This window comes from Juglans regia, chromosome 15 (genome assembly GCF_001411555.2).
Source record: "Juglans regia cultivar Chandler chromosome 15, Walnut 2.0, whole genome shotgun sequence".
Classification (NCBI taxonomy): Eukaryota; Viridiplantae; Streptophyta; class Magnoliopsida; order Fagales; family Juglandaceae; genus Juglans; species Juglans regia.
Window position 1 is genome coordinate 20204496 of NC_049915.1, and position 119432 is coordinate 20323927.

The 119432-nt window shown below is 37.3% G+C and overlaps 6 protein-coding genes across 8 annotated transcripts; 3 read left to right on the top strand and 3 right to left on the bottom strand.

Annotated features, from left to right (window-relative positions):
- The first annotated feature begins 20802 nt into the window (after positions 1-20802).
- Positions 20803-61233, top strand: LOC109001201 (probable manganese-transporting ATPase PDR2). Of its 3 annotated transcripts, none has more exons than XM_018978395.2 (22): positions 20803-21060; positions 21779-22049; positions 22311-22403; positions 28026-28228; positions 30447-30519; positions 30641-30813; positions 30930-31101; positions 32075-32179; positions 32269-32379; positions 32466-32552; positions 32646-32828; positions 33179-33229; positions 33352-33477; positions 40948-41027; positions 41519-41627; positions 44213-44341; positions 45140-45205; positions 45333-45404; positions 45996-46147; positions 46302-46413; positions 46496-46612; positions 59722-61233. In XM_018978395.2, the coding sequence occupies exons 2-22, from the start codon at positions 21801-21803 to the stop codon at positions 60838-60840; spliced, it is 3582 nt and encodes a 1193-aa protein (XP_018833940.1). In that variant the 5' UTR covers positions 20803-21060; positions 21779-21800; the 3' UTR covers positions 60841-61233. The 3 variants fall into 3 exon arrangements, with proteins under 3 accessions (XP_018833940.1, XP_018833946.1, XP_035541586.1); XM_018978401.2 differs by having other exon boundaries at positions 21784-22049; XM_035685693.1 differs by lacking the exon at positions 32269-32379.
- A 14467-nt stretch (positions 61234-75700) lies between these two features.
- LOC109001215 (protein DYAD-like) lies at positions 75701-79175 on the top strand. Its single transcript, XM_018978414.2, has 8 exons — positions 75701-75841; positions 76875-77258; positions 77346-77726; positions 77821-77869; positions 77942-78025; positions 78144-78478; positions 78569-78686; positions 78778-79175. The coding sequence occupies exons 2-8, from the start codon at positions 76957-76959 to the stop codon at positions 78901-78903; spliced, it is 1395 nt and encodes a 464-aa protein (XP_018833959.1). The 5' UTR covers positions 75701-75841; positions 76875-76956; the 3' UTR covers positions 78904-79175.
- Positions 79176-81879: 2704 nt separating this feature from the next.
- On the bottom strand, positions 81880-84716 carry LOC109001225 (acyl-coenzyme A thioesterase 13). Its single transcript, XM_018978428.2, has 3 exons — positions 84493-84716; positions 83560-83703; positions 81880-82282 (listed from the first exon to the last, which is right to left on the bottom strand). Exons 1-3 carry the CDS (start codon positions 84664-84666, stop codon positions 82139-82141), a joined length of 462 nt encoding a protein of 153 aa, XP_018833973.1. The 5' UTR covers positions 84667-84716; the 3' UTR covers positions 81880-82138.
- A 5275-nt stretch (positions 84717-89991) lies between these two features.
- Positions 89992-95502, bottom strand: LOC109000732 (protein FAR1-RELATED SEQUENCE 4-like). Its single transcript, XM_018977706.2, has 11 exons — positions 95440-95502; positions 95281-95340; positions 95115-95184; positions 93992-94926; positions 93707-93895; positions 92965-93616; positions 92640-92860; positions 92471-92560; positions 90315-90357; positions 90174-90226; positions 89992-90057 (listed from the first exon to the last, which is right to left on the bottom strand). The coding sequence occupies exons 1-11, from the start codon at positions 95500-95502 to the stop codon at positions 89992-89994; spliced, it is 2442 nt and encodes an 813-aa protein (XP_018833251.2).
- Positions 95503-102473: 6971 nt separating this feature from the next.
- Positions 102474-103505, bottom strand: LOC109000739. Its single transcript, XM_018977719.1, has one exon. It carries the CDS (start codon positions 103503-103505, stop codon positions 102474-102476), a length of 1032 nt encoding a protein of 343 aa, XP_018833264.1.
- Positions 103506-104358: 853 nt separating this feature from the next.
- LOC109000818 (VQ motif-containing protein 31) lies at positions 104359-105237 on the top strand. The gene has a single exon (XM_035686057.1). The coding sequence runs from the start codon at positions 104478-104480 to the stop codon at positions 105006-105008; it is 531 nt and encodes a 176-aa protein (XP_035541950.1). The 5' UTR covers positions 104359-104477; the 3' UTR covers positions 105009-105237.
- The last annotated feature ends 14195 nt before the right edge of the window (positions 105238-119432 follow it).

A 119432-nucleotide genomic window follows, 5' to 3' on the forward strand; every position in this document is an offset into this window, starting at 1 on the left:
GTATGGTCCATGAAATTTCTTTCCAATCCACTTTATTCCCATCATTTTTGCGTGCAATGATCCTGAAATTCTCCTTTCTTTCTTACTCTGTATAGGCCTAGACTCCTATGCTTTCTAGACTTACTGGTGCGCTTTGTGGAATTTTTTTTTTCGGTTTCCCCTGGATTTTCAAGAAAATGGGAACTCAGGAGCATGTTTTTCTGTGGTGTTTGATTTCGTTGTATGAAAACTTTTCTCGAAAACATTTTTTGTTACCTCTTATCGACCTAGTTGTTGCTTGTCTTTCGTATCTTTACTTCTTTCGTTTTCTGTTTTTGTTTCTCATGGATCCCTGTAGAAAAATAGTGGGTACTTTAGGGAAAGGTAGTTTTCGGATCATTCACGCAAAAATGGTGGGAATTATGGATTGGTAATTGTTCGCATTCAGATGGTATTGTTTCCAATTCCTTTAAAGTCCCTATGGAAGTCAGATCATGTTTTTTGGTTTGTTAAATATGGTATCTTTTATTTTGTTTTCGTAGTTCACTCGGTTTTGGCTTATTTAGTACCACCTTATTGTGCTCTGAATTACTGATCATGGTGAAATTGTGGCTATAGCACCTTAATTTTCTGAGTTTTCAGATTAAAACAGGATTTTCTGTTAATTTGCTTTTGGCATGGGATATATTAGCAAGACTAGTTTTGGTTCCACATGGTGCATGCGGTCTTTCGGTCACTTTGGTGGTAACTCTTAGTAGCAGGAAGCTTTGTTATAATTATTCTGTTTACATCCATTGCATGTTGTCATCCTCTATTTTCAACTTTTATGCAAACAAGTCTTGTGTGTTAGATTTTATAATAGATTTGTGCATACATTGAGCGGTGATGAGTAATCTTTTAAGATGCTTATTCATAAGGCTCTTTTTTCAGTTAATCATGTTTCCATTTAAAATGGCTATGTGATGGTGTTGATGAGGATAATGGGTCTGCTTGCTTTTGTTCCAGTTCATCATACAACATGTATACTCCCAATTTCCAATACAGAAAATATATATTGCAGCCTACTGTTTGTTGAAGCCGCCGCACACTCAATGGATTGAGTGAAAAAAAAAAAAACCTGTATGGTGTGCTTAGGCTTCCGGCTGATGTGCAGTATAGCTCTTTCCAATATATTTAATAAACTTCTACATACTCGCTTCTCTTGGGGGACTACTGTTTTTGTGATTAGCATCTCAGTAGCTTTTTGCATTTGTCGACATTATTTTGGTGAAATACTTTTGATTGTTTGCCACTGGATGAGCTACTTTTTATCAATTAAGACAAGAGATTTTGATAGAAAGAACTTGTAACATCCGAATTATACTATTGAATTATAAAACGAGGTAAAGATCACGTACATCATTGTCGGATGGTTTGCTAATTGAGAGTGATTATTTTCTATAAATTATTATTAGTATTATTATGATCGTCGTGCTCTAAGAGTGAGTGAACTTTATATTGAGTGTAACATAACTATGCCCTTGCGTGGCTATTTGTTATTAGATTTTCAGGTGTCTTCCCTCCCTCTCTCCCCCACTTGCTCTTTGCAGCCTCTTTTGCTCAATGGGATTCATTCGCTTTCTTCACTTTATTAGGTTTTTGGGCAAACAAAAGGCCTTCCACTTATTCATATAATTATTTCCAGCATGCCTGATTGACGTTTGGTGAGTGATGATATTACTAGAGTAAATTGCAAAAAAATCCGTCCTTCCCCCTTCTCACCTTCTAGGCATGATAGATTTATCCCATAGCAGCCATCTTTTATCTTGGTAAGTGTAGCTTTCATCTTAAAAATCAAAGCTTCTGCAAAACTATTAAAGCAAGGTAGACTAGACTTATAAAAAAAATATAAAGACCATATAGGTGACCCGGATTATGAGAAATTGATTCAATGAGCCTTCAAAACCAACTGCACCTAGATTTTCTCGATAGAAATGAAAATTCTCACACACATTGATTTGGCCAAGGATACTATTTTCTATAGTTCAAAGTACATCATGGGGGCTGCTTCTTGCTATTGAACCAATTGACCACAAGCAAAGACTCCGATTCAACAATGAAATCATCCATTTGTAACTTATAGCAAAGAAGCGGGCCAAATGTTAGTGCAGAAATCTCAGTAAACATATTTGTGTCTGTCACAAGCTGCGTATGACAAAGGTTGGAGATGAAGTCTTCTGAGATTTCGGATGGCGAGAAGTACAGATGAGGAAGATTTTATTAGAGGAAGGGCCAGGATTGACCCATGCGCTTGTGTCTTTTCTTTTATTATTATTATTAGCAGATTGTTACTTTCATTTGGACCATTGGGTTGTTAACCGTAGTGGGCTTCAACCCGTAAGGAATAGGATTTGGTTGTTTTTTTTTACTATTTGTTTTTATCTAGCTTTGGCCCATGAAGTAAGGAATTCCGTTAAGGATTTTGACAACTCTATGTACAGGCGAATTACTCGAGAAAATGTGTCCAGAAAGTGAAAGAATTTTCTATTTTCCTATTTCCATCTTCTTTTTCTAGGAGATTCTCACCCTCGAAGTGAGATTTTGCATTATTTTGTCAAAATGAATTAAGCATTTGTTAAATTTTTTGTATTAAAGAGATATCGATCTCTGTGCGAAAAAAAATATTCATCTACCATGGCCGAAGGAGCCCATTTGAACTAGCTTCAGGATTGACGAAATGCACTCAAAAAGTCCATTCACAATATCAGAACTTGGAAACAAAAAAGTTGCAACTTGATAAAAAATAAGCCTCATTGGATTGAGACTGGATTGGGAATGACTGACACTACTGTCCCAAAAGTAAGTAATGCTATGTGGTCTATATTTCTTGGGGTGTAATCGGTCCAGTTTAGTTTGATTTTGTACATTTTTTAGAACGAAATTTGTATACACAGATTTTGAAAATTTAAGAATCGATATCGTTCCGGTCAGGTTCGGATTTTTCAGTTTTACGAATTATCTATGTTAGTAATAATATGATATTTATATATACTAAACTATTAATCTATTTCTATTATAGTATAAGTATATTCTTTTATAATAATTAACACATACTAATATAATATTAAATTTAACTACGCCCTCGTGTCGCACCCCTACCTACAAAAAAAATAATAATATTGAATTTAACTATAGTCTATATAAATTCTAGATTTTTTATATGAATATATATGATCAAATGTGTAAAAATGTATTCACAAAAAATATATATTATAATTTATTATACCAAAAATATTTATCATTTATATATATATATATATATATATCAAAAGTAAGTTTATATTAATAACTTAATATTAATATTAATATTTAATTTTATATTATAAGATTAAAATTTATATGTTATATCAAATGTTATATTAAAAATTATAATATTAATTCTATATTATATCACATGTTGTATTAATTTTATGTTATAAGATTAATAGACTTGAACAATAAGAATATGATTTTATGTTATATTAATTAGCAATTTAACATATAATATATATAATATAATATAAAAAATTATATATAATATAAGAAATTATAAATATATCTCAGTCTGGTTCGTTTTAAAATGATTTTCAAAATATGAAAACTGGTACCGTACCAGTTTCGGTTCTTAAGAATCGGTACCGCACTGAATTGCTTACAAACCGAACCTAACCCACCGTTTCGGTCCAGTCCGATTCGATTGAACCGGTTTTCCTATATTTTTTTTACACTCCTATATATTCCCATATGATCATGGTGGTGAAGCATATTAAAATTTGTATTGATGTTATTTTAGAATGTAGTTTATATATATATATATATATATATTTATCCATATAACAACAATCCCAAAACAGACTGGTATCAAAATATTTCGTTCCAATATCTCAACCGGAACAGTCACTAGAATGGAATTTAAAACTTTGGTCTAGCTGGTTAACTATCCTTATTGATACTAGATCAACCCACAATTTCTTAGACCCAACAATGGTGGACAATGCAAAACTTCTACTAGATTTTACAGAGAAGGTAAATGTGAGAGTAGCCAGTGAAGAATTAATTCCGAGTGAAGAAATGATTTAGGGAGTTAGAGTCAAAGTCTAGTATACCAACTATTTCATTGATATGCATGTGCTAGTATTAGCAAGTTGTGGCATGGTATTGGGCATCCAATGGCTAAGAGAATTAGGCCCAATTCTCTAGAATTTTGAGGAATTAACTATGAAGTTTAATTATAAAGGGATTAGTTGCATCCCAGATGGTTAAGGAAGACAATCTTAAGAAATTTAATAAGCTGGAGAAGAATGGTGTTGTAACGCCCCGATCTTGGAGGTCTAGAGAATTAACTCTTGTTACGTGATAATCAACTTAACAATGCTAATATATTCTCCAAATCCAAATATATATATATATATATATATATATATTATATATACAAAGGCTCCAAATCAAACATAAATTCCTCTAATTTGATTAACTACACATACTTATCTATCAGATCCTCAATACAATGAACCCAATAAAATAAATCAACTGCTCCACATATCTCAAATAACATAATTGTTAATGTGTAAATTTGCACAACAGACCGGAATGGAGGAAATTATCATCTCTAGCTCATGATGGTAATTTGGGCATCGATACGGTGCTCTTCACGTCCATTCATAAAATAATAGCACACAAAAATAAATAAATAGAGAATTAAGAATTTACGTGGTTCGGCATAATGCCTATGTCCAATAGTTGTTTGGGGGCAAAATTAACTTTAATTCATGATTTTACAATCTCTCATAGCCTCACATGTCTCACAATACAATAGAGGAATTTATGGAAGATCCTTTTGAGTTGTTGTGTGTGGTGGAGTTGTACGTACAGAGCTTGTGGAGAGCCTCTAGAGAGTTCGTAAGATTTCTGGGGGATCTCCTCCTTATATAAAGGTCTATTTACTTGGAATGATTGAGTCCAACTTGTCTTGTGAAACCTTTTTTCCTTTTAGGAGTCTGAGTCTTTTTCATTTTAGGAGTTTGAGTCTCTTTTCTTTTAGGATTTTGAATGTCTTTCCTTATCTTTTATTATCCTTATCTCTTAGCTTGATTTTTGACTTTATCTCGAAACTAAATTATAGGCTGCTGATTTGACCCCTATAGATGCCCACAATTCTTAAGGGCGGTTTGCTGGTCAAGAAGGTCTTGAGAATCTTCAAGTCAATAATCTGTAGAATAATTTTCAAAATTGGTCCCTAAAATTGGTCCCTAGTTTCCTGTTTGGTACCCAATTTTCTGTTTGTTTCTTGGTTTTCTATTTGCTTCCTAGTTTTCTATTTGTTTTGTGCTAAGTGGTAAAGAGCTCAGTTTGGAGAGATAGGCGGGTGGTGTACTCGACCACATTAGGTGTGAGCATGGAGCTCTACTTTAGCGGGAGATATACTCAACCGCATTAGGTGTGAGCGTGGAGTTCTGCTTTGGTGGGAGATGTACTCAATCGCATTAGGTGTAAGCATGAAGCTCAGCTTGAGTGGGAGATGTACTCAACCACAGTAGTGGCGAACACGAGGCTCGGTTTTGAGTTTGTTATTTGTGTGGAAGTTTGCCTAAGAGATTGTTTATTGTCGCCAAAGGGTGTATATTTTCATGATTGGTTTTTATGTGTATTTTCGTGATCATTTTCTCTATTGTTGGTAATAGTGGATTTTCTGCCCTTTGGTGCAAATTGTCATTTGATGTTTCCATTTTGGGGTTGATGTTAGAGTTTGTTTGTAGTAATATGCGCTTAAGTGGTCAAGAAACCCGTCGACTCCCTTGGTCCACCCTAGGAGGTTGCCGGGCTTGTCAACTCATTCCTGAAATAAACCCGCGCAAGGCAGTTGTGAAGATCGGTGGCTCGTTCCTGAAGATAACCCATAGGTGAGAGTTGTGGCACGAGCATAAACACTTGACGTTTGCAAGAGAAGATGTTGTGCTTGTATTATTGTCTAGGTAAGAGATGTCGGACTGTCCAAAGAGTTGCCCACCTGTTAGGTGCCTAAGAGCTTAGGCGGTCCCTAACCTATCCCGCCTGTTGTCTCATCACGAGGGATGTTGGGCAGTCTAATAACTTGTCCTGCCTATTGACCCTCGGCGAGAGATGAGTGAGGTTGAGCGGTCCCTCACCTTTCCCGCCCGTTGGCTCGTCAAAAGGGAGGTCAAGTCTTTGGACTCATCATTGGTGTTTAAGGGTCACGTGGTCGTCTAACCTCCGAGCCCTTTTTCGTGGGCACCACGAGTCTTTTGACTCGCCATTGGTGTTTAAGAGTTATGTGGTCTTCTGACCTCCACTCCTTTTTTTGTGGGCACTGTGAGTCTTTTGACTCATCATTGGTGTTTAAGGGTCATGTGGTCTTCTGACCTCCATGCCCTTTTTCGTGGGCACTGTGAGTCTTTTGACTCATTTTTGGTGTTTAAGGGTCTCGTGGTCTTTTGACCTCCTCACCCTTTTTCGTGGGCACCGCGAGTCTTTAGACTCGTCATTGGTGTTTAAGGGTCGTGTAGTCTTCTGACCTCCGCTCCCTTTTTTGTTAGCAACGAAAGTCTTTAGACTTGTCATTGGTGTTTAAAAGTCGTGTGGCCTTCTAACATCCGCTCCCTTTTTCATGGGCAACGCAAGTCTTTAGACTCTTCATTGGTGTTTGAGGGTCGCGTGGTCTTCTAACCTTCGCGCCATTTTTCGTGGGCACCGCAAGTTTCTGGACTTGTCATTGGTGTTTAGGGGGATGCTCGACCCCAATGTTGTAGTGGGAGGCTGAGTTCGACCGCCCTAAGAGGTTTTCACCAAAACCAAATTGGTTTGTGTAATACAAGTTACAAGTTTGAGATTTGTAAACTTGAGTCATTCCACTAGAGTGTGGTGAAGGCTGGAGACACACGGGTGATGCCTGCTGACAGCCATGCTTTGGCATTGATGAAGGCCTGGGATGCCCGCAATACTGAGCGGTCTATTCTGATTCAAATAGATTAAGTTGTCTGCGCAGCGCCCGGGAGGGGCTTTGTAGCTAGTGTTCCGTGTCACGCGAGCGATTTTCCGTGAAGTATATTTCCTAAGTGTGTAGCCACTTAGATTCTTGTGGAATCTTGAGGAGTTTCGGTGGAAAAAATCTCAAAAAACCATTTTGTTAGTAGAAAAACGAAATTCAAATAGTAAGTTTGAGAGAGACAAACCAGAGCAACTTTTGCCCCTACTTTCCATTTTTCCCAATTGGAATTGTTTGATGTCAATCGATTTTTTGCATAGAGAAATCTATTCATTTCTTATTCTTTTTTTATGATTTTCCTATTTGCATATCATCTTTGTTTTGCCTGTGCTTTTCTTCTAAGTATTCATGATTGTTTGCGAACTCGGTGATGTACTCCTGACCATGGCCATGCATGGAAACAAAAAGGCAACTGTGGGTAAGCTTCATGCTCGCTCGAGGTTACCCATCTGAGGTGAACTCGTCGGTGAACTCATTGCTTCTCGTGGGCTAGCTAGCTTCGTTTTGTGACCAGGTGAGGAACTCATCGTCTGCCTACAACAAGGGATTCGTTGCCTGCCATGAGGGTGGCGAGCTAGCTTCCTAGGCACGTTGTCACATTTGTGGGGCAAGGGACTTGTTGCCATCATGACGGGGGCGAGTGACTCATGTATCCTTATTCGTTACGTACTGATCGTGGCGAGCAAGATTTATTATGGGCGAGCAAATTACTCTAGGTGAGAAATACCTATTTGGGAGGGCAAAGGCAACGACCTTCTCGATCCGTGGCGAACAATGCTTTGTGCTAAAGTGCTTCCACGTTGTGTGACATACCTGTCTCCGTTTGTCTGCTCAGCATGGAGGGAAAAAATATTCATGCCCACTGTGGGCAACAGCTCAGCTGCTTCCTGCTGCAAGCGGCTTTGTGGTGGTGTGCCATGGCTTTCTAACGGTGACTTCAAGGTGGTGAGCATTCTCCCGTATGTGGCGAAACGACCTTATTGATAGTGAGGCTAGGCGAGGTGCACCATGGTGGCGAGTAGCTCGACGATGGTGATAGGTGAAGTCATCCGTGGTTTTTTATCTCCCTACCGGTGGGCTCTGCACCTATGACGTCGCCAGTATGCTTGTAGAAGGTTGGTGGTGCAGAAGAATTCACAGATACATCTAGCGGCACGTTACAGTGATGGTTGTTAGAAACATTACGGTAGACTCAGCCAGTGGGTGAGAATTACCGTGATGGCCACAAAGAGAGCCAGAGGTTCACGACGTGGTCGTTTCACAGTTGGGCTAGGCTGTGTGGGTGAGTTACAGTTTGCGCAGCTTCTGTAGTAAGCTTTGGTGATGGTAGCAAGGGGTGACTGCGGGCAAAGCCTCCATGGTCGAGGAGCTTCTTTCCGGCTACAGAAAATGCCAGCTGGTCAAATGGCAACTTTCGATGCTCTGCCAGCTCACGAACGTCTAGTCATGGCTCTTCCCATCTACTATCTGGACGTTTGGCGGCGAGGGTTTTGGCGGAAGAGCTTCCATGGTCGGGGACCATTTCGTCGGCAACAGAAAGTGTCAATGGGTCCAGTTGTGGCCTCTGTGGGCTGCATGTAGCTAGTGGTGCTGGTTGGTTACTCTCCTGCCAACTTCTGGGCTGTCAGCGGTGATGATCCGATGGTAAGACCCCAATCGGTCTGCCTGGCCATTAGTCCAGGTTGTCGTACTTGGGCCGCGCCACACACAGTGGTGGCGGGTAATGGCCTACACATGAAACGACTAGGTGCACATCGTCGTGCACCCCTTACGTCCGTTGTGCATGCCACTGTGCATGCCATGCACTTCTTCAGTTTTCTTTTTCTTGTATTTGCAACAATAGTATTAATGAAATAAAAATAACAAACAAAAAGCTAGTTCGAGAGGAATCTTATCTGGCTCGCTGGAGACGATCTCGTGAGTCGAGGAATCATCCTCCTTCCAATTCCGGTGCAGAAGATTAGTTGATCCCACAGACAGCGCCAATTGTTAATGCGTAAATTTGCACAACAGATCGGAAGGGAGGAAATAATCATCTCTGGCTCACGATGGTGATTTGGGCATCAATACAGTGCTCTTCACATCCATCCATAAAATAATAGCAAACAAAAATAAATAAATAAATAAATAGAGACATATGGATTTACGTGGTTTGGTATAATGCCTACATCCACGGGTTGTTTGAGGGAGAAATCCACTATAATGGGTGATTTTACAGTCTCTCATGGCCTCACATATCTCACAATACAATAGAGAAATTTATAGAAAATCATTTGGGGTCGCTATGTGTGGTGGAGTTTATACATAGAGAGCTTGTGGAGAGCCTTTGGAGAGTTCGTCATATTTCTGGAGAATCTCCTCCTTATATAGAGGTCTATTTTCTTAGAGTGATTGAGTCCAACTTGCTCTGTGAAGCATTTTCCTTTTAGGAGTCTGAGTCTCTTTCCTTTTAGAATTATGAGTATCTTTCTTTATCTCTTCTTAGCCTTATCTCTTACATTGATTTTCAATTTTATCTCGAGGCTAAATTATACGCTTCTGATTTGACCCCTACAGATAAAATGAACTAGAGTTTACGTCAGTCTCAATAAGCCATCGCCATCTAGACATATTGAAATCCAACTACTAAATGAAAAGAATCCCTCAATAGCAATATTACCCTGAGGTACTCAACTCCTATCCTCAGCTAATCTTGCTCACACACTTGAATACTGTTCCTTAGCTAAACATCAAAGTTATCTGAAATATTGTAGAGATAAGGGGTGGGTTATCAACAACTCAATAAGTAGAGAACATATGCTAATATGTAAACTTGAGCAGTTACAAAGTTTAGAATGCAAAACAAAACATTTACTTTCAGAATGCATAATCAAAACATGTTATGAAAATATCAAAACGACAGTTCAAAATGTTCATATTCAAAAATCATTTGGCATAGCATAACTGAGCATCATCATTATCATCATATCAAAGTATCATATCAGAACATATACAATGTTTAACCCCTGTGGTAAAGCTGTGTATCTGCAGATAGCTAAGCAGAACATAAATCACTTTGTCACCAAATGGTGTGCACTCAAACAAAGACCATTACTATCGCCATTGGCAGGGTCGTATACTACTATTATACCTGTGGCAGGGTTGTGTACCACTATTATATCCGTGGCAGGGCTGTATAAAACTATATCCGTAGCATGGCCATATATCATTATTATACCCGTGGCAGGGCCTTAACAAAACAGAACAGAAATAGTATCAAATACAGCATCAGAAAGTCATGTCAAAACTTTTTTAGATGCCACATCATATCAAAATAGTGTACTGAATAGATTTAAATTATTTCACATATTCAAAAACAGATTTAGGACTTCTTCAAATCACATGCACAAATTTTCATATTTCATATTCGTTTTTTTTGCATAGTTCAAAAACTATTTACCAAAATATTACTCATGTCTACACCAGTCATGACAAAAATACTCTCTTTTATACAGATTTCATGAGTAATGCATAACACATAACTGATGTTGTTAAGTTTTTTTTTCAAAACATAACATGCATGTTTTTCATAAATCAACCTCAGTTCATATCTTTTTAATGCAAAGTCTAGCATAGGATCCTCACTTACGTAATACCTAATTCTTGCAGAGAATTACGTAAGCCTTGTACTCGAGTTCTAGAAATTTAACCACATAAACAAGAAAGAAAATATTTGACAAGGTGTTAATAATCTACAGCAGTGTAAACTTGATCTAGCTAACAATATCGCAAATTGTCAAACTATATTTCAGTACTCACACAATTGCATCATTGTGTCATTGTTTCAAATAAGCCATACGAAAATAGTTTAGCCCATCTTTATCAAATTTACTTCACCATTCACATTTGTCCCCAACATGTCAAACTGACATGTCCAACAACCAAACAACCACACATTCACCTCAAAACAGCCATAAGCCAACCTAAACAATCACATAACTCAACCAACGCATCACAAGTACGACTTGCCCACACTTCGGCCCAACTAAGAAACCCAAATTCTACCATTTCAAACTAGCCAAAAGAGACAACATAACCTTCCAATATATACCAATATACAATATACATAGACAACAAAAAAATTATAACACTAGTGCTTGAATTATCTTACCCAATTTTTGTATAATTGATATAACTCAAACGATGGTGAAAAGACATTGTTTATGACTGATTTTAATATGATGTGAAATAAGGCAGTGACTTAAGAATGAATTTTTAAGAATAATGGTAAGTAGTACACGATGGAAAGGGAAATTTTTCGAATGGGGAGAGTCAACCAAGACATACCTTGGTGGTGAACATGTCTATGGTGGTCCTTGGTCCTTTGTAGTTTCAACACAAAAAAAGAAAGAACACGGGCTGCACTGGTGAAAATCCAAGGGGTTGGTGAAGGGACATTGTGTGATAGAGAGCAATTAAATCAAAGAAGGCAGCAGACTACAAAGCTAGACAACTAAAGGGTCTTACCAGTGTTGAGTTCGAGTACGGAAAAGAGGAAGGAATAGAGTGGCGTTGACGATAGAATCCAAGATCAGTGGCCTCGACATTCAATTTGGTAATGGACGATGGCGCACTTGGCTTCAATCAAATGGAGGTGAAGTAATAAGGCCTAGGGTTTTGTTTCATCACAACTCAAAGTGGCATTAGTGGTCAATTAAACACAAAGAACAAGAGAGAGAGTGATAGGGAGAGAGTGAGTGATGCTTAATGATGTTGGAGCTCCAGCTCTGACACGTGCAGCCAACTCTAAGTCACGTTGAGGGGGAGGACGGGAGAGAGGCAAACTGAGAGAGAGACTAACTGTATGAGAGATTTCTCAGATAGGGCAAATGCAATAAGGAGGAATTTCTAGTGTGCTGTGAGTGGAAGAGAGTGTATTGGGAGGGAGATAAAAAATGGCGCAGAGAAATATGGGAGTGGGGGAGAAACTGTCGGGGAAGACGAAAATTGAAAAGGGAAGGTAGAGACGGACCTAAACGGCGTCGTTTTGGTCTTCAAGCTGGGCTTTTCGTGGGCTTGAGCCTGGGTTGTGGGCTTGGGCCCTGGGTTAGCGTCAAAGTCTAATATACTAACTATTTCATTGATGTGCATGTGCTAATATTAGCAAGTTGTGGCATGGTATTGGGCATCTAATGGCTAAGATAATTAGGCCCAATTCTCTGGAACTTTGAGGAGTTAACTATGAAGTTTAATTATAAAGGGAAATCGGTAGAGTTAAAGGGATTAGCTGCATCCCAAATGGTTGAGGAAGACGATCTTAACAAATTTAAAAAGCTAGAGAAGAATGGTGTAGTCTTGCAAGTGATATAAAGGGTAGGAGGAAAGGTACATGAAAAGAAGGTGATCCTTTAGCAGGAGTGCAACCCCCTAGCCTTTTATAGCAAGGATTTTAAAGGAAGATCTCTAATGATGTTTTCTTATGAAAATGAGTTTTTGCTCTTGTCTCATCTATATGATTAAACGAAGACCTAATAAAAGGTAGATACCCCTATCCAACATAAGTGGATCACCAAACTTCTCGGATATGACTTTGTGGTTGAATACAAGAAGGGAATTTATAACAGAGTAGTTGACACTCTATTCATGAAAGAAACTGAAGATGAATATTCTCTGTCTCTAATTACTTTTTCTACATTAAGTTGGATGGAAGAGTTGAAGGCATCTTATGCTAGTGATGAATAGCTAAAAATTCTCATTTCCCAATTTTGATACGGCAAATTACCACCATAATATTCTATGATGGGGGAACTAGTTTTGTACAAAAATAGACTCTACTTACCCCAACATGAAGAGTTCAAGAACAACTTATTAGAATTGATGCACAACAATCCTTGGGGAGGACATTCTGGGTATGATAATTCAATACGTAAAGTAAGGAGAGAATTCTATTGGCTAGGCCTTAAGAAGGATGTAAAACAGTTCATTAGAAACTGTGATTTGTGCCAATTGCCAAATGATTAAGGTGGACAATACTCTTGCAAGTGGATTACTGCAACCATTTCCAGTACCTAGTCAACCCTGAACTGGCATAACAATAGATTTTATCAAAGGACTTCCCAACCAAGATATTTTACTGACATAAGGACTAGTCCGCACGGGTACCCCTAGCAGATTGGTGGTATAACTCCACCCCATACATCACATATCAACCAAACTTACCCCATTTGAGGCTCTCTACAGATATCCGCCTCCTTGACTCCTCAATTATATGTTAGGCACCACCCGCTTGGAGGTGGTGGAAGTCAATCTCCATTCCCAAGATCAGATATTGCAATTAATGGGTCACAACCTGCACATAGTACAAGAACATATAAAGAAGTATGCAGATTTGAGGAAGAAAAAACAAGAATTCGAAATTTGGGTATACCTTCAACTTCAACCATACAAGCATATCTCGGTATCCCACCGATGCAATCTCAAGTTGGCCCCCTATTTTCTTGGCCCCTTCAAGATTTTACAGAAAGTAGGTACTATTGCCTACCAGTTGGATCTTCCTCCTTCAACTCGAATACATCCCACGTTCTACGTTTCTCAACTCAACAAAAAAATTAGGACCCAAAGTCACAACCATTCCTATATTATTGTCAACCGATACCTTGGAAGTTCTTGAGCCAGAACCTGAGGAGGTCTAGGGACGCCATATGATAAAAGCTAAGAACCAAGCACGCATAGAGCTCTTGATCCACTGGCGGGACAAGGAGTCTAGGGGGCTACATGGGAAAGCTACTCTCAACTAAGGAGACATACCTGCACCTTATGGGAAATGTGCTCTAAAGGGGGTGGGTTTGTCATGACTCACAAGTTGCATATGGCAAAGGTTGGAGATGAAGTTTTCGGAGATGTCGGATGTCAAGAAGTATAGACTAGGAAATATTTCATTAGATGAAGGCCAGGATTGGTCTATGCGCTTGTGTCTTTCTTTTATTATTATCAGCAAATTGTTAATTTCATTTGGACCATTGGGTTGTTAACTATAATGTTCTTAGGCCCGTAAGGATTAGGATTTGGTTTTTTTTTTTAACTATTTGTTTTTTTCTATCCTTAGCCCATGAAGCAAGGAACTCCATTAAGGATTCTGACAACTATATGTACAGGCGAATGACTTGAGAAAAAAGGTATTCAAAAAGTAAAATAATCTTCTATTTTCCTTCTTTCATCTTCCTCTTCTCGGAGGTTCTCACCCTCGAAATGAGCTTTTGCATTATTTTAGCAAAAACAATTAAGGGTTTGTTCTTTTCCTAAATTGCAAGAAAAAGCTTATATAAACCAACCATCATGTAACCTAAAAACTCCCTCATAACTAGCCACACTAGGTTTCCTTTTGAGGCACCATCAATATTCAACTTATACTTGTCTAAAGAATGTGGGCTTCATTTGACCATCAAAGATTTCAACAACTCAAACATTTTGACCTTCATAAGGTGTAGCTATTTGATTTTTAAATGTCTGGTCTAAACTATGGCTTGCTGAATAATACAAGTGATGCTTGCTTCTTAATACTTTCAATCTACTTATTTTTTTTAGGAACAGTCTGTTTATACGTCAATGTTACTATGCCATGTGATGGTCCTAATTCACAGGTTTAACACTTTTCCATGACTCAATAAGAATTGTAATCTAAAAAAAAAAAAAAAAAACTCTTTCTGAATGAGGAAATTAGGGAAGGGTAATCCTTAACCTTATGGTGAAACCTAAACTACAACTTCTAATATTTTATTTTCTTGAGCCTAAAACTGTTAGATCCCAAAATTTTGTGTCCTGTTGTACTATGAAAGAGTTGATGCTTGACTGTTCATATGTATTATTGAGCAATGTATGTCTCGGATTTAGTCCTTGAATTGGATCTAATAGAATATACAGAACTATTTTTTTTTTCTATGGTTTATTTGAATGGAAGTATTCAAGTATTGGATTCGAAGGCCGTTTTTGAATTTCGATCTATAGTCTGGAAAGTATTGCTCATTTATTCATGATGGCATTTATCAATGGATAATTAATTACATTGATTAATGACATATTTAAGTGTATTTCAAATTTATTAAACTTATTTGATTCACTTTGTAACGTTATTTTCCTTTTAATTACGAAATGTTTGGTTGAAAAAAAAATTACCAAAAATTGCTTTACAAATTGAAGTGGCATAATATGATGTAATAGATTATAATTTTTTTTATTATAAAATAAATCTAACGTATTGTATATAGGTACGTCTATGGGCAATCTTGGCTTTAGCTTGGTTGCCACCAAGACTTAAACCAAGTCACTAGCTAGGCGAAGCCTAGGGTGTAACCCTAGTTAGCCTTGAAGACGATCCAAGTGACCTGGGTTGCAAGACTGAAGCACTACTTAGTTTTGCATAGGCATTAAACTCTGCCCAACAACACCTAGATCGTGACCCAGGTTGTCCTGCTGTGTTACGGGTGTTCTTAAAATCCAAGAAAAAGGTAGAAACAGAGAAGAAGAAAAGAAAAGAGTCGAAGAAGAAAATCAAGAATAAGACTTTATTCGAGGAAAATCCCACCTCCTTCTTACAATTCATATAACACTTCATAGATGATCATGTTCTTCCTTTTCCTCCCCTTTTATACAATTTGTAAAGTTAAAACGCCTCGTTTAACTAAACTATCCATATAGCTTAAACTCACCATTTCATTAAATCCTAACATAGTGTTTTCATCCTTAGCTTCTATACTTCTTTCCTTTGCGATATCTTCCATAACTCCTATACTCCTTTAGCATTTATGACATTTTTCCCTACTTCAAAACCTTGGCCTCGGTAGGGATAAAGATAATGTAACTTCAAAACCTTGGCCAAACGGAGGCCAGCTTGGTCTTATCCCCACCCTCGATGGGCAGGTGCCTTCGTGTGTATGTTAGGGGATAGATTGGCCCTGCACGACCGCCTGTCCTTATCCAAACCACTACCCAAAACCAATCGAAAAATAAAAATAAAAAATCATCCAAAACCAAACTTTGGTAGAGAGAGTTATAATGACGGACGGCGAGGGTTTGGGTGAAGCCACTAGAGGAAGAGAAGAAAGAGAGAGAGATGCTGGGGGGTTAAGTTTTTAAACCAAACCTAATAAGAAATGACGTCGCTTTATCTTAAAAAATTGTTATACATGTAAAGTGGGTTGGACCGGGTGGATAGGGGCCTAGCCTAGGCCCCGCCCCCGCATAGCTTCACCATATAGACCGGGGGGAGGAGATGCAAATGGACGGGCGGCAAGGCCCCGTCGCCCACCCTTAGCTTTCATAGAGACTCCCAAGTACTATCATCTGGAAGAGTGCCATTCCATTTTTTCAGCACCTCAGTCATGCATGATCACCTACTTGTCTCACGTGCCCGTCCAATATAGCCATAGGTTCTAGTTGGATGTTCCTAACCCCTTTATTCATCGGAGGTAAAGATGACAAACGTGTAATTTGCTGCCCCAATTTCTTCATGAGAAAATATACATGAAATACATGATGGATTTTGGAAGAAGTTGGCGAATTGAGTCGATAAGCTATAGTTCCCAATGAGACAACATACGTCACTGTCTTCTGTCTATATCGATGTAATCTAAAAAAAACCCCAATCACCAACCTCAAACTTATTTTAGTCCTTTTATGGTTAGTAAAGAATTTCATCCTTTATTGAGCTTTATGTAAATTCTCTTTCCGCAGACTCATTCCTTCCTTATTTTCAATTGTTGATCAACAGTAGCATTGACATTAGTTACCCGAACATAAAAAGAAGTTTTAGGGGAAGGTAGCCATATAATGCTTCAAATGGAGTTAGTCCAGTAAAAGATTGGACTGCAGTATTATAGCACAACTAAGCCATTGGAAGCCACAAACTCCAATCCTTTGGCTTTGAACCAATGTAATATCTTAAATAACCCTCAATGCACTTGTTATGAGCCTTAGTTTGCCCATCAGTTTGTGGATGATAGGCAAAACTAAAGGCTAGTGTAGTGTCTTGTAACTGAAAAAGTTCTTTCTAAAAGGAACTAGCGAAGATAGGATCTTTGTCGAAAATTATATACTTAAGCATGCCATGAAGTCTGAACACCCCAGAAAAGAAAACATAAACCACTTTATCTATTGTATAAGGGTTTGATAATGGGAAGAAGTGAGCATGTTTGGTGAGTCGATCAATTACACAAAAAATGACAGTTGATCCATGTGACCTTCAATGAAGTCCATTGAGATGTTAGTCTAGGGTTGGACTAGAATTGGCAGTGGTTGCAGCAAACTTGTTGGATGTAGAGTCTCATACTTCGTAGTTTAAAATACATGACACTCTTTAACAAACTTCTTAATATCTCCACGCATTCCTTCCCAATAAAAATCTAGCGTGGCCTTTTGTAATGTTGTATGATACCCCACATGTCCAGCTTGGGTATTGTGATGCATATATTGCTTAGTTTTGTCTTTAAAAGTGGAAGATGGAACCACCACCGTTTTACCTTTTCTAAGCAGCAATCCTTGTTGCAGTGAATAATGTCGTTTAGCTTCTTTACCATTATGGAGTCTCGAGTAAATGCTGAATTCTTTTGGGATAGTGAGTAACCGTGCTTTAATTCCTCTACCACAAGCGGTTCAAGAAGGAGATCAAGCCTAAGGTGGTAGTCTGCTCCTCAGCTTTTCTTGAAGGGCATCTGTTACCTTATTTTCCTTCCCTTTCTTATACTCAATACTAAAATCATACCCTGTCAGTTTTATGATCCATTTTTGTTGAGCCTCAGTCCCAACCTTTTGTTCTAAGAGGAATTTAAGGTCTTGTTGGTCGGTTTTAATCTTAAAATGTTTGTCTCAACAAATAAGGTCTTCACTTCTACACTGCAATGACTAAGGCCAGTAGCTCATTCTCATAGGTAAAAAGAAGTAAGGTTCTACCTTTGAGAGTCTTTCTAAAGTATGCAATTGGTTGCCCTTCCTACATTAAGACAACCCTTGACCTTGTGCCACTAACATCACATCCAACTGTGATAGCCTTAGAGAAATCAGGTAGCCTTAACACAGATGGTTGTGTAATAGCCTGCTTCAAATCCACAAATGTTGTATCTGCCAACTTAATCCATTCACAATGGAGTTCTTTTTCTATAATGATATTAGAGGCGCTGCAATGAAACTATAACCCTTAATGAATTTCTTGTAATAACCAGCGAGTCCTAAGAAACCTCTCAATGATTTCAAAGAAGTAGGAATTGGCCACTCTAACATAGATGAAATCTTAGTTGTGTCAGCTTTAACTCTAGTACCTGAGATCAAGTGCCCCAAATAATCCACTCCAGCTTCCCAAGATTTGCAGTTAGACAACTTAGCAAACAACTTATGTTATTTTAAAATCTCCAGTTCTACTCTCAAGTGCCTTAAATGATTAAAACATGAATGTTGTCTTTAGGACATCCTCCATTTTCACTCTAATCTCGTGGTAACCAGATCTTAGATTTAACTTGGAGAATACTTTTGCTCTAAACAACTCATCCAACAACTCATCAATAATAGGAATAGAGAATTTATCTTTAATGGTTTCTTGGTTTAGAGCTTATAATCTACACACATCCTCCAACTTTCATCAAATTTCCTCACCAAAAGATTTGGTGATAGATTTTGGAATAGGCAAAGAGGTTTTGTTTTACTTGGAATAAAAGGAAAGAATGGATTCATGGAAATTTAATTACTAAATCACTTCCGAATGGTATACTTAAGATTCAATTAGATAATGAAGATTAGATTCTAGGTTATGGTTCAAGAAGGATTCCATAGTGCCTTGAGAATTACTATCACTAGCCCCCATTACAGATTTTAAGGCCCTCGTAGAACTCTAAATGTATTCTTCTTGTGTCTTGGCCAATTCAAAAGCTACACTTAGGCTGATGGGGTTCAACATTCTTATTGGTAAGCGGATTTCATTCTTCAATCTTCTTAATAAACAACTTGATTTATGCTTTTTTGAGAACCCCTTCAACCTATTAGAAAGACTCTCAAATTGAGCCTTATAAACAACCACCATCGAGGTCTGTTTAAGCCAAGTCAAGGCTTACATGTGATCATCATATGCTGTTAGACCAAACCTGATCAATAAGGCCTTAACAAATGAGTCCCACCCCGTAACTGCCCCTCATCTGCATCATCTTGATACCATATCAAGGTCTCTCATTCCATATGGTATGAGGCCATTAGAAGCCTCTGTTTTGAAGGAGTTTGGTGAAATTCAAAATACTGGATTGTCTTGAAAACCCAACCTACTGTATTACTTCCAACGAAATGAGAAAAATAAAAAAAATACTTTGGTAAAAAAAACTTCTATCATCTTGAATAACTATTCTCGGTTCTTGAATTCCCTCAGCAGGAGGACTAACACAATGATTCTCAATTAAGGTTCATACCAGATTAGCCATTTGATCTAACCTGTTTGTAATGGCATGAATGGTCTGTTGCTGATCATCCAACTGCCTCTGTATCGCCTCTTGTTGTCTTTGTTTACTCTCCTGGTGTGCCTTTAGAGTCATGGAACGAGTGTCTTCTACCATGAAAGGATTAGCCTCTCTTATACCAACTGTTATGGTTGTTCTTGAAATGCAAGAAATTGGTAGAAACATAGAAGAAGAAAAGAAAAGAATCGAATAAGAAAACCAAGAATCGGATGTTATTTGAGGAAAATCTAAACTCCTTCATGCAATTCACATACGAGCATGTAAGTTCAGTGCACTTTCTTTTCAAAAAAGAGGGGTCCACTATTAAAAGAAATGTTTTTTTTTATGTGGGTTTTAAATTTACCCAGTTTCTTCAAATGGAGTATGTAATATTTGCACAATCTAAGATTGCAAATATTATTTCTCTTCACATAACGCTTCACATACTCAAATAACATTTCTTCTTTTCCCGCTCCTTTTATATAGTTTACAGACTCAAAATGCTTCGTTTAGCTAAAAAGCCTTGTTTAACTAAACTATCCATACAACTTGAACTCACCGTTTCATTAATTCTAACATAGCATTTTCACCCTTAGCTTCTATACTTATTTCCTTTGCGATAATACTCTTCTTTTATAAGGGAATTTTTGGGGAATGAGATGAGATAATAAATTTGTAAATATTAGTTAAATAATTTGTTAATAGTAGTGAAATGATTTGAGTTAAGATGTTATATTAGATTTTGAAAAATGAGAGAGAAAAAGTTGAATACAAATATTACTAAAAATATTATTATAATATAATTTTTTAATATTATATTTATTTTGAAAATTGAAAAAGTTGAATTATTTTTTGTATTTTGTTTGAAAATTTAGAAAATTTATAATGATTAGTTAATAATTATATGAAAAAGTTAAATATTTAAAATTAAAAAATATTTATATTTAAATAATATTTAAAAATAAAATGAGAAAGGATAAGATATCTATTCCAAATAATCCATGACTCCTCTGCTGCTTCAACTTGTAGCTTCAGCAGTCGTGACATGTTGGCTAGCCTGGGTCGTATCCAAACCAGTTGTCCTGCTCGCGTTAGGTTTTTAAATTTTGTTTTTATTTTTCTCTTACAAATAACACAGTCATTTTTTATGAACAGAGTAGTAAACGGTATAATGAGAAAATGATAAAAACAATCCGAATTTGAAACTATAAAAAATAACGAAATTCAAAATTAGAGTTAACGTTGGATTTGTCCGGTAAATCATAATAACTATTTTAATATTTAATTTCAATTTGTAGGGAGGGTTGCCGATTGAAGTGAAGTCGAGTTCATTTCCTAAGAGAATTTGGAATTCGAAAAAATTTCTGAAAACAGGAAAGGGAATAATGAATATATTAGAAGAAAACATTTAAAATATAATATTAAATGAAAAGGGGAAAACCCGTATTGAATCCCTGCCAAAGCTTCATCTTGATTCTTTTCGCTTTCTTGCAACTTCCCTCGAGAGAATCCGAATCGAACCGAACAGTTTCACCCAAACCATTCCATCTCGGGTTTCTGATCTGTCTCCCTCGCTTCTCCGATTGCAGCTCCTCCAATCGCGCGGCGATCTCGGTCAGTTTGTTTCTTGGACCGTCCTTTTTCGTTTCTTTTCGTTTTTGGGTTTGATTTTTATAGTATGAATGGACTGTTTGAGGCCTCAAGATCATAACAGTTGTCTCATAGTAGCAAGCCCGAGCTTGATTCGAGTGAGTTTTAAGAAAGTGAATCTTGATTCGAGTGGACTTTACTTTTTTTTTATCAGTAATTCGAGTGGACTTTATCTGAGGAGGAAACAAAGAAGTAATTACTCTGGCTCCTAAAACAAATCATACGCGAACAAACTAAGGGGATGGAACTTACTGAAACAAAGAAATGTGGGTAGTGCGTTCTAACTGTGTAGTTTCATCCTTGATTGAAAAATTGAGGGCAGTCCTCTATTCTGATTTCTCTTCTTTCTTGCACACTTTTGGCTACCAAAGATCGAGCTACTTCTCTGTCATTATAGTGTCCTACCAAATGAACAACCCTATATTAGGAATTCTGTTTTTTTTTTTTTTTTTTTTCCTTTCTGAACGTTCTTGGCGCCAAATAGGGAATTATGATCGTCTCTCTCTCTCTCTGCGCGCTTCTTCTGATCCCCCCCCACCCCCCCTTTTCCTTTTATCATATTATGTAATGAGCAATCCATGATTTGGTAACTTTGTTTCTTTTCTTTTCCTAGGTTTCTGTTGACAATGTGTTTCAGTATCTCGGCCCTTCCTATCATTGATTCATTTATTTGTTTCTCTAGTGTAGTGGGCAGAAGGCAAGGGATGTCAGGGTTCCATGTGGGAGGGAAAGTGGTGGAGAACGTTGATTTGTTGAGGAAGAGGCACTGGGCATGGAGATTGTACATATGGCCTTTTGCTATTATATATGTTGTGTGGTTAACTACCATTGTTCCCAGCATAGACATTGGGGACGCTACCATTGTTTTGGGTGGACTTGTAGCCCTTCACATTCTGGTCTGGCTGTTCACGGCTTGGTCCGTCGATTTCAAATGCTTTGTCCAATATAATAAGGTATGTAGTATCCCTCTATTCTTCATCAGAAAATTGTACTACCTAGATATTATAACAGTTATGATATTGTGTGTGTGAGTTGACTCTGTTTAAGTTTCTTGATGTTGTCTTTTAGTTGAAAGCATGCAAGTTTTTGTCACACGATTTTCTGTGCAGTACTTTGGAATTTTATTGCTCCCACTATGGTTGATTCCTTACTTGTTTTTCTCCATTACCAATCAATAAATTTGGAATATTATTGGGGCATATTTTTGTAAACAGGTTTATGATATTCACCAAGCTGATGCATGCAAGATTACTCCGGCCAAATTTTCTGGTTCTAAAGAAGTAGTGCCTCTTCATTTTCGTAAATTAGTAAGTCAAAATTTTCTTCTTAAATATCTTTGATCGATTGTAAAGAAGTATGACAGGTATATGGCTTGGGATGTGAGATGCAGTGCATACTTATGTTCTCTTGTGTTTGAAGAAGTAATATTTGTGGGAATAAACTTTATGATGCACCTCTCCCTGCTTGTTCTGAAGAGTCATATTTTGGAACATTATGGATCTTGTTGCTTCTGATCTCTCTCTCGCCCCCTCTCATCATTGGTTGAGATTGTTAGCTTTGTGCATACCCTTAATAAAATGTGAGATTTGTGTGCAGGTGGATTTGGTGAATTTTGTGATAGAAACTCACTTTTTAAATTAGAAAGCTTCAATTCATGAAAGATATTTCATAAATCTCACTACTTGTGGTTGTCGGACAATAAATTGGTCTTAGATACTAGGCTTGGAATTTAACAGAAAATCCCTCTATAGATGCATTCATGCAGACACAAATGTGAATAGGGGGACTGGACAACATTGATTTTTTTTTTGATAGGTAAACAAATTTTATTGATCAAAGAATTAGGCATAGTCCGATACAAATACATGAACAACTATATGCCCTAATTAAGACGACGTGAAAGAGATAAGAAAGTCATGCAGGTCCATGTCGTTGAAATCAACAACAATGGCCCAAGTACATAGAGTGCTGTAAAATAAAGCTATAAGTTCTTCTAGCGATCTCTCATTGTCTTCAAATGTTCGCGCATTGCGCTCCTGCCACAAACACCACAAGATGCATATAGGCATCTTCCAAATCGCTTTACTATGCTGCATGCCTCCTATATTTGTCTAGCTGGCCAGCACTGCCACCACAGTCTCTAGCATAACCCAAGCCAGCTCTACTCTACCGAACACCTTATTCCACAAAACCCTTGCTGTCTCACAATGTAGTAGGAGATCGTCCCCCTACACATGCAACACCATGCTGCTATGATAACTCTCATTTTTCTCAAGTTATCGGTTGTGAGGATCTTGCCCAAAGATGCTGTCCACACAAAGAATGTAGCTTTGGGGGGCGCCTAATGTCTCCAAAGCCTTCTCCAAGGAAGCTGAATGTTGGGCTCTTGAGTGAGAGCCTTATAAAAAGAGTGAACCGGAAATATACACCTTTCCTGGCAGGTGACAACCGCAACCCGTCTTGTAGTTGATTGCTCTGTTTTACAGAGTACAAAAGGTTGTAAAAGTCGGTAAAACTGCTCATCTCCCAATCTTGTGCTGCCCTACTAAAACTGATATTCCAATGGATCTGCCCACCCGATAACCCCATGACATCCGCCACTGAAACGTCTTTAGCACTAGCAATTTGGAATAGTGAAGGAAATAAATCTTGTAGGTTAATATCACCACACCATATATCTTTCCAGAATTTAATCTTGGAGCCCTCACCCAACTTGAGTCGAGTATGTCGAGTAAAGACTCCCCATCCTCTTCTTATGTGTTTTCATAACCCCACTCCATAGGCTCCTCTAACTTCTTTAGTACTCCACCCCCCCATAAACCTCCATATTTGCGCTCAATCACCACCTTCCACAGGGCTTCTGGTTCCTTATTATATCTCCACAGCCATTTTCCGAGTAACGCCTGATTAAAAGTCTCACATTTCTAATACCCAAAACACCGTTGGAGATATGATGACATACCGTTTCCTACTTCACTAGATGAAATTTGAACTTCTCCCCCAAACCGCCCCACAAGAAGTCATGTTGGAGTTTCTCAATTCTACATGCCCCACTTGCAAGTATAAGGAAAAGTGATAAAAAATAAGTTGGTAGGTTAGAAAGTGTACTCTTAATCAAGGTAATCTTGCCACCTTTCGATAAGTACATTTTCTTCCATCTCACTAGTCTCTTCTCTATCTTCTCAGTCACCGTCTTCCATAAAGAGGACGCCCTTGCAGCCACCCCCAACGGAAGTCGCAGGTACGTCAAAGGAAGGGAGGCTATCTTACACCCCAACGTGCTAGCCAGCTGCCGTATATTAGGGACATCTCCAATTGGAACCATCTCTGATTTGTCTAGGTTCACTTTCAACCCGGATACGCCGCAAAGAAGCAAGGCCTTCAAAACTTGAACTTGATTTTGATTTGGCTTACAAAAAAAAGTGTCATTTGCAAACAACAAATGAGATATATTAATGATTCCACTATCCGGGGTTCCAATCGAAAATCCATCCACAAAGCCATTATTAACCAAGGCCGATGTCATCCCGCTTAACCCCTCCATTACAATGACAAACAGCAAAGGCGACAACATGTCACCTTGTCTTAGGCCTCATGAGCTATGGAAGAAATTAGTTGGGCTACCATTTATCTACACAGAGAATTTCACCGTTGATATGCAGCAACGGATCCACGACCGCTACCTCTCACCAAAACCACACCTCCTAAGAAGGTAGAGAAGAAAGTCCCAGTTAACGTGATCATACGCCTTCTCCATGTCAAGCTTGCAAATGATCCCTACTGTGCCAACCTTCATTCTACTATCCAGACATTCATTAGCAATAAGAACCGCGTCTAGAATTTGCCTACCTTTAACAAAGGCATTTTGGGGTTTGGTGATGATCTTCCCCGCTACCTCACTTAGTCGATTCGCAAGCACTTTAGATATGATCTTGTATACCCCATTCACTAAGCTAATGGGTCGAAACTCCTTAACCTCGTTAGCCCCCACCTTCTTTGGGATCAACGCAAGGAAAGTGGTATTTAAGCTTCTCTCAAATTCTCCAAACATGAAAAGCTCCTGAAACACCATCATAAGATCTTCCTTTACGACATCCCAACATTCTTGGAAGAAGCCCGTAAAGAACCCTTCAGGCCCTGGTGCCTTGTCTTTGCCTATTTTCCTCACTACTTCGAAAACTTCCTCCTTAAAAGCCCTTTCCATCCAAGAGACATCACTCGGTCCAATGGTGTCAAACACAAGACCATCAAGGGAAGGCCGCCATCCCATCAGCTCAGTTTGTAGTTGCTCATAGAAGCCAACTACATGGTCGTGAATTACCTTCTCTTCCCTACATTCAACACCGTCAATTTTCAGCATCTCTATGTTATTGTTTCTCCTGTGAGAGTTTGCAATACTATGAAAGAACTTCGTGCTTCGATCTCCTTCCCTTAACCACAAAGCTCTTGATTTTTTCGGCCAAGATGTCTCTTCTAATAAGATAATCCTCTCGACTCCACCCCCAACAATGTCTTTTGAGCTAATTCTCCCAGAGTAAGAGACCTAGCCTCTTGGAGCCGCTCTATTTCCTGGATCTCCCTTAACTTGCTTTTCTTATTCTCCCCTATGTCTCTGAAAGATTGTGTGTTCCACAGCTTCAAGTCTCTTTTTAAAGCTTTCAATTTTCCTGCAAGGATGAAACTAGGGGTACCCTGTATCTGGTATGAGGACCACCACTACCTTACCCTTTCTACAAACCTTCAAATTTCAGCCATGTGTTTTCAAATTTGAAATACCGTCGGCCTCTACGGAGACCACCACAATCAAGCATGATAGGCCAATGATCCGAACCAATACGAGGCATTTGCTTTTGCCTAACATCCGGGAAGTGACTTTCCCATCCTGGATTTATTAAGAAACGATCCAACCGAGACCATGTCTAATTATTAGCCCACGTGGCGGTATCCCCAGCTAGTGGCAGATCAACCAAGTTCAAGTCAGAGATGCATTCAGAGAACTCTACCATTGTTGGCCGCCCTTTTCTATTACCTGAAGACTCACTTGGAAATCTAGTGACATTAAAATCTCTCCCAATACACCATGGAAGTTCCCACTAGTTGTGTACACCGGCTAATTCTTCCCACAATAATGCTCTGCTGCTGTCTAAGTTTGGACCATAAACACCTGCAAAAACCCATGAAAACTTATCGGACACACTCTTAAAAGAGCATGCAACCGAGTACATCCCTATGAAGTCTTCCATTTTCTCCACCACTCGTTTATCCCACTTCACCACTACACCTCTTGACGCCCCATTAGAGGCCATATATACCCAATCCACATGGACACAACTCCATAAACTTCTCACAATTTTCCTATTGATTAGCTTCAACTTAGTCTCTTGTAGACAAACAATGTCTGTCTTCCACTCACGAAGCAAGTTTCTTATCTGAAGACGTTTATTGGCCTTGTTGAGCCCACGGACATTCCACGACACTATTTTGGGTTTCATTGGAAGAAGACCAGCCCCTTCCCTTTCGACCTGCCCTTGCTGAAGCTACCCTTAGTATTCATTGACCACTTCAACCTTTTGAGCTTACGTTGGTTTTTGGAGCCAGCTTTTCTTTGTTGTTGATGCCCCACTTCAATGGTTCCTCAAAGCCTTCGCACTCCAATCCCACAAATTTTTGAATTTCCTTGACCTTATCAAACACCCAGTTTGAAACCTCAGGATGAACAGGGAGCATAAAATTCAGGGGGATAGGTTCTCCCTCCCTGTTGTCCATCTGTGTACCTTGGGTCTCCACCACAGAAATTTCGTCCAAACATATTTGCTCACCCAAGGCCTGGGCAAGACTCTGGGAATTATCTTCGCTAGAGGACACCAGTTCCTCACCATCAGAGTGAGCAAGATCATCAGAGCTCTCCCCGTCCTTCACATCTATCTCAGAGTCTTCGAGGAACTGTACTGGAAGGTTTGTCGGAGTCACCCCCACCTCCTCGCACCTCATCAGCGTTGTCTGGCCCCCACACAGTAGAGCCAGACTGCACCGCCTCCCCCACTCTGATCACGGTGGGCCAACTTGGGATGAGAGCCTCCTTGTAGGACCGCACATATAACCTCGCCTACTCCTTCTGCGGCCTCAGCTGGGCTCCCCCGTGAGGGTCACCCCTATTTCTACCTTCCTGCGCACACTCTTCCAATGCCTCCCTCAGCCTCCTCCATCCTCTTCTCCCCTCCCCTTCAGGTATGAAAATGAAGTTTCTTCTTCCACCCTCACAGTATTCTGCACCCACCACGTAACGTCCCCTACTATTTGAACACCTTTGGGCTTTAAAGCTGCGATAACCTTCTCTAATGGTACTATACAACTCCTTCTTCTCCCCTCTCAAACAGACCTCCAGCGCCTTCTCAAGCCAAAGCACAGTGCTTGATTCCACCAAAATCTCATGTTCCTTCTTCCACGCTCTCTCTATGATACGTAGCAAACCTCCCTCCTTCACTAGTAAAAATAATTTTGAATCTATCACCAACTCTCTTGTGAAGCCCATCAGAACCAACTCAGCACTACACCAACAACAGTATCATCATCGGTTTCAACGAGGGAAGTTTTTGCAAAATGTACGGAGAGAAAAACACCTCTAAATAATTACCATGAGTCTCAAGATCATTTGGGTGTAGGACAAGCATATTTTGCATTACTGCTCACAGTATAATGTCCCTTGATTTCATTGCTTAAGAGTCGCACAAAATAAGATGTTGTATTTTTCTTAATTTTTTCCCTTTGGTCTACCAAATGTGAATAGGGGGACTGACATAGCATTGATTTCATTGCTTGAGAGTCACACAGAATAAGATTTTGTATTTAGGGCAGGCATCTTATACTTGAATTTTTGAGTCAAGAGTTCATACATATGTAGATAGATAATATAGCCTTCCATTGAACAGCCAGCAGGTTCTTCATCTACGGTGGATTGGGAAGAGATATACTTTGATTTCAGAAAGCAATGCTTCATCTATTCAAGGGAAACGAAGACCTTTTTCAAGCTTACTTACCCTACCAAGGAAACAATTGGACACTATCTTAAAAGTACTGGCCATGGCTCTGAAGCAAAAGTTGCTGCTGCTACTGAAAAATGGGGACGGAATGTGTAGGTTACCATTGAACTTTTCCGTTGTGTTTATATGTGTTGAATGTTTGTGGAGGTTTCCTTTGACCTGTTCAGTTGTGTTTATATGTGTTGAATAGTTGTGGCTGCCTGGTTTTGCTAATTCATAACTTTGAATGGAATTATACCGCTGTATAAATATATTTGCTTGATAGCTATGGTATCTCTTGTACTATCATAAAAAAGAATAGATTTCTTCTGGGAATTATTGGGAAGTGGTAATGGAGGTATCATCAGGATTGCGAATCTTTGTGGATGGCCATGATTGATTCAAAATATGGGAGTGCTTGGGGGGATGGAGTTCTAATGAGGTAAGAGGTACTCATGGTGTGGGGGTGTGGAAAAGTATTAGGAGTGCTTGGGATGATTTTTTAAAACAGTTTTTTTTTGGTTGGTGATGAATCCAGACTTCGTTTTTGGCATGATCCATGGTGTGGTGGTAGGGTTCTTAGTGTTAGTTTTCCATCTCTTTCGTATCTCTCAATATCCGGATGCTTCGGTGGTTGAGATTTTGGATTCTTGTAGTGGTTCATCCTATTGGAATGTTATGGTGACTAGGTTGTTATGGTATGAAGTTTTTAATAGAAGTGGAATGGCTTGGGTTATGCTTAGGAGGGTGGTGGATCTTTTTGCTTGTTGGAGAGGTTTAAGGGGTATTTTACAAATTCCTGCTGTTTGGAATATGATCCCTTTATGCCTTGTGTTGTGTATTTGGGATGAGAGGAATGGTCAATGCTTTGAAGATAAGGAATGCTTGGTGGATGAACTTAGACTTTTTTTTCCTTAATACCTTGTTTCTATGGGCTTCGTCAATTGTGTTTAATGGAACTAGTGTCCATGATTCCTTATCTTTTTCTAGTTCCTGACTTGTAACTAGGTTCAGTTTTTGTATACTTCTTGTGTACTTGGCTTTGCCTTGCTACTTGTCTCAATAAAATTTCTTATTCATCAAAAAAAGAATTAATTGTTAAAAACCTATTTCTATTTTTCCTACTTTGCTGTTTCGAGATATATATGCAACATGTTGGACTTATGAGCGCAGCTCCTTATGCAATATCTGTGTATGAAAGGGTGTAGATCTGCTGTCATTGTGTCCTTATTATTGATTAAGGGCTCATTTGGATACAAAACTCATCTCAACTCATCTCATCTCATCATTACAACTTTCTCAAATTTTCATACAAAATATAATAAACAATTCAACTTTTTCAAATTTTAAAACAATAATAATATTAAAAAATAATATTATAACAATTTTTTATTCAACTCATCTAAAACCATCTCAACTCACTATCCAAACGAGCCCTAAGTGTGTTGGAAGCAAGTTCAATGGATTTTTATTTTTATTTTTTATACCATTTTCAAACTCTGTAGACCACAACAGTTCTTTCAAAATTGTTTTAATTTGACGGTCGGATCTGACCTGGAAAAGAATTAAATTGGTCAGAATGTATCAAATACAGCTTATTTCCACTCTACTTATACAGTTATGTGCCTGCGCAAATAAGAGTCAATATGTCTGGGATTATATTAGTATTATCATTGTTCATAACACTAGGTTTGTTTGTCTTCCTCTGGTATTGGGTTCTTTATGCCTTTTCCTAGTTATCATTTTGGCCTTGTATATTTAATTTCTTAGTTTTGAATATGAACTATTAAGATTCATCATCTGATACCTTCTGTGAATTGTGCCAATGAATGTCTTTAAATTGGACAAGAATTTATAGCCCTTTTTTGGTTCATTTATGTTATGCACACTTGCCTAATTTATGATAGAGATTTATTTCTTTATATATATATATATATATTTGTTTTGGTTGCCCAAAATTTTCAATAAAAATAAGAGCATATTAATTGTGTCTTGAGCACAGTAAATGCATTTATTGATAATTACGTGAGTGACGTGTTATATAGAAAAATTTTCAACATGTTTCTTTTACTTGTTCTGCATGTGATTTACTTGGTAGCACCTCAGGGAGCATTATTGGATCAATTAAACTAGTGCCTGTGTACCAGTTGAAACCATATATTTTTGTTTGCATCACTGATGTTTAGATAAAATTTGTTTATCTGAAAATTGTTACGGTTTTTTCTTCTCATGTTGGGTCAATATTTAATGTTTTTGAAAGTTTATCTTTCTGAGACTGGTTTTGGCTTTAGTGATTAAATTCTGAGGTTTAATTATTTCTTCATCATGTAGATTTGATTACCCGCAACCTACCTTCCAGAAATTAATGAAAGAGCACTGCATGGAACCCTTTTTTGTATTTCAGGTTGTCTCTAGTCCGTACTCTCTCTCTCTCTCTCTCTCTCTCTCATTTCCTGCTTTCTTTTTATCAATTTATGTTTGGTTCTTCACTCTTTTGGTGCATATTTTGCCATCCCTGCATGTAGGTGTTCTGTGTGGGTCTATGGTGTTTGGATGAGTATTGGTATTATAGTTTGTTCACCCTATTTATGCTGTTTATGTTCGAGTCAACAATGGCAAAAAGTCGGCTAAAGACCTTGACTGAGCTAAGGCGTGTTAGAGTGGAGGGCCAGACCCTAATGGTGTATCGATGTGGGAAGTAGGTTATCTTCATGTCCCTTAAGCTGGTTCTTTAACCTTTTAATTTTAAATTTCATTTTGAATACTTCATAGCTGTTTGTCTATTTATGTAAATATATATCTTTTAAAATATAGGTGGGTTAAACTATCTGGAACTGATTTATTGCCCGGGGATGTTGTCTCTACTGGGCGCTCTTCTGTTCCAAATGGAGAAGATAAATCTGTGCCAGCAGACATGCTTATAATAGCTGGCAGTGCTATTGTGAATGAAGCCATTCTAACAGGCGAGTCTACCCCACAATGGAAGGTGGTTCTCTTTTTCTGATAGTTCTCATTTCGCTTACTGATGGATCTGATATGGGGATTCTAGCATGAGTCATAACCAAGTCCTTTGCAGGTTGAGGTGAAATGTAAATATATGTTTTGATAAGTAAAGTATAAATATAACTCTTAAAATGTTGCCTAGTTTCAGCCTTTTTGAGTTCGGGCTATCATGTTGTGAAATAGACTGCTTTTATTGGTTATTTGGTGGTTAGCATAATTGTAAGACATCCGTTCTTCAGACAACTCATAAGAGTGTTAGCAACTGACTTTTCTTCATAAAAATAGGAAGGGGAAAAGAAAATAATAGTAGATTATATTGGTGTTGATAATACAACCTGTCTGATATTACTTGTATATTTATAATAGACTTACAATTGAAATTGTACATAAATTAGAGTTTCTTTTGTTAGGTTATATCTCCTTGTTCTTTTATGTTGATGTTTCTAAGTTGTAATTCTGTATTGATGATTCTTTAGTCACTTTGGTCATTACAGCTAATAGATTCCTTTAGTATTTGCCCGAGTCTTTACATTCTTTGAATATAGTTGGAATCGTGAGAGGTATTTGGAGTGCCCCTAATGTTCCCACATTTCTCTTAAAAGATAAACTACGTTTGTACACATGTAATACCCCGGATTGAGTGTAGAAATGTGGTGAATGGGATCCACATTGCTTGGGAAGGAAAAGTCATTGCCTTTTATAATGAAATTCAAGGGTCTCCAATTGTAACCTTGACTACATATAAAAAAAAAAAATTGTAACATTGACTATTCCTTTTGGAGTATGTGCCCAGATGTGGCTTTGGCCTTACTTGGGTCATTACAACATGTAAGGATATCCATCTTCATGTCCATCGAGTTTGTATAGGCTATAAACATATGAGGCTGGGGTATAGTTGCAGTTGCTTGATTTTGTGATCACATTTTCACAAATTTGTGAAAGATATTTTTTTCCAGGTTTCAATCATGGGAAGAGGAAGCGAAGAGAAGCTATCAATTAAGAGAGATAAAAACCATGTTTTATTTGGTGGGACTAAGATATTGCAGCATACTCCTGATAAGGTAGTTCATGTCAAAACGTATTTCTTGAAAATGCTGCAATGTGCTCATGCATTTTAAACTTATGCTTCAAGTTTCTTACTGGCTTTTAGACATTTCCTCTGAAGACTCCTGATGGTGGCTGTATAGCCATTGTTCTGAGAACTGGATTTGAAACAAGTCAGGGAAAATTGATGCGAACAATTTTATTTTCTACAGAGAGGGTAATAGTTTAGTTGAACGTTGTTACATAATAGTTTAATTCCATGTTTTTGGGGTAACGTTTTTTCTTATTAAATATACACTGCAGGTTACTGCTAATAGCTGGGAAAGTGGGCTGTTCATTTTATTTCTAGTCATATTTGCAGTAATCGCTGCTGGTTATGTACTTAAAAAGGTGAATAAGTGGTGCCCTTAGGATTAGAGGATGCATTTTAATCATTACTATGTGTTGTTCCTTTGGGTAATAGTGAGAACATCATTGATGCAGGGGCTAGAGGATCCCACGAGGAGCAAGTACAAGCTTATGTTGAGTTGTTCACTTATTATTACTTCTGTGATTCCTCCTGAGCTGCCAATGGAATTATCAATAGCTGTTAATACATCTCTGATTGCTTTGGCACGGCGTGGAATATTTTGTACAGAGCCATTCCGAATTCCATTTGCTGGGAAGGTATAAAGATTTACTTTTTCTTCTGTTGGGATGAGGAATGTTCTTTAAATTGTTGATTTTGTTGATAATTCAAAACAATATATTTGATTATTTATTTAAAAAAATTGTTGATAATTCTCCATTACATAGGCTATATTGCAGTTTTTTCGCTATCGGCAGTAGCTTTGGCATCCATATATTAACACCTGCTTGTCGGCCTTATGCTTCATCTATGATGTCATACTTTTTTTCTCTCATCTTCATTTTATAGTTGAGTTTGGCCACATATGTAGCCTAATAGGAAACCTATGAATAGAATGAACATTGATTACTATTTTGTTAAATGTCTTTAATTGTTTCCCGTCCTACAGGTTGATATATGTTGTTTTGACAAAACTGGAACACTTACATCGGATGACATGGTATGTGCATATTGAGCTCAGGATTTGATGGCCATTGGATTGTATATGTTTTTTTTATTAATTATTATCTTTTTATCGATTTTCTAGTCATTTTTCGAAATTTTCTCTTTGGCTCTTTCCAGGAGTTCTGTGGAGTTGGTGGGTTAACAGGTCGTGTGGATTTAGAATATGATGTGTCTAAAGTACCTGAGCGCACAGTGGAAATTTTGGCTTCTTGTCATGCCCTTGTTTTTGTTGACAACAAGTTGGTATGCAAATGTCACTATTTGGATGAGCATTATTAAACACCGTTATTTGATTATGATTCAAGGTATTCTATTGTGCTTGATGGTGTATGAAATTCGGTTGTTTAAGCTTTTGTTATGGTATCTACCAAGTTTAGATGGGTAAATAATTCTACATCTCAGAGTATGAGACTTTCTAGTTGTATTTGCATACTAGAAGGCCTTTATTATCTACAAAACCTAGAAATATGAACTAGGCAAAATGATTTTTTAGGGATTTGATGTGAGGGAAGTATCATGTGCCTGTGAGGAATACCAACTAGTGATCAATTTTCTGTAGTCTTATTTGAAGACGACCATTGAATGCCCAGCCTAGAAATTGTAAATTTTTCTAATCCCTTGGGGTTGGCTTCAGTAATAAGTGCCTTGGTCTTGGTGGTATGCTTCTTCCAGATCTAAGATTTGAACCCTTGGGTGCAAACAATTTTTTGGTGCCATCAAACTGGGGGAATTTCCCCTTGAATTACTTGATGTGCATTTGTAGGGAACTCCTTGCCAGGGGCTTTTGTAGTCTCGGGATTAGTCGGTACTTTGTTCTGGACGCTTAGTGCCAATAGAATAAAAAACGAAATTGTAATCTTTTAGTAGTTCATACTTTTGTGGCCAAAAAGAGATAGGTGCATTTACATCTATTTTGGCACTAGAAAGTGTGTTCCGTTGAAAATTAGATGTCTTCCCCTCTTGTATTGATTACTTTTGAGTCCATCTGTGTTGCAAAGTTTAATTCTTTTGGGGCACCTTTGTGGAATAGGTCTCTTGAATGAAATGGTTATTTAGTGGAATGGTTCCATACTTTGGTTGTGTTTTACGATGAGTAATAGCTTAAAAATGAGGAATAGTTCTAAAAAAATGAGAGGCATTGTTGTTCTTGATGGCCATCGTGAGTTGCTTTGCCACCCCAAAAAGCCACGGGCCTTGGAAATCTTGTTCCAAGGGTGGCTTTGTCAAATTGGATTGAATCCCCCCTTTGTGAGGATTTCCTTTCATTATTTAGGCACAAGTGTGCGTGATACAAGGCTAGAATCAAGCCAATTTTACAACAATCAAATCTGTCTACAAAAGGAAACTAGTACTATTTACATAATCTAAGGAACATGATCTTTCTAAGTAAGGAAATATATATATACAGATTAGGAAAGCTAAATAAGGAAGGTCTTGCTATCATCCTCCCTCAAATTGATGCTGGTTGGTCAATAAGTATCAATTTGCCCACAAGAAACTGATGACGTTGTCGTGCCATGGCCTTTGTAAACACATCAGCGATCTGGAGGTCAGTAGAAACATGAGGAAGAGAAATGCATGGAGAGGAGTACGATCGGACTGAACACAACCAAGCTCAGCAAGAAGACCATGAAGCCATAGAATCTCAGAACAAGCAGCGGACATCGCACGGTATTCAGACTCGATGGAAGATTTGGAAACACGATCCTGTTTCTTACTCTTCCAAGATATCAAAGAGTCACCAAGAAACATGCACCAACCAGTAACAAATTGTTGCGTTTCAGGACATCCTGCCCAATCAGCATCACTGTAAGCCACAAGGCGAAGAGAAGTCCCAGTAGGGAAGAACATTCCACGGCTGTAGATCCTCGAAGATATCGAATAATACGACGAACAACAGCTAAATGTAGATGACGTGGAGCCTGCATGAACTAACTAACTTGCTAGACATCAAATGAAATATCAGGTCGAGTAATAGTCAAATAGTTCAGGCTATCCACTAACTATCGGTAAATCGTAGGGCTGGAAAGGAGATCAACCTCCTCCTGACGATACACTTGTCTTATACCGATCCAGAGTCCCGTTAGAATGTAGCTTGATAGAATAAACCCATTTGCAACCAAGGGCTTTAACCTTAGCAGGACAAGGGACAACATTCCATGTATGATTATCCTGACGAGCCCGAAGCTCTTCAGCCGTCGCCTCACGCCAATAGTCATGTTTAGCCACCTCGGAATAACCTGACGGAATGGGAATGGAAGATAAAGTAACATGAAGAGAGGTATGCGAGAAACCATATTGATCTGGTGGATGAGACACTCTAGTCGAACGTCGAGGAACTGTGGGGTTGTCCGGATCACCCATAGAAGATACAGTCTGAGCAGACTCAGATGGTGGATCAGGCTCAGGAAGGGGCAAAGTGGGTCATCGTCGTTCATATACAAGTCCAGGTTTGAATCGGTCAGGAGGAGTCAAGTCATCAAAATGCGGCAAAACATGCATACAAAGACTCAACATGAGAAGAAAGGAACAATTGATTTTCAAAGAAGACAACATGACGGGAAATGCAAAATCTGTTAGTGCATGGATCATATCGAACATAGCGTCGAGGAACTGTGGGGTTGTCTGGATCACCCATAGAAGATACAGTCTGAGTAGGCTTATATGTCGGATCAGGCTCAGGAAGGGGCAAAGTGGGTCGTCATCGTTCATATACAAGTCCAGGTTTGAATCGGTTAGGTGAAGGAGTCAAGTCATCAAAATGCGGCAAAACATGCATGCAAAGACTCAACATGAGAAGAAAGGAACAACTGATTTTCAAAGAAGACAACATGACGGGAAATGCAAAATCTATTAGTGCATGGATCATAGCAAACATAGCCTTTGTGTGAAACACTATAACCCATAAAAGCGCACTTAACAAATTGAGCAGATAATTTATGGCGTTCATGGGATGGCAAATGAACAAAACAAACACAACCAAAAGTATGCATATTAAGATGACGAGGATGCTGATGATAAAGACGAAAGTAAGGAGTTTCAAAATTCAAGACACTGGACGGCAATCTATTAATTAAATAAACTGTGTAGATAATGCTTCAACCCAAAATTTAGGTGGAACAGATGAGTGGAGCAATATAGTACGAACAACATTCAACAAATGTCTATTTTTACGTTCAGTGACACCATTTTGCTGAGGTGTATAAGGACAAGACCATTGAGAAACAATGCCTTTTTGTTGGAGAAAATCATGAAACTCACGAGACATATATTCACTACCGGAATTAGACCTTAGAATTTTGATTCTGGAAGAAAATTGAGTCTCTACATAGGGCGATGAATTGTTGGAAAACAGAAAAGACCTCAGATTTAGAACGAAGAAAATAAATCCAAGTATACTTGGTATAATCATCAATGAAAGTAACAAAATATTTATAATTCGCATGTGAGATAACGTGAGAAATTCCCCACACATCACTATGAATCAAATTGAAACAACTTTCAGCATGACTACCATGAGAAGGAAAAGAAAGAGACTGACTTTTACCTAATTTGCATGTGGAGCAATCAAAAGAGAGATGAGAAGAAAATTGATATTTATTGCCCAACAAACCAGAGTTTATTAAATGAGATAAAACAACAGAGTTAGCATGACCCAACCGTTTGTGCCATACTTCACCCTTATTGTTTACAGTATTACAAGAAAATGAAAGAACAAGAAGAATGGAAAAATGGAGAGAAAATAAACGTCCAAGTTTAGGCCCCTTTGCGAGTATCTTCCCCGACACTTGATCCTGCACAAGACAACCATCGCGAGGAAAACGAATATCATAGTTGTTCTCAACGAACTGACCTACTGATATAAGGCTAGTGGAAAGCTCAGGAGATACAAAAACATTTCTAAATGTGGAATTAACATCCCCAATAGCATGAATAGGTAACTGACTACCGTTAGCAATCTATATGTGCGACGAGCCATTATAAGTCCGAACATTGCCAAGTGTATTAGAAGAACTAGTCATGTGATTAGACGCACCCGAATCAACAAGCCACGATGGAAGTGAACCGTTACCTTGTAGCCCTAAGGCTGACAATGCTGAAATAATCATCTGTTGCACCATCTTAGGAGTAAGAGCAGATGAATCACCAACAATAGCAAAGTTAGTGGAAGTAGATGGACTCATAGTGGCCTGATAAGCATTACTGACCATTTTGGGGACGTATAGGACATTCTTTGATAATATGCCCCGGCTTCTTACAGTAATTGCAATATTTCCTCGCACAGTGAGCAGCAATATGACCGTATTCCTTGCAGTTGAAACATTGTACTTTCCTCATGTCGCATCCCTTGCCTTTCCCATGAGTCGCATAAGCCACAACATTTGGTAACATTTTGTCTTGCTGATAAGTGGCCTGTGTGGCAAGACGCTGCTCCTCACGAAGTAACTCTCCAAAACAAACGTCCAAAGAAGGCAATGGAGCACAGTTCATCAAGTTGGAGTGAGTGGCCTCAAATTCAAGCCTTAACTTCATTAAAAACGGATGTCGCTTGCTTTGTTCATGAACTTCGTGCACAATAGAGAGAGATTCTTCCTATACATTGGCATAAATCATGTCATTAAATTCTCCCCAGTGATTATTAAACCCAGAAAAATAATCTTGAATTGAGGGATCGCCCTTAGTGTAACTGGTGATATCGTACTCCAATTGAAAATGCCGAGCAGAATTGTCCTGATTATACACTTTCCTTAAGTGTTCCCACATAGTTTTAGCAGTCTTATATGGCCTGAGATTAAGAATAATAAGAGGATCAACAGAGCCTAAAATCCATGTCATCACCCTAGCATCTTTGATTTTCCACTTAGCCAATTTAGAAAGCTTAGTAGGAGCAGGATCACTACCATCTATATGACCCCATAATTCTTTCCCCAAAACAAATAAGTGGAATTGAAATTCCAAGGCAGAATAATTCTTACATGTGAATTTCACAGCAAAAGAGTCTGAAGACATGATGCTCATAAAAGGAACAAAAAAGCCAAGAAGAATACCTCATGTATCTACAGTGTACTTGAAATTGAAAATACTGAGAACAAAAAATAAAAGAGTATTGCTGTGAACCAAAAGAACAAAATCGTTAGGAACCAAAACCAAACTCACAGAAATTGTCGAGAAGCCCACAGAAACTTCTGAGAACCAAATCCACCACAGAAACTTTTGAGTCCGTCACAGAACCTGCTGAAAGCTCCTCCACAGAAACTTCCGAGTCCTTCACAGAACCTACCGAAAGCTACAAATCCTCCCTTCCAAGAACCACAACCACAACCACAATCACTGACTGTGCCGAGAACCAAAAAAAGGCCAAGAAATAGCGCAGCCTAGCAACAACGAAGGCAACAATTCTCACAGACAGTGCCGACAATGGTAGCACTAGTGTCCACCAATGAAAAAAATTCCAACGAGGAAGAACCAGAAATATTTCTAAGGTTTGGCTCTGAAACCATGTCAAATTGGATTGAATCCCCCATTTGTGAGGATTTCCTTTCATTATATAGGCACAAGTGTGCGTGATACAAAGCTAGAATCAAGCCAAATTTACAGTGATTGAGAAAGTAGAAAGGAGATTGGCAGGTTGGAAGAGAATGTACTTGTCAAAAGGGAGCCGGATTACGCTTATTAAAAGTACGCTCTCTAATCTACCCACTTATTTCTTATCCTTATTCCCTATACCGGCAAGTGTGGCGGGTCGTCTTGAGAAGCTACAGAGAGACTTTCTGTGAGGGGGCTTAGGCGAAGAGTTTAAATTCCATTTAGTCAAGTGGGAGATGGTGTGCCGTCCCATCTCCAATGGTGGTTTGGGTATCAGAAATTTGAGGGTGTTCAATCGGGCGTTACTTGACAAATGGTTGAGGCGATATGTTAAGGAACCGGAAGCATTATGGAAGACTGTGATTGAGAACAAATATGGTGGTTTAGGGGAGGGTTGGTGTACTAGAGAAGTTAGAGGGGTAGCTGGAATGGGGCTATGGAAACACATTAGAAGAGGGTGGGAGGTTTTCCATTGACACACAAGACTGCAATTGGGTACAGGTTCCAAGATCTGATTCTGGAAGGATGTTTGGTGTACCAATAGTGCTCTTCAAGACTTGTTTCCTACACTTTTCGTGATTGCAAATGCTAAAGATGCCATGGTGGCGGAGGTTTTAGAAGTCGCAGGAAGGAACATCCACTGGAATATCAATTTCAATCAGGCGGCACAGGATTGGGAGATGAGGAGTTTTGTAGATTTTTATAGTCTCTTGTATTCTTGTCGTCCAAATTTCCAGCATGCAGATGATCTGTGGTGGTGTCCAGCAAGGAAAGGGGTGTTCACTGTCCGCTCTTTCTACAAGGTTCTCACACACAAGTTCCTACAGTTTCCCTGGAGAAAGCTTTGGCGCAATAAGGCTCCTCCCAAGGCTTCGTTCTTTGTGTGGACAGCATCTTTGAAAAAGATTCTCACTACGGATAATCTGAGAAAAAGAAGCATAATCATTGCAGACTGGTGTTGCATGTGTAAAAGAGGGCGAGTCAGTGAATCATTTACTTTTACATTGCGAGGTAACCAGGAATATGTGGGATGAGGTGTTTAACTGAATGGACATAGCGTGGGTTATGCCGAGAACCGTGCTGGATGTTTTGGCTTGCTGGACCGCAATTCGAGGTGTGCGACAGATCAAAACGGTTTGGAAGATGATTCCTATCTGTATTATGTGGTGCTTGTGGAAGGAGCGCAATGAGAGGATTTTTGAACACAGAGAGAGATCTATGGTGGAGTTAAAAATGTTATTTTTTAGGGCTCTTTGTACTTGGGCCATTGCTGTGGACTTTAATGGCATGGATCTCCATGAGTTTTTAGTTTCTAATGCTCCTACTTAAATAGGGCATATTCTGATTTGTAATTGACAGTTGATTGGATGAATAAAGACTTATTTTACTTATAAAAAAAAAAAAAATATCCATTTATCATGGGATCATGGAAAAATATCAGAAGAGGATGAGAGGCTTTTTCTAGTCATACAAACTTGTGGTGGGTGATGGTTCTAGGTCTAGATTTTGACATAATGTATGGTGCGGTGACAGGGCCCTCAAAGAAGCTTTCCCATAGGTGTATAGCATTGCTCATGTGCATGAGGCTTCAGTGGCCCATCTTTTGGAGTTCTCCGGTGGCCCCCTCTGGAATTTTAGTTTTTTCATGCTAGCTCATGATTGGGAGGCTGATGCCTTCGTGGAGATCTTTAATCTCTTTTACTCTATTTGATTAAGTCTTGGAGGTGCAGATAAGATTCTTTGGGCCTCTTCCGTGAAAGAGAAGTTCACTGTTGTGTCAGGTCCTTATACTGCAAGAGGTAACCCATTTGGCAGACTAAGTTTTCTGTGAGACAGCTTTTTTGGCTTAGATAGCTTCATTGGGGAAGATCCTCACCATGATAACCTAAGGAAATGCCATATCTTTTTTAAATATTATGTTCCATTAGACATCTTCTAAAGATTATAACGGGCTGAGTTTTTATGATTTTTGTGCTCTTCTATATCTAGTTAGGTGTTCATCTTATGTATTTCATGCGTACTTGGGGTATATCTTTTGTGTTTATTGATAAAATTGTCAGTTGTCAAATAATTTATTTGTTCTATATTGTTGTTCGCGTAGCCATAATATTCCATGAATCCCTGTAGGTAGGTGATCCTTTGGAGAAGGCCGCACTTAAGGGAATCGATTGGAGTTACAAATCGGATGAGAAGGCCATGCCAAAAAAGTAACATCTTAACATTATTAGTTCTTATCTTTTTTGTAGTTCATATTTTAATTGTAATCCTTCAATCTGAATCTTTAATCTGTGTTGGAATGCTAATACCTGGACAATTATTATTTTTTTATCAACCGCTTTTACCTTATTGTTGGATCTGAATCCCCGAGCAGAATAAAAGCGTATTGTCTTTCAGGGAAAAATTATATTCAAGCACAATGTAAACGCATTAAAAAACTTGAGCAGGATATCTTTATTTTGAAAGAACATAAGAGAAAATAAAAAATAAAAAGGAAAGAAAGAAAGAAAAAGGAATCATCACATGAGAGCAAGAGTAAAACAGATTAACGTAACAATTTATTTCCTAAAGAGATCATCTGGTCATGGGTTGCATCAACTTTGATGGTACCTACCAACCTCGAAAAAAATCCATCCCATCTCGATGGCAATTACTTGAGCATTTTTTTATTTTTATTTTTATTCTGCGTTATGACTTGCAGAGGAAGTGGCAATGCTGTTCAGATTGTTCAGCGACATCACTTTGCATCCCACCTGAAACGAATGGCAGTTGTTGTTCGCATTCAGGAGGAATTTTTTGGCTTTGTGAAGGTATGCTGGTTGTAACTCTGCAATCTGTATGCATGCATATATGGTATGCCATATTACTTGATGCTTGCATCACTACATATCGTAATTCAATGCTGTTGCATGTGCTTAAGGGCTGAGGAAACTGTGGATCATCTCTTCACTATAAGTAGCTAGCACTTTGTGGCAAGCATTTTTTGGTTTCTTTGGCTGACCTCAGTTATTTCTAGACAATAGTAGATGCATTAACAAGCTGGAAAGGTAGATTTGGGAGTAATCACAGCAGGCTATTGTTGAAAATGATTCTGATATGCCTAAAGTGGTTCCTTTGGTGAGAAAGAAATGATCGGAGCTTTGAAGACAACACAAGGACATCAGAGGATCTCAAAATCTTTTTTTCTTTTGAACACTTTATTTTTGGATGGCTGCCCTTTTATGTATCTCTAGCTTTAGCTTTCAAAATTTTCTTATTTTTTTAAAATCTCTCTAGTTAGGTGTATCTGGTGTATACTCCATGTGTACTTGGGTAATTCCTTTATTTTTTTTTTATAAGTAATGCCTATTTCATTATTAATAAAACTTACCTAACCTATACAATCAAGATTGTGAACATAGGTACTATGTTGAATGCTAATAGTAGTAATAATAAAAGCATCAGTAGTAGTAACAACATATTTGGTACAGAAATGTGAAGTTTAGGAGTTCCTAAGGAGAGTTATACGAAATACTACTCATCAGAAAGGGAACCACATTTTATAAAGAGTTTCAGTTCAGAAGCATGCTTAACCATTTTGAATTTGAGTTTCACATGCCTTTCCCAAGTGCATTTTGGTATATTGCCATAAGATTTTCAAAAGTTCCCAAGAATTTTTCTTAGGGCATGTTTGGGTCCCCAAACCCCTTAGAGGCGGTTTTGACAGTCTAGAGGTTTTTTGTTCCTAAGCATAAAGCATCTAGAGTGTATAAACTTATAAAGATTTTTAAAAATTCCAAAAACACAAAATTGTCTCCCAAACAATATTTTTGGAAAAAATAAGGAAAAAAGCAGGCTTGAGGCAGCTCAATCTTGGGCTGCCCTGGTAGCCAGATAAAAAAACAAAATTTTAAATTCTTCGTTGCACCCTCCATAAAAATCCCCCTGCAAAATTTTTACATGAAAACATATTCTCAATGGGCCCCACCACTTTTATAAAACTATTAAAATCTCCTTTCAAAATGTTTTCCCAACTATTCATGAACATTTTTACACAATTAAATCTATGTTACTTTGTCTCTTTAAATAATATAATTATATGAAATGGCACAACGTTAAGGATTCCTTCTAATTTGCAAGTGACAAGGGCTTAAGCATGTTTGAAAATATAATGGACTGGTGCTGCATGTGCAAAAAGAGCGGGGAGAGTGTTAATCATTAACTACTTCATTGGTTGATTGTAATAGATTTCAATGGCTTGAATAGCCGTGATTTTCTTGTATGTTGGACACTCATGCTTGGATGTCGCTCTTGTATGTGTCCTGTCTACTAGGGCTATGCCTTTTTATATCCTTAATAAAACTCTTGTATACTGATAAAAAAAATATGATGATTAAATAGTTTGCAATATTAGCATTGTGTTTTGGCATAGATTGCAATATTTCAAAATTAACGGTGATTAAGATTTTTTAATATGGTGATTGGGGGTTCATTGAGCGCCTGCTCAATTGCCAAGCACACAGTTCCCTCATCTCTGCGAAGTGCAAACTAGATTTTACTACCAGGATAAATCCTGGGGGTGGTCACAAAAGGGAAAGCAACAGGATATGGAATTGGGCCAACGTGTAATATGCCGGATTGTGTGATTGTATATAGGAAGGTGGTTAATGAGATCTGGCATTGCTTGAGAGAGTGGCGTATAAGCCATTTATAATGATTCCAAGGAGCTCCACTTGTAACATTGAATAGTCTTTTTGGAGTATGGGTGCGGATGTGAATTGGGCCTTCCTTGGGTCGTTACACAATGCCTCTCTTGGCATTATGAACCCAAGCTAAAGAGAACCTCAACCACCCCTACTCCAATGGCTAGAGGTCCTCTTATCAACGTTGACATAATGCCAAATGTTAACATTTGACATTTTTCCTTTAGCTTTCAGTTATTCACGTTGATTTGAATGTCATGTTGCATTTTGTTGTTCTTCCACAATTGAGAACGTTCATTGCAACGTGGATTACTACTTTTACCTATATAAAAAGTTATAATTGAAAGCATCATATTTTGCGGTAATAGTCAGCCTACGATTGGCTTAAATCGACTTGACGTATTTACTTAGAAAGAATGATGTTAGATCATATTTTCTCCATGCCGTGTATTTGTTAATTTTTTTATGAGTAGAAACTATGAGATTTAAAATATGACTTCTTGTTAACATTCTCTCTTCCCCTTGATTGTTGATCTGATTATTGTTCAGTATATTTGATCTACTTCTTGTGGCATATATTCTTGCTAGTGATACAAGACTTCAAAAAAAAAAAGAAAAAAAAAAGAGGCATTTGGAGACTCAGTGCGCTCTATTAATTTGTAGGGGCATTTTCTTTTTCTCTGTTTTTGAAGAAGTTTTAAATCTCATTGCAGGGTGCCCCCGAAACTATACAGGATAGACTCATTGATGTGCCATCATCATATGTTGAGACGTATAAGAAATATACTCGTCAAGGGTCTCGTGTCCTATCTCTTGCTTTCAAGTCCCTTCCCGACATGGCAGTAAGACTTCTTTGGGATTTTAGTTTCCTTGTGATCCTTTTTTTCAAGTAAATGGAAATGAATTTGAGTGCATCTTTCCATCATATATTTTCTGTCAGTTTTAGAATCTAAATATTTGCTCATTTTATTTCACCTGTGAAACAAGTTATGTATCAAACATTATCTATGAGGTGATATATACTGGTTTATAGTGAGGAACTTATTTCTTTATTGTTTTGATTATATATAGTGCCAGGTGTTGGGTGACAATTCAATTTTTTCTTCTAGTGGAAAGTTCCATTGCAATATTTTTTGGTCAAATTTTCGGAAGTTGTGGTTTTGTCTGTATGTATCCAATTCTGGGCAAAGGATAAATCGTGCAGTGAATCTTGCCCTTTTTGTGAACCTTTTCTTCTCTCACTTGCATTTATATACCATCCTTCACTGCTGCCCTTTCTCTCACCCTTTTGGGAAAGGATAAATGTTTATTCTTCTGCTCTGGTTACTTTGCAAGTGGAATTAATACGTGACATTTTTTTAATCAGTAAGATATGTGGCAATTTAAAACATCATATTGGGTGGTGTGGTTTTCATCAACTGTTATTATACTTATGTTACTTCAGAACTTCGGAGCTAAATTGAAATATTAGCGTGCTTTTATAGAGAGAGAATCACATGAATCACCTTTTATACTCTTCCTATACAGAACGCACTGTTTTTTCTGCTCTCAGGCATTAGTTCTTTGGGCATTCTGATGAATCATTAATCTAAGTGTCTGTTTATTTGACTTGTTGCTTACTGTCCATTAATTGCATGAAGGTTAGTGAAGCTCGAAGCTTGGATAGAGATATAGTGGAGAGTGGCCTTACTTTTGCTGGTTTTGCTGTAAGTGACAAACTATTTCATTCACATGCAATACAAATCCTTCGCTGTTAGATTAGTTGTTGCAGTTAATGCTTGCTAGTTGTTACTTCTCAACCTTATTTGTAAATGTTCATAATCTAAATTCCAGGTATTCAACTGTCCTATTAGATCTGATTCAGCCAGTGTGTTGTCTGAACTAAAAGGATCGTCACATGACTTGGTAAGTAATATGTTTTACCTTTTTTGTGAGGAAATGTTGGAAGACTCTGTAGCATAGTTTATCTGTTAATTTCTAGCAAATAATTCAAGGATGAAAATACTAGTGTGTTTACCAGGCTATGTTTGATAATGAACTTCCAAATGGTCTGGTCAGAGTTTTGGCCCATTGATGCTTGAAATCTTAGTGGATTAGCAATATAATTAGGTCTGCAATACAACCAATCTTTCTGAAAATGGATCACACGATTTACACCTATTCCTATCAGTCAAGATGCTGCCAGTAAAACATGCTCATGACAAAATGGTCTTTGTTTTTGGGTTTTTTTTTCCTTTTAAATTATGACAATGCATACATTCATTGCTCGTTATTGGTGCATGAAAGAAAAATTTTACGCATGGACCAAAGGTCATCTCCAGGCTGAAGTTTTTGGTTCTACTAAGGCCTTTTCTTTTTTGCCTTCCCTACCCAGCCTGTAACCCCCGTTCCTCTTCTTCCTTTCCAATCTAGTACTTACCCCTTACCCAATAGCTGCTTGATCACAGCTCAAATGGATCTCTAGTACTTTTAAATACCTACACTTTTGAATGACAGGTGATGATTACTGGAGACCAAGCTTTGACAGCTTGTCATGTTGCTAGCCAAGTCCGTATTATATCAAAACCAGCATTGATTCTTGGGCCAGCAAGGAATGGAGATGGGTATGAGTGGATATCCCCTGATGAGGCAGAAATTATTCAGTACAGGTGAAAGTTTTCTCCTTTTTTTTTTCATCCCTTATAATAATTGGCTCTATTTTTATGGAGTTGTTTTCATAGCTTTACCTGTTTATTGAGCACTGATCCAAATTATGATTTATTTGTCCCTTTTTTAACTGATCAAAGAAATGTGATTGTTCAGTGATAAAGAGGTTGAAGCCTTATCAGAGATTTATGATCTCTGTATTGGTGGGGACTGCATTGAAATGTTGCAACGGACCTCAGCTGTTCTGCGTGTGATTCCTTATGTGAAGGTTTTTCTTGATACTTTATCTGCAAAACTTGTTTTTGATCTTGGTATTCTTTTGATAATGCATATCTGGATCATTGTCTCAGGTTTTTGCAAGGGTTGCTCCTGACCAAAAAGAACTAATCTTGACCACTTTCAAAATGGTCGGAAGGATTACATTGATGTGTGGGGATGGAACCAATGATGTTGGGGCTCTGAAGCAGGTAATATCCTTCAGAAGATGGTTATTTTTCATTGCCGCTTCTCAAGTTTCATCCCTATCTTAGTTTTCCCAAATTTGAAATTTAATTGTTTTCCCTTAGATGAGGACATACCAACTCCACTCGTGTCACCTGCTACAAATTTGGTGAAACTACCCTGTTCGAATTGTTAACATGATATCTTAATTACATTGCTATTTGAAAGACCCTCCTTTTTAGCGTTGCCTTTGATTTTTTTTTTTTTTTGAATTTGTTTCTGGGTTGGTTGGCTTCTGTATGAGTTTCTATAGATTTAGGGTTGCAGTTGTAATAACTAGGTTAAAGTACACTTTTAGTCCAACTTTTCGTGATGCATTTTATTCCATCCCGAATCTTCCAACTGCACCAACTTCATCCTTCAATTTAAAAGACTCTTTGAATTTCATCTTTCAATACAAATCCTTTTTAAATTAAGATGATGGAAATATAAAAAAAATTAAGACAATGGAGTTATTCACATGCATGCAATTATTGATGTTGCCTGCTTACATGGCATACTAGGCAGACAAATCTCTACATGTCATAGGCCACATATATACAAATAGTTTTACTCTCTTTCTCTAACTCCACCCTTATCCTTTCCTCTCAGGAATCCTCCCCCCCCCCCCCCCCCCCCCTCCCCCTCCCCACACACACACCAACTCACACCAACTCTTAATATATGGATTTTTTATTTTTTCAATTTATTTTTTCATGTCTTAATATTCACCGTATTCCCTATATTACTTGATTGGTTAAACAGTTTAAGATCACTCCTGTTTATGGATTAAAAATAGAATATGATAAAGGTCATAATCATAGATATATTATCAAATGAGTTTTTTTGTAAGCAGAGCCTAGATACTTCATTTTTTTGGTCCAATCAAGACAACTAGCCCATATTGACTATCATGAGATCTTTTCTTGTAGCTGGTATATTCAGAAGTTTTTCCTCGATTCATTCTTCCATGAATTGCGCAAAATAAAAGAATTCATCAAAATGCAAGATCTAATAAGTCAAATAATTCAAAATGACTTCAAATTAACAAAATTTTGATTCCTGAATACCCAATTGATTAATTAAATATTTATAATATACTCTATTCGGCATTAGGGATGATGGAGTGTAGTGTTTTGATTGAAGCGAAGTTGTTTGTGATCAGAGGAAGAGGAGGAAATATTTTTTGCATAGTTGAGAAATGTAGAAAGTTCACGAAGGCCCTATACCTCAAGTGGAGATGTGGTGGTTTGGATGGCTAAGGCGGTCGATGAATGCTTGAAGTTCTCGGGTACTAGGGCACCTTCCCGGACTAGAAGGGAGGGAAACAGAGTTTTTCTGATCCAACTATGTCAAAACACGTATGGTAGGTTTGTGAAATTGGCTAAGCTAGGCCCGAGCAAGGGGAAGGGTATCATTGCAATTCCTGAAGGTAGAAATGGAAGTGGATGGGAAGGTTTTGTAAGTAAGGTAAGGGAACTTGTCGGTTCAAGTTCCTTTGTTTTTGTCTTTGAAAACAGAGGTGTCTTTAACAATGGCGCTGATAATAAGGCCCTAAAGGAAAAGAGGTGAGAATGGCTTATCCTCACAGAGTGGTTTCTTCTTCCCATGAAGCTCCTTACTTGTCAGCTTTGATGAATCTAGAGAGTGATATTCTTGTCCCTAGCAAAGCATTTGGAAAAGATTATACCAGGCATTATGAGGCAGGGATGATTACAAGAAATAAGAAGGAAAGATCGATGGAGGTGTGATTAGTTGGAATCTTCCTGTAGCTGGGGTTGACGGTCGGCATTCCCATAAGTTGCAAAAATTAGGAGAAGTTGAAGGGTCATTTTGGCATGTACGGGTAGAGCTCCTGGGGTGGAAGGAGAGGCTGGACACATTGTTCAAGATAGTAGATGTTAAGAGGTGGCTTGAATTCAGATGGAACAGTGCTTGTGTCGTAGATTCGCTCGAGCGGAGGTTCACTCAGCTCGAGCGAAGTCAGACAGAGAGTCTCGCTCAAGCATCGCTCGAGATTCAGCTCGAGCAATATGAAGACAGAGAGCTTCGCTCGACATTTGCTCGACACTCAGCTCGAGCGAATTCAGACAGAGAGCTTCGCTCAATATCCGCTCGACATGCAGCTCAAGCGGTATCCAAGTCAGAGAGCTTCGCTCGACCCTCGCTCGACACCCAGCTCGAGCGAGTTCAGGCAGAGAGCTTCGCTCGACTCTCGCTCAACTGTTGGCTTGAGTGAAGTGCAGAAAACCTACGTTCGCTCGACACTCGCTCGAGTGTTCGCTCGAGCCAATGTTCATAGAAGTGAACATTACTGTTCCTATAAATACCAAACGGCGCCTCCACTTTAGAAACACTTCAGAAATCACTTTTTTGTCTAGTTTTTAGTGTTTTCTTGAGAGAGAAGTTTTAGAGTGAGTTTTGAGAGAGAACTTCCTTGTGAAGTTTTGTTGTATTCATCTGTACTCCATCTTTGTTGATAGTGAAATCTTCGATACCGACCCCACTAGTGGACGTAGGCTCATTTTGAGTCAAACCACTTAATTCTTGGTGTTCTTTCTGTGTGATTGTCATCAATTTCTTTCGTTTAGTTCCGCTACTATACTTCGAGTTAGTCTTAGATCTATAGTTATTCCCAACAGTAGATGATGGATTGGGCCTAATTACACGCTTAGCTTTTGTTTCGAAAGAATATAATGAAGTTACTATTGAGAAGAAGAGGGGGTGGATGGGCCTAAGGATTCTAAAGCTAATAATAGAGTTGGGCCAGATAGAGGCCCACTTAAGAGGCCTATGTTTCGGAAAGACCAAATCAGTGGCGGGCTTCAGAGCAAATCAAGCCCAAGAAGGGAGATGTTTCAGCCCAAACCTGCGGCGGCTCCGATGGCTGGTCCATCTTCACAGAGTGGGTCGACTTCTGGGCATATCCCGGCAACGAGTTCCGATAAGGTTAATGTGGTGAAAGGGCTTTCGACAATCGCGACGCCATCAAAGGAACATGCCATTCAAGCGGCGGCGCCGCCAATGAAAGTTCTTTCTACACAAAAGAGCTCGACGGTCGAAGGCGATTCTCCAATAAGCAATACGATGGTAGGTTTGTCTCAGGCACTCCTCGAACTGATTCCTATCCTTCAAAGGGTCAGTTTTGTGCCGTTGTTAGGTCTAAACCCACAATGGCTCTGGTGGAAGAGCATGTAAACGGAAGGATGCGACAGAAACTGGAGGCTCTCTTGGGGGCACTATGGGGTCGAGTTCTAATTCGATTGATAGGAATGAGGTGTCTTCCTTAGGTCCAATGACAGTGGAGGCAAGTGTGGAAGAAGATGTCTGTTGTGAGGGGTTGAGGGGGGTCGAGAGGTCTATCTCTAAGGTTCTTGTACTCAATTCAGTTTATCTGATTTACAGATGGTGATTGGTGGAGGTGAAGGCTCTCTTTCTGGTGAATCTGGAGAGTTGTTTATTTCCAATGAAAATGAAATGAAGATCCTGATACTGTTCTTTTGTGTTCTATTAATCCTGGTAACGAATGGCCAAATAAATCTTCTGACTGGGTGTTGAGGAAGGTGGAAGAAATCAGGAATTGTGTGGGGATTTCTTGTGATGGATTTGACGAACAATGTAGAGCTCTTCTAATTGCCATAAAGGCTGGTCAATCTGCTCTAGCCAGATCAGCTACCAAAAAGGAGAGTGAGTCGAAAAGATTGGAGTGTACTATTAATTATAACTCCAGGGAAGGGAGTGCCTTTAGAAATAAAGGCAAGGAGAAGGCTGTCAATGGTTCCTCATGAAGCCCAAGATTATATCTTGGAATGCCTGGGGGCTAAATGACTATAGTTAACGCCTTCGGGTCGGTGGTTAATAGCCTATGGAGCTGTCGTTGGGTGGGTTGGGTTGAGTTAGTCTCTAATGGACCCTCGGGAGGTATTATTATTATGTGGGATAGGAGGGCTGTGGAATTTGTAGATCATTATGTGGGAAATTACTTAGTGGCATGTCATTTTAAGAATGTGGATGATGGATTTGAATGGGCATTTGCTGGAGTATATGGGCCAAACTTGGACTTTAGAAAGGAGTATTTTGTGGGACGAAATGGCGGGAATTTGCTGTTGGTGGGATCTCTCTTGGTGCTTTGGTGGGGTCTTCAATGTTACTCGGTTCCCTTGTGAGTGAGGAGGGGATTCTCAGATTACTAAAACTATGTCTGAGTTTTCAGATCTTATTTCCGAGCTACAGTTGGTTGATTTACCCATGGCGGGAGGGGAATTCACAAGGTTATATAGGAGAGCATGGACCCGGTTGTACAGATTTTTGATTTCGGCTTCTTGGGAAGCCTTATTTCCGGAAGTGAGGCAGAAAAGGTTGCAGAAAATTGTTTCTGACCACTATCCTATCTTATTGGATTGTGGGGGCATTGTAAGTGGGAGAAAATATTTTAAATTTGAAAATATGTGGTTGAAGGATGAGGGCTTTGTTGAAAGGGTTAGGAGGTGGTGGGCCTCTCATAACTTTTCTGACACTCCAATTTTTGTTTTGGCGGGCAAACTTAAAGCGCTAAGACAAGACTTGAAGAGATGGAATGTGGAGACTTATGGTAATGTAGTAAATAAAAGAGAATTTATTTACTATCAGTCATTTGTAACGGGTGGGGGCCATTGTTTGTAACGGACTAAGTGTCCATGACTTTTTACTATCAGTTGTAAACTCTAGTTAGGTATTTCTCATGTATACTCACTGTATACTTGGATTTTGCCTACTTTTATGAATAAAATACATTGATTACCGATCAATAAATAAATAAATAAATAAAAGAAAACAGCTTATGGAACAATTGCAAATTGTGGAAGATAAAAAGATTGTGGGAGATATTTCCTACGAGGAGGAGAAGAAAAAAGGGGTGAATGCTGAAATTGAAAAGCTTTCTCTTATGGAGGAAATTTCGTGGAGGCAAAAATCCCCGATTCTTTGGTTGAAGGAAGGCAATAATTGTAAAAAATTCTTTCCTAAAATGGCAAATTCTCACCGTAGATTCAATGCTATTGAAGCTCTTCATGATGGTGATAATGTTCTTTCTGATATTGGGGAGATTGAAGACCACATTGTGAGTTATTATGAGAAACGTTTTAGGGAAGAACATTCATGGAGACCATAGTTAGATGGGCAGGTGTTTGAGTCCATTGATCAATTGAGTGCAGATTGGTTGGAGAGATCTTTTGAGGAAGAAGTTCTTGATGTGGTTAGAGGTATGACTAAGGACAAGGCACCAGGTCCGCATGGTTTTTCCATGGCGATTTTCCATGCATGTTGGGACATCTTGAAGGATGACATAATGAAAGTTTTTGGTGAATTCCACTCATTCCTAAAATTTGAGAAGAGTATTAATACTACATTCATTGCTCTCATTCCTTAAAAGGCGGGTGATGTGGAGATGAGGGATCTTCGCCCTATTAGCTTGGTAAATGGGGTGTATAAAATCATTGCCAAGGTGTTAGCCAATCGTATTAGTGTGGTTATGGACAAGATTATATCAAAGTCTCAGAATGCATTAGTGAGGGGAAGAAAAATTCTTGACTCGGTTCTAATTGCTAATGAATCCTTGGAAAGTAGAATAAGAATGAGTAACTCTGGAGTTTTAGTTAAATTGGACATGGAAAAGGCTTTTGATCATGTCAATTGAGATTTTCATCTTTACATACTTGGGAGATTTGGTTTTGGTGAGAAGTGGTGTTCATGGATTAAACATTGTATTTCAATGGCCAGATTTTCGATATTAGTGAATGGCAATCCAGTTGGTTTTTTTAACACCTCTTGGGGTTTGAGGCAAGGAGACCCCTTATCTCCTTTCCTTTTTGTAATAGTGATGAATGCTTTGAGTCGTATGCTTGAAGTGGCTGTTGAAGGAAGATTTATGTCGGGATTTGTGGTGGGTGATGAGACTTGAGATAGTATTACAGTTTCACATTTGATTTTTGCAGATTACACTTTGATTCTATGTGATAACAATAAGGATCACCTTCGTGTTTTGAGAGCTTGACTGTTATGCTTTGAAGCTGTCTCTGGTTTAAGAATTAATCTTTCCAAGTCTGAAATTGTTCCAGTGGGTACGGTCAGGAATATTTTGGATCTGGCCAATATTTTGGGATGTAAAGTAGTTTCGTTACCGATGAGATACCTTGGACTACCTTTGGGTGCTCCTCACAAATCAGTTTCTATTTGGGATGGGGTGATTGAGAAGATTAGGAGGGGGTTACCTTGATTAATCTTTCTTTCCTCTCTCTCTCTCTTTCCTTTATCGGTTGGGGTTGCTAAAAGAATAGAGGATTTATCAGAATTTTCTGTGGGATGGTAATGGGGGAGGAAAGAAGTTTCATTTGGTGAGTTGGAATAAGGTTTGTCTCTTGGTGTCTTGTGGAGGTTTGGGAGTGCGAAATTTAAAACTTTTGAACAAAGCTCTTGGCTTTGGAGGTATCATAATGAGAGTAATGTATTTTGGAGAAATATTGTGGATGTTAAATATGGGAGGATGTGGTGGAGTTGGTGTACGAATGAAGTAAGAGGGATGTTTTGGGTGGGTTTGTGGAAGTCTATTCAGCAAGGATGGGGGGGCTTTGTCAAGAATACTAAATTCAAGGTGGGGGATGGGGCAAAGATCAATTTTTGGCATGACATTTGGTGTGGGGATTCACCTCTTAAGGATGTTTACCCTAATCTTTTTAGGATTGCTAGAGATAAAGGGGCTGGAGTGGCTGATTCCTACCACTTTTCTAACAATTTGATTCACTGGACTGTGGAATTCACTAGAGATGTACAGGATTGGGAAGTATGTGAAGTTTCTGATTTATTTGGAAGATTATACAAGATGAAGCTTGATCAGAATAGGGAGGATAGTCTGCTGTGGGTGCATACAGTTAATTCCAGATTTTCAGTGAGTTCTTTTTACAAGGTGTTAACTTGTCATGGGGTCAAAGATTATCCCTGGAAAAGTATTTGGAGAGCCAAGGTGCCTAGTAAGGTTGCTTTCTTCTGTTGGCTGGTGTCTCTTGGTAAAATTTTAACCACAGACAACTTGAGGAAGAGAGGCTGACTGGTGGTTGATTGGTGTTTTATGTGTAAGAAGGATGGTGAATCTAGTGATCATCTTTTTCTTCATTGTGAGGTGGCGACTTCTTTGTGGAATGAGATTTTTGCAAGGGTTGGCATTTTTTGGGTGATGCCTATGCGTGTGGTAGATTTCTTTGCATGCTGGCAAGGTCTTGTGGGGAGAAGTAACAGCACTGCAGTGTTGAAGATGATCCCCTTGTGCTTGCTTTGGTGTTTATGGTTGGAGAGGAATGAGAGGTGCTTTGAAAATTGTGAACATTCTTTAGGGGAATTTAGGGAGTTTTTCCTTGGTACTTTTTAAGTTTTCGGGTGAAGAATCTTGTAAGGAATGTGAATGAGTGTAATGTTTTGCTTTAATTGTATTCTATTTTAGCTTGTAAGTAGGCGTTCTCATTTGTATACATCATGTGTACATGGGTTATGCCTATTTACTTTGAACAAAATTTCGCTTATTAATTTTTTTTTTATAAGTAAGAACTTTATTGATCGAATGAAACTAGGCGAAATCCATGTACATAAGAAGTATACAAAAGAAACACCTAATTACATTTCTAGAAACCTGAAAAGAAAACAAAAATTCATGAACATTCCCTTCCTTAAGTACAATAGCAGAAAACCATTGAAGCAAAGAAGACAAAAAATTTCCAGATATCTTCAACAGCTTGCTCCTTGTTGTTGAAGCACCTCTCGTTCCTTTCCATCCATATGGCACCACAATATACACCTCTACGCCGCTCCCAATTGAGAGCTACTATAATGCCTATTCCAACATGCTAGTAGATCCACCACTTTCGTTCGCAAAACCCAACTCAACCCAGCTCTACTAAGAACACCAACCCATAAAGCCCTAGCCACCTCACAATGTAAGAGTAAATGATCAATCGATTCACCATTTTTCTTACACATGAAGCACCACTCCATAACAATCATACTATGTTTCCTCAAATTGTCAACTGTCAAAATCTTCCCATTCACCACCTGATACACTTCAATTTCTTCAAATGGCCTCTCCAACCAGCTTGCTGCACAGAATTCCATTTGGTCAAAATTCAGACCATCAAGCTTAGGACACCACTCCGCTGTCTTAGTTAGAAGATCTTCATAAAACTGCACGATGTGATCTTGAATCTCATCAGGGGATTGAAACACATTGGTACCGGAATGAAGTACCTCAATGGCGTTATTGCGCCTATGTGAATTAGCCATCTTATGAAAAAACTTAGTGCATTTGTCTCCTTCTTTCAACCAAAGCATCCTTGATTTTTGCCTCCAAGAAATTTCTTCCATCAATAAAATCTTCTCCATTTCCACCACCTCATTCTTCCTTAACGAGGACTCCACAGTTTCCTCCCCATCCTCCAAAGCATGCAGCGTATCAGATTTTTCTGCACTTCAGTGTTCCTAAAGACTTCATTATTCCACTTCTTTAAATCAGTCTTTAGAGCTTTGAGTTTCCCTGCCAATATAAAACTAGGAATTCTAGTAAAGGAATAAGAGTCCCACCAATTCCTTACCTTCTCCGGAAATCCATCAGCTTCCAATCACATATTCTTAATTTTGAAATAACGCATTCACCAATGTATGACACCACAGTCAAGTAAAATGGGAAAATGATCAGAGCAGACATGGGCCAACCTCTTCTGACATAAATTCGGGTAATGAGTCTCCCAAGGGGAAGAGACAAGAAATCTATCCAGTCTTAACCACCCTCTATTGTTAGACCATGTATAAGCCCCCCCTACCAATAGAAGATCCACAAGATTCAGATAAAAAATCAGCTCTGAAAATCTTCCATAGCCACAGACGAAGTAGGTGCACCCGCCCTCTCACCAGGGAACCTAACAATATTAAAATCTCTACACAAACACCAATGCAAATCCCACAGGTGGTACAAACCTGCCAGCTCCTCCCACAAAAAACTTCTATCCCAAACCACATTAGGCCCATACACTCGCGCAAAAGCCCACCACCACCCATCCTCAATATTTTAAAGTACCAGTCACAGAATAATTCCCAATGCATTCCTCCACTAACTCTACTACCCTCTTATCCCACATCAACAACACACCTCCTGAAGCACCCAACGAAGCTAGATAACTCCAGCCCACAAAAGAACATCCCCACAAACTACGAATAATGTTTCTATCAATAAAACTCAACTTAGTTTCTTGAAGACAAACAATATCAACTTTCCAGCTGCGAATGAGGGATCTAATACGGAGACACTTGTTGATATCATTAATCCCCCGTACATTCCAAGAGAGGATTTTAGGCTTTTCATTTGATGACCAAGACCCCCCACCCTTTCAACCTATCCCTCCCCACACTTCCCTCCTTGTTATCGTAATTAATGGAACATTTTAATCGTTTCAATTCCTTGTCCTTTTTCGCTGCAGGCTTTAATGCCATAGATCTTCCTGCTTCAATAGCAACAAGAAGAGCCTTAAATTGCTTTTCAAACCCTACACTGGATATCTCCATGCACTCCTGTAATTCCTCCACTTTTTTAACACCCAATCCGATGCTTATATGGAATCTGGCTTTGGGGGAATAGGACATAATAGAATTGGACCACCCATTTTTTCCTTGTCGCCCTCTTCCTCATTGATTACCATCTGATGGTTAGCTTCTGACAACACATTCTCTGAAGAACTAGCCATCTGCAAAGCACCCTTCAATACCACTGACGATACCCCGAAACCTCCATCAACCCCCCCCAAAAAAAAAAAAAAACCATTTACAGATGCCGAATCCCCTCTAGCAAAATCTTCTCAACTAAACTTGGAAATAGTTCCCTCATATGAACTTCATCAGTCAAAGGGTTCATAATCACTATCTGGTTAAGAAGCCTCCCATCGTGATACTCCCCATCGTTGTGATTCTCTACCAACTCCCCATCTTCTACTTCCTTCGGCCGAGAGTGCACCTCCTTTTTAGCGTCTCGTACCACTATTTCGCCTTCTTCCACCTCTGTTGACATAACCATTTCCAGCACACCACCAGAGGAGTCGCATGTGACCGGCGAAGAAGTCTGTGCAACCTCCACGACCATCGGATCAAGTAGCGGAGCCATTGTGCTAGGAGAGGAAACCACACCCGAGACTCCCGATACACTGATACAAGTCTTAGAGCCTTCCACAGCTGTTTCGGGCTTTTGACCAGGCCCGACCCGTCCACTTTATTTTTACCCTTCACTCTTACATCCCTCTTTTGACCCATACCAGAAGCCTGCCCACCCCTCATAATACCCATCTGCGTATCCATACCACTTATACCTTCAGAGCCCACCAGGCCCAACCCCAACTCCTAATGCAACATGAGATCCACATTAAATTTCATATTCAATAATGCATATACATGACCTTCAATGAGAAATCCTTCCCTACCCCTGACGTGCCTTCAATAGAATTCAGACCGCATTACTTATGTTAAAAAAAAAAAAAAAGAATTCAGACCGTCATCCTTGAGAATATGAACAGACTCCTTCGACTGCCCTCCTGAATGCAAGATCTTCCCACCAGACTTCCCATGAACCTCCCTACTACCCGCCATACACGGCGGCGGCTTCTTCAAAACCTCAACGAAGGTCCCCTTCCATCCCTCTTCAACATAAGACTGAGATACAACCTTCTAGGGTACTCTATATTTAACACCCAAAACAGAGGAAGAAGAAACAGCCACTCTCAGCGATTCTTCAAACCTCCTCCACCCCTCACCCTTTGATCCTTCTGGAACAATGATGAAGCCACGCCTTCTTTCTTGTCCAAAACTTCGACAAAGACAGAAACCTGCCATAACTATTGTGACATCTTTGAACCACCAGCACTTGATTCCCTTTCCTTCGAGTTTTATAAAACTCAGAAGAACCAACAGATGCCCCCCAAGCTCCCACGGCAAATGCTAACCATTCCATAGCACAGCCACATCAATGGAAATGAACTTTGTGACCCTGCGACTGCTCTCTGTGATCCTCCACCATTGGGCATTTTCTTTTTTAAATTCAAAGAGCTTTTGATCAATACGTATCTTCTGACACGAACCCATCAAACAAACCAGTACCAATAACACCCCAGAAAACCAGAAGAAAGGAAAGAAGTAAATAAGGTTGAAATGAAAAGAAGACAAATAAGGAGATTAAAGGATTATTCCCGACAAGAAGCACCGGGAATTGGGAGACGAAAAGTCATAGGAAGAGAGAGAGAGAGAGAGAGAGAAAGAGATAGGGAGAGAGAGAGAGACTTCCACCTTGGTTTTTTAGGGGGCAGGATGTGTGATTGAGCTGAAAAAGCTCATTGGCAGATCTTTGTGCAAGTATTTTCTCTTATTAATTATCAAAAAAAAAACTAATGTACTCTTATTTTTCTTTGACAACTAAGGCAGCGATCATTGATGTTTTCCCAGAATACCCAAATAAGCGCATCCATTATAATCTGCATGACAAACCTCTTGAATGAACAAAACCCAAACGAGCAATGTAAACTACCTCATTAAAACCTTTACCTGCCAAATGAATGTAAACATCTAATGGAAAAAACAATAAGAGTGGAGCACAAATTTCAGTACAATTGACATCTGAAAGCCCACCACCACAACCAACATTACATTCAACGACAAAGGGTTTGCATCTGTCTCTCTCTGGGGTGCCGATGAATATTGATACAATGTTGGAACTCCTCTTCCATGCTGCCAATGCCCCACTGTTGAAATCGCCAGCTTTTCCAAGCTCAAGAATTGTTATTATATCAAGTGGGACCTCTGCTCAACTTGTTTGGATTTGGTTCTTCATGGAAGAGCATGACATTTGGATGTATCTTGCTTTGAGTGGGCATCAAGACTTCCAGGACCAAGAGTGGCCTTTGATGGCCTCCAATTAAGGAAACCCATGGGATCTCTATGCGGTTCAGAGAATTTTTAGATTGCTTTTTCGCTGGTTTTTGTTGGAGTATAGGGAAAACCCTTTCTAGGTTTAGAGGTTTGGGTTTTTGTGATTTAGGGCTATGGAGTGGGAGCGAGAGGTGTGGGTCGGTCAGGATTTAGAGGGGTTGGTGAAGGAGGGATGAATAGAGAAAGAGGAAAAGGAGTTGTTATCTGTCGTGTATTTAATTAGAAGGAAAATGCTAGTTTGCTGCCTAAGTTTGCCCCCTCATTTTGACCGCTCATGTATTTAAATTTTTTTCACTTAATGATTAAGAAAATGATTTTTAGTGTATTGGCATATTTTTTTTATTTTTTAAAAACATTTAAATATATTAAAAAATTGTAAAAAATAAAAGAAGATAAAAATAAAAAAACAACTTTGTGCTAGCAGGCACACCCAACGGTCAAAGCTGGGCGGCATGCTAGCACGACTCTAATTAAAAATAGAAATAAACTTCAAGAGCTTTTAGTTGACTTGGCATATGCTATGTAGCCATTTGTTCACTTGATTTTCTTGTAGCCACATCTAGCCCGTAATTTGTAACTAGGTGTTATCAGTTGTATACTTCTTGTGTACTTGGGCTATGCTATTTTATTTGCTTCATTAAAATTTTATTTGTTCACTTGATCCAAGTAAGCAAGTTATGTTATAATATTTTTTTCATTTTTTTTTTCATGAGATTAGGTCAATTTCCTCAATTGAATTGGAAGATCTGAGGACGAAATGGAAACATTACATAAATTTGGAAGATCAATACGAGTTTTGTACAATTAGGAAACAAATAAAATACTATGTTTATGAACTTCCCTCTCTCTCTCTCTCTCTCTCATTGGTTTGCTGTGATTTGGAGATTTCAGCTGTGGATTATTTCAGTATGAAGTATTTCATTTGGCTGTTGTATCCTTAGCAGGCAGAATAATTAGAAAGTTTACATCTAATATTTCTGTTACCAACACTGTCAATTGACAAGATGGTTAGGAGGTTTTCACCTAGTTATAATCCTTTATATGGTTTTTACCTAAATCAAATGCAGCAAAAAAAGGTACGAGCATGTCATTTGGTTTTACTATTTGTTTTCAGGCCAATGTTGGAGTTGCTCTATTGAATGCAGTGCCTCCAAGTCAAAGTGGAAAATCTTCCTCTGAAACATCTAAGGATGAAAATACAGAGTCTGTCAAGTCAAAAAAATCTAAGCCCACATTAGAAGCAACTGGAAAAGCTTTGATTTTGAATGGAGAAGGCTCTTCAAAAGGTAAAGGTACCTCAAGATCAGATACGACCAACGTTTCTTCTAGTAATCGCCATCTGACTGCTGCTGAGATTCAACGACGAAAGCTGAAGAAGCTGATGGATGAGCTAAACGAAGAGGGTGATGGTCACTCAGCTCCCATTGTCAAGCTTGGCGATGCCTCTATGGCATCACCATTTACTGCAAAGCATGCATCAGTTGCCCCCACCATGGACATAATTCGTCAGGGTCGCAGTACTCTGGTTACTACCCTACAAATGTTCAAAATACTTGGTCTTAACTGCCTTGCTACAGCCTATGTCTTGAGTGTCATGTATTTGGATGGTGTCAAACTTGGAGATGTTCAGGCTACTATCAGTGGCGTATTTACTGCTGCCTTTTTCCTGTTTATCTCGCATGCCCGCCCCCTTCCCACTCTTTCAGCTACACGTCCCCACCCCAATGTCTTTTGCTCCTACGTCTTCCTTTCGCTCATGGGACAGTTTGCGATGCACCTATTTTTCTTGATTTTTTCTGTGAAGGAGGCCGAGAAATACATGCCTGAGGAGTGTATCGAGCCTGACTCTAATTTTCATCCCAACCTTGTGAATACAGTTTCATACATGGTTAGCATGATGCTCCAGGTGGCGACCTTTGCTGTGAACTACATGGGGCATCCTTTTAACCAGAGCATCTCGGAAAACAAGCCATTTTTGTATGCCCTCTTGGGTGCTGTTGGTTTTTTCACAGTTATAACTTCTGATCTGTTTAGGGACTTGAATGACTGGTTGAAGTTGGTGCCTTTGCCTGTGGGATTAAGGAATAAGCTAATGGTTTGGGCTTTTCTCTTATTTCTGTGCTGCTACTCCTGGGAGAGACTCTTGAGGTTGGCTTTCCCCGGTAAGATTCCATCCTGGAAGAAGCGACAGCAGGTTGCTACAGCTAATTTAGAAAAGAAGAAACATGCCTGATTGAATGAAGATTTTATGGAGGTGGAAAGAACTGCACTGATCTTCATTTTAATGGCTGTGACCAGTGCTGACGTCAGTCATCAAAAGGCAGGGACCGTGAAAGGGATATCTCTGAATGGCTTTCCTTATGTGACAATTTTGCAATTTAAGTATGTTTCCCTCGTCTAGTGGAAAATTCTATCAAAAAAAATTGAGTGATCTATATGTTGTAGAGAAAATGACGTTCAGGACTAGTGCCTCGTCAACAACAATGATTTGAGATGGTTTTTGACGTAGGAGATTCATAGTGGATAGTTTAAGCTTTCAACAGTTGTACTTCACATAAATGCTACATTCAGCAATTGTGTTACGATTAAAAAAGTATTTGATCCAGAGATTTTATCTTTCAATCCTTGTTTGATGTTTCAAGGATTCTATGCTCTTGTATGTATGTGTGCAGCACTGAAATGAATAACCAAAAAGACCCTTTAAACACAGATGTCACCATGGGTGGACTAGAAAAAAAAAAGGGTGTACTTCATAAGAAAAAGAAGACCGTAATAACAGAGGTACTTATTACGTCCATAATCCCATTGGTCTCGTTAGTTTTTACAAATGAAATGAATTGAGATTAAAGTTAAAAATTAAATAAAATATTATTATAATATATATTTTTAATATTATTTTTATTTTGAGATTTGAAAAAGTTGAATTGTTTATTTTATTTTGTGTGAGAATTTAAGAAAATTATAGTGATGAGAAGAGATGAGATGAGTCGAAAAGAATTATAAAAACAAATGAGGCCTAATAGGGTTGTGAGGCTATGGCGTGGAGCTAAAAATATCCATCTTTAAGAAAGCTGACTTTATATTTGACAATTAATTGCTTTTCTCTCGTTTTTTCCCATCATATATAGTGACCGATCTACCTCGTCGTACAATTGATCAAAACCCATATGGGAATTCAGCTTGTTCTATCAAAAGAAGACAGAAAAACAAGGTCCAATTAGATCTTGGTCCACCATCGAAACTGGAGAACATCTATAAAGCACTTTAACTTGTCAAACCAGATCATATAATGTCGAGATCACAAACAAAATATATTGAAAGGCACAGAAGCATCAATATCCTATAATTCATAACAAGTATGGTTGGCCATGGTAGTTATTAATTGTTTGTGTTGAACTGGCTATATAGGAAACAATTTTCTGTAAAATCATGTTAGGCGTACATCGATCGCGCTCTGGAAGTGAAATAACATCGATACCCGTAGACATTGAGGATGCTATATATAATTGCTCGTCATTATCTGTGTGTATATATTATATTATAACACACTTCAAGTTGCTTAAAGAGAAATACATAAAAATTGCTCACTTCAAGAAGAGCACCTCCATCAAAGAAAGGAAAAAGATGATAAGAGAAAGAGAGATAAATTTTACATTAACTTTTTGGATGATGAATCCTAGAGCCCTTGGCTCATACATAAAGGAGATGACTTTTACATGGACCCGTACCAATACGTCATAATGAGATACTCAAATAAGGACTACTCTTATGCCCATGCCCGTTACATATTACAATTAGAAGTCCAACAAAAACAGTAAAACAAACTATAAAATGGAATTCACAAAACAAGCTATGATGTAGTCCATAGACCCTTCTGTCGGTATAAGCTAGGCTTAGTCTTGCAAACCTGAGTGTGACATATATATAAAATAGGCTTAATATATAGAGAAATTATAGTTGCAGTCGTAAGTGCGCAAGCGTCGTGCAATAACTTTGAAAAAAAGTGAATAAATATGGAACCCACATGAAAAAATAATTATTTGGACCTCACTCTTTTTCAAAACGACTGCATAACACTTGCATATTTCACAACTGCATGTAGCATCACTTTAATATATAACATGCTTCAACGTTTATGCACCACTAGCCAAGAAGTGTGTGACCGTTAAGAAAGTCAATTGGTCACAAGGCAGAACAATGCTTCTCTGGCTATTAAACCCGTACTCATCAGCAGCTTTCTGCAACAGTTGCTGGAAAATGGGATGCTTCAAGAAAGAGAGCGGAATGACAAATCTTTTCAGTTCTTTGCCCACGTAAACCACGAAGTGCCCCTTTGGTGCTCTTTTCGTCCCCTCCTCGTTGTCATTTTTAGTAGCCATTTTGGCAAATACCCTACGACACTGAAATAGTGTAGACTCGAAGAGCATCTGATGAGTGAGTGTACATAAAATGCTTCATCTTCTATATATCTATATATATATATATATATATAGAAGACCAAGTGTTGTCCATTTCAACATAGACGAAACAGCAACTCGTGTTGGCTTTACATATTATAATATGTGGGACGAGACTCGAGAGGGAGGGGGGCCGGGGGGAAGAGAAATGATTATCAGTGTGTTCTTAATTTTTGCACTCCGATGAGAAGAAAAAAGAAGGCTTTAAATAGTATCACTTACGTACGTCGCTATAAATCATGTGCATGTGTAAGAAGGGAACTGATCGGGTAGCTAGCTGCACATGGGATAAGCTCTAGCTAACAACACGATCGAGCTCCACACCACAGACAGACATTACTATTCCTAATTCACAGGTAGATCGATACAGATCAGAAACGTGTTTTACGTGCAGTGAATCTAATTATGAAGAAAAACAAATCCACTTGGCCGGGTACTGCAAAACTAACCCAAGTAAATTAAAGAAAATCATACAAGCACACGCATTAATAATTGCCAGTACTTCAGTTAATTTAAGTTCCATTAGTAATTGATTTATATATATATATATATATATATATATATATTTGCATGTACTGCACCATATATAATTATATATCATTGCATATGTGGCTACTAGGAGGTATAATGCCGACTCAGTTCAACCTGTGCTCTATTAAAAAAAAAAAAAGGTTCAACCTCATGTGCTCCGCCGAATTCCAAGGTGTACGTGAGATGTAATTCATGTTGAAATTCATCCGGCCGATCGAGGATCATATGGAATTCATGTTGAAATTCAAGACGCGTGGATCCAATACTTGGTTCTCAATGCAGCATGTGGAGCAAATTAAAGCATTGCACATGATGAATAAGATATCCAAGTTTTTCGAATAGACCTGACTATGGATCAGTAGTCAGTAGTACGTCCGTACTTCATTGGGTCTATCCATCCGATCAACCAATGACTACTATCAAACATTCAAACCTATCCTCAATCACCATAGTACATTAGCTTGATTATTGATCTCTGGATACCATAACGAGACAAGAAGTGATGCAGAGCATCAGACGTTTGTGAAAAGGCCTTAGAGAAAATGACAGTGAATGAAAATGCTCCGTATATTTCATATATTCCAAGGTACTGCTGATTACAATATTTATAGACATTTCAACCACAACAGAATTCCACAATTACAATGCCAGCGCATACTTTCTGTTGCAACAATACAATTCTAGATGATTCTATTTTATTTTCTTGGAATATTCTCTTATTCTTCTAGAGTATGTGCTGAGGTCTGTAACTGCATGGCCGTTATTGTTGCTGCCTTAACATCCCTCCGCGATGCAAGCGGCACTACAGTGACAGTGAGATTGGATCGAAGAGTGGCAAACCGTGCTGCTGATAGAGGCTTAGTCATGATATTAGCAATTTGTTCTTTGCTTGAGATGAATGAAACTTGTAGTGATTTTGTAGCAACCCTCTCTCGAACAAAATGATAGTCGAGATCGACATGCTTAGTCCAAGAATGCAACACCGGGTTAAATGACAAATAAGTCGCACTAATATTGTCACACCATAGTGTAGGAGGAGCATTAAGAGAAATACCCAGTTCACTTAATAAACACTACATCCAAAGAAGCTCACAAGTGGTGTTAGCCACATATTTATATTCAGCTTCTGTGGATGAACGTGCAATAGTTGGTTGTTTCTTAGATCCCCATGAAATTAGATGAGCACCAAAATAGACACAATATCCACTCGTGGATTTACGATCATCAGGGCACCTAACCCAATTAACATTAGAAAAGGCAGATAAATTGAAGGATGACTTGGGTGAAAAATATAAACCAAGATGCAGAGTACGATTAAGATAGCACAGAATCTGCTTAACGGTCTGCCAATGAGGAATACGAGGACTGTGCATATACTGGCAAACACGATTAACCACAAAAGATATGTTGGGTCTAGTGAATGCTAAATATTGGAGACTACCGACAACACTACGATACCATTGTGGGTCATCAAATGCACAACCATCAAATGTAGTGAGTTTCTCAAAAGTGGACATTGGTGTGGACATTGCCTTGGAATTGTGCATATTTGTACGTTGCAATAAATCAGAAATATACTTGTACTAAGATAGAAACAAACAAGAATTGGTATGAGTAAGTTCAATGCCTAAAAAAAAAAAAAATTGTAAAGACCCTAAATCCTTGACTGGAAAATGAGTACTAAGTGCTTTAATGACATCAGTAATAAGAGTGGAATCTGAACCTGTCACTATTATATCATCTACTTACACAAGGATAAAAATACTAGCAATGGCAATACATAGAATAAACAAAGAGGAATCTGAAATCAAGCATGTAAAACCTAAGGAAACCAGCCTATCACTTAATTTCGCAAACCAAGCCCTAGGGGCTTGTTTTAATCCATAAATGGATTTTTTAAACTTTTAGACATATGTAGGCAGATAAGGATTTACAAACTCGGGAGGCTATTTCATGTAGACTTCTTCCTCAAGGTCCACGTGCAGAAAAGCATTCTGTATGTCAAGCTAGTGCAAAGGCCAATTAGATGAAACAACAAGTAAAAGTAAAGTGCGAATGGTTACTGGTTTCACCACTAGACTGAATGTCTCAGTGTAATCCAGTCTGAGTTGTTGATGGAACCCTTGAGCAACAAGGCGAGCCTTGCGACGCTCAAGGGAACCATCTACACGCTATTTGCTCTTGAGTATCCATTTGGATCCAAGAAGATTGTAAGATGGAGAGGGCGAGACCAGGTCTCATGTGTGGTTTCGGAAAAGGGCATCAAACTCAGAATTCATGACAACTCGCCACTCTTCGTATTTTGATGCTTCGAAAAAGGAACATGGTTCTTTTAGTACAGAGGATGACGAAGATGTTTCTGTGAGGGAGTTGGAAATTTTGGACGAAGGCCAAGAAATGGTGCCATCATTGAGATGCTTTGGACACTGAATATTGGACTTTGAACGGGTAACCATCGGGTGATGCGATGGTTGAGTGATTAGAGGTGATGGAGGTAAGGAAGGGGCTGGAGTGGAATTGGGGGGAGAATCAGTGTGTGCGGCAGGAGCAAAAAGAGAAGAACAAACCCTAGAGAATGATTCGAGAGGTGAGGATGAATGAAGAGAAGATGGGCTAGAGATAGTGTGAGGGTTGGTCGAAGGAGACCTATGAGGGATGGGCTCCAAAGGACTTAGTGAAGAAGCTGGGCCCAAGAATTCTAAGAGTTGAGGAATAGGAGGCCCAGTAGACAAAAAACTAGGAGAGGGAGTAATAGGAAGAGTAACGGACTCAGATTGAGATTTAAAGGGAAAAACAGTTTCATCAATTGTAACATCTCTCGATATATAAGTTCTGCCTGAAGGGATAGGCATACATAGATAGCCTTTATGATCTGGGCTATAGCCCATAAAAACACAGGGTTGTGAACGGTAATCCATTTTATGTTTGTTAAAGGGACGCAAGTTGGGCCAGCATAAAGACCCAAAAACTCTAAGAAAATGATAATCAGGAGTTTGGCCCATTAACATTTTAAAAAGACATTTATCTTGTAATAATGGTGTGGGCATTCAGTTTATGAGGTGTGTGGCAGTAAGGAAGGCCTCGACCCAATACTTTTGAGGAACCGATGCATGGGATAAAAATGAGAGGCCTGTCTCAACAATATGACGATGACGACGTTCAATACTCCCATTTTGTTGATGGGAGTATGGACATGTAATACGGTGAGAAATCCCTTGTGATTTGAAAATGGATTGAAGTGGACAAAACTCCCCACCCCAATCAGACTGAACAAAAATGACGTTGGTGGAAAAAGTATTGTGAATAAATCGAAGAAATACAATGATAAGAGATGTAACATTTGATTTTGACTGCATAGGAAATAACCATAGAAATTTTGAGTAGTCGTCTACAGTAGACAAATAAAAACATGAACTATTGGAAGAAAGTAGGGGAGCTGGGCCCCATACATCTAAAAACAACAATTGAAATGGGCTTGTGGACCAAGATGAGGTAGTTGGATGTGGAAGGGAGTGAGCTTTTGCTTGAGCACAGGCAGGGCAAGGAAGAAGTTTGGCAGAGGAGTTGAGAGGCAGCTGAAACCGTTGGAGGATGAGCTCGGTGGTGCGAAATGATGGGTGCTCCAACCGTGAGTGCCAAAGTTGGGCAGAAGTGTGGGTTCCAATGAAAGCTTAAGGAGTGGTGGTGGACGGTGGCAATAAGGATGTCTGCAAGGCATACATATTGTTTTCAACGAGACCCTCAAGCAGAATCTCCTGAGAGCTTTAATCCTTCACAAGAAAAAAATTAGAGTGAAATTCAAAAAAGACACGATTATCTTGATAGAATTTACGAACTAAAAGAAAATTTTTAGAAATTGCTGGAACATGAAGAAGATTATTTAAGGAGAAATTGCCAGAAGAAGTGGTCATTTGAGCTGAACCAATGTTGTGAATGGGCAAGGATGAGCCATCGCCAATCTGACATGAACAGGTCCCTGATACTACATTGATCCCTGGTTGAGATTATGAATATCAGGTGTGAAATGATGAGTTGCGGCTGTGTCGAGAAACCATGTATTGCGAGGAGTTGTGTTGATAGGTAGGGATGTGAGATTTGTCGTAAGGGATGGAGGAGGGGGTGCTTGATAAGTCTGGTCAAAACGATAGTAGCAGTTTATGGCAGAGTGCCCAGGTTTATTGCAAACCTGACAAACAGGACGTGAAGAAAAGGATGAGTTTGGAGCATAGCCACGAGGTCCAGTAGAGTGACCTCGCCAACCAGAGCGACCACGTCGTCCTCCCCGAGCTGAGAAAGGGGCACGACCAACAGTAGGAAAATTAAGAGCAGATGGGCAAGTGATGGTAGTGTTGGCAGAGAGGTTGGTGCCTATGAGAAGAGATTGATTTTGATGATTGAGGCAAGACTCATGATTCAATAAGAAACTGTAAATTTGATGAGTAGTGATTGGATTTGGATGTGTAGTAAGCAAAGTGACTATAGACTCATATTTAGTACCCAACCCAACAAGTAAATATATAGAAAACTCAGAATCGAAGAGAGTGCAACCAGCAGCTCCAAGTGAAGAAGCAAGTGATTTTGCTTCATTGAAATACTCAGAAATTGATTCAGACCCTTTCTTAAGGGTTGCTAACTGGTACTAAGTATGAGCAACGTGAGCATTGGATTTGGTAGAAAATAAATTCTAAAGAGTAGTCCAAACAGCACATGAGGTTGTACAGTCAAGGACTTGAGCCAATGTGTTTTCGGAAAGAGAAGAGTTGATAGTGGAAATGAGTAATTGATCTTGCTGAAGCCAACGTGTGTGATCTAGATTGGGTTTATTTTCAAGCATATGAGGAGGGGAGGGTAGGGATCCATCCACAAAACCAAGAAGATGATGACCTTTTAAAAATGGCACAATCTGTGCCTTCCAAAGTAGATAATTGTCAATTGTTAATTTGACTGTGACGAAATGAGGAGTTGAGTGTATGATGGAAGAAATGACTGTGGAAGGAGATTCAGAAGTAGCCATACTTTTTGTTAAAACAATACAATTCTAGATGATTCTATTTTATTCTTTTGGAATATTTTCTTATTCTTCTAGAGTATTTGCTGAGGTCTGTAACTGCATGGTAAATATTGATACTGCCTTAACAAAGGATAAGGTTTTATTTATTTTTAAATGATAATATTGTTTTTTTATTTGGTATATTCTTTGAGTTATTGGTGTCACATGCATGGAATCATAAACGGCCCCTTAAATGATTATAATGAATTAGAAGTTAAGCAAAGTTTGGTATATTATTTGAATTTTTTTGTCCCTTTCATCACTTGAGCAAAGTTTTATAAAGAGGCATCAAATATTAAAAAAAAAAAAAATGTTACTCTACCAAAATCTAAAAAATATGTAAATCCAGTTTTTTTTTTCTTCTTCTTGATCTTCTGAATGAAGTAGACTTCATTAATAAGCAAGGTCTTAATACAATAAGCAAATATTACTACTAATCTATTTAGTGTTCAACTACATCCGGTGGATCCTTACCAATATGAAAATCTAATAGACATTGTGGGATTTTGAGTAAGGGTATGCTTCTAGTTACATTGTTGGATGCTCCCCATTGCGCGATGGCATGCACACATTGATTCTGAGAACAATGCATTTTAACCGCCTTCCATTTTTCAAATTTTTTTAGCGTTAATCTTGTCTCTTATTATACCTTTTGAAAGCCACTCTTGGTTTCCTTCTAGGTCCTTTAAAGCTGATATGGTTCTCTGAAAGTCTCCTTTCACTATGATATTCTTTATATGTTTGGATTGAGCTTCATGTACTCCTATGAACGCTGTCATAGCTTCTCCTTGATTTGGATTGCAGCTCCCTGATTGCTTAGCTATTATGAATACAATATCACCAATGTGTAATCTGCATATGGCAGTAAATGTGCTACCATTTTGTCTAACTGCTACATCAAATGTAATTGAAAAAGTTTCTGGAGGAGGAGGGGACCAACTGTTGTTGCTATGCAATTCTTTCCATTCCCAAGCATTGCAATGATCCATGTATGAATGTTGACTCTTGTAGCAAATTGATCTATCGATAGGATTTGAAAGTCATGGACAATCTGATTTTTGTAAAACCACAAATTATCCATTGCAATCACCGCATAGGGTTGAAATTTGTGGATATCAGATTCCAAAATTTGGATTTTATCCCGAGGATCTAAAATGCACAAGATTCAATTGTTGATGTCCTGCCTACCAATGGAAGAGACGTTAAAAGGCTGTGGTGATTGTCTCCAAAGAATTGTGGAATATGAGCATTCTGAGAAAAGATGAGAGATAGTTTCTTTTGTAGAATTACAAATTGGACATATAACTTGATCCTCATTAAGGGAAATACAGCTTTTTAGTAAGGATCTTATTAGAAGAATATTGTTGAATACTTTCCACAAGAATAATTTAAGCCTGTCTTGGATCTTTAAAGACCACATTTTTCTCCAGATTGAGGTAAGTTGTGGTTGGGTGGTTCCACTGTTCTGAATTACTAAGGCAGAGTATGAAAATTTAATTGAGAATTTTTCCGAAGAGTGATGAATCCACCTGAGACTATCTCTTATATTATGAAAGTGAAGCTGAGCAAGAGAAATTTTTTCAATTTCGTTGGTAGTGTCCTAGGAGAAAAGAGATTGTAGGAGGATGGTGTTTCATCTTCTAGGCTCCTCAAGAACTAGTTTAGAAACTCTCATTTGTGGATCTTGAGTTATAAGAGGTGATGATGGATTTGGAATTGGAGGGGAAAGAGTAGGAATCCAAGGATCAATCCAGACTTTGGTGTTGACTCCATTATTAATCTGCATGCATAAACTAGAGGCTAGAAAGTGTCTTTGTTTTAGTAGTCCTTTCTAGAATGTTGTGTCAGTTGGTTTGGCAGAGATGGTCAGTCAGGATACTTGTTTCACATATTTTTCAGCGATGAGAGTCTTCCACAAACTGGTGTTATTGCTAAGAAGGTTCCACCCTATCTTACAAAGCAAAGCTTTATTAAAATGAAAAGTTTGTCTCATTCCAAGACCTCCCATGGAATTGAGTTTGTAGATGGATTTCCAAGATTTAGGAGTGAAATTATGGATTTTTTTTTAAGTCAAAACACCACTAGAATTTCATGAAAGATTGATCAATTTTCTTTGAGATGTTCTTTGGAATCATAATACTAGACATCAAGTAAGTTGGGACGGAACTAGCAACAAATTTGATCAGGGTTGTTCTGCCAGCTTGGGATAAGAGTTTCTTTTTCCAACCAAAAAGTTCCTTTTGGATTTTCTCAAGAATGTCATTGAAATTGTTTCTATTTGGTTTTTCAAAGCTGAAGGGAAGACCAATATATTTGATTCTGTATGAGGAGGCTTTGAAACTCAGTATTTCTTTGATAGATCTAATAATTGAGTTGGAAGAATTTCTACTGAATTGGATGAAAGATTTATCTATATTGGTCTTTTGTCCAGACCATGAAGAGTACTTATCAAGACACCTGAGAAATGAGTTTGCATTGCTGATAGTTGCATTTTCAAAGAGAATCAATTCACCAGAAAAAAGAAGGTGGGTGATGAATGGTCTATTTTTGCTGATATTAATACCATGAATATTGCCCATTTTCCTCTTTATTGATGAGTCTAGAGAGCACTTCACTTCCTATGATAAAGAGAAAGGGAGAAAGAAGATATCCTTGTCTTAGGCCTCTAAATGGGTTAAAACAACCCACTAGTTCTCCATTTATAACCACTGAGAAAGAAACCGTGGTTATGCACTTCTTTATCCATTTGATTCATTTATGATTGAATCCTAAACAGTTCAAAACAGTTGATAAGAAGTTTCATTCCATAAAATCAAAGGCATTCTCCATGTTAGTCTTAATAGCCATTAGTTTTTGTTACCCCTTTTCTTTTTGAAATGATGGAAGATCTATTGGGCTACTATTGTGTTTTCTTAAATTACTCTATTAGGGATGAAAGTCAATCGATGAGGAGAGATGAACTTGTGAAGAACATTTTTGAGTCTATTGGCTGGGATTTTTGCAATCATCTTATAACAAACATTGGAAAAAGGCTTATAGGTTTGTATTGGTGCATTGTACACGGTGATTCAATTTTTGGGATAAGAACTATGTGGGTATGATTTAACTCTTTTAGAAAATATCGATTGATGAAAAAAAAAATTATGGTCCTGGTAAAATCATCCTTCACAAAATCCCAATAGTACTTGTAAAAGAGCTCAGTAAAGCCATCAGGGCCAAGTGATTTGGAAGAGGGTGTTTGTTTAATAGTCAAAGCACTTTCTTCATCATTAGGTATTCTACATAGGGTCTCATTGTCATGACTGGATAACTTGTTAGGAAAAAGATTCTCAAGATCATTAGGAAAATCAGGTTTAGAGGATTTGTAAATTTTTTGAAAATGTTCCAAAAACATGCTTTGGATCCTTGAAGGGTCTTGAACCCATTGATTGGTCAGTTCTTTAAGGTAATGAATGTTGTTCCTTCTTCTTCTCATGATGGAGGTCTTATGAAAGAACTTAGTATTAAGATCCATGGTTTTGAGCCATTGCAGTCTAGATTTTTGTTTCCAAATGATCTCTTCCCTTTTGAGTTGTTCATGAGGCATTGTTTTATGCTATCTTCAAGGTAAAGAGAGTTATCAGAAGAATTTTGGTTTTGAACTTCAATTAATTGTTGATTTAACTTCTTAATCCTTGTTTGTATATATCTGAAGTGATTTTTATTCCAAATTTTTTAAAGCTTTTTTTTTTTGACAGATTTTAGTTTTTTAGGGAGTACATAATCAGCAAGACTTGTTATGTTCCTTTCCCAAGCCTTTGCCATGACAATAACACTGGTAGGGTCTCTAACCCAAAATTCTTCAAACTTGAATGTTCTTGGAAGTTTCATGGAACCAATGGTATCCAGGAGTAGGGGAGCATGGTCTGAGGAATGGATTGACAAATGAAGAATTTTAGGATTTGCAAAAAGAGTGGTCCATTTTGTGTTGGCCACTTCTCTGTCAAGTCTTTCTCTAATATGGGAGTTGTCATGCCTCTTGTTTGACCATGTAAATTTAGAACCAGAGTACTCTAGATCTGCAAGTCCATTATGGTTCATGAAAAAATTTAGGCCATTAGGTTGAAAAGAGGATGCAAAACGTTTACCTTTAATTTTTTCAGACTGATGAAGAATTGAGTTAAAGTCACCTAATCCTAAAATTGATCCAGGAAAAGTTGACACTATGTTGTTAAGCAAATCCCAGATAGCTTGTTTCTAATTGTGATGTGCAGGACAATAAACAAGGATGAGAAGCCAAGGTATATGCACAGGATCAGAATATACCATAAAATCCATTACATTACTAGATATATACACAGGTTCCACGTCTAGTCCTGGATGCCACTTACACAAAAGTCCCCCCCTCCCCTAATTTTTCAAGGGAGGAACATGCAGATAAAGAGAAAAATCTAGCCTATTCACAACACTATTAGTCTTAATATTAGACAAAATCGTTTCCTGAAGGAAAACTAAATTAGGTTGGTGTAACCTGATCTGAGCTCTCAGGGAACGCATAGCAGAGGGTCGAGCAATCCCTTTGCAGTTCCAAAAAATTATTCTCATATCTGGATTGGTGGCAAATTAGGCTCAACCATCTTAGACATTTCATCATGCGAGGTTTGTATCTTGGTTGTGTCTTTTGCCCTAGCCATCTCTGCCAGTGATTCGTTGACATCACCATGCCCTTCTTTTCCACCCAAAGGATCTAAGATTGTGAAAGTGGGGTTTTGATTGATTATACAAGCTTGGAGATTAGCAAATCTCTTCTTCAGTGGAACCTCTACTTCTAGATGAGTGACTTCCCTCTTATTTGGGTTTGTTTGAGCTTAGGGATGGCGTTTTTGGGTGTTCACTGCTCAAGGACTCTGGGTACAGGGATTCAATGGTTGATGGGTCTGAAGGGTTTGAGTGTTTGAGTCATCAGTCTTCTCTCCATTGAATGGTTCCTATATGTTGGTGAGGTTAAGACCAGATTTTTCTTTGAGGGTAATACATGGGCTCTGGTTACCTATTGGGCTCGAGACTGTATAAACTTGAGAATTTATATGGTCAGTCATTTCTTTGGAAGCAATGCTTGGGCTTTGGTTGACTAGTGGACCTGTGACGTTCTCAAATTGTGAAATGATCTGATGGTATACTGAAGGGCCCTTGAAAAGGGTACTGGCGTCGATTGGGTCCTGCTTATAAAAGCTTAAGGAGTCATGTCTTGAAGTATTCTGACCGAAAATTAATTCAGAGATCTCATGTTGTGGTTTCTTGAGATTTAGGGGACAAGATTTGATAAGGAAGATGACGAGAATGGTGGGCTCAAGGCTTGAAAGATTTCTGTTAGAAAAGGATTTGGGCTATGGGCAGCAAATCGTTTGGTAGCAATTAATGAGGCAATCGGTTTACTGAAGACACACTGTTCATCTTCTTCCTTTCGTTCCTCTGTTATTTCTTCTGTTCTTTTTTTTTTTTTTTTTTTTTTTTTTTCTGTGGCTCCTAGTGAACGTGCTTAAACTATTCCATTGTCTCGCATATGGAATTTCTGCCAAGATGTGAATTGCCCTGGTTATCAAAATTGGCGTAATTTGGTCATTTTCCATGAACATTTTCTCTTTCCCTTTGTGGAGCGGATTACTTGCAAAGGCTTGAGTTTTGGGTGGCTAATCTGCGACTAGATCTCTGATGCAAACTGGCGGCAGTATGCTTCTTTGAGGCATCTAAACTTCATTTGCACGTTGATTTGATCTATATGAATCATTTCTTCTAGCCATGGGATTTTCAGCTCTCATATATGGTCCATATTATGATATTTCGAGTAGAACAGAGTACCTATGGCAAGCTTGGGCAATGTGACCTAAATATCCACGTGCATAGCAGAAGTTTGAGAGCCTTTCATACTTGATTAGGATTTTTTTCAATTCACAGTTTGGCCTTGACAAATCAAAACCCTTTAAGAGAGGTTTTTCAATATTGATTTCAACTTTTAGTCAAAGATACATTTTCAGTGCTACACCGAATATGGAGGCTTTGTCTATTTTAATAAGGTTGCCTAAAACCTCTCCTATTTTTTCTGCATTTCGATTTGTGAGCATTTCCATAGGAAGACCATGGATCTGGACCTAAAACACCGAAAAATTCAACGCCACTTCTTGTATACTAAACCCTGGTGGCTAGTGTCTTAGCACCATATGGAAACCCTTAAAGTTCCATGGGCAATTGGCTAACACTCTTTCTTTGTCTTGTTGAGTTGGAAATGTAAACAAGAAAGTGATGGTGTCTATATCCTCAATTATGAAATCTGAAATAAAGCTTCAAACAACTTTGATTGTGGCATGGAACGTATAAGGTTTTGAGGATATCAGCGTACCAACTAGTGCTAGATTGGAATGATTAACTGGCCCTACCTCTGGTTTAAGCTGGAGATTACTCCATAGCAGTGCTTCAGTCTACATGATGAGCTTAACAATATCAAGTAGTTGTGATGACATGTTGGTGTTGATTGTGGGATGATTTACGCAGTCAGGATTGGGTGGTTTTTGTTGAATTTGGCGGAAGGAGTGCTGGAGATGTCTTATGGATGGCTACTAAGAGGGAAAAAAAACTCCCACGAGAGGTAGAGAGAACTCATCCTAGAGAGAGATGAGTTGGTTCTTTTGCTGCTATTTAATATGTAAATCCAGTTACATAGACTATTCTTATTTACGATTAGTTTAATTAATGAATGCCTTTTTTGACATTACCTCATTGTTTTCGCAAATGAGATGCGATGAGTTGATAGGAGTTGTAAAAACAAACAAGACCTTAGGGTTTATGAGAATCTGGTGGTTAGGGTTTAGGAAAGGAGAAATTCTACTCGTCAGCCATTATTCACTCCCACACCTACAACTTATTTTTTCTATAAGGTATGAGGTGTAAGATAATAACTAGTGATTGATAAGAATAATTTTTCTTAGAAAAGAGTTACTCAAGATCTTAATTTTTTTTTATTGGTTGCTTTTAAAAGACATAATGATAAAAATAATAATTAATAATAAAGGAATTCACTATTTTCTTTTCTTTTCTTTTCTTTTGGCTACAGTGTCGGCCTCTCCTAAAACCCTTTTCTCCTGCTCTTTCTTCTCCTTGTTCTTCTTCCCCAAAATCCAAAAACCCCGTTGCCTTTTTTTACTAACCAGATTGTCCCCAAGGTAATCACTCTCTCTCTGTCTCTCTCTCTCTCTGGTTTGTTTGTGTGGTTTTATGTGAATTTTAGGGTTTTTCAGTGGCCTTCAATTTTTAAGTACTTGAGTTTCCGGACCCATTTGTGTTTTGTGGTTCTATCTAAAACCATAATTTATTTTTATTTCTTTGGAACTCTATTTAGGGGTTTTTGCTATTCTTGTGGCTGCTCTAAACGCTCCCGCTATGGTTCTTACTTCTAATTTTGGGTTTTTTTTTTTTTGTTTTTTTTTTGTGTGCCCGCGCTTTTTTGGGTAATCCTGGAGTTCAGCTTGCTTTCTGAGAAAACGAGGGAATTCGAAGGAAAAAATAAGTTTCAGTCATATAGTTTGCTTGAAAGGGTGCTGGGTAAATGAAGTATGTCTTGTATGCGATACATTATTTTATTTTTCTATCTGTTTAGGCTAGTTTTGCTGGGGTTCAATGTAGATCTTATACATCTTGTTGATCTTCATTAAAATTGGGCTGTGCATTGATTTTTATTTATGAATGCTACCTCGTTCTTATAAGAAGAGAACTTTTTTTCTTCTCATTTGAGAGAGAGAGAGAGGTCATCAGAAGAAATGTCTGTGTCTATTTGTTGACCGGTAGGGTTACAAAAGGAATGATAATTTTAGGATGGGAGCTCCGGTTGTCAGACTACAGGATTGTGTTGTTTTCGATCATATACAGGCAAATGATTTTAGTTTGAATCATGCTTCTTGTGTAATATAAATATGACACCAACTTCTCCTTTTCCTGTGTCACATTCTTCAAGCGTTTACATATGATGATTTTATAGGGATTCATTTTTTGTTTCTCTCATATGTGTCTATGTACTTGGGCTATGCCTCTTGATTTGATCATTCAAATTTCCAATTACCTATTAAAAAATCAAAGGATTCATTTCTTAAGTGTTAAACATGTGATATCGTTTCGTTTGTAAATTGGCATGCATGCAATATAGAGAAAAAAGTCAGCAAAGGTATAACTAAAGTATTTAAGCATTCTCTTATGTTGCAGTTGGTAAGTGGCACTCAATTTCTGGGGAACTGGGTGGAGACTATAAGAAGGGATTTGTTGATCTTAGCTAGGAGACAGAGTGATGGCACAATGGGCTGGTCGAAAACAAGTTGGGTGCATTAGTGAGTATGGAGAAATTAAACCTCGATGTTTATTGAGAATTGCTGAGGATGTAGTGTTGATGGATGAAGTTAAAGCAGCAGTTAAAGATGAAACTCTGGCAATATCAGAAATTAGGAAAAGAAAGCGACTGGGCCGTTGTCAACTTAGAGAGATGAAAGCAGCAGAACGCGTGAAGGAAAGGCAAAGCATGAGCTACATTAGTAGGCAAAGTAAGCGTGATGCAAGGAAGCTCAAGGGTGTAGAAAGATGGTCTGCTGAGAGGTTAAGCCAATTTATGATTGCTGTTCTAATAATTTCTGGTTGTTTTAATCTGCTATGTAGGTTTTGAATGAAATATGTATTATGCAGGTATGAGCTGGCAGAGCAAAGTATGTTTGAAGTCTTGAAGGCTGAGGGAGCAACTTTTGGGAATCCAATTTCCCGTCTGGCACTGAGAACTGCTGCTCGTAAACGCATTGGTGACACTGGACTGCTAGACCATTTACTGAAGCACATTGATGGTAAAGTGATACCAGGGGGGACTGAGAGGTTCCGGCGTTGCTTCAGCCCAAATGGAGTTATGGAGTATTGGCTAGAGAGTGCTGACCTGGCTAACATTCGGCAGGAGGCTGGGTGGCAGGATCCTTTTTGGTTTCCTCCAAATAGGTGGCCAGGTTGTGCGTCTTCTCTGGATTCTGTTTCTTCTGGAGAACTGATGTTGCTTAAGAAAGAAATGGTCAACCTGAAAAGGTAGTGAACTGGAATACGTAAATTTTGATACTAAAATAGGTCATTATCATTGCTATCATGTGTGCCCCTTATATTGGTCCATTTGCATAAACAGAGATATGCAGGAGTTCATATCCAAGAATCAAGAACAATATCCGGCTGAGGTGAATTTTAAACATAGTATGTATATTGTTAATTGTGCATTAGGAAACCCAATTTTTGTGTTATCTTGACAGGTGATGCATAAGGATTTGGTGAAATATAAAACTACAGTTGATGAGCACCTAAAGGAGATCACAAATTATTTGGTTGGAATTAAGGTACTAAAAACATACACTTGATCTCTCACCTAGTATTTTTTTTACTCTATACCAATAGGATAGATGTTTTTCTAAATTCAGTTAGGTGAAGCTCCCTCGGATTTTTATTTGTTCGCAGGGGATGCACGATGAATTGATAGCATGGAAAGTTCAAGTTGAGCAACAGCTGGTTGAAATTAAAAATTCCTTGAGCAGCATACAGGCATCAAAGCAAGACACTGCCTTGAGTCTTCTGGACTCTGAAAGATGGGAAGATTGGCTTGAGAGCAGTAATCTGGATAGCATCCAGGGTAATGAACTTGCACCTTTTTATGAGAGTGCAAATCTAGTTAATGTTAAGCAAGTGGTTGCAGTGCAAAACCCATACTCAACCCTACCACCTCAGATGGGATCTGACCCTATTTGTGCAAGAGATCTAGAGCTGTTTAAGGAAGAAATGGGCAAAACAAAGAGGTAATAGTATAGTACTCGGTAACTCAAACTTTTATGGACATTTGTTATAGTTGATCTTACTTATGACGTCTTTTTCCTGCATAAAAACAGAGATGTCCCAGAGATGGTGCCCAAGAAGCAAGAGGAAGATCATGCCAACGTGACCCCAGATTCTTCTGCTACCACCAATTCAAAGTCAGACCGTGATAACTCATTACTTCCATTTCAGGTGATGTTGTAAAGCAGATGAAATTGAATGTCTGATAATAAATTCATAGCTCAACTCAATAATTTCCCCGTGGAATTATCTGTACTGACAGGAAATGATTATGGAGCTGTTTAAGTGGAAGGATAAGATGGAGCAGCGGCTGGAGCAGATATCAAATTCTGTGAGTTGTATGCAGGCATCAAACCAAATAGATTTTCTTCAGCCTTTTAGTTGTTAAAAGTTAGAAATCATAGGATAGAATGTCAGTCAGTTCCATGTTCTGGAGAACCATAGATACGATTTAGATTAGTAGGATTTAGATCTTGTATAGCATTTACAAGTCAAATGCTTGACTCCCTAGTTCAATCTATTAGCTGATAGGATTGTTATCTAACACACATGAAGAGTCAAACCATGTAATTTAATGAGAAAATTTGTCATCAACCTTTACTTAATTATGTGGTGTAAATTGTTAATATTCTGCCTTTGACTGGGATGGGGCTTAAAAAACCAGTTGGTTCCGTTTTGGATGGTGTATATCATCTTGACTTTTTTGTGCTGGAAACAATGAGCTGTGGACCTTGCTTATTTATTTTGGTATTTTTGGTTGAGTTGATATATAAATATAATTAATTGCAATAGTATACGTAAATCATGGTATTTACTATTTATGATTTAATCTTGGCTTCAATAATTGGTGCACGACATGCACTCAAGTCATGAAGAAGGCTTAGGTCGAAAATCTAGCCTTGGTGATAGTGCTGTTCTCATGGATTGCTTTAATGCTATGTTTTTTACTTGTTTATTTGTCACTGTAAGGAACCTCTTAAGTTTATGGAATGAATGCATCAACTACTTGCTGAAAAAAAAAAAAAAAAGGGAGAAGTGTTGTTCATCATCTTTTTAATTCATTCTCGATCGTACAAAAATCCATGGAGAGATTACCAATTTTCATCATTCATTTACTTCAATTAATTAAGATGAGTTCCTCGTAGTTCCAAGTTCAATGAAGTTTAGTTTGGGTGAAGGACCTCACGGCAGGGCGGCTCTCGATGATGGAGATGACAATGGCACGGATGTGAATTATATATTTTATTATGACCATTACAACGATGATAAACTGATGATAACGGTAATGATAATGATAATGGTAGGATTGTGACGGCAGCAATGACGTTACTCCTGATGATGCAATAATAATGATGGATAGATGGTCATGGTGGTGGCAATGATCATAACAATTTTCATGATAATCGTTCTTACAAGATTTTAAACTTGAGTTTAAGCGAAAGGTGGATGGTCAGACATCTATTCGGTTTAACTTGAGTTTATCATCAAATTATGTATCAAACAAATTCGAGATTTTTCATGAATTATTTAATTTTGACAAAATAAAGTATTTATATTATATTTTATAATATTATCTTAAAACTTGTTTAAAAAAAATTAATTAATTTCTTGTTTTAAATTAAACTGTATTAGGCTAAAACACTTGTTCACCTCGTTAAATATATTCGGGTGTCGGTGCCAATGGTTTTTCAAACATGTGAGATATAATGGGATTTCATGTTGATGTTGATATGAATTATCCTCTCCAATACTAGTGAACGTGGCTAACGGGGCAATGGATCTGCTTCTCATATCATGAACCAAACAGATTTATCTTCTTCGAACATTCTTCTTATGGATGGAACGGCACTGTTTAAAAATATTAATGTTCGCAAGTGGAGCTTAACAACCCCTCTTTCACTCCCAAAATCTCTCCCTAATACCAATGATGGGTACCAAGATGAACCTAGTTTTAAAGATCTTTTACAAGTTTTAGATTGGTCAATTACAAAGTCAAGAGCTAAGAAGATCAATGAGACAATGCAAGAATTGGTACAATTTATTTGGGATGAAGCTAGTAAGACTCCAACACTCAAGATTGACTTCAGAGAAAGAGATCCAGTTCTGATCCACTTGATACAAGTTATGGAAGACATGAGTTAAAATTATTCTTTGGATCTTATTTAATTTATTAAAATAACTTATTTTATTAGTTATAGGAATTAGTCTAGAATAATAGGGCTTGAAGATGTTTGGCCTATATATATTTTGTTTTATGAACTAGAGTTTCAAGAGAAGTTTTTAAGAGTGGTTTAGGGATTGTTTTAATTTACAGTTAGGGTTTCTTTTAGGAATGCCTTGTCTTTCGCTCAAGGGTATTTTGGAAAATGATTTTATGTTAACCTAAGGTTTTTGGGGGATTGAGATATGTAAGTTACTGTAGTCGAGTACTGAATCCGCAGCACAATTTGCTCAGGAATATTTTTGGAAGACCAGGATTTATTTTGGCTAGGATTTTAATTAGATTTTGGTTTATATACTCTTTGTAACCTCATTTTTATCAATTTATAAAATTTAATAAGTTTATTCATTATGAGTTGAGTTTACTTATATTGTTCTTGATTGAATTTTTAAATTTATTAAAGGTAAATCACAATCTTTGTAACGTTCCTCCTTGTAATCTGGATTCTTGAGACAGGTTCTTCAACGGGTCTAAATTTTAATATAATCTAAATTTTTTAAACGAGTTTTCAATAGGTCTAAATTTTCTATCCATTGACTTGATTTTGACTTTCTTAAGTGAACTTTTAAATTGATTGTAGGTTCAAGAGATTTCATTCCCACAAGTTCATATCATTTGTAATTCTATACGATCCGAACGCCCAGGCTAATGCTAGGCAAAATGAGAGCCGGGGTCCATTTGAGATTTTATGGCAATGTGTATCTGTACGATTAACTTCATGTCTATTTATCTATCTCCTAATTGAATCATCCAATTCACGCAGCAAAAAGTAGTCCCTCACTCAAGGATATTGAAACATCCTCATTCCAGAAAGCACCTCAAATAATCAGAGTCTACTAGATCTTGAAATATTAAAGAGTAAAACGTGGTGTCTGGATACTTCATTTTCTTTCTTTCTTTTGATCTCTATAAAACCTGGGGTCATGCAATTACTGCCGATCGATGGAGATATTAGTCGATTGTAAAAGGTTGTGAACTGATGATATCTTCCAATCATAAGATGAGCTTTCACATGGACTAACATCATACAAACTTCAGTCTAGAAGATGGTATGGATCGATATGATCTTATATGTGACGTCGAAATGTCCTGATGGGATTGTAACCTATGGCAAATCTCTAGAAGATTATTAACATAACCATAAACAGCAGAATAATCAACATCAGAAAATTCTTCAAAGACCATTCAGATGCCATAAGACATTTACATTTGCCTATCAAAAAATAAAATAAAGGAAAAGAAAAGAAAGAGGGAACTCGCAAAAATTGGAAGGGGTAGGTAAAGTTCCAGACCTCCAGAATAGGTAATTCAAGCACATGTATTGTTAAACAATCATTATTTTATTTACAATGGGAACGAAACTACAACATTTTCGAATGAACGAAAAAATAGAAGCACGTTTTCACATCTTACTAGGCACAGCAAGGTACTTGGTATGACGCCCCTGAGCAATAATTTTGCCAGTCTTTTTCTTCCTCAACTCAACACTGACAACTCCAACAGCCTTCCCAACACGTAAAACCCTACCCTCAATCTCAATTTCCTCCTGCCTTGACAGCAAGAAAAGCTGTAAGCATGAATATAAAAAACAACACGTTGCTGCAAGAAAATGCTAAAAAAGGGTCCTGAATTCCATGGAATCCAAAAGTCAATTTGACACTAGAAAACAACTTCCATAATTATAAAGAACCTAATTGTTAACCCAAGCCAGCTTTGAACAAAAACATAAAATCAACCAAGATATATAACTTGAAAATATTGACAAACAAAGAGAGGAATAAAAAGAATAAAGGATGACCAAAAACATAAAATACACGGCTTCAACACTTATAAACATATCAACCAAATAACATCAGATTCACTGCATTATGGGAGGATGGAGTTTTGTTTGAGCTAGAACTCATTGATGCTTATTGGTGATTGCTTATCTAATATTGATAAACATGTAAAACAAACGACATTGGATTCACAGCATTCCTATGGGAGGAGGAAGTGTTATTTGAGCTAGAGCTTATTGATGCCTGTAGGTGAATGCTTATCCAGCATTCTTATGAGAGGAGGAAGTGTTATTTGAGCTAGAACACATCAATACTTATAGGCGAATGCTTATCTGAACTCAAATGCTTATCCAACCTACTTCACAGTGGTCATGCATTATCTTGCTTCTTACCCCTCTCTCTCTCTCTCTCTCTCTCTCTCACACACACACACACACACAAAATAAGAAAGGATGTACTAGGAGTTGTGCTCCATACTTCCATAGCATTAACGCAAACCATGCCAATACCGGTACAAGTATACCAAGTAAAACTGTGGTCAAGGAAGCAATGCTGACTTTTCTTGAATTTTTTCCACCAAATTAGGTCCTATCCATTATCTCCTTCAAGCCTCAATGTAACAACTCAAGGAAGGCCGGAGCCACATTTGGACCATACTTCAAACGGACTAGTCAATAATACAACTTGAGTCCCTTGAAATTCCTTATAAAGGACAAGAACTTCTCCGTTACAAGTAATGTGGGATCTCATTCACCACCTATACTCACTCAATATGGGGGTATCACACTCAAGGGAGAAACTAAGAGGAGCCATCCAAAATACACTTTTTTCTAAGGATGCAATTGTGCCCAAGAAATGGTGAAATCAAACTGAAATAACAAAAAGACATGCTAATATTGCTGAAATATGTACAATACCGGTAAGCATAAAATAATATCTCTCTGTTCGACTCAGCTTTCCTGATAGATAACTTTTAGAACACAAAAAGTCACAAACAACTCAAGGACAAGGACTTGAGGTAACAAATAGTAGGAAAATCACTCACATCAGCAAAAGCAGCATCTAAGTATGAAACGTTGATCTCCACCGAAACTCCAGTCACTGGAGCTCCAACAGTGTATATCACAGCCGATCCCACCATGTCCACCAGTGTTGCCGTCGCTCCACCATGCAAGGAATTACCAGAGTTCTGGACGACATAGCACCAAAAGCATATAACCAGGATCAAAGCCAATTAGTGAATAAAAACAGTTCCAGAGAGAACGGGGAGAGGATTCCCGAAGCACTCTCCCTGCTTTGACAAAAAACGATATCCACTTTTTATTGGCACCCGTATTCGGAACAAAGTCCCGACAATCCCGGGATGCACAGGAACTCGATTAGGAGTTTTTTCAAGTGTAACTCTGACTAATTCAAGAAAAAATTCTCCCTTCCGATGACCCCAAGCTTGTAAATGCAGATTTTCAAACCCATGACGTTCGTTTTAAAAAAGAAGACATCGCTGATTGTGAAAAAGCACTTCCAAATTCCTCACCAGACAGTACCCAAAATATCCACTTTCTCTCGTTTCCCCTGTCATCTCCTCACATGCGAAGCGAGGGTCATTCTCTTATTACTAACGTTCATCCACAAAAAGAATACAAGTGGGTGAGAGTTAGAATTCCTTATTCTAAAAGAGACCCAAAACTATACCCTCCATTTTTTTATAATTTTCCCGATCAGCAACTAAAGGTCTAATTCTGATCGATTTTTTTCACAACGGGGGTTGCCACCAGATTCCTAAACTGAGAGGCAGACCCAGAAACGAGATCGTTGAAATTCCTTACCTGTTGGTTAAAACTAAAGTTGTTTTACAATGAAATAGCTCGGCGTCAAATTTTTATTTTTATTGTTTATTTTTCTTTGAAATAAAACACATAGTAATCAGAGAGAGAGAGGTTTGAAGCAGAAAAGTGCAGAAGCAGATGTAGGAGCCAACCAGTAAACGAGTGGGGACTTTGAGGGAGCAGATCAGACGGCCGGGTTCGATGAGATCGACACGCAGGCCTTGCATGGTGAATCGTTCGAAGAATCTCAGAGGCAGTCCATCGATCGTGGCTGCGTTCTCTTCTCCTCCTTTCTCCAGGTATCTCTTCACTGCTTCCAGTTCCATTCTCTCTTCGTCTCTCTGTGTTCCGGCTAATGCGTGGCAATTTGCACTCTAAGAAATTTTAATATACCTCATTTATACCACTAATTTTGTTTATTGACGAGTCATCTTGGCTTATTAAAAAAAAATTAAAAATATAAATATAAAAAAATAAGTAGTTCTACATATAATCGTAAAGTGCATAACCGCCGCGTAATCGTTTTGAAAAAGAGTGAGATTCACTATTAAAAAATTAATTTTTTTTCATGTGGGTCTCATGTTTTATTCATTTTTTTCAAAGCGATTACGCGGCGGTTATGCAATTCACGATTATAAGTATTTTTTCTCTAAAAAAATAAAGACAATTTAGAATTTTAGTAATTTGTTATGTTTTTTTAGTTTTATTACCCAACTTCCACCACGCTCTACATTTTTTTAAATTTTTAAATTTTTTAATATTTTTTTAAAAATTTTTTTAAGTTTATTTTTTTAAAATTTTTTATTCATTATTCATATAATAAATATTTGATAAAAAGGAAAAATAATAAAATTAAAAAAAATATGAAATGTACAGTGTGAATAGATTGTGAAAATTTATTTTATTCATAAAATTTATACAAATTAGAAGATATAATAACATTATTTTATATTTTTTTGCACTACGCCGTGTCCCCTCAAGGCTCACCTTTTGCCATTTCCTTCAAAAAAATAACAAAAATTATGCTTGCAACCGGCTTGGGGAACCGGTTGCATAACTGTGTCCTACGTGGCGTTAAACGGCATCGTTTAACATTTACTAATGGGAATTCGTGTTTCCCCCTAATTTGCGTTTTCACATTTCACTTTCACGATCACTCCCTCTCGATTTCTTCTCTCCTCCCCATTCCCATCGTTTTCCTCCGCACTGGTTCGGTCAGCGTCGAAACGAGTAAGTCGGCGCCCTCTTCTCCACCAGTTCCACGAAAGCCGATTCATCTTCTCCACCATATCGACAATCCGAAGCCTACAGAGCAGGTAGGCACTTCTACTCCTCTTCTCCTCGAACCCAAGACCCACAAACCCTGCAACCACGGCTCTTACCACATCACCAAACCAGCACCAACTTATTTGAACCCACGAAGCCTTGTCGTCTTCGAACACTAGATCTGAAATGTGAAGCCCTAACCCTAACTCGTAACCCTAACTCGTAACCCTAACCCTAACCCTAACCCGTAACCCTAACCCGTAACTCATAACCCTAACCCGTACCTCAAATAATTTGGCATAATCATCAATCGGGCCGATTTTCAAAATCAGGTTAGTTCTCTGATTGTTATATTTTATTTTCTATTTTTGAGGTCCGATTAAGAACTTCACTTTGAATCCCTGTGAAGAATCATAAGAAAAATTAGAGATGTGGACAGAATTTATATTTGATGAGCAATGGATTCTGAGGAATAAATATCATATTTAATTAGTTAGAAAATATTAATGGAACATTTGCAAGAAGAGGTAGTACTCATATATACACTTGGTTTTTTTTAAAAGAAATATATATTTGCAAGTCAGTTTATTCACAAACGTTAAATAAATTATTGTTGAGGAAATTTGTTGCATGAGTTAACACAATTTATAAAAAAGTATTTTTGTTTTAATATCTTAATAACTTTATATAATACACACCTAATTATTGCTTAGCTCAACGAAAAGTAGATGGTTCAGTTGATTTTTGGCCCTTTTTAAGTGTTAACTCGATATCTAGTACAATTATTCTCATGTAACTGCTTGCGATTGCACTTTCATATATACAATCAGCTTATTTCAGTACTCATGTCTGCTTAAAGTATGGAAGACCTGGCCTTTAAATTTGCATATGCTGTACGTGTTAATTCTCAAGCATGATCTTGCCTCCTACTCTGTTATTAGTACTACTGAAAATTTAATATGGTTATTTTTTCTACCTTTTGGTATGTCCACGAAGTTGCATATCCCACATTTTTTGCTTCTTGGGATTGATACCTATTACATAATATAATTGGTATTCTCATGTTTAGAGCAGAATACATATATAAAAACCTTCATGAATATTGGTGTGAGTACTTGCGATATCTAGTACAATTATTCTCATGTAATTGCTTGCGATTGCACTTTCATATATATCAACTTATTTCAGTACTCATGTCTGCTTAAAGTATGGAAGACCTGGCCTTTTAATTTGTATATGCTGTACATGTTAATTCTCAAGCACGATCTTGCCTCCTACTCTGTTATTAGTATTACTGAAAATTTATTATGGTTATTTTTTCTAGCTTTTGTTATGTCCACGAAGTTGCATATCCCACATTTCTTGCTTCTTGGGATTGATACCTATTACATAATATAATTGGTATACTCATGTTTAGAGCAGAATACATATGTAAAAACCTTCATGAATATTGGTGTGAGTACTTGCGATATCTAGTACAATTATTCTCATGTAACTGCTTGCGATTGCACTTTCATATATATCAACTTATTTCAGTACTCATGTTTGCTTAAAGTATGGAAGACCTAGCCTTTTAATTTGCATATGTTGTACATGTTAATTCTCAAGCATGATCTTGCCTCCTACTCTGTTATTAGTACTACTGAAAATTTAATATGGTTATTTTTTCTAGCTTTTGTTATGTCAACGAAGTTGCATATCCCACATTTCTTGCTTCTTGGGATTGATACCTATTACATAATATAATTGGTATACTCATGTTTAGAGCAGAATACGTATGTAAAAACCTTCATGAATATTGGTGTGAGTACTTGCGATATCTAGTACAATTATTCTCATGTAACTCGATATCTAGTACAATTATTCTCATGTAACTGCTTGCGATTGCACTTTCATATATACAATCAGCTTATTTCAGTACTCATGTCTGCTTAAAGTATGGAAGACCTGGCCTTTTAATTTGCATATGCTATACATGTTAATTCTCAAGCATGATCTTGCCTCCTACTCTGTTATTAGTACTACTGAAAATTTAATATAGTTATTTTTTCTACCTTTTGGTATGTCCACGAAGTTGCATATCCCACATTTCTTGCTTCTTGGGATTGATACTTATTACATAATATAATTGGTATACTCATGTTTAGAGCAGAATACATATGTAAAAACCTTCATGAATATTGGTGAGTACTTGCGATATCTAGTACAATTATTCTCATGTAACTCGATATCTAGTACAATTATTCTCATGTAACTGCTTGCGATTGCACTTTCATATATACAATCAGCTTATTTCAGTACTCATGTCTGCTTAAAGTATGGAAGACCTGGCCTTTTAATTTGCATATGCTGTACATGTTAATTCTCAAGCATGATCTTGCCTCCTACTCTGTTATTAGTACTACTGAAAATTTAATATGGTTATTTTTTCTAAATTTTGTTATGTCCACGAAGTTGCATATCCCACATTTCTTGCTTCTTGGGATTGATACCTATTACATAATATAATTGGTATACTCATGTTTAGAGCAGAATACATATGTAAAAACCTTCATGAATATTGGTGTGAGTACTACTGTTGGCACCATCCTATATATGCTATATATATAAATATACTATTGTTTCAACTTATATTTCGATTACAGAGAAGGGAATATGAATAATTTTTTAGTTTCTTGTTAGTTTCTTTTTTTTTTTCATTTTCTATCCAATTTTATAGACTGATGAGTGGTCAATATCATGAGGTTCTATCCAATTTATCAATCTCCCTACTTTTCACCTATCTTCACCTTCTTGAGTTTTCAAAATAGAATTCAATTAAAGTTTTAAAATTTAAATCTCTTATCATTGAAATATTAGATAAGAAAAGATTCATGGTTAATGTCCAACTATAATGCCTGCCTCTTTCTTCTTCTCCTTTCATGGCTTTACTTATCAATTTTAAGTATGCATTGACTAATACAAGGGATCCATGGCTTGATTCTTCAGAATCACGCATGGCATCATCCCAATCATCAGCTTTATCCTATGATGATGTTATAGAATCACCAACTTGTTGGTGTGGTTTAAAAACACCACTAAAGACGTCCTACACTAAGAAAAATCCTGGAAGGATATTCTTTGCCTGCCCAAAGTATAATACGGTTAAGCAACTTTTAATTTGTTAGATTTGCATATTGATTTGCTGATTGCAGGGTGTATAGGGATCCATGTTAACTTGGGAGTTTGTACTGTGTGCAGGGAGATGCGACGTGTGAATTCTTTGTATGGGCGGATATATTTCAGTTGCTAGAGAAGAACACTTTATTAAGAGAGAATAAGGTTTTGAAGACGTGGGATGATGTATTAAAACGCGAGTATGCTGTTCGCAAAAGGGAAGATAAAGTGAGAGAGATGGCGAAGAATCTAAGAAAGGAAAAGTGAAAGTTATTGTGTTTGTATTGGGTTGTCACCTTTGTAATAGTGTTCGCTTGGTTCGGATAAATTTCATGTAAAAAGTCCTTTTATTGGATTAGATCATTAATTAATGTAGAGGTGCATTTTGGCTGGTTTATATAACTAGGTATTTGGGTTTGTTTTTGTTTTGCTTATTTTGTGAACTTGTTTTGTAAATTATTTGTGAAACTTGTGTAAAAATGGTAGTGCGATGGAAAATTTTGTACTGAAAGGTGTTGTACTGCTTATATCAGATGGGCAAGCTGTCATGAGATTTATTGGAACACATGATGTCGAAAATTTTCTCTCATAGTGGCTATATTCCAATTTTACTTAATTTTACTGATAGGTGTTCACTACCGTTATCAGATGAACTTTATCCTTTTGTTTTCTTTTACTTGTTATTTTTTGTTTACTGTTAGTTGGCAAAAATCATGCCCAAGAAATTACGAAAATAAGTTATCGTAATGTCCCATTATCAGTAACGAAAATTAATGTCCCATGAAAAATCATGTTATCAGATGAACTTGTTTACTTGTTACGAAAATTACGTAATTTCTTGGGCAAAACCACCGTTGTCGAAGCTATCCAGCAATTTCAAGGACCTTGTACTACTACTTGTCTCCGTCTTACGGCTATTGCTCATGTTTTCCCAACTATGTGTATATTATATATATATATATATATATATAAAGATTTCTTCAATTAATGCTTAAATTAAACCACCAAAACCAACGAAAAGTAGCATCGAAGTGCAATCGATTAGATTACACTCACAACCACCACCCACCAAACAGTACCAGTACTCCCTATATATGCAGTAGTAGTAGTAGTAATCGAAGAAACAAGATCATGACTATACATATATTCATCTATATATATTTAATTATATATTATATCATAGGAGGTGGTAGCTAGCTAGCTTCACTTTAAACAAACTGCATTCATACTTAAACATCCTGGAGAAGTTTCTTCCCACTATATGCACCAGTCCAAAATAAGCTTACAGATAACACCTGGATGCACAAAAGAAAACTTGTGTCCCTATCTATGACTCTTTCAAATTGGAATTTATTGCATTTCTTATTACAGTAAAAGCAGCTGGGCAGAAGAGCAAAACTTGCCGACTCACCAAAAGAAACCACCAGCATCCACCGACACCCATGCTTGAAGCCACAAGACCAGCTGCTCCAAAATACCATAATTCCACCCATAAAAGCACTCCAAACATAAATACATATGCTACTCTCATAACTTCTGGAAGACTCCATACCATCTTTACAGCTTTTTGCAACACCAGCAAGGTAAAAGGAAGTCTAAAGATGAACAAGATGTTAGGTGAAAATTTTTGTAGTAAAAGACGACATCAGAGAGAGAGAGAGAGAGAGAAGAACATGAAATAATTAAAGCAAAAAACTTTCAAGTAATAAAGTTGAGAATGGCATTGGGCACAGAAACTGGACGATCTACTCTAATACTCCTGGATGTATAAAAAATCTACATGAGACACATGCATCTGTAAAATCTAGCCACACTAATAGTTATTGCTTCCTTACTTGCTACGTAATTTTGTAATCGGTATAACTGGTAGGGCATTCATATCAAGGTTGCCTAAACCCAAATGTAACTGAGAACTAATTCAATTAAAACTACATATGATAAGAGAAGTAAATAATAACTCCAAAAGGCACAACACAAAAACTAAATGAATGAAAGCTTCAATTCCCCAACTAGTTTTGACAACCCATAATGCAATTCTACCACATACAATGTCTTTTCAAGTACATTCAAATACAAATATTAGCCCCAAAAAAAAAAAAACCAAAAATGAAATAAACCTTTCTCTCATAGTATCATCTTCAAGCCCCCAAATGATTAAGTCTTTACAAGGAGGCCCCATTCACAATTCTACTTGACACACACTCTAAACCCCCAACGCCCCCACCCCCCTGCCCCAAAAATAATAAAGAAAGAAAAAACTGTAAGCTCTCATCTCCATTTCAAATTTTAGGTACAATGACCCTAGCCTTGGAGCCTCATATAAGATATGCCTTCAAGTCCAAAAAATTAACTTCTATATCAGTTACAGAAGGATCCCAATTCCTCAAAAGGGAGCTATAATTTTAGACCTAATAATAATGAATGATGCTGCTATTAAAAATATCATCTCCACAGTGCCTGCTAACTCACTATTTTCATAATAAAAAAAGGATACAATAAGCTGAGCAAATCTTGTGCATAGAGTTAGCCTTGTTCCAGTAAAGGCATTTCCCCAACTTTTAGAGTTTGTAGTGCTGTCTGAACAACATCTCAGTTTATTGAAACATCATATTAGATTTTCCATAAATCAGGATTTCATTGAGAGAGGCATTATACAATCATGCATCCATAGACATATTCTAGGTCGATGCCTTTTGCATGGATATTTCTACAAAATAAACACTAAATACACAAATAGTCAAAATGAGAGGAAAATACTCGAATTTCTGAAATGATAGTGCAAATTATAAAGTTCACAAATTTATTAAAATAATACTTCATTAATCATTAAATAAGAATAAAATAAAATAGAGTATCTGTCACTTTTGGGGCACCATCTTCGGTGGCCATGCAAGCATTTTCATACTCCAAATATACATTTATGAAAAATTACAAAAAATCTCCTGCACCAAATACCCTAAATGCTTGAAACACAGAAATAATTTGTCTTTTCTCCTGACACAAGGGACTAGAATAACCTCCATATAAAATATGGCCTCTTCATATATATATGATCAATTTTGTCCTGTCTATTAAAGTGGATGGATGAAAGTTTTCCACATAAAAGAATACACACACAGATAACGATAGATAAAGACATTGTTAATGGACGCCCCCAAAAATAAATAAATATAATAGCAAAACCCAACACTCATCTTCTTAGGAGGATATATATATATATATATATATATTACTACTATATATATCAGACTCTTTACGGAGGATTTATCAAACAATATATGCCATCAATAAAGGCAACTTTATTAGTTGGTGCATGCAGAAGTACCATGCAGAATATAGACAATGTCAACAGCTAATTAAACCACGTGATGAGTTGGAAGAGTTTTGAGTTCCAAACAAAAACATTAATCATTATCTAATACATACCCACGATGATCATATCATTGTCGTGGTTGTGATCCATCAAACCCAAATTACATCTGTAAAAAATATTAACCCATATTAATGTGTTGTCGTCTAATATCATTAAAATACCGTTATAGTTTCGATTCACTTACACTTTCTTGACTTTGAAGTACTGTTTCTCGGTCCTGGGTTCCACTAATCTCAACAGTTGGTATGCTTTATGGAATAGCCTGATGATAAATACTTGTAAAAAATAGAGCAATAACTCATAACTCAAATAAAAATATATACTTATTATATTACCCTCGCGTGTCCAACATTGGAAAAGTCCAAATCGGAAGGGCCAAATAGCCTCCTGCAAGTGTCCCCGACTGGTGTATCTTCCCCATCTCGCTATCAAAATAGTTATTTCTTTGTCAAATAACATTTATATTAAAATTTAAATAAATAAGTTAATATTACAAGGAATCACCTGTTTGCGTTTTTCTTTTCCTGCAGCTTTCTTCGTCTTCTCCTTAACTTTCTGCAGGTCTCTCTCCATCCTGAATGCTCTTCTCAGAGATGGGGGTCTGCCTTTTCCTCGGACAACACGTGGACTGAGTACTTTTGTTGAACTACCAATTGTAGTTGTATCCTTTGTCGTGCCATCAACATTTAAACATTTTTCGGTCATCGATGGAGGTTCTTGGTCCGCTTCATACAGGTCAATCATTGCATTTAACTTAGATGTTGCATCCTCAGTATGTTTTTTCGAACTCGCCGCACAAGAATCATCTTATAACAGATATTCAACAGACTTGAATATCTATTAGCATCCTCCTGTTGATCCCCTGCGTCATAGCTGTTGTGGATTAACATGTATCTTCTTTTGATGTCTTTTCTCCATCGATCCAAAATGTACCTATATGGTATTATCTTAATCCCGTTACATTTGAAGACGGCGAAGATGTGCCGGCACACTATCCCCTTCATTTCAAATAAACCACAAGAACACTTGGCGACTGCATCGTCCTCATAAAAATTCACTGAATATGTAACCAGTTTAGTGAACTCTTCGACACGAACTTCATCCTCTACCAGATAGATCTTACCATGGACATCCGACTTAAGTAAAACTGGATCCAAATCGATAATACTAGTAAGTTGGTGCTGAACTTCCCTGAATTTAGCATTTGTGTATAAATCTTGGTATTTCTTTTCAATTGGAGATCTAGAAATGCAAGGAATTGTGACATTAAATGACTGGAAGTCTGCGGCATTTTCGTTCTCAATCTTTTTTTTCAAGGCATTATCATATTGATCAACAAACTCTTTCAAGTTTGTCTTAGCATGAACATAACCATCAAAGAAGGCATTCATACTCTCGCTACGCTGCGTTGTACTCATTCCAGCCCAAAAAACCATCTTCAAGAATGCCGGTACCCAATGCTCACGCTCAGTGTATAAACTCTGCAACTAGACATTCTCATGTAAGTTGTATGTGCTAATCAATTGATCCCAACATTTTTCAAACTCATCCGGCGTTTGGGTATCATATACACATTTCATCAATATAGTTTTCATTCCATTCTTGTAAGAACCATAACAACCAAGCTTTTCAAGGACTTTCTTCAAGATATGCCACAGGCAAAATCTATGTCGGCTTTCTGGGAAAACTATTGCAATTACATTTTTCATGGCTCTGTCTTGGTCAGTGATAATAACCTTCGGCGCTATACCATCCATACACTGCAACCATGTTTGGAATAACCACACGAAGGTCTCAGTATCCTTAGAGGAAATCAAGCCAGCTCCCAACAAAATTGACTACCCATGGTGGTTTACACCAACAAATGGCGCAAAGGGCATCCCATATCGGTTCGTCAAGTATGTGGTGTCGAAGGTTACGACATCTCCGAAATATTGGTAGGCTGCTCTACTACGGGGGTCTGCCCAGAATATATTTTTTAACCTCCATTCATCATCCAAGTCCATTAGTGCAAAGAACCCCGAATTTTTAAACTGCATACGTAAAAAGTAGTCTTGAAACGCTCCAGCACCACCTGCGATCAATCGTAGATGTTGTGCCTTGTTAATGTAGTTACGACAATCCTTTTCCAAAAACGGGAGGTTCTCAAAACCTTCCACACCAACAACAAGAGACCCGAAACTCTTATTCATTCGGATGCCGGCTAAATCATTCGTGTCTAGGACCCTTTTAACAGATTCACTCACTTCTCTATTACATCGAAAGAAGCGAGATTTCTTTGGACTGAGGCCGTGGTTGTGGATATTGTGAACTGTAGTCAGCCGAAACTTTCCATCAGCAACTTTTAAGGCATTAATTTTTGCCTTACATTCCGTCTTTCCTGTCGGCTGTGGGTTGGCGACATTTATAGTCTTATTCCGGGCCTTCCCTCCACGGGCACAGGCAAGAGTGACATATCTAACAGTATGATCCTCTCCCCTCTCACTCCTTTTTGTCATCACCCCAAACCCGCGTTTCTTCCCATATTCCTTATAATAACTCATTAAATCTTCTAAGGAATTAAACATCATCTCCGAAACTGGCTCATCATCACCATCCATTTCCACTTTCTCTGATGTTCCTGCACTACCACACTCGATTTCTTCTGCATCTAGTCTATCAGGATGAATTTCTTCAACATCAGAAGATATAGCTGGCGATTCAGTTTGACCAACAAAGGGTCTATTATCCTCCGTACCCAGAAATTTGCTTGTAACAGAGGTATTGCTGGGAGACAACTGGCCTTCTATGCCTTATTGAAATGTGTAATTAGCATTCTGGAAAAAAGGAAAAAAAAAAGTTCAATTAAACTCTTAAAAAAAAAAACAACTGCAATTCAACTCTTCTAAAAAATCAACTTATTAAAATTAAACGGCAAACATGACATCACCACCTGTATATTGCTTGAATATTGGTTGACAGTGGGAAATGGGAGAAAACCTGGTAACCACGTAGGCACTGGTCCATAGTAACCGTGCATTGGGGTGTTTGGAGAAGTTGATAGTATGTCCTGAAATGTTATTAGATAAATTATTGATGTGTTGAGAAAATAAATATCAACTAATCTCGAATCTAATGTTATTGATAATTAAATAAAATAATATACCGCGGATGGGGGTCCATAATAACCGTGCATTGGGATGTTTGGAGAAGTTGATGGCATGTCCTGAAATGTGTTTTGATAAATTATTGATGTATTGAGAAAATAAATATCATACAATCTCGAATCTAATTTTATTGATATATTGCAAATAAAATAACATACCGCAGATGGAGGATTTAAGCTAGATGGTCTTAAGGTAGATGACTTTTCTTTTCCTCTTTCCATGCTAAGAGGGAGACAAATGCATCTTGTCAATAGTAATATTGTATAACTCCAACCACATTAAAATCTATGAACTGGTACAATAGATCTCATTTCAAATAAAATGTTTAATATTTATTTCATTCATGAGCATTAATGGATGCAAAGTTTAATATGTATATACTTTATATTATGATTCTAGATTGAAAATGTTGACATTTTTATGCTCTTTTCAAGTTATTTTCAGAATGGGTTTTTCTTTTTCTTTTCCTTCTTTTATTTCTTTTTTGAAAATTGCTTATTATAAGATTAATCATATTTACTCTCCTATTCTTTGAAAATGAAAATAATTTTATCAAATTGGTGTAGTTAAGTATTTTCCCTACCAAGACATACTCACGGTCAAATGTTAATGTGACCTGTATTTTCAAGTTAGTGAAATGTGATATAAGCTATAAAATGCACAAAAATAAGGAAATCTTGCTATCTACACCATAAAGTTTTTCATGTTCTATTAATTTACATGCCAATTGTTTGCCAATAATCTGTTAAAAAGAAAAGAACACAATAAAGAACAGTTTCATTTCACTAGCAAATTTTTGGGAAAAGATCCTAAAATAGTTGGCCTCATTCCTTCCCTTCATTATTGTTTTTGTGCTGTGCATTGAGCAGGGCATTTCATCCGAGTCCAATGAAGATGGAAGCTGAAAGTTAGAACACATGCTCAGGTATTAAGTGGATGATATGCGCTTTATTCGTATAAGCAAAAGTATATTTGCGTATTCATTTATTGTCACACCTAGTACACAACAGCCTATTACATGAGCGAATATAAAAAGTATTTATGATATAACTTTTCCAATAACAGTAATAGAAAAAACAGTAATTAATATATTTAACCACTATCTAATAAATAGCAGAACTTATTCATTTATCTATAGCAGAGATAAAAGAAAAAGAGAGACCGAATTGATACAACCTAGAAGCCAATCAAAATATGCAAAAGCATTACAGCACCTTGATGATCACCTTCTTCATGGATCACTCAAACTAAAACCAATTAATTTGCTTCAAGTTAGTTAGGTCCTGGTTGTTTGAAGAACCAGTCCAGTCCAGTGGAACAAGAACAAGAACATGTACATGTCTTTTTAAGAAAGCCATTGGTAATTAAAGAAACTTTTCAAAGAATGACAAGGTCTTTTGGCAGTACTCATCAAGTTTTTGTAGGCGGAAACCAGTAAGCATAAAACAGGAATAAATTGACTCTTACAATCCGATTAATATAAAAATAACTTAATTTCTAATGTAAAACATAAATATCTTATGTAATTTAACTTTCCTTCCCTTGTGTAGATAGCCATTGTAATAATATCATACAAATGGGAGAGAAGGAAATCCATAAGGGTTCTGGACACAATGATACTGGGAAAGCAGCTGAAAGTTGGAAGACCAAATCAATGAACTGAATGGAAAAAATAAAAATAAAAAATTCAGGGGAACCTTTCTCAAGCCTCTAGCAGGATGAAAAATTTCCTTGGTTAAATGAAGCTTTTTGCGAGTTGGGTCTGTCATCTTTTTAACTCCAATCTCATTTCAGTGACCAATTCCCAGCCTGTTGTTATCCCCCAAATCCATCTGCCCAATTGTTTAGACTGGATCATGGTTCTGGAGGGTATGCATACAGAGCCCCACTAAACACTTTTTATCTTTATGTTTGATGATATCGGCACCAGTTAATCGTCAAATAAAATAAGTGAAAAACTACCTACTTCTAAACTCGCCTCAATTCTTCTATATATTTCGTTGAACAAATAGCAATGCTTATTAGTAGATATTAACGTTAGCTTTGTAAGATCGAATCCATAAAACCAAAGGCTGTTGATCTGCTGTAATAACAATTCTTCTATATATTTCGTTGAGAATGTGTGAAGAACAACCGAAAATCAAATCTAAAATAAGAGAAATTCTTACTTTGTCGTTATACAGTGGAAGAAGCAGACATCGAAATCTGTAGAAGCAAACCCACGTCGACGCCGGCTCAGATCCGGAATATGTGATGGACGGCGACTGAAACAACCAGCTCTTCAATCCACGGCGGCGACAAGGACAGACGGAATCCTTCCGAGGGTCTCTGGGGGTTCAGCGATGAACAACGAGCTTCGGCTAATTTTTTTTCCGTTTCCCTCTCTTTCAGCCATTTCATTCGTTTTCCCCCCACTTTTTTTTTTAATTATTATTTTAAATTTAAAAATCGGTTGACGTGGCAGCTGACGTGGCAATGCCACGTCAGCCAGTTCCGCACCGATTTCGCACTGGCAGTTGTATATAGAACTATTGAAAAAATAAATTTTGGAAATCTTTTTCTACAGTATAATTATATATTAATGCCAGTTATAAGTCTTAAATAATCAAGTTTGGCACAAGTTTTTTGTTAAAAAAGTGGTAACATAAAAAAAATATTTTTTTACTTTTGCATAATAAACTCTACTTTTTTTTTTTTTCAAAATGACAATTAAATTTGTCCATTTAAAATTTATACAAAATATTACTCTTAAAATAAGTTCATCCATCAACTTTTTCGTCCACATGAAGTAACATGAAACTAATGATCCAATCACAAACTACAAGTATCCAACATAATCTTTTAAGAAAACAGTTTTGTTACTCATCAATGTCATCATCTCATTGAATCCACTTATTTTTAAGTTTTTTATTTTTATTTTATTTTATTCATCCTAAACTAATAAGTTCTTTTGTTTATGAAAAAGTTATTTTACCTCTCGAGTTGTACCGCTCAAATGTACGGCTTGACAAGAATTTTTTTTTACTTAGTAATTAAAGAAGTGATTTTAAGTATATTAGTGTATTTTTTTTAAATATTTAAATATATTAAAAAATATATAAAAAAAAATAACTAGTGTCAGTAGGAGTGGTGCTATCAGGCGGCAGAGTAGCACCGCTCCTTCTATTTATCGTCCATATACCACACATGTGGTAAGAAGAAAAAATTAAAAAAATCATGTGTGATGTGTGGTGTAAGGATAATGAATAGATTTTTTTAAAAAAAATATAAATAAGATTTTTTAAAATTAATTTTTATAATAGGGAATCAATTTTTTCTAGTAAAAATCAATAATTATGGTTAAAAAATCAAAAGTTTAAAAAACTACCAAATGATAGCCACACCAACCACCCGCAGTGGCCATGTTCTGGCTACCACCAGGGTGACCAGGAGCAGTCGACCTCCATGGTGGTCGATTTCCGGCTGGCTATCCTTGTTTTTTTTAACTCTCAAATTTTTAATTATATAATCTAAATTTTCAGAAGACAGAAAAAAAATTGATTTTTTATCTATAAAAGATTATGATGGACACGTGGCAGTTTGTAATTGGGGCATGTTCTCGTTAATGCTGATGAATGGAAAAGTTGACAAGATGACCGATTCCTAGAAAACTTAGATCAATCACTCTCCATGAATTAGGTAAAGTTAAAATATATTTTTTAAGAAAGTAAAATGAATTTAATTTTTTATTATTTCATTCACATAAATTCTTATATTGAAATAGTTATTTTTTCATTATATAACAATAAAATAATATAAAATAAATTTGACTTTGGATATTCACATCAAATTTTCACATTAGATTATCTATTTATTCATTATATAGCAATGAGTAATTAATAATTAAAAAAATATTTAATTTTTTTAATTTTATCATATTTTATTAATTTCTATCATTCCCATCCAACTTTATTTTTTATTTATCAAATTTGGACAGAGTATCCATGAACCCGTGCAGTTCATGAAGATAGCATCCATTCAATAAACATTTCTAAAAACTGGACATGTTGGTTTGCTGGAGAGAGAAATAATTCATAAAATAAGAATTTGGCCTATGAACAGGATCATTCAAATTTGGAAATTATTTTGAATGTAACTGTAGCTAAATTTTAATTAATTGGAATTTGACTAATCCATTGTGATCATTTTTTTATTTTTTAATGGCTAAATACTCAATAGATTTAATTTTTAGCTAATCCATTGAGGATGCTCTAAGATCACAGTGCGATATTTCTAAATAAACAAAATAGGGACTTGATCCAAAATTGAATATATCACAAGAGGTGTGTGACCAAATTTACCTAAATTAATCTAGCTTTCTAATAGGAATTAACTAGGTATTAACTATGCTAATGTGGCATGATGGCATCCCACATGAAATTTTACAAGTCATAAAAATATAAAACTAAAATATTTTAGAAAAATACATTTTTAAAATTAAAAAACAAAAGAAACCAGAAAAAAAAAACTTAAAAACCTCTAAAATATATAAAACATTTCAAAATGTTCAAATTAAAAGAAAAAGGTAGGAAGGAAATGCGAGAGGTAGTGAGTCAGGAAAAAAAGAATGGAGTGTCATTTGGTTATTGAAAGCTATCGAGTTAGGTTGAAAATTGATTTATGAGATTTGGATTTTTTTTTTGACAAAATTCATTTTTCATTGACTAACTTTTTCCAGTGCGTTCAAAAAGTAAAAAACAATGAAAAGTATTTCCAAAAATCATTTTACAGCAAAATAGATAGATAACAAATTATATTTGTAATTATGAAATGCGTAAGTGTTGTACAATTTTTTTGAAAAAAAAAAAAGAGTAAATATGGGGTCCACAAAAAAATTAATTTTTTAATAGTGGATCCTATTTTTTTTTTTAAATAATTGTACGATATTTGTCCATTCTACGACTACATGTAGTATTAGTCAACTTAGGCCACGTTTGATTACGCAGTTCAGATGAGATGAAATAAGATATTTTATTGAAAATTGAATAAAATATTATTTTTATTTTGAGATTTGAAAAAATAGAATTATTTATTATATCTTGTATGAGAATTTAGGAAAGTTATAACAATTATATGAGATGAGATAACATAGTTTGATTTTGTATAATCAAACTAGTCCTAGATTCCTATGTTTATTGGAGTAGAGAAGTCCATTCCAACTGATCTAGCCCACAATTACTGGTTTTTTTACAACCCCAGCCCAGAATTCTGTGGGAGTTGGGCTGAGTTTGCGCACTAGGGGTAAAAGAAAATCTTGGCAGAACAAGAAAGAGAAATTGCAGGGACACAATTGTTTTTTTCTACGAGTATTTTTCCAATTTTAGCACGAGGACTCAAACCGTAAGCTAGACTGAGTCCTATGCTGTCAATAATAGTATTTCCCAAAAGGGGTATTGGCTGAGTAGTTGTCCACTTTTCTGAAAGTGAAGTACTTTTTTTGCCAGAATCTAAATTCTTAACGAAGCAAGGGCATTCCTAGCAGTTGTTAAGAAAGAATGTGGTATGCATCTTTACCCATTATAACAAACAGGTTATGTGGCCAAGCCAACGGCTTCATGAACGGCTTTTGGGGTAGCTTTTTTTGTCTTAACTGGCAGTTCAGTGTCAGCCAGAAAATCTTTAGCTTCGTTTTACTTCTGTTAGCGCTCTCTCTCTCTCTCTCCCATCTCTTTCTTAAAGTCTTCTCTCACTTATTGTTCCAATTTATTGCTTGCCAATCGTTCCTCTTAATTAGCTTCATTTCCATGTGAACGCCACAAGAATTTCTGACTTGTGGCAAAGCTACATAATCAACACAGGTTTGGAGGGCGAATTTGTGCATGGCTGCCTAATCAACCGAGCACCTTTGAGGTAATTGTTTGAAACTTTGTTCGTCTACTCTTTGCTTCCTTCATTTTAGATAAACTTGAATGGTTTTATATGGAGATTATTTGCAGTTGCATTGGAAAAAACTCACAAGATAAACGCCAAATGAATCTAACATTTTCACTACTTTTTCTCTGCGTCTTTGTAATGAGCATTGCTACACAACCTCCACCACACTCCACACTCCACACTTTTTTAAATTTTTTAAATTTTTAATATTTTTTTTAAATTTTTTTTTGAGTTTATTCTTTTTAAATTATTTCAAATTTTTTATTTATTATTCATATAATAAATATTTAATAAAAGAAAAAAATAATAAAAATTAAAAATAATGTGGAGTGTAGAGTGTTAGGAGGTTGTGAAGATTTTTTGTTTTCTTAAAGATATGTATACTTTTCTAGAGGTAAGTTTGTTCTGTCTTTTCAAACAAAACTTGAATAATAACCTTACATTTTCTTTTATTATCTTTATTAATATTGACAACTTATAAACGCACGAGATGCATCTTGAACTCAAGATCCGCTCTCTTATCTTTTTCGTACTAGAAAAGAAAATCTTTAATTGAACTAGAGCCCGTCACTATCAATTACTTAAATGTTTTCATCGTTGGTCTCAAGTAGGACGTACAGCGAGTCGCTAGCACATTAGGCTTGTCATGCAAAAGTTGTAGGCCATTGAGTGTGATGATTTCTAAGTTAGATGTAAATCAACAAGGTTCGTATCATAGCTGCCATTGAACAGAAGCACATTACAGATTCTTTTTCCCTTTCTTTATTGTTGTTCCATATATCTTTACTATTATTTATCTTTGATCATGACAACAAGGCTTCAGAGTTTGTAGGATTTTGCACATACAAATGTGGTGACGCTTGGTAGATATGGCTCAAGTACTTTTTCTTTTTTTTCGAATAGGCAAATGCCAATGGTGCCCAATTAGGATAAGAGAAAGTTCTCGGTGAGTCTAAAGTTTGTAAAAGTAATATTTAAATAGATAGTTAAAAAAAAGGCGAAAGTGTGGAGTTTGTCTCGGCTAAGATTCAGAATGTGCCACGGTCCCTATTAATCCATCTACCGATTTTTAGTGCTGAGAGAGAGAGATACTGCTCGTGTTGAAGAAAAAATATACTCACATATTTAATATCACAATCAATAATAAATATAACAGTTCGGAGCGTCCAAAAAATCAGAAGGAAATATATTTTTAAAAATCATAGGATTCCCGGTTTGAAAGGTGTTTGGATTTTACCTTTTTTTTTTTTGAATCAAAATATACCTCCAAATTTCATTACTAAGAGTCAGTTACAACTTTGTCTTGTAGGACCAAACTGTACAGACCCTCCGGGCCATCTTCCATCCAAATTACCTCTTCATTTACATTTAATGAAAACTTTGCTAAAAAATCAGCTACTTTGTTTGCTTCTCTAAAAGTATGAGTAACATGCCATTGAGGTCTATTGTGTAATAAACCCCGTATGTCTTCAATTGTCTGACCTCCCCACTCCCAGTTTTCTTCTCTGTTGTTTATAGCATTGACAATGCTTAGAGCATCCCCTTCTAATTCAGCTTCACCTATCCGCAACTCCTCACACATCTTCAGAGCTTTCCATAGAGCATTAGCCTCTGCTTGAGCTGCTGTCATGACACTTGAAAGTGGTATACATGCTGATAACAGAATGTCCCCTTCTTGATCTCGGAACACAATCCCAATTCCCATCCTTTTGCTACTTTTCAGAAAAGCAGCATCCCAATTTATCTTTGTCACCCCCTCCCTTGGTTTTTTCCATCTCACCTCCCTTCTTTCTACAATATTTCTTCCCGGGCATTCAGTATTATTTGCTGTCATGTACTCAATCCTTGTCATTTCGGCTTGCTGAAAAATACTAGCAGGACTATTAAAGCATGATTCAAATATAAACATGTTTCTTCTTAACCAAATATTCCTCAAGACTATAGCAGACAAGTCCAATTCTTCCATGCTCAAAGATTGTGACATTTTCCTCCATACAGACCCAAAATCCACTTCTGCAGATGGCCATTTCTGAACTGGACTTCTTCTTTCTGCCCAAACATCCACTGCTGCAGCACAACTCCAGAGAACATGACAAATAGTTTCTTCATACTGATTGCATATAGGGCAGCAGGAGTTTTCGAGTATTTTCCTTTTAAACAAGTTCCTTCTAGTTGGAAGACAATTATTTAGAGCTTTCCAAATGAAGATTTTTGTAACCCCCGGGACTTTTAATCTCCAAATACCCTTCCACCCTTCATCTTCAAGAAAAGCCCTCGAGGATTCCCCTAGCAACCTTTTCCTCCTCTGCATTTCAAAGTGGTAAGCAGATTTCACATTAAAAACCCCACTCTTTGAAGGTGCCCAGATTTGTTTGTCATACCTGCCAGCTTTACTGACTGGTAGATTTGTTTGGATTTTACCTATAACAGGTTTATAAGAGTAATACATCAACAGGTTTGCTTCCTTTTCAAGGGACAATCATCTATCCTCGTATCTGTTAGAAGTAAATATTAGTTCTTGCTTTTCTTTAATTCCCAAGATATGAAAGATCGTGAGATAGTGAAAAACTCTAATGGATGCTTCAAAATAGTTAAGTCCGGTGCATCATTGCCCTTTGATGGGATACATAAAGAACCGCCTTCTACAACAGTCCATTTCTTGACTCGTTAGAGAAAACATGACCAAACTAGATCTTCTTACTTCAATGTCTGCTTTTTATTTAAGTTTCTGTACTGCATGTTTTGTAATATGTTTTGTCGAGCTCACATTAATCCCCTCATTTTGTATTTCTCTATTTAGATTAGTGAAATACTTTTATCATTAAAAAAACACAGGTTAGGTAAAAAAGATGGCTACCATCATCGATCTGCACCCACCAGTGGAATTTTCCACGCAGTGCCTGTAAAAATTAGACGCTAGCATCGGAACAACAATGCCAAGTGACGTTGCACATGTTGAATGAATTCTAGTCAGCTCCTCTGTTATATAATGTTAAAGAGCTTAAATATTTAAGCCTTTTTATAACTGCTCTTGACCGGATTGGGTTAGGCAAGTCAAAATCATTAGCAAACAGAAAGAAATATTAGATTTAGTATTATTATAATTAATAGTATATAAATAATTGCACCATGTTGTCGTAGCAATCACCTTAAGACGTCAGACTCCTATATATCTAGAAGGATGCTCTCTGAACGAGAAAACCAACCAGTTAACAAATGGATCTCTCTTGCAGATAAGACCCTGAATGAGTGGTGGAAAGCCTGTCAAATGAAATAAGCAGCCATGGAGAAGCCAGGGAACCAGAGTTGTAAACCCTTGACCACATTTGTACAAACAGACTCAAATACTTTCCGAGAGGTCGTACAACGCTTAACAGGCCCATCAGAGAGTAATGCAACACCAGAAGGAGCAACAATGAAGGTTGTGGGTGCAAAGAGGCCAACGGCCAAACTCCATGAGAGAAGGCAATACTCTAGGCCCAAGCTTGAGATAGTTAAACCCCCTTTCCATTTTAAACCCGGTTCATCATCCGACCACAACCCAAGCGCCTCCCCCACCAAAACAGGTAACTCTAGTTTACTCCCAAGCCCTGTGACCCCTTCTACAATTTTCTCAAAGCTCTCCATTGAGGAAGAGGAAAAGAAGGTAGATTCAAGCATCGCTGATTTGAATAGCCAAGAAGAAGAGAAAGCCATCAAAGAGAGGCGATTTTATTTGCATCCATCACCCCGGTCCAGGCCAGGGTACACTGAGCCAGAGTTGCTAACCTTGTTCCCTCTAACATCTCCGAAAACAAGTGAAAAATCATCATGATTCTGCGAATGCAAGTGCTCCTGTTATAACTTGTTCTTGCCTATTCCAAACTACAGTACACCACGTCACCATATAGAGAGAACTTCTTGGGGAAAGCTTAATAAGTTTCTAATCTCCTGTTATGTTCAATTTATATATTGTCCTGTCGAAACTAATTATATTGAACTCTTGCTTGAGTTTTTGTTTGCTTCAAGTAAATTCAGTTTTTCACTGAGAAAGAGGACCTAAATTTAATCTTGAGAAAGAAAAACAGAACAGCTTTGGGATATATGTTGTTGGAACTAAAAAATGAGTTAATTGCCAAATATACATAAATATATAAATATATATATATATTTATATATATGCGGATAAGAATGGATATGTGCAAGCAGTATTGAGATCTCTCCAATGCCGATAAGAATGGACCTTCTTTGTTAGGCTTTAGATAGAAGCATAATCTGTTATCCATGACTTTTCATAACGTTTTTCATCGAGCATCCTCGAAACTAGCTCTAACAGCATATCCAATTCGTCTCAATGGTAAGCGACTCAGCAGATGGATGGAGGCCATTAATCACATACAGGAAGGAAGCTCATAATTAATCAATTAATTGGCACTGCATGGGATAAAATCTATAGGGACCAAAGTGGTTTTATAGGCCTAGCTCAAAGTGGAAGTCTCATCAGGGGAAGAAAAAGAGAAGGGAGGAGGGGACGAAAGGTTGAGGAATGATAGATTGTCAAGAGGAAAATGAAAAAGGTGACATAAAGGAGGAGGATAAGACATGGAGGGGGCAAAAGATAAAGGGGCTTTTGCTAGACGACTTTTAGGGGGTTTCGACTTCTCCTTTAGCTTCTTGAACCTTACGAGAGGGACTCCAACGATGAGTACTCTACCAAAAAATAGAGCTCTAATCTCTATAGTATAGCGAGGATAAGAGACTATGAGAGACAATAAAACAAGCATATTATAGTGGACTCTCCTTCTCCAAACCCCCGTGACATAGACCCAGTATCAAACTACGTAAATCTGTTTGTTTTCTTTTATTTATTTTTTCTGTATTTATTTACTGCTCACTGTCTTGGATATACGCACGAACACCGTACAGCCACAACAAACCACTGTCAAGGACTTCACACAACACCGATTGAGGGTCAGATCGTCATAGCTGACTAGGAATAACTCTTTCTTCCCTTCCAGTCTGTTGAGCTATTTTTAAGCATTAACAACAATCTTTCCCTGCATCAACACAAACCACTAAATTCCAAGAGTGAGATCTTTTCAGACATCCCATTAAAACTGTACACTCGAGTACACAAGTAAATAATTACTCTGAGTATTCAAACTGTACAGAGAGAAAATTCAGATACGAGATTGAATTTTAAATAAAAAAAAAAAAAACATATGGGATAAGACAAGTTGAGTGCTATGATTCAGGATATAAACTTTGAACTTCAACAGAGAGCTTTAACTGTAAACTGAAATGATCTTCAATATCAGTGGGGATTGTTGGTAAACAGAGCATGGGGACTATCTGTGTCTGTGTGGACTCCAGAGGATTAACTTTCGTTATTCAGCAAAACTTCAAAGCTGAGTCGCCCAGCTTGAAGATTAGCAAAGGAGAAGTTGGAACTTGGAATCATACGAGGCCAATGTAACAAGCAACAAATGAGTTGTACGCAAGTGCTAGACCACTAAGTATGATGGAAGAAACATGATCTTCCTCATCAACGGGCTTCCCAATAACTGCAAGTTGTAAATAGTTTTTTTTAAGCTTGGTCCTGCTCCAATTGTTAAAGATTCAACCTTTAATCTAAAAAACAGACTATTGAATACTAATTCTATAACCTCGGAATCATCTTCTTGCAGCATTTAACCAACTGAATATATATTGATCCCTTCAATGCCAAGCAACAAATCCAGGATTCAGTAGTTCTTCACAAGCGGTGCAATAATTGCACTTTTTTTTTTTCTCGAAACAATATTTCATTTTATTTTATTTTATTGGATTTGGCTTAGGCAAATGGTGATTTTTTTTCTTTTGTGATGTTGCATTTCGGAATGAAAATATTATATTTGCAAACTGAAATGAAAGTCACATTTTGCGGATGAATTTGTGCACTCCGCTATCAGTGGTTATTTTATCTTAAAAAAAATAAAAACAAGAAAAATAAGAAGAAGAAGAAGAAGACAATGAATAGTCATGTACCCAAATCTCATTTTTCCTGTTCATCTCCCCAAATCCCATTTTCGACGTTTGTGGGTGGTGCTCTCTCGTTCCTCGACCTGCAGATTGGTTACTCTCCTCCGCGACCCACGTCTCTCTCTCTCAGATCTTGAAGGTCGGCTGCACTCCTCTGTTAAAACAAAAAATCACAAGTACAAATATTTAATAGAATTGGACACCACTATACAAGTTTTAATTAAAATCCTCTAAAGATCACCAAATTAACAAGTTATTTTTTATTAAGCATTGCTAGGTACAGTGTAACACTCCGTATTTTAGTGTATTTTGATTAAAAAATTATTTTTATTTATTCAAAAAATTATTCTCTTGTTTTAAAATTATTGGATTTTTAATTGGGTTATTTTTATGATTTTTAGTTTACGAAAATTATTTTGAAGTGTTTCTTAATTATTAATTATTGTTATGCGTTTAAAATCTCTTTATTCTCAATTAATTACTGTTGGAGTTAATTATTTTAATTTCACTTTATCATTACGTTTAAATTATTTTAATTAACTTGCTGTTTTAAAATCGTTTCCGTTGGATCATTTTAGTGACCCAAGATATGAGGATTGGACCTCATTTCTTTTCCCTCCATTTTTCTTCCCTCTCATTTTCTTTTATTTTCTTCTTTCTTTCTTTTTCTTCTTTTTCCTCTGCTTCCCACGCGACGTTGCCCCTCCCTCTCTTCCGTCCGTTTGCTTCTTCTCCACCCAGCGCTGCTGTGAGCCGGCGGTGACCGTCACCGCCCAGCCCGTTAGCCTCCCCAGCAGCCGGCGACACTAGCCCTCCGATCTCAGCTCCTCTCGCGCCGCCGTTAGCCACCACGAGCCTCTCCAAGCTGCGGCACTCTTTCCGCCGCTGCGCCGCCGTCGCACCACCATTGGTCACCATCTTCTCACCACATCATCCTCGACATTCTAGCAACCCAATGGACCCAATCCCAGCTCCGATCAGTCACCGGTGAAGCACAACCAACCCCATTTCCGATTTGGGTGTTTTTGGTCTTTAACTGCCTATTGCGCCGCCACCCACAGCCAACCACCACCACCACCACTAGTTTCACCGATATCTCTAGGCCCTACCCTATCATTATTGGGTTTTCGTTTGTCTCCGTTGAAAAGTGGGTATTGGAGACCCACGGCCACAGTGCATTTTGCATTGTTATGTTGCTTAGACGTCACTTCTTGCAGCTTCGTGATCCTTTGGAAATTGCTATATAGCGCTGTAAGTATTTCTCCAAATAACTTTCGTGATTTAAATGTATTTTTGCACTAACTCATTTCATTGTATTTGGTTGATCATGCCAGACTGAGTCTGAAGAGTACGGAGGTCGGATGGATTGGTGATTGGAGTTGTTTGTGTGATTGATTGGGTTGGTAATTGTTGGTTTGGATATTGTGTTGTTCATGTACATTGCATTTTGCACGCATGATCATGTTTGTAAAGGAAACTGGGTTTTCGTGTATTGCATTTATGTTCATGTGTTTATGAAAACTGGATTTTCATGTGAGAATGGATTTTGGGTGCGTGTGTATCACGAACCCAAGCCGAGATGGGGCATTATCTCGGTGGAGCTCTTCTGGTTACTCGGGAGTGGAATATACTGAGTAACGTCCCCTGGATTGTCGCTGGGCGACAATGGGATCGGACGAGATAGTCTTGTGCCGACTTCGTGGTCCTTCTGCTGGCAGGGACTAGAGGATGTTTGGCTATGAACGCGCTGGGCGCGGAACTGGGCATCGTTACGAAACCAGGATGTGCAGATGGTCCCTAGGGGAGATCATGGTGCATATGGTAATAATGGATTAATGAACTATTTTCTGGGAAAATAGTGTGTTGGATTTCTATGTAAATCATTTTCTAGAAAAATGTTTTACGGATATTTTGGGCCAAATGGGTTTTTGGCGTGTGTTGGAAAATAATCATTTTCGGGAAAAATGATGTTTTGAGGAAAATGCATATTTCTTCATATGCATGCATGTTGGTTGCATTAATGCATTTTCATTACGTGGTTATTTGGGTTATACTTACCTGCGGTACTATTTTGTGGTAACGCAGATTTTGATGTAGATGAGGAGGATGAGGGCGAGCCTGAGGAGACGACTCAGCCCGAGGAGTGATCTGGGATCACTTGCTTAGTTATTTTATTTTATTGTATTGTATTTTAATTTTGGATAACTGTATAACTACTTTTTAAACCTCTACTGATATTTAAATTGTATTTAAATTATGGTACTTAGTTGACTTATCCGCTGCATTTTTATTGTACACTGTTGTATGTACACACACTTGGCACTATTGTTGGGATGCGTGACTGTGTTGTCATCATCCTGACATCTCGATTCCCATGTTTCCTTACATGGGGGTTGAGGGCGCCACATACAGTCACGTGGAGGGCCTGCCTGCAGATGAATGGGGAGCTTTCGATCATTTACTCTTTAAATTGTGGTGAAATGTCAAAAAGGTTCGTGGCATATTTCCCCTCCAGCTATTATCACTCCCTCCCACGATATAAGAATATCATTTACGTAGTCCAAGTCCAACCGATGCCAAGCCTTCCATCTCCCCTACCCATGAGCTCTGGTACGAGTCTTCACTCTCTACATTAAGGAAAACAAGGACGGAACCACCCGCTATCTCATCGACACATACTCCAACATCTCTCTTGGCTTCTCTCAGCGCTTTGGGACTCCTTCCAAAATTCAGAGATCTCCATGCCGGTGACAACTCCTTTAATCGGGTCCAAAATTGGACTTCAGATATCTCCATGCGTGCGCTTTGGGGGGCGCGATTAAAGCTGCTCCAATTAAAGGTAAACTTTAACAAATAAATTAGCCCTGCAGACCAAGGAAATGAAAAAAAAAAACTAAAGATATTGCAAATTCAATCAATAAGAGTAAAATCCAGAAAGGAAAAATCACCCATTACTCCTTTCAAAACTCAAGATAGATTCCAGTATAATTTTCTCACATGTAAAACTAACAAAAAATTTGACAAAGAAAATAGAAACAGAGAGTAAATAAAAAATAACTAAAAGAAGACTAAGAAAACTAGAATGAACAATTGCAGTGTAAATATCTCTGTTACGATTCAACATCCGTAAAGTTTCTGAAATGAAACTCACAACAACCTCTCTAAGGATGAAGATGGAACCCACATGATGAAGGTTTAGGGCATAAGGAAAAAGATGCGTTTGGTTTGATTTGGTTTGGTTTTTTTTCTTCTCATCTCCAAGAGTCAGACACCAACCGTCCACTACATTCAATAAATGGGGCCTACTTTAAATGAAACGATGTGTTTCATGGCATGCGCAGGGAGTCCCGGACTGCGAGAAGAATTACTCTTTTTGATTTGGTACTTTGCCCAACTTATCACACAATAGAACAATCCAAGAAGAAGGTAAAATATAAAATGACACAAGGGTTTTATTTTGTCCATGAATCAGAGTGGCACTGGCTAGTTGATGTCTTATAAAGCTAAAAAATGCAAGGTTAATTCCATGTTGCATTGTAAAGATTTGTGATTGTGTGCATTGACATGTAAAATTTGTATTATTTCTGACATAGAATAATCTGAATTGTCCTATCAATTATCAATATATCATATTGGTTGTTATATGGAAAAATACAAGGTAATGTCAAAATTGAAAAGAACACAAATTTTTTCTCTCTATTCTTCTAAATGTATATAATGAATTAAAATTGGTATTGCCTACTCTATCAGAAAAGGGGAGGGGGAGGGAAATTGTATAGAACGCACTCAATTTCCTTGTTTTGATCCTATCGTACATCTATTTGTTATATACGTTTTTACTTCAAAAGATTGGAAGGCAAATGAAATCCAAATGCCAGATTGGTAGGTGCTTTTATAAATGCAACAACTTCATTAAATTTGTTGGATATAGAAAATGTGAATCAGAGAATTTTTATGTTGGCAAATATTATTTGCTCAAATTGGTTTAAAATGTGTTGATCTTTTAAGTTGATTTTGTGTTGATCTCTTTTTTTTTTTTTTTTTTTTTTTTGAAATTTTCTCTTATAAAATGATTTTTATTGTTCTAAAATATTGAAAAATATTCTCTAGATAAGAAAAGGGAAATGCATCTCTTACAATACGTCCTATCACAAATCCATCACCAAATCTGTCAACCCAGGTATTCAAAATATTATTTGAAATTCAGTTTTGGTTCATTATCATGACTAATTTATATCTTAGGTGATACCAAGAATATTTTATCAACATTTCTTAATACCTCCTACCACAAATCCATCAACTAATCCAGCAACACGGGTAGTTAGAATATTGATTCAAGTTCATTTAACTGTTCTATTAATGTTTATATTTATTATTACTATATCTTTGGCTCATTATCATTATTGGTTTATATGTTAGGTGATATCAAGACCATTTTATCCGGGCTTCCCAAACTATATGCGTAGTTGCCATGCACTAATGTCACATGCATAGTTACCATCCTTTGTTCCTCGTCTTGGTACCAACTCATCTCCATAGACTAGTCAGGTGATGAGTTCTTTCTTTAAGTAGTATGCTTACTTTTCACCATGTTTATATTGATCCAAACATGGATTTTTATTGTTGTAAACTGTAGGAAAATCTTATGTCTCCATTTCACTTTTCAATTAGCCCTCCGATTGATTTAAATTCTGTAAGCTCAAGCCCATGTGGAAGAAATTCAGGAGGCCACACTTGACTCCAGGGAGGCCAAAACTTTGTCTATGCCTTATGTGCATAATACTGCTAAATCCAAATATGACGATGAGTCCAGGACACAAAATACAGTACATATTAAGGTGGTGATAGCATTGAGGAGCCCAAGTTGGGGGGTGTTGTTTAAATAAATAAATAAATTAGTTTCTTATTATAAGAGATATAGGAAACAATGTGGTTTCAGAATAATGATGCAAATGAATAAGATGGATTAGGATAGGAGTCTCAAATATGTCACGTTGGGTTGTGCTCATGGTGGGAAGGCACATAATCGGATGTCAAATGTCGTGAGGCCACATCCGACATCAAAGACAGATTGTAAGGCAAAGATAAATGATATGTTGATTGATGGGATGTTGAAAGTATTGATGTTTCACAATATACACAATCATGGCCTAAGTCCACAATAATCAAGGTTCTTTCACTGCAATAAAGAACTGAGTGAGTCCATAAAGAGAGTGTTAGATACAAATGATCAGGCTAACATCCGAATGAATAAGAGTTTCACCTCTCTTGTGCCCGAAGTGGGTGGATTCAAGAACTTGTCATTCTTAGAAAAAGATTTGGGAAAAGCGGTGATGGAGCCTTCTATGAGTATTTTGGATTATGATTTAAGGTTGATGAATGTTTTCTAGGCAGATGCACGGAGTAGGGTAGCCTACAAATATTTTGGTGATGTCGTAACATTTGACATGACATATTTGATGAATAAGTATGAGATACCCTTTGCACTGTTTGTGGGTGTAAACCTCCATAGTCAGTCAATTCTTTTAGGACATGTTTGATTTCTAGTAAGGATATAGAAACATTTTCATGGTTGTTTGAGACTTGGTTGAATTATATGGATGGTAAGGATCCGAAGGCTATTATCATAGATAAAGATATAGCAATGAAAAATGCGATTGCTACCATCTTTCTAAATAGCTGACATAGATTTTTCTTGTGACACGTACTAAAAAAGGTACCTGAGAAGCTTGATTCTCATGGTGCATACAAAACCGGATTGAAAAGTTAGTGCCAAAGTATGTGTATGACACTCAAACTATTAAAGAGTTTGAGAAATGTTAGGACATGTTAATTATGACGTACAACTTACAGGAGAATGGTTGTAAAGTTTATATACTGAGCGTACGTATTGAGCACCAGATTCTTGAAATATTTTTTCTGGGCTAGAATGAGTACAATCTAATGAAGCAAGAGTATGAATGTTTTCTTCGACGGGTATGTTCATACTAGAAAAACTTAAAAGAGTTTTTCGATCAGTTCGACAATGCGTTGAGGAAGAAGATTGAGAATGAAAATGGGGGCGAAGTCCCACTCATTCAACCTCACAATTCTCTTCATCTCTACTTCTCCACTTAAAAAGATATTTCAAGAGTTGTATACGAACTCAATTTAGAGAAGTTTAAGAAAAAGTAATGAAGATGCTTGGTTGTCTTCTAGCTCTACACCAAAAGGATGATGTAATTATAACATACAATATAGAAGACGAAGTCTGTGTTGATGATTTCATCAAGGAGGTTATCCATTTTGTGCACTTTAATGAGACTGAGTGCTAAGCGAAGTGTTCATGCAGATTGTTTGAGAAGATAGGGATATTCTGTAGACATGTATTAGCCATTTTTAAGGCTAAACGAGTCTATTCGCTGCCAGAGAAGTATATATTGGATGAATAGAGGAATGGCATAAAAAGGATATGCACTCTTATTCGAAGTAGTTATGATGTTGCTGATGCGAGGTCAGCAGTGAGCAGATATACACGTATATTGAAACTATGTTAAGACATCACAACAAATGTAGCATCATGTGATGAGCATGTTGAGGACATGATTGATAAATTATGTGCAATGAACGATGTCTACCGCACCAACAAGCCTCCCCACCAAACTGATCCAATGTTGTAGTTATAGTTGTCGATACAACTACAGCTGCAAGTTCAAAGAAAGTACTCAATCTCTTTGTTGTGAGAGGCAAGGGAAAACTGCGATCTCTAAAGAGAGTATCTAGGATGAAGAGAGTGTACAAACTCATGACGAAGAAGGATACTCATAAGGGAAAAGATAGACAGGTAATTGTTTGTTAGATGTACATAAAATTTTTCAAGTCACTGTTTGACATTTATCTTGTGCAATTGTTTTTTATACGTAATCTGATTTTGTTTATTGATTCTTAGCCGCGTGGAGGAGATACCCAAGTTCTTGACACGTGCAAGAATTTATTTGACCAAACAGTGATTGAGACACAAGAGAGTGTTCTCATTTAGGTTTATTACCTCGTACTATTTAAATTATATTCTATTTGTATTTGCAGTCAAATTAAATGATTCGGACTTGTTGTGATACGAGTTATTTTGATCTCAATTTTTTTATTAGCTGTGTAGAAACACCACCGAAATTTTGAACTCTAGTGGAATCCAATTCGGCCAACCAGTGATTGAGATTCAAGAAAGTATTTTTATTTCAAGTATTTTATAAGTTCATACATACATACACAATATTTTAATTTAGATTCACACAATGCATACATACAAGCTCAAACAACTCAAGTGAAGTTTTTATACCTTATGTGAAATTTTCATACAAGCTCAGACATTTCAGAGGGTTGTTCACACTATAGATTAACATATCATTATCACTAAATCCATACAACACTTCAAATATTTTCTCTCTTTCATGTAATGTCCCTTTACATACAGTTTCCATGTCACTTAAACTATTTTTTATATATAAGACGTACATATCATTTAGTTTGAATAAAATTATGTACTACAAGAGATAATACTAAATTGTTAAAAATGTCTGAAAAAAATTATAAAAGACATTTGAGCATTGTCTACTATCAGGCTATCAGCAGCACAAAAGAATAATTAAAGATTACAACCTCTCAATTTATCCTTTACTATAATCCATTAAATGAAGCTTATAACATATCATGGGAAGTAAGCATCGTATCTCGGGAGTCATAATGATGAAACGATTTATGTATATTGTCCAAGATTTAAATAAGTGAGCTCCAACATCATTGCAGTTGAAAGAAAATAAGATCATTCACAGTTCAATACTATTAATGAAGATCATTCTCATCCCCTAGATTCCTGCCTCTCTCTCTCTCTCTCTCAAATACAGGCCTTCTTTGGACCTAAAGATACAGCCAACTCATTTCTCTTTTTTCTTGAGTAACTTGTTTCTTCACAAAACTAGACAACACGAAAGTATCGCACTATGTTTCTATCTCTAAGATAATTGTCAATGTTAAGAATAACACCACTACTTGTCTCCTAAGAATGAAAAAAATCATTAAAAAATAAAGTTTTGGGAAATAACAGCAAAATCCAATGATATGGTTTTAGCCCCTTTCCCTTTCATTTTTAATCACGTTACCATCCTTGTATCCAAACAAGCAAATTTTGATAAAAAAAAAAATCGTCTAAAAATTAAAAATTAGAAACCTAATTTTTATTCTGACGTTACACATTGCATCCCAAATACAAACAAAAAAAATCAAAATACAAGACATTCACGATGCAAACTTAATCCACCTAAATTTTAACAATCAAAAATCACAAAGAAAATGAGAGATACTGGTGGGGAGAACGAATAAAAGACAAATGAAACAGATTGGATGACAAATCATGGAGAAGAGGGAGAGTGAACCTGGGGCTTGTAAAGTGATGGAGAATAAGAAGGGGAAGATAAAGAAGTGGCTTAGGATTAAGGAGATAATGAGAAATGAGGGAATGTAGCACTTTGGCTTGGGTTAGGGTTAGGGTTCAGATATGGAAAGGGAAGCGGGATGGAGGAGATGAATGAGAGAATGAGAAGGGATGGTGGAATGGATAAGGAGAAGGAAACAGTAAGTTTTGAGTTCACTGCAAGAGAAGGAAACCATTTCATTTGCTACAGGGGTTTGTTTTGATGGAACACATTGTTTCATTTTCCCTTTTTGTTTCCAGCACATTTTCATTCATTTTTCCTCTTCTGCCCAGAATGCCACGCAACCCTTTTTCTCTTCATCAAAACGCAACGTTTCATTTTCTCCCTAGTATGCCAGCTCAATTCATGCGCAATGAGTGCACAAAAACAACTAAGTATAGAGCTTTTCTTATTAATATGACATTATTTGATTTGTAAAAGAAATTTGCAATCTTATAAATTAAATCTTACCACATAATCATTGTGAATAATGTATCTTATAAATCAAATTTACAATCCTATAAATCATTATAGAGTGCCAATAGGACTATAATTTTTCATGTTAACACTCAAGGATCTCTAATGCATATTTAGCTTGGGAAAGTAGACGACCATAATTTGTGGGAGTGACTTCAATATCCAAGAAGAAATGAAGAGGTCCTAGGTCTTTAATGTAGAACTTAAATGTAAAACTCCAAAAGTATCTAGAAGAGTATCAATGGACCCTATAAGAATGATGTAAACGAGGAGAAGGACAAGGTAACTAGTATCGTGATGATAAGTAAATAATGAGGGATCGGCCAAGCAACAGTTGAAGCCAAGATGGAGGAGAAAAGAATGGAACTAATCAAATCAGACCCTTGTTGCTTGTTTAAGCCCATACAGTGCCTTGTTCAGCTTACAAAGATAGTTTGAATTGTACCTGGTTTGGTTACGTGTGAAAATATCTCAGAGAAGTCGACTCCATCAACTTGGTGGTAGCCTTTGGCCACAAGTTTGGCCTTTAGTTGTTCCATAGTGCCATCAGCTTTAAGTTGTGTCTTGAATACTCACTTGCAACCAATTAAATGCATTTTATCTGTTTGACACACCAAATCCCAGGTATTATTAGCATGGAGATCAATTAATTCATCAATCATGGCTTGTTCCCACCCTTGATGCTTGAGATCTAAATGAATTGTCTTTAGTTCCTGAACTAGAGTGATGTAATAGTGCAGGTTGGCATATCGTGGATTTGGTTTGTAACTTCTAGCTCTTACTTGTGTCACCATAATGTGAAGGACCAAGATTTGTTGTTGTTTGCATAGAGTCATCCAGCAGTGTATGTAAGGAGGACACTGTAGCTATATCTTCGCATGGATGGTCTTGAAATGTATCTTGAGAGACAGAGAGTTTAACTTCCAACTATGGACCAAAATAATTATCTTGCAGTAAGGGAAAGGGGGAGAGAGAGAGAGAGAGAGAGATACATCTTGGACAATAGGAAGTGCTGGTGAGAAATCAGGCAATAGAGTAGGAGCAGGGACAACATCTTCAATAGGGGTAGGAGTAGAGACAACAACTTCATAAGAGTTGAGGAATCCTGCAAAAGTGAAAGATTTGATAAGCATGAAGGATCAACAGAGTGAGAGGAAAGGGGATGCTTAGGAGAAGACATCCATTCATGAAATACTATAAGATCACCAGAGAATGATGAGGAATTGTACAAATTAGTCATATCCTTGTATGGAAAGACTTACTCATCAAATATGACATGCCAGGAGATATACAATTTATGTATAGTTGGATGAAGGCAACGATATCCCTTGTATTACTCACTATATTCCAAAAATATATACGGTAAAGACTTGGGGTCAAACTTCTTGTTTGTCTCCCATAGATAGGGATACCATTCAGAGCCAAAGACCCATAAAGATGAGTAATCAGGCAGCTGACCATGGAGCTTGAAGTATGGTCTAAAGAAGATTATAGCAATCTTGTCAATTAAAAATACTACAGTAGTGGAAGCATTGAAGTATGGTGAAGTATAGTCTAAAGAAGATGATGACAATCTTATTAATTAAAAATACTGTAAGAGTAAAAGCATCTAGCTAGAAATGTTTAGTAAGTACACTGTGAAACATTATTGTCAGTCCTAACCCTTAAATAAAACGATATTTACGCTCAACTACTCTATTTTGTTGAGAGAATATGGGCAAGAAAGTTGATCTAAAATACAATTCTACTAAAGGTGATGTTTAAAATCATTACTAAAATACCCCCGCCATTGGACTGAAATACCTTTGTTTTCTTCCTAAATTGGCAATCAATATATTTGTTCAAAGTGAATAAAGTGTTCAGAAAAGTCTGATTTATTTCATAATGGAATAAGCCATATAAAACAGTCACAATGATTAACAAGACATGCATATTATTTGAATTTATCAACTAAAATGGTGGGGGCTGGACCCCATAAATCAAATTGAATTTTATCATAAAGTTCATATGACTTATTTGAGGAGGTAAAAATAGGTAGACGACTTGTTTCCTTAACTGACAATTCTCACACAACGAAAAATCTTTATTTTTATTGGGAACTTGAATTAACCCTTGAGCACATAACGGAGAGATGTGCTTCAAATGCTAAATGCTAAATGGAGCAGCATTAAATCAAATTGAGAAATGTGCTTCAAAGGCTGCTGTCAAGATGTAAACGTGATCCTATTTTCTCTCGTGCATTAGGATCTTCTTTTTTGTTTGGTCCAGCATATTAAAACCAACATTTTCAAATTCACAATTAACTTGATAAGTAGATATGAATTGTCTAACAGGCAACAAGTTTTGCTCTAACTCAGGAGCAAGCAACTCATTGTCTAAACAGAGTTTATTGGATCCATATTATAAAGATGCATCACCAGTATTTGTCATGTATAGAGTATACTCAATCCCAACAAGAACATGACCCTTACCTGAATATGGACGTAAATTGCTAAAAATACCTACATTAGAAGTCATATGAGTACTAGCTTCAGTGTCCATTGTCCATTCTGCATAAAAAACACCATTCTCTATAGTCATGACATCCAAAGCCTTAGGTAAATCATTGGCTTGATAGGAATGATTGAATCGACTTCAATAATGAAGAGTATCATGTATTTTCTTGTTGCAACTTTGGTAGTAGACATATTTGTTTCGTTCCTTAATTGTGCTAGAATGAGAGTTGTGTCTTGAGGGAGAAAAGTTGCGAGTGGATCTGTTTGACCGAGGAAAACCTTTGCCTTTGGAAGTAAATTGTCCATTGCTTGGACACCAATTTTGTGATGATAGGTGGTCTAGTTTTTGGAGTTATTTTGACTAAAGAATGTAGTATAATTATTAGTAGCAAGGACATGCAAGGTGACACGAGTTTCAGAGATTTACAACAAATAAATAATTTCACCACATGAAGGCATAGGGGGCTTTAGCATAGAGGTAGTGAATGGTTCATATTTTGCACCAAGACTATTTAAAAAAGAAAAACTTTAGTTTTATCACTTGCGGGACTGCCAATGGCAACAAGGCTATCACAAACATTCTTAAAATGTCTAAGGTAGTCATTGAGGTTAGTGAAATGATCTTTTCACATGTATGTCAATTACTATGTGAGTTGAAACTCATGTTCTTGAGTGGCTTGTGCATAAGACTCCTTAAGAGCAAAGCATACCTAGCTTGTGGTTTCCAAGACAATTACAAGTCCAAGTGCTTCTTTAGATAGGGTGCCAATGATCCACCTTCAAAGAAATCGATCTATTTTTTTTTTTTTTCAATCTTTG

Excerpts from the sequence above, each read along its gene's own strand:
- LOC109001201 (XM_018978395.2), top strand. The coding sequence starts at position 21,801 with ATGTCAGGGTTCCATGTGGGAGGGAAAGTGGTGGAGAACGTTGATTTG. Across the intron at positions 28,229-30,446 it reads GAAAAATGGGGACGGAATGT|ATTTGATTACCCGCAACCTA; the intron begins GTAGGTTACCAT and ends TTCATCATGTAG. Across the intron at positions 45,206-45,332 it reads TTACTTTTGCTGGTTTTGCT|GTATTCAACTGTCCTATTAG; the intron begins GTAAGTGACAAA and ends TCTAAATTCCAG.
- LOC109000818 (XM_035686057.1), top strand. The coding sequence starts at position 104,478 with ATGGAGAAGCCAGGGAACCAGAGTTGTAAACCCTTGACCACATTTGTA.
- LOC109000739 (XM_018977719.1), bottom strand. The coding sequence starts at position 103,505 with ATGCAGAGGAGGAAAAGGTTGCTAGGGGAATCCTCGAGGGCTTTTCTT.
- LOC109001225 (XM_018978428.2), bottom strand. The coding sequence starts at position 84,666 with ATGGAACTGGAAGCAGTGAAGAGATACCTGGAGAAAGGAGGAGAAGAG. Across the intron at positions 83,704-84,492 it reads AAGTCCCCACTCGTTTACTG|AACTCTGGTAATTCCTTGCA; the intron begins GTTGGCTCCTAC and ends TATGTCGTCCAG. Across the intron at positions 82,283-83,559 it reads TAGATGCTGCTTTTGCTGAT|GAGGAAATTGAGATTGAGGG; the intron begins GTGAGTGATTTT and ends CTGTCAAGGCAG.
- LOC109001215 (XM_018978414.2), top strand. The coding sequence starts at position 76,957 with ATGGCACAATGGGCTGGTCGAAAACAAGTTGGGTGCATTAGTGAGTAT. Across the intron at positions 77,259-77,345 it reads GAAAGATGGTCTGCTGAGAG|GTATGAGCTGGCAGAGCAAA; the intron begins GTTAAGCCAATT and ends TGTATTATGCAG. Across the intron at positions 77,727-77,820 it reads GAAATGGTCAACCTGAAAAG|AGATATGCAGGAGTTCATAT; the intron begins GTAGTGAACTGG and ends TTGCATAAACAG.
- LOC109000732 (XM_018977706.2), bottom strand. The coding sequence starts at position 95,502 with ATGGAAAGAGGAAAAGAAAAGTCATCTACCTTAAGACCATCTAGCTTA. Across the intron at positions 94,927-95,114 it reads AGTGCCTACGTGGTTACCAG|GCATAGAAGGCCAGTTGTCT; the intron begins GTTTTCTCCCAT and ends CATTTCAATAAG. Across the intron at positions 92,861-92,964 it reads GGATGCTAATAGATATTCAA|CGGACCAAGAACCTCCATCG; the intron begins GTCTGTTGAATA and ends ACCTGTATGAAG.